General features: G+C 42.4%; 2 protein-coding genes across 4 annotated transcripts; one reads left to right on the forward strand and one right to left on the reverse strand.

The window, feature by feature from the left end:
* The first annotated feature begins 10,933 nt into the window (after positions 1–10,933).
* On the forward strand, positions 10,934–84,094 carry PDE7A (phosphodiesterase 7A). Of its 2 annotated transcripts, XM_066623769.1 has the most exons (13): positions 10,934–11,511; positions 30,063–30,123; positions 44,628–44,711; positions 62,057–62,208; positions 64,050–64,113; positions 65,850–65,945; positions 69,536–69,636; positions 70,155–70,286; positions 70,470–70,561; positions 71,631–71,775; positions 75,840–75,936; positions 79,747–79,827; positions 82,226–84,094. In XM_066623769.1, exons 1-13 carry the CDS (start codon positions 11,374–11,376, stop codon positions 82,435–82,437), a joined length of 1,455 nt encoding a protein of 484 aa, XP_066479866.1. In that variant the 5' UTR covers positions 10,934–11,373; the 3' UTR covers positions 82,438–84,094. The 2 variants fall into 2 exon arrangements, with proteins under 2 accessions (XP_066479866.1, XP_066479867.1); XM_066623770.1 differs by lacking the exon at positions 44,628–44,711.
* A 3,871-nt stretch (positions 84,095–87,965) lies between these two features.
* On the reverse strand, positions 87,966–116,411 carry MTFR1 (mitochondrial fission regulator 1). 2 transcript variants are annotated; one of them, XM_066623918.1, is made up of 8 exons: positions 116,327–116,411; positions 110,064–110,207; positions 108,572–108,670; positions 99,615–99,721; positions 96,221–96,459; positions 94,722–94,956; positions 94,120–94,270; positions 87,966–92,575 (listed from the first exon to the last, which is right to left on the reverse strand). In XM_066623918.1, the coding sequence occupies exons 2-8, from the start codon at positions 110,076–110,078 to the stop codon at positions 92,516–92,518; spliced, it is 906 nt and encodes a 301-aa protein (XP_066480015.1). In that variant the 5' UTR covers positions 110,079–110,207; positions 116,327–116,411; the 3' UTR covers positions 87,966–92,515. The 2 variants fall into 2 exon arrangements, with proteins under 2 accessions (XP_066480015.1, XP_066480014.1); XM_066623917.1 differs by having other exon boundaries at positions 99,615–99,733.
* Positions 116,412–119,724: the final 3,313 nt, after the last annotated feature.

Genomic DNA, 119,724 nt, shown 5'->3' on the forward strand with positions numbered 1-119,724 from the left:
AGACCTGTCTCATGCCTCTGGACTCGCATGGGGTGCGGTGCTTGCCCAGTTGTACATAGCATCTTCTCAGTCTTCCCCACCACCAGTCTGTGTGCAGTTTGCCGAGTGACTTGTCACCTTAGGCATCCATCTTCTGATTCTGTCAAACGTCTGCCTGGAAAGTTGTGGCTTTGCATTGGATAACTTGAGCTATACGCAGATGGTTGAATCTGCAGACACTGGACCCGCAGATACAGAGGACCCACTGTATTTAGAAAAATGTATTGAGGAAACGGTGCTTATGCAGTCTCATCAAAACTTGGACTATCTTTTAATGCAAGATTAAATGCAACATTACAACTCTATTAAACAGTAAAAATAATCTAAGTATTGGCTGATTTCCAAACCAAATCACTTTTCCTTGATAGATAAGTAAATGTAGTTTATGGAATCATAAAGATATAGATGGCTAATATTTAGTCTATGGTTTGGCACATTATATGTTCTTGAACTTTGTGTATAATTACTAGAAACCAAGACTGCAGACAACATTTCAGTTGCAGTTACTAAAGAGAAGCAATGAAAAGGTGGAATGTTCATGTTCATGAGTAGGGCCTAGGAGAGGGGGGTAAAGGGGGTAATTTGTACCCGGGCCCGGGGTCTGAAAGGGGGCCTGGGAGCTAGAGGAGGAGGCCCAGAGCGATACAGTCTCCTGAGAGCTCAGCAGACTGCTGCACAGGAGACAGGATGCTGACGCTAGCTCTGACCAGCTGGACTCTAAGTCCCCGAAGGCAAAGCAGCAGGCTACCGCCTACTGGGCCTGCGCCCCTCCCTCAGAGCTTGCCTCATGCAGGAGCGCTGCTTCTTTGCCTCCTGGAACTCAGAGGCCAGTTCATCCCAGGCAATGCCAGCACTCAGCAGCAGGCTCTGTGAACTGGCCTCCAACTCCCACAAGGCAGAGGTAGCGCCACCTACTGGGCTTGGGCACTAGTGCAGGAGGCAGACCTGTGCTCTGAGCTGTAAGAGAGGGGCTGAGATCTGTTCTTGTGGCCTGCTGGCATCCTAAATATTCCCTCAACATTTTCAACGTCTGAAAAAAAATTTGTGGCTTCTCTTCAGTCTGGTCTGTCTCTAAAAATGTCTTATTCTCATAAATCAGGAGCCCAGAAAAGAAAAGACAAAAAAGAATGAGATGCAACTCATGGAAGGGGTCAACAAACAGTATTTCGGTTTGGGTGAGGTGCAGCTTCACGTGCACAGACTTCTCCATTGAGCTCACCTGTAGAATTGGAACAGGAAGAAGACATTGACAGCCTTATCCCCAAATTGATTTAGGTGCTTCTGCACAGAGTTTTGATAAAGAGGCAGATGCAAAAAATGAAAATGAAAAACAGAAAGAAGTAGACATATAGATGCATGTGAAAGTGAATTTGGAAGGAGAGAGGAGTGATCATAACATAGGCCTTGACACTGGATATATCACAACTGAGTTTCCACCTCAAAAGGAAATAGAAAAGTATGTTATGAATGGAACATTTACCATCAGTGCATAAAGCAAATTTTGGAACTGCACAATTAAAACCATTAGATCTGTTGAACTTGTGAACAGAGTACAGACTAGGTGATCTGTTTCCAAATGTTTGTATTAGTTTAAGAATATTGTTAACAATTCCAGGAACAGTAGCTTCTGCAGAGCAGTCATTTAGCAAACTAAAGCTAATTAAGAATTATTTAAGATCTACAATGTCTCAAGGACCTCTTGTGAATTTGGCCAGACTAAGTATCAAATCAAGTGCTGCCAGAACAATTAATTTCCATGTTGTGATTCAAAACTTTTCACAGAAAAAGGCCAGGAAAGCTCTTTTTGCAAAGTAAATACTAAAGCTACACACGTTCCTGGGAGTAAGCCTTATTGAACACAATGAGGCTTACTTACGAGTAGACATGAATAGGATTGCACTGTAAGTTTCTTAATAATAGTTATGTCTTCTGATGATCATATCTGCATATTAATATAAAATGATGTTTTAATGTGAATTCTGTCTCCTTATCTGTATTGTTCTTTCTCATCTGCATTATAGCATAAACAAATATGTTCAAATCAAATGTGCTTTGTTATCATATTTTATTTATTTATACTTATTATACTCATCGACCCCCATTGTTGCCATCCCCCCCCCCGTGTTGACCCCTCCCCCTTTGGGAAGGGGCCCAAAAGAAACTTTGTACCCACTGCCAAAATTCCTCTCAGAGGCCCTGTTCATGAGTGGTGCTTGACCGTGCTTCACTAGACTGGAAGAGGCAGAAGCTTTGCCTGCAGCTTTGCCCCAAATATACCATCTTCTATACCAGGGCTCTTCAAACCCAGGCCTGTAAAACTTTTTATTTTTAAGGACAGTTATAACTGGTTTTTTGTTGGTGACTGATTTGTTGGGTGACCCGTACTGTTATATATTTAAATAAATATAGGCCCAAATCCTAACTAATTTTCCAGCGCTGGCATAGCTGTGCCAATGGGATGTCTGGCGCATCCTTCACTTGGGTGGTACTCACGGAAGTCTCTCAAAGTAAGGGAATGTTTGTACCTTGGAGCTGCATTGCCCTTAGGTCGGTACTGGAAAGTGGGTTAGGATTGTGCCTTTAGTTAATGAAGGTTACACCAACCCTAGTGTGCCACTGCAATTTATTCTGTATGGTCTGGTATGGGAGGAGGTCTGCCATGGGCGTAATGCAATGAGCTCCTGTACTGGGTGACACAAACCGCAGTGACGCCTGAGTATGAGGTAGCTTCCTCTTTCTGAAGCACTTGAATATTTTGACTCACCTGATGCTTGAGTAACTGCAGGCTTTGAATATAACTGTAAGGCTATACAGTCTGAATTGTTGTACATGTATTGTCCAAGTTTTTTTCCTCTTTATTTGAAACAAATGTCACTGTAAACAAAGTTTCTAGTTTCAAATTGCCATGTGCTTGGAGCCACTGTTTTAAAGACAGATTAATTGTGAGTTATGTAGCGTTGTAGGTCATGAAAAGTTGTTTCCCAAAGCCTTTAGCTCTTAGTGCTATATATCAAATTTTCAAAGCTGTCTCTTTGCTTGAAACCTAATTATCATTTCCTACATGAGTAGTTTCCACAATTATTCATTTTTTCTAGACATTTTCACTCTAATAAACTAGTCCAAGTTCTTGGATTTCATGAATAACATGAAACTTGAATCAGATAATTTACAAGCTGGAAAAGGATAGGTTTAATTTGGGAACAGTATGTTTCTAATTAGTATCTTGCATTTGTATAGCACCAACGGAGTGCAAGGCATTGAAAATGAGGTAAAAAGGATAATTCAGATTTATTGTAAAATGTAAGTCTTTAGGCAATCTGTTGGAAGCAAAGAATATTTGGGCATCATAAACAGTGTTCCTATCCATGGCTTTGGATAAGTTCTTAATGAATGCATTTTTCATGCCTTTTAAACAATTATGTACACATATATATTCTAAAAGTGCTTTAGTGATGGTAATCTGAAAGTGAATTCACATCAGTGCTAATTACTGTCCTATATAATATTGTCTCTGCAAGTGAAGTCTGTCTATACCAGGGGTGGTGAACATTTTTGAGAGTGTGTGTCCAAACTGGCAATAATCTTCTAAAAAATTATCTTGCATGCACATGTGAATTTTGACTGCAGATCATTTATTATCATTATATTTGCATTGTTTTTTAATGGAGAAAGAAAACAAGTATTGAAAGTATTCTTAAAGAAGCATGCTTAGGCAACCAATTTACTGCTTCATTTGGCAGTAATGATAATCACTATTTATTCATGTATTATGGGTAGAGCTTAAAGAATCAGGGGACAGCATTACATGCTACATGCCAACAAAGATTCTTTTTCATGCCACCTTGGGCATATGTGTCATACGTTCACCTCTCCTGGTGTAGACTGTAAGACCAGAGGAGAGACATGGTTTAGGTGATTTTAGATCTCTGCAGGTGACTGATTTGGTTCCCAAAGATGAGGACAAAGTCACTTTCATCTGGATTTACAGATTACATCTGAGGTGTTATGCCTAAATTTACAGCCCAATCCTTTCAAGGACTAGGCAGTGGAGAGGGGCAAAACTGGGGAAGGAACAGAGGTTGGGTAAGTTAGGAGAGAGAGTGGATCCAGTGGCAATGGAGTGCAGTGGATTCTGTTCTCTCTTTTAGTAGCCTCCTTGCCCATTTCTTCTCCTTGGACTTGTGCCAGCAATTTTGTTGGTTCAAAGAATCCCATTGCAGAGTGGGAGGCTTATAGGTAAGGGGATTTACTTACCTCCCTGTAGGCCACCTGACCTCCAATGGGTCTCTTTGGACCTATGCCAGCCATTTAGGACTGAGGAGCCTCAGGGGGCATGCCTTACTGAGAAAAAGAGCATAGGAACTTGGTATGTGCTGCTGCTGCTGCTAAGATCCTTTCTCTCCTGCTCCTGGTTTGGCCTGCTTCCCACCCCAATCATCCCCCAACCTGCCCTTCCACTACCTTACCTGCTTAGGTGGGGCATCCGGTAGACACCAGTGCATGCACAGAGCTTCCAGCCATTTGCACTGGTGGCTCCGAATCACATGGAACAAGCCCTATGTGAGATCTATCAGTATAAGCCCATGATAGGATTGGGCTGTAAGACTCCTTGCTAGACCAGTTAGAAAGTTTAGCTTCATCATCCCTGGAACTTCCACTATGTTGTGTGTAGAAAGAGTCACTTATCAATATCACTTATTATGACATTCAGCTATAAGTCTCTGCCTCATACCTTTGACCCTCTTTCCAGCCTGTATCCCCCTCAATCTTCTGATATTTCCATGTGATATTACTCCCTCAAATTCAACATGTCCCAAACTTTCTGCCAAATCTTCCTTTCTCTGCTATACCACCATACCTGTTGACAACATCACTATTCATCCTGTTGATAGGGTGCATGCGGCCTTATTGTTATGTTTTTTATTCTTCCTCCCCTTGCTCTTCATAGTTAATCCCTCCCTCATCAAGTAAAGTGATTTCTTCCTGAGCAGCAGTAAGGAAATCCATCCTTCATCCTGTTGGTTAAATGTTGGTTTTTCCTTTTATCATCTCCGTGAGAACTTTTTTAAGGAATGAATGCAGAGTTACCCCCACGTGTGGCTCAGGGACTCTGAAGAGCACAATAGCATGGGGAATTCCTACCATGAATCACAATTATTGTCTGAAAGGCCACAGTACTGCTGCAATGAATTTGTCCACCCACTTTGCTCTACAGAGCTAGAGTTCTGTACGTCATAGCAGGTACAAGTGACAGGCATAGGCAAGTTGAGAAAGGAAAATAAAGGAGGGTGAAGAAGAGGGCTGCGTCAGTTGAGGCAGTCTTTTCTCTCACCTTCGTGCTCTCAAATTACAAGGAAAAATCTTCCAGAGCTCTATTCTTAAAACACACACACACACACACACACACACACACACACACACAGGTACACAACTGAAGGTCAAGGGCACATCTAGTTCAGTTTCCTATATCTCAGTGGCCCACCAGATGTCTCTGGGAGCACCCAAGACAACCTGTATCCTGTTGCTACTCCCTTTCAATTAGAGATAGGCCACCTCTAATGATGGCATACAGCCATCAAGACTTTTTCACTTATAAAGGACTTCTCCTCCATAAATCTGTTTAATCTCCTCCTTCTAGGCCAGATGCCATCACATCATCCTGTGGCAAGCGGTTCCACAGATTAATTACATACTGGGTGAAGAAATTTTTCCTTCTATCTGTTTTAACTCTCCCACTAGTAAATTTTAGTGGATGTCCCCTGGTTCTGGTATTTTGCAAGCAGAAAGAGAACTTATCTTTGACTGTTCTACCCATCCCATGCATCATTTTATATATCCTAATTAGAACCATGGGTTAGCACTTTTGGTCCTGTTCCATAGTAATTGTTAAAACAAAAGGATTGCCAATCTTAGCTTTCCTCACCAACTGCATGACTAAATTCAATCAAGGAGCCATGCTAGTGGAGCAACTGACCTCTATGGTTAGTTATTGCAGTCAGCCAGGTGCAGAAACAAAACAAATACCACTTTAAGTCTGGGGAAAAACCATCAAAGACCATCAGCTAGTAAAGAATGACTCCCTTGTTGAGCTCACCCCACAAAAGATCCCGTAGAAAACTGAATTAAAAACTGTATTTAAAAAGTTGGGTCTCAGAAATCCTTATGTCTTCATCCCATGCTTCCATCTTGCCTTGCTGTCAGTCATTGATCTGCTGGTGCTGTGTGAAGCGACCCCTATTCTAGCCACAATCTAGACCACCATGCCAAGCTAGCACCCAAGTTTAGTAACCCCCCACTTCCCTCTCCTTTCCAGCCTTCCCCCCCCCCATTTCCCTCCCCAAGCCACTGTGCCAGTATGGGCTTGACAGTCATACTTATGGACCACCTTGCAGTAAGCATCTTCTTCCTGGGAAAACAGCTCTGGCTTTCTTATCCTGCTGCTCTCCCTCAGACCAATTTAGGCTACCATCTAGATTTGGGGGCTTGCTTCAAAGCTCTCCTTCTACCTGTGCAACCTGCCTTTAATGGGGAGATTTGCAATCTTGTAGTGCAGCTCCTGAAACTCCAGCAGACATGGAGAGATAAACTTGGACTTTGATGCAGCCTTACCATAGAGCAGGGGTGTCCAAAGTTTTTGGCAGGAGGGCCACATTGTCTCTCTGACACTGTGTCGGGGGCTGGGGAAAAAAATTAATTTACATTTAAAATTTGAATAAATTTACATAAGTTTACATAATATATAATACATAATATATTAAAGATGAACTTATATGAATGAATGAAGGTCTTGCAATAGCTCAAGGCCTATAAAAGGCCTTGCACAAAGCAAGGCTGGCCTTTCCTTTGTTGCCGCTACTGCATCACAGACATGAAACAGCAAGCAGTGGAGGGAGCCCTCATCCCACAGCTCACGTGAGAGGTCAAACAGTTGCCCTCATGCTGAGAGCAGTTGCGTCGGGCCAGTGTGGGTTCCAACAAATCTCTGGAGGGCCAGAGGCTCATTGGAGACTGGGGACTCCCCGAGGGCCGCATTGAGAGGTCTTGAGGGCTGCAAGTGGTCCCAGGGCCAGGGTTTGGGCACCCTTGCCATAGAACTACAAATTCCCCGCTATCTTTCATTGTGTGTCTTGTGCACAAACTGACAACATGCTTAGTAGTATTTGTGATTTTCTTCCTTTGTGTGAATGCTGTGCTGAATCTATTCGTGAAACTTTCTGCTTTTCCTTCCAGTCCCCCAGTGTTTCCTCTCTCTTCTTGCTTCCCTACACCTTAAGGGTGCAATCCTATCTTGCGCTGGGACAGGCAAGCGAAGAGGCTTGTGCTGTGTCCAGCGTAGGATTGTGAACATAAGTGGCTCAACCAGAGGTAAGGGGAAACATCTGGGTAAGGGCCGCTGGCACCTATGGGTCTCCTTCAACTTGCGCCACCTCAAGTCTGAGGAGAGGGGAACGGCTTCAAGCTGCTTTGTTCTCCCCAGGAACGGGGGTTGGGATCCGGCATAACAGCAGGATCCCAGCCCCACCTCCCGCTCACTGCCTGTTCCTGGGTCTGCCCACTGCCAGCCCTCCCCCTGCCCAGGAACACTTCCCCTAGCCCCCCCGCCTAACTTTGCTGCTTGCGTCGGCCCAGCTGGGCTGATGCAAGACTCAGCAAGGAAGCCACCACAGAGGCTGGATTCAGCCTCCATGTGCTGGCGCATCTCCGTGCGCTGACGTGGCTTCCTCCTGAAGAGGCACAAATGTGCCTCATGGCCACCACAAAGTCTGGGTCAGGACTGCACCCTAAATCTCTTTTTTCCTAATCCCATGCCTTCTTATGTCCCTTCTCCCACCCCCAACTTCGCTATTACATGTTCCTTTTCAGGGTCTCTGAGAGGGTGTGAAAGGGGTACATTGTACCTGGTCCCAGGGTCAAAAAGTGGGCCCGGAACCAAAGAAGATGAGTGAATTGGGCCCAGGAGGAATGACTAATGGAGAAGGGAATGAGTCCAAAAGAAACTTTGTACCTGCTGATTATATTCATTTCAGTGCCCCTGTTCATTTTTTCCTTTCACCTAGCTGTGAGTGAATGGGTAAGAAACATGGATTCCCCTTTCCTATTTTGTTGTACCTTTCATCCTCATCTTCCTCTTCATGCACTATTGAGCCTTTCAGCTTTGCCATTGCTAAGTAGCCATACACAAGTAGCAATAGCCAATAGTTTTCCCCCTTTTGTGCATGTTCACATGTTTCACATGCACCCACTTGCATTTCACATGTTATTTTGAAGTTCTGCTTACACTAACCCCATAAGGTATTATTATCCCCATATTGAGGATGGGGCAGTGGTTTGCCAAAGGCCAACGAGGTTAGATTTAAATTGGGGAAGTTCAGATTCACAGCTCAGTTGCTTAGTCACTATGATACAGAAGCTTCAGTCATTTTAAGATATGCCATATTTGCATCTCTTTCCATTTTCAGAAACAAAGAGGGAAGCTTTGCATGTAAAAGAGAAAGTGAATATTTGGCAGCACTTTTTGTATTAGTTTCCATGCGACTGTGTGTCATAGTCTTGAATCACCTGCTGGGAACACCCTGTAAGCTTGTTGTGCAGATACTGTCAATAATTCCATTGCACCTGGGAGAAGAATGCTTTTGAAAAATACTCCCATAACAAGTGGGGTAGGACGTGGTGTCTTGGGACATGGTATCTTGGGCTTCTATGCCTAACCTGATTGACAGATTTACAGTGCAATTCTATATGTTTACTCAAAATTAATCCCATGGAGTACGCTCCATTGACTCTAATAGGACTTACTTCTGAGTAGACAGGCATAGGATTGGGCTCAAAGTCTGAACCAAGAAAATTCTGACCCACAGCTCCGTCTCTTAGCCACTCTGCTAGCTACAACAGTTGTACTACAATGCTGTACAGAGAACTATTTGGCATTTCATTAGTCTTAGGGTTGTCCTGTCCAACTTTCCAGTGCTAATGCAGCTGTGCCAATGAGGAATGTGCTGCATTCTGTGGTGGTTGTGGGGGACAATCACTGAGGCATCCTCAAAGTCAGGGAATGTTTGTTCCCTTACCTCACTGCATCACAGCTGCATGGGCGCTGGAAAATTGGATACAACTGTGCCCTAAGAGACCCATCTATTGGCTTTCTGCACCATAATTAGCAGCTTGGGTCTCTGAGTCGATTTTGCAAATATCCCTAGAAACTCTGGTAGTTTCAAGGAACTGTTTGAGAAAATGCATGCAGGATTGTAATATTTTTCCACCATATTGACAGTATGCTCTATTATAGAATGAAGGCAAAGAAATGGTGAGGAGTTGTACTTTTATTCTGCATCAGTCTGGGTGAGCTAAAAGCAGCAGCCAAGGAAGCCAAGCTTTGCTTTTCATAGATCTTGACAAGTGTATGTGACTATCAGATTTTTTTGTATAAATCTCTACACAGAGGTGCAACTTGCAATATAGCCACTCCCTCAGAGAAGGCTTACATTTCACAATACAAGACTGAAGACTATGTAAAAAGCTGAAGGTAGTATGATAAGAAGCATTATTTCCTATACTCTACATCACATTTCTTTTCTCCTCCTAATCCTCTTTGGCCAAGCAGGTTTTGCAGGCTTCTGAAGCGCTATAAAAACCCATGAACAAAGACAACAGTGGGATGAATGATTGCAAACATGACAAGTAACAATGCCATGTCACACCACCATATGCTTTCAGAAAAGAACTCTCTCCTGAGGTCAGCTTAAGACTCAGATTGTAGTGCAGGCCAGATGAGACACATGAAGTCTAGGATGGGTTAGGGAACAGAAAGGAGATAAGCAGCTACAGATAAGATGGCTCTGGGCAGGCTCTGAGGTGGAATTTGAGAAGAATGGATTGTTTACAGCTGCAAAGAAGCAAATCCTAAAAACCCCAAATAAAATAGCAAATGCTGTTTTCTCACTTCAAAGCCACTTCATTTATCATTTGTCAGGACAATAGCATCTGTAGACAAGAGCCTGCTTTAAAGCATATCTTCAGAGGCTGCCAAAATACCAGGACAGCCCCAGCTAATTGTTAAGGGTCCAATCCTATCCAATTTTCCAGTGCTGATGCAGCTGTGCCAATGGGGCATATGCTGCATCCTGTGGTGGGAAGCCAGTCACAGAGACCTCCTCAAGGTGAGGGAACATTTGTTCCCTTTGGGGGTGCATTGTGGCTGCACAGGTGCTGGAGAGTTGGATAGGACTGGGCCCTAAGGTGGCTTCTTACACTTGGCAGGGGGGAGCCCAAATGTCCTCATTTGTCCCTGCACGTCATTTTCCAGCATGCTTTTTTAGTGTTTCTTGTGTCTTTTTCTGGACAGTGAGATCTCTAGGACAAGCAGCCATTTTCTTTTCCCATTCATTTTCCTATAACTGCACTCCTATCCACACTTTCCTGAGTAAACTCCACTGACTGTAACAGGACTTACTTCTGAGTAGTCATGCCTAGGATTGGGCTCTGAAGCTGCAATCCCATTTGCTTTCCTGGGAGTAAGCCTCACTGACTCCAATGGGTCTTACTCCTGAGTAGACATGCCTAGGACTGGGCTCTGAGGCTGCAATCCCATCCACACTTTCCTGGGAGTAAGCCCCATTTACTTCAATGGGGCTTACACCTGAGTAGACCTGCCTAGGCTTGGGTTGTATGTAAACCACCACGAAGCTTGTTCTGTGGCCGGGAGAGGCAGAAGAGCTACAGAGAGGGAAGCTGAGATGGTTCCCCCCTCCTTTGTCACAAGCCCCAGCACGACAGCCCAGCCCACTGGGGCCTGAGGTGCGCGACGTCACGACGCACGGCCTGCCGCCGCGCGCGCCGCGCATGGGCACGCCCGCAGTGCGTTTGGGCTGGTGTGTGCCCCCTGCGAGGAGAGCGTGTGCCCGCCTGAGGGGGGAGGGGCCGAGGCGGCCGTTGGCACGCACCGCGGTCGCTCCCCTCCCCCCGCCTTCGGCCCCTTTCCCCACAGCCGCAGCCAGCAACGGCCGCCACCGCCACCACCTGGCCCCTCCCCCTTGCGCGCGGGGCCGCGCCTCGTGCCGGACAATAGCGGCGCTGCGGCAGCCGCCGCCGAGTGGTGTCTCACCCAAGTCAGCCCGTCGCCGCCGCAGTCGGCAGCCACCCGGGCCCCTCGCCCAGACCCATGAGCGGCGGCGGTGGCGGCGGCGCGCGGCCGTCCCGGCTGTAGGCTGAGCGGGTGCTCGGCGCTCTCGCCCAGGCTTCCCCGGGACCGCTGCCTGTCCACCCGGCGTGGGTGGGGGCCCTCCTCGCTCCCGGAGCCGGCCTTCGTGGGCGCCCCGAAGGCGCTGCCCCGTCCTCATGGAAGTATGCTGCCAGCTGCCCGTGCTGCCGCTGGACAGGCCGGTCCCGCAGCACGTCCTCAGCCGCAGGGGGGCCATCAGCTTCAGCTCCAGCTCGGCGCTCTTCGGCTGCCCCAACCCCAGGCAGCTCTCGCAGGTGAGGAGCCCGGAGCCCCTCGCTCCTCCGACGGGGGAGGGCTGGTGGAAGTGGCCCCGCCGGGCCGGAACAGGCACCCAGGGAACAGCCTGTCTCTCGGCCTCATTGCGGCTGCAGTACCTGTCCTTGGGCGCCTGAAAGGGACGCCTCTAAGCTGCTGCTGCTCTCTCTCTCTCTCTCTCTCTCTCTGTGCTGATGCACATTTAGATCACGCTGAGGAAAGCTGGGGGTGTGACGGCTTTCGAAATCTCTCTCTCTCTCTCTCTGCATTTACATTTATGTCACGCTGAGGAAGGTTCAGAGCTGGTGATGCGCCGGATCTATCTATCTATCTATCTATCTATCTATCTATCTATCTATCTATCTATCTATGTGCATTTACATTTATATCACACTGAGTCAGCTTAAGATGTGACAGCTGTCAACATTTTATCTATCTGCCTTTACATTGATATCATGCTGAGGAAAAGTAGGGCAGCTTGTGGTGTGGCAGCTGTCAAAATTTTATCTACCTACCTACCTACCTACAAGATTTTCTATCTAGCTTTCTCTCCCTGCTGGGCACCCAAAGTGGCTTCCAAAAAATAGACATATATACAGAAAAACAGATATTAAAATATGCATATATAATATATATATAAAAATAGACATATATAACTGTAAAAATAGAAGAATAAAAGACACATAAAAGCCTGGCAAAAAAATTAAAAAAAACAGCAGCAAAATGTTGATAAAAAAGCAGCTCTTTAAATCAGGGGTCTCTAAACTTCTAGGCCACAGGGTCACATAAAATATCTGGCATGGTGTTGAGGGTTGGAAAAATAAATAAATTTTAAATATAAAATTTAAATAAATGCATTAGAAAGCATCAGCAAACCTTCAGATGCACCATAAATGTCACTTCTGGTTTTTCAGGAAGACCAGGAAGTGATGTTTTTAGGCCTTTAGAAGGCATTCTGAGGAGAGGCACATGGCCTCCCTGGCCCTCAGAACACCCTCCAGACACAACTGGAGCACCGGTCTGGTCACATTTGATGGAGCGAGACAGAGGCTTGCAGGGGTCCAGAGGCTTTTCGCAGGTTGGATAGAAGCTTGTCATGGGCCACATCTGGCCCCCGGGCCGGGGTTTGGAGACCCCTGCTCTAAAACCCCATATTAAAAACCCTAAACCTGGAAGGCGAACGTAAAACGAAATGTCTTCAAGCTCTGTTGGAAAGCCTCTAAGGAAGGAGCAGTTTTGTAAGGGGAGAGAATTCCATAAAGCCCAGTGCCACTACGGAGAAGGCCCTAGTCCTTGCTGCTTCCCCCTCAAAGTATTCCTTTGTCATAGATTTCTACTGATTATGGTGTGAAGATTATCATGTTTTGTTGCTTATTGACAAATATACTTGCATTTTTGTTTTTCTGGGTAGTACACCCAAAACATCTTTTGAGTCTTTAAGGGATCTTTTTTAATGTTACTAGTGAGAACTGCAGGATGTGATGATGGGCTGTAAGTTAATCCATTTTAAGTCCCATTGCTTTTAGCAGAGAGTTAAAACAGGTGTGTAACTGACTAGATAGTACTCATTCCTTTAAATGTTTTGTGAGAATGCTTTTCTTTTCTAGAACAAAATAAATTCATATTATTACACTGTTCTCAACTATTGAAACTTTAATAGTGTCAGAGCTGCAGTAGTCTTTTTTTAAATGTTCATGTTATTTTAAATTATTACATTGTGAAATAATGGCAACAAATTTAACCATAATGAATGTGGGTAGGCAGTACAATGTGGGGAAAATAGATTATGTTGTCGTTTTTGGCTCTCTTCACATGTTTTGAGGATTGGGTTGCCCATCTGTTATTGCCCTGATGCAGTCTGTTGAGATTTCCCTGCAAATGGTAACACATCTCTTAATTTTAAGGCATCTTTCCAGAATAAAAGTATAACAGAGGATGTATTTGTTTCATTTTCTCATTCTTGATGATTTCCCGAATTGGATCAACTACAATTTTATATAGGTTTCCTGTGGTACTGAGAATTTTCTCTGGCATCGTGGATGTTGGTGGTCCCCTTTTGTAAGCAAAGAGGAAATCAACCAAGGTTGTGTGGCTTCCTCTAGTGCAGTGGTTCTCACACATTTAGCACCAGAACCCACTTTTTAGAATGAGAATCTGTCAGGACCCACCGGAAGTGATGTCATGACCAGAAGTTATGTCATCAAGTAGGAAGGTTTTTTAACAATCCTAGGCTGCAATCCTACCCACACTTACCCAGGAAGAAGTCCCATTTACTATCATTGTTAAAAGAATACACATAGCAGCTTGTTAAAAGTACAGATCTGTAACATTTCTCCAAATGTAGTCACATACCATGGTAATCAAGTCTAATATATTAAAAATAAAATATTGAAATGAGTGGGGACCCACCTGAAATTGGCTTGTAACCCACAGTTTGAGAAACACTGCTCTAGTGTTTAATAATGGCATATCCAAATTTGCTGCAAAATATGCAAATTAGAGAATATTCATTGGGAAGAATAATGGAAAGTAAAGCTGTTAGAATTGTTGACGCAATATTTTAAATCAAAATTTGTCATGTGATTTAGCCGCTTTCATGTAACATGCAGGTAAGCATGCACTTTAACCCTGTACTTGAAAAAGCTGTGGTGTTGGAGAAGAAAAATGGTACATGGGAAAAGTGATAAGCACCCTTCCACTTTCTCTCTGGAAGAATTTTCCCCAAAATTGTTTGTATAAAGTGGATGTGGATATAGAGTTGGGGTTAGTTTCACAAATATGCTCAATGTGTACAGTAGTTAAACCATTAAGTGCTTCCACCAGAACCACCCTGATCTAACTCTATAACACTTGGAAAAAATATTTACGTGTAATTAATTGCTTCAAGTGGTCAATGAGATGTCTATTCTATAAAAGCAATGCAGTGTAGGTCAGCAGCATTTACTCTTGGGTACACTTTCTGCTATGACATTGAATGTGTGCAATTAAGCCCTAAACTAGCACAGGCGCTGGGTTTTGCAAACTGTGCTGGCAGGGAGGCCTGTGCCACCCTGTCAGTGCTGTAGTTGGAGTCCTGGCTGCTTTGGAGACCATGTGAGCAGTGTGGGGAAGGTGGTGGGAGGGTGTGGGAAGGGCAGAACAGGCCTGGGAGGGACAGGCCTGGGAGCGGAGTGGGACCAGCTTAGGCCTCCTCTACCAAATCCTGTTCTTCCCCCACCCCCCTCTCAGAAACCTTATATGGGACTTCTCAAGTTTGTGCTAGCTAAATAGCTGCTGCAGCTCCAAGAAGCCCCATTGAGCAGGCTGTGCATTACTTGGGGTGAGGGGTTAAATGCCCCCTTATTCAGATGAGACCTCCAGCCTGCTTAAATCTGGTACAGGATGCAGCACGATAGCCATTTGGCACCGTTGCTTCTGTGCTGGATAGGATCAGGGCTTTTCAATTGGTTTCAGACTGGTGGTAAGTGTAAAGTCATGCACATTGGGGCAAATTGGTTTCAGACTGGTGGTAAGTGTAAAGTCATGCACATTGGGGCAAAAAATCAAAACTTTAGATATAGGCTGATGGATTCTGAGCTGTCTGTGTCAGATCAGGAGAGAGATCTTGGGGTGGTGGTGGACAGGTCGATGAAAGTGTCGATCCAATGTGCGACAGCAGTAAAGAAGGCCAATTCTATGCTTGGGATCATTAGGAAAGGTATTGAGAACAAAACGGCTAATATTATAATGCCGTTGTACAAATCTATGGTAAGGCCACATCTGGATTATTGTGTCCAGTTCTGGTCGCCGCATCTCAAAAAAGACATAGTGGAAATGGAAAAGGTGCAAAAGAGAGTGACTAAGATGATTACGGGGCTGGGGCACCTTCCTTATGAGGAAAGGCTACGGCGTTTGGGCCTCTTCAGCCTAGAAAAGAGACGCCTCAGGGGGGACATGATTGAGACATACCAAATTATGCAGGGGATGGACAGAGTGGATAGGGAGATGCTCTTTACACTCTCACATAACACCAGAACCAGGGGACATCCACTAAAATTGAGTTAGAACAGACAAAAGAAAATATTTCTTTACTCAGCGTGTGGTTGGTCTGTGGAACTCCTTGCCACAGGATGTGGTGATGGCGACTGGCCTGGATGCCTTTAAAAGGGGATTGGACAAGTTTCTGGAGGAAAAATCCATTACGGGGTACAAGCCATGATGTGTATGCGCAACCTCCTGATTTTAGAAATGGGCTATGTCAGAATGCCAGATGCAAGGGAGGGCACCAGGATGAGGTCTCTTGTTATCTGGTGTGCTCCCTGGGGCATTTGGTGGGCCGCTGTGAGATACAGGAAGCTGGACTAGATGGGCCCATGGCCTGATCCAGTGGGGCTGTTCTTATGTTGTTATGATACAGGTGTGGAACTCCTTAGCTAGGTTTTAGTATTTTTACACTCTTTTAAACAGATTTTCATAACCTTCTTGGTGGAACTTGCTTTATAGTAAGCGGCTTGAGACCACAATGTTGCTTGGGCATAACCCTGCTGATTTTAATGGAAAGTACTGTCCACTTCCTAGGCCCAATCCTATCCAATTTTCCAGTGCCGCTGCAGCTGTGCCAATGGGTCATGCACTGCATCTTGTGGGGGGCAGCAGTCACAGAGGCCCCCTTAAGGTATGGGAACATTTGTTCCCTTACCTTGGGGCTGCATTACGTGCTGGAAAATTGGGTAGGATTGGGCCCAAAGTTGACTAAGATTAAAAAAAAATCTTTCACATTCACATTTTTGTCAGTAGTTGCTAATTAGTTGCTCAGTTTGGGACATACAGAAAGGCATAGTATAGAAAAGGATTAAAAGGTCCAGCTTTTAATACTGTTTGAGTTATTATTGTTTTGACATTGTATTAGGACATCTTCTTAAATAAAAGGGTTTCTAGAAGATATTTAATAAAGACTTAAAATCTTCAGTTCCATACAATGACAAATAAATTACAATATAATTAGATTCAATTTTTAATAGTGCCACATCTCTTCCTAACGTAGCTTTAACATTTTTTCAATGTATTTCAGAGGCTGATGAACTTAAGGAATTGAATTTCACAAGCCCATTTGATTTTCAGTTTAGAGACAATGGGACTTGTCGCCCTTCCCATTATCAGAAGCAGTCTTTATAAGCATATGTTCTCATAATCTAGAGGTGAAGGTGGACTATTTCATCCAAACTAAGTATACAGTATGCTGCACAGAACAGTAAAGTATATTATCTGGCATTCATGTTTTTGGCATCTCATTTTATACATCAACTTTAGCAACCAGTTCTGCAATATAGAATTGAACGTTTAAGAAAAAAACGCAGAGTGACCCAAAGGTTTTTTAAACATAATTGTCCCAGATAAGTAGTCCAGTCCCTAAGAGTAACTTTCAGACAGCTTGTGTGTTAAGTGTATTAAGTCTTTTTCAAGAATATCAACCCCTTACAACTATGCCAAAGCAGAAGTGGGATGATACCGGCACAAAAGAGCAGTTTCTCCCAGCCACTCTGTTTCCAAGATTGGATCCCCTTTTTAGGCATTGTCCAAGTATATAAGGGGAAATTTTTGTTTTTAACCCAAGCAGGTGATAAGATTGGATGGGTAAAAGTTGTTTTGATAGTACAGTGATGCTTGACTGGACTTCTATCTCCTGTTGTCATCCTATCTGAAGACCATATTTATTTTTGTGGGGATTATGGTGTTTTCAGGTTGCTTTCCTTCTGTGTCTTAGACATTATCTGTTTCTTCATGTGATTCTTTGTTTTAGATAAAGACATTGGCATACTGTTAAATGTTAAAGGTTTCAGGTTTCCTCTGTATACAGGTTTTTGGTTCCCTACATCTTTTTCGTTGACTGTTTTCTGGTCATTTGGAAGTCTGGACTTAAGGAGTGACTTTGAGCATTACAGTACATCAGTTCAAGCTGACTCCTCATTCAGAAATGGGGGGGGCGAAACCATCACCCAGCTATTTGTTTAGGATGTAACTAGTTACCCTGATAATTTTTTGTGGTGTTTATAAATGAAACTAATAAAAATGAAATTGGATCTGACAGTGGAAATTCATATATATAGCAATATATGCTATATACCACATCTCTTGTAAACAGAAACATATATAAAACATGTGTGTAATTGTGCTGTGCACATTCACCGTTCAGTTGTGTTCATATGTATTCGGAAATAATTCCACTGAAATTTATACGCCTTTACTCTCAGGTGAATATGTGTAGAATTCAGTTAGATCTAAGTTTGATAAAGTCTAAAATCAGAGCTACTCTAGCACTTTATAGCGATCAGTTTGAGGCAACCATTCACATTTGTGTTTGAGAGGATGACAGGAGTCCCTTTGAATACTTTTGTGGCATAAAGAAGTGATGGAGCTCAGGTGGAGAACCTAACTGGAATGAAGAAATCAAAGTTCACAGGGGTAAACTGATGGAACTTAGCTAGGGTACAAAGTTACCCCGTGGTTCAATTCATTTCTGGCCAAAATAAACTAACTAGAGATAATTTGTAGTTGTGGGTTTAGTAGATAAATGTCCTTACCAAATCCTTGGTAGGAATGGGGTTGTAGAGTATTGCAGTTTTGCAATGAGCAGCAGTATCTGAATCCAGTAATGAGGAGCTATGTTTCAGTCAAACCAATAATTTGGGAGGTTTTGTTTTTCTTCAAAGATAAACTGTAGAAGACCTTTTGGTAGTGGTTTGTTGCCAACAAAAAAGGAAACCAAAGGTTAATTCCAGGTTAGTGTTGGTATGGTAATGTAATGTTATTCATTCATCATTGCAGAATATACATAATGGCTATATACAAAAATAACTTCAGGGACAAATAGTAGCCATTAGAACTATAACCTATAGCCATTTTTTTGATCATACAATGTTATGGCTTTGAATTGGAAGGAATTTAGAAGTCATCTAGTCAAACCCCCTGCCCAGTGAAGGCAATTATTACAGCATCCTTGACAGTTGACCATCTATTCTTTTTTAAAACTCAAGTGAAGGAGAATCCACTGTGGCATGGGACAGACTCATCTGTTTAGCTTTACAGTTTAGAAAGCAGCAGCAAAAAGCCAGTGCTTATGGGAGGTGTAGGCTTTGTGAGGAGTACAGTGCTGCACTTTCATAGCTATAGCCTTCATACAGACTTCAATTTCCATAAGCACCTTCACTTCTCTTCCTTATTTGGAGAGGAAGCTAAAATGGCTGCTTTTTTTGTTTGCTTTCATTGCTGCCTCAGAACAGTTCCTGGTAAGTAAAATTGCTCCTTCCCCCCCCTTCCCTTCGTCCTGCTTCTCAGTCCAGTCCCACCCCACCTCACCAAGCAGCTGCTCATAGAAGGTTTCTTTATTATATTGCCTCGTGTATAAATCGACCCATGTTTTCAGGATCAGTTTTGGGGTATAAAGTTTTTGACTTATACACAAATATTTATGGTTGCTCTATTCATAGGTAGGGGTTTTTTTGGGGGGGGGTAATATTTTTTCTAAAATTTCTTGATTAAAATAGTAAATGGTTGTACAAACAGCTCAATACAGCACAATAAGCATTTCAACTGAACTGTGTATTATTTTAAACTGTTACCAAACATATATATGTACATATACATTGGTTTTTCCAAGCTTCTCAAAAGTGCAGCACCACACAGACAAGCAGAATTTTTTAAATCACAGTCTCCCCCTTTGCATACCAGTATGGCGTAAAATGTGCAAAAAAACCCACAGAATGTGATCGTGTCAAGGTTCAGTACAATACAGTATAAAATCAGAGAGAGGCTTCACTGAACGTTGCTTTGTTTTCCATGGTTTTCCAGAGTGCTGTACCACACAGACAAGCCCCAGAAAAGACATACATAGTGTGGTTTGAGGCAGAGGGGAGTTCCAAGCACATTCACCTGATCACAGATCACAGTTTAGAACTCACTCACCTCACCTCCAGATTACAGTACAGTGCTCATATCTTACCTAGGCATTCCACCCATTCCCCCTCTCCCAGCTGCTGTACGTGCACACTCCCTTGACCAGATACTTCTACTCAGTCGCTCCAACATTGGAAACGGTTCATGGTCTCACTGCTATAGTGAAACTACTTGTGGATTCCTCTAAGCAAAAGTGGTGTTATTTTGTGAAATGAGTGGGTTTTTGTTTTGATCTTAATATTGTTTTATATCACAATTTGAACTGAAATTCTCATTATTTCATGTTCTGTGTTGGTCATAGAAAAAATATCTCTATTCATATATCTATTGTGCCCTTCTCTCAGTCTACTTCAGCTTCCCAGTGTTATTCTTAAAATGTGGTGCCCAGAACTGGATGCAGTATTCCAAGTAAAGGCTAAGTAGGGCAAAATAGAATGGAGCTATTGCTTCTTGTGATCTGGACTCTATGCCTTTGTTAGTGCAGCCTGGCATTGCATTATTTGGGTTTTTGTTCATTTTTTTAGCGACATCAAATGGCTGGCTCATGTTCGGCTTGTGGTCCTCTAGGATGCTAAGAGATTTTTTTTTAACATGTGCTACTGTCAAGTCAGATTTCTTCTATCCTGTACTTGTGCCTTTTATATTTTTGTATTACTTTATAGGGCTGTATATTTCTCTCAATTGAACATCTTGTTGATATGGATCCAATGACTAAGCCTATTGATAATTTTGAATCCTGCTTTTGTCTTCTAATGTTAACTATTCCCTTGCAGCTTCATGTCATCTACAGATTTGATAAGCATCTCTATCCCCTCACTGAGGTCATTTATAAAAAAAAATGTTGAATAGCAGAAGGCCCAAGACAGAGCCCTGAGATGCCCCACTTGATATCTCCCTCTTTAAAAGGATAGGAACAATATTTCCTTATTTCTGGTCCTCCAGCACCTCACTCTTTTTTCAGAACTTCTCAAATTCTAGAGTCATTCTGAGATAATATCCTCAAGCTTCTGCAGTTCACCTGGGATTTAGTTCACCTGGTTCTGGTCACTTACTTTGCTTAAAATAACTACGGCTTCCTGCACCATCTATCTTGAGCTGTGATGCTCCTCTCTCTTCCTTATTAGTGCATCTGTCATCTGGTTTGGGCCCCTTTCCCTTGTGGAAATCAGATTCAAAATCTGAATTGAGCAACTTTGCCTTTTCTCTATCATCTGTTACCACTTCACTTTCTGTTCCAAGCAACATATTTACTGCTTCCTTGACCTTTCTCTTGTTTTGGATATAGTCAAAAAAATCCTTTCTTGCTGATTTGGCATCTTTGCAAGCTCATTTTTTGCTTTAGCTTTTCTGATAGTACCATTACAGGTGCAGGCTATGTTTGTGTACTGTTCCTTTGTTAAAAATCCTTCCTTCCTCTTTTTTGACATCTTCTTGCTTCAACTTTCCAGAAAGTTTTTGTGCAACCACAGTATGTCATTTCCTTAGATGTCTCCCAACTTTTCTTTCAAGGGAACAGTTTGCGATTGTACCTTCAGTGTCTCACTTTTCAAAATATCCCAACCAACTTGGCCTTTTTTCTCCTTTAGAAGTTCTAGCCATGGAATGCTATGTATTTTTACTCACAGCCTGTTCAAATCAGCTTTCCTGAAAATTCAGGGTATGCATCCACCTACCCTTGACTTTTTCCAGGAGTATTATGTCCAGTTCTGGTCACCACATCTCAAAAAGGACATAGTGGAAATGGAAAAGGTACAAAAGAGAGCAACTAAGATGATTACTGGGCTCATTTGGGCCTCTTCAGCCTAGAAAAGAGACACCTGAGGGGGGACATGATTCAGACATATAAAATTATGCACAGGAAGCATAGAGAGGAAGAGATGCTCTTAAGACTCTCACATAACACCAGAACCAGGGGACATCCACTAAAATTGAGTTTTGGGAGAATTAGGACAGACAAAAGAAAATATTTCTTTACTCAGCATGTGGTTGGTCTGTGGAACTCCTTGCCACAGGATGTGGTGATGGCATTCGGCCTAGATGCCTTTAAAAGGGGATTGGACCAATTTCTGGAGGAAAAATCCATTACGTGTTACATGCCATGATGTATATGATTTTAGAAATGGGCTATGTCAGAATGCCAGATGCAAGAGAGGGCACCGGGATGCAGGTCTCTTGTTACCTGTTGTGCTCCCTGGGGCATTTGGTGGGCTGCTGTGAGATACAGGAAGCTGGGCTAGATGGGCCTATGGCCTGATCAAGTGGGGGCTGTTCTTAAGTTCTTATGATTTCAAGATGAGGTGGTCACTTTCACCCAAAGTCTGAGTTAGAAACATTAGTCTAAGTCAGTGGTTCCCAAACTTACCTGGGCCACAGTGCTCTACAATCTCTTCTTCCTGGCTTAGTAAGGTGCCATCATCTTGGATTTTTCAAAATCCAAGATGGCAGCCCCCAGAATAGGAATGGCCAGTGGGGACATCCTGCAGCACCTTTCGAGTGTGCTGCGATGCACGCCTTGGGAGCCCTTGGTCTAAAAATTTGTTTTAAAAAATGTAAATTTCCAAATTGCATGGTCTTAATCAGGTGTGGATATTTAAAGAAAACCATTCTTTATGTGAAATCTGGTAGCTACTTGGTTGGGTGTGCTGTTCTTGACTTAGAACAAAGTTAGTGAGAACAGGCTATATCCAACAACATAAACTTGATTTTCTGTTCTTTCACAATGCTTAAGAGATCAGGAGCGCCCTACAGACTGACCCCTTGTCCCCTCTACTTCTCTGTGGAAATTCTCTCTTCCCCTTCAGCTTTAACTACAGTGTAGCATTAAGTCTGTGCTCATTAGCTTTCAACCACAGCTAATTATGGTGAGCATTAGCATTTGTGTAGGTGTAACACTAGAGCATGATTAAGGGGAAAATAGAATTTGTGGCGGGAGGAGAGGGACAAGAGACTGGAGGATGAAGGATCATCTGGGATGCTCCTGATTTCATAACTGTGGTAGAAGACCAGAAGCTTTTACATCTGAATTGAGCTGTAAATTACAGCTGTGTAATTACTAGATTACATTGAGAAATGGCTGAATTTCCTGGCTGATGGTCTCAGCTGTAGCTCTTCCACATGTCTTTGTAAGCATGCAAACCCCTTATTCCTGAATGCCCTTGAACAACTGCTTCTTGCAAGTAATGAGTTATTTCAGAAGTTGCCAATGAGAGATCATTAAGTTGTTTTAAAGGTTTAGATACCTTTGTGCATGATAAAATTGAACTATAATACTGAGTTACTTGTGAATTAAAATAGAGTTGAATTAGATTGTCCAGTGTCCTTTCTGTTTTGCACAAACATTGTGCTATCCTACATCCTATACTTAATTTGTACATGTAGTCTTGTGATAAGGTTATTTCTGTTGATGAGTTTCCAAAATTATGAACACTGATGTCAATGCAGATGAGCTTGGCCTAATTTGGACAAGTCAGGAACATGCTATGCTTGTTTTCTGTACATAGCTACTGCTAGTACAGACAGGTGTCCTTTGGGCTGTAAGGACACTGAGAGAGTGAACTTTAATATTTTTGCAGTATTAAAATATGTTTTTAAATTATTGCCAGAGCTTTTTGTTAAAAAAAAGGTAAACTTTAACACAAGTCGGTAGTTGGCTCAGTTTATATACTGGACACAGAATAGTTTTTATAAACCATGACTATAATAATATTTGAACTCATTCTCTGATAACTGCAGAAAGGTTAATTTACGTTTTTATACACTTTATACTGTTTGTTTACTCTAGGAAACTCTGTACTCTAGGAAAATATTTCATTCACCAGCTAGCATAAACATTTAGCTGCTTGAGTGACTAGGAACCTGAGAATTTTCCAGATGTGAGATGATTCTGTTGTTGCCCAAACTGGATTCTATATTATACAGGTGTCTTCTTTAACAGTATTAAAATAAATGTTTTGATCTACTGTATTCTTAGTGAAAGACTATTGGGTTAGCAAGACTCTAAGAAACAATGCTTCAGATTTTCAGGGTTAGTGGTATAGCAGTGAGGAGGCAAATAAGGATTGGGAAAGTTATTTCTACAGTTGTCTGTCTTCTATAAGAAAAAGAAAAATCTTTATTTCCAGTCGAGATGTATTCTAATTCGGTTCTTTTAATTCCTCCACAGTAGGAGTGGGTTGCAGTAAGTTCTAGGAAGATAACACAAACATTCTAGGTAACCATGTTTGTCCCAGCTATACATCACAAAGTTGTGAGCAAGCTTTCTAATTCTTCATAAATCTTCACACTGGCAAAACAGCAAAAGGAGGAAAATAAAGTGGGCAAGATCTTAAGCATTTTAGAAACAGCAGACTTTTGGGGACTTTTCCTTGATGTTCACCTCTTTTCCTTCTCCCTTGTTGTTTGTCTCTCAACCTGAAGATGATTACTGAAGAACTGGAAAGCTTGCTAACTATTTTAATATTTAGCTGGTCTTAAGGTAGCATAGCACTTTGGCTCCTAGGAAGATAGTTTCCCACTTTTTTGATGGATCCCAATCGTTCACCTGCCAAATTGATTTTAGGTCCCCTTTTTTTCTGGTGACCTTACAAGCTGGTGACATGAAGCGTCCTCTGAGACACTTAATGACAACATGCTTCCCTTTGTCGTTAACTCTGTGTCAAGTAACTCTGAGTTGCTAAAATGTTTTCCCCCTTTAATTCTCCCTCCCCCAAATGCACAGTGTCAATGTCACAGTCTGTTGGTTCTTTAACTCATGTGGCTGGATTGCTTATTCATAAAACATGGACAAGAGATTCAGATGCGGACCCCAGAATACAATTGTGCTTGTAGATGTTGCCTGTCAAAGCCATTTTCATTGTAAAATGGTGTGTGTTTTTCCTATGTCCTGCTTTTATTGGAACGCTAGACTTTTGGGAAATACAACAATTAAAGTGCATTATTTGTCTCATTAGAGATTTGTTTCTTAATGAACTGACTTCTTAATGAGATTGGAGATTGTCTTTGGCAAGAATTTGCTCCTTCCTTCCCGAATAATTTAAACCATGAATTTTTAAAGCAGAGTTTGCATTCAGGAGGCTACTCTTACATTTGTACATAAAGCAACTTGGCAGATAATTCCTGTTAATGCATAAAACAGCATGATGCTTATAAAATTACATGGTATTAGAATAGCATTAAAATACAATATCATTACGTATAATACTGATATTTTTATATTGCCCAGTAAAGGTTTGAATCCAAAGGTCCTGCTATGCAAGTGGAAGATACTTTTGTTTTCATGGTGTGTGCGTGTGCGCGCACGCTGCCAGTTTCTTCATCTTCTACAGCCTTTGTTCTTTGGGAAAAAAAATTCTCTAGGGGATTCATTAACCCCAAGGGTTAATTCATTTCAGAGGACTGTATAAAAGGAAAATTGGTGACATCCCTTTTCATGTGAGCAAAAGTACCTTCATGATGGGATTTTTGGATCCAAGCCGCTGGTGATTAAGAGAATTCCTAAAATTGTAGAATCTGTAGTGGATACTTTGGTTCTCTAGGATAGGAACTTATTTTTGTTTCAAACTTGTTATAGAAATGAGTAGCAGCTTCTAGTGATTCTGTAAATCAGTTCATGGTTCTCTTCAAAACAGTGTGATACTGTGTTGAAATGAGTAGTAAAACAGTGGGAGATGGAATATTTGTGCTTTTGCTTTGTTGTTGTTGGCACCCTTCAGTCTCGGAAGACTATGGTGTCACGCTCTGAATGGTGGTTCTGGAACAGAGTGTCCTCTCCAGTGCGCGAAGCCTGGGTAAAGTAGGTATGGAGGATAGGCTGTTACCCATGCAGTAAATCCCCCCTCTCCACGTTGCTGAAATGGTCCAATGGAAAGGCAGAGACCAATACGGTTGGTTCCAGCGGCGTCGCAGGAGTTGCCAGAACGTGACTGTGTTCAGCCATGAACTGCCTCAGGGACTCCGGCTCCGTATTTTGCCTCGAGGTTGACTCCTGAAGCCTTTTCCATAACTGGATGTAGCCACAAGGTAGTGGAGGTTTGGGATGAGAGTTTTCCTTCTCTCAGATGAGCTGCTTTCCCAGGCTGACAAGTTCCATCTACCCGGTGGCTGTTTAGTCGCCTCTTAGGACAAGTACAGCCAAACTGAGGGCCTATTCTTATCCCCAGCCCCCAGGGGATGCATTTGCTTTGCAGTACTGCAAACAGCATTCCATTTGAAGTAGCCCAGAGTAAACTGATTAAAGACTTGTAATCATATTATAGTCTTAAAAACTTGTCTAGTATTGCAAGCATTAATGTCTGTGTTCTCTAAGTGTTATTACTGTCAACCTTATTCTTTAACATAAGACTTGTAGCATTTTTGAAAATTATGTGTTTGTACATTCCAATGGGCTTACTACAAAAGTAGTGTAATAATTGGACATTCCTGTTTGTAAGAGCCAAGGCAGTCTTTTGAAGTCTAACTTATCCCCTAAAAGTGTAGATCGGGGTGCCCAAACCCCGGCCTGGGGGCCACTTGCGGCCCTCGAGGCCTCTCAATGTGGCCCTCAGGGAGCCCCCAGTCTTCAATGAGCCTATGGCCCTCCGGAGATTTGTTGAAGCCCGCACTGGCCCAACGCAACTTCTCTCAGTGTGAGGGCGACTGTTTGACCTCTCTTGTGAGCTGTGGGATGAGAGCCCTCTCCACTACTTGCTCTTTCACATCTGTGATGCAGCAGTGGCAGCAAAGGAAAGGCCAGCCTTGCTTTGTGCAAGGCCTTTTTTAGGCATTAAGCTATTGCAAGACCCTCATTCATTCATATAAGTTCATCTTTAACATATTCATTTATGTAAACTTATGCAAATTTATTCAAATTTTAAATGTAAATTAATTCTTTTTTTCCCCCCCGGCCCCCGACACAGTGTCAGAGAGCTGATGTGGCCCTCCTGCCAAAAACTTTCTACACCCCTGGTGTAGATCATTGTGATCTACATTGTGTAGATCTACAATGATGTTTGGATCATTGTTACCCTGCAAACAGGGACAGTCCCTAAGATAAAAGCAGGCAAAATACTTGAGGCACAAGTTGAGCACTTTGGATTGTGATGGGAGAGAGGAGATGGAGGACTATTACATGTATACAGGGTGTCTCAAGGAAATGTGTACGCACTTTATGGTATCAGATTTATTATCCTATAATTCACACACTTACTGCTCATGGTGTACAGAAAAACAGTTGCTTGACCCCTGTTTCATTTAATTAAATAATGAATTGGACTAAATGCTTGAAGTGTTCTACATTGATGTCTGTATAGCAATGTGTGTGCTGGGATGGTTTCACACATCTCTTAATTTGTTCCTGTCACGTGTTTGAGTATTGCAAGTTTTTTTACAATGAAGTATGTATGACTTGGAAACAACTAAGAAAACCCTAGTTCAAATCCTCACTTGCCCCGGAGCTTACAGGTGACTATGGGCAAATTTCTTTCTCAACTTATCTCTTAGGGTAATTGTGAGGAAAAAGGAGGAGGCTGAGTTCTTTGGAGATAAGATGGTACAGGGTGACCCATGTTACCTGTGGGGGTTCTGTTCCAGGACCCCCTTGCAGATAATGAAATCTGTGGATGATGAAATCCATGGGGCTTGGGACCCTCAAACCCTCTGGAAGCCTCCCTGGGCCTTAGAAGGCCTTATAAGGGCCTAAAAGTCACTTCTGGTTTTCCCCTGAAAGCGGGAAGTGACCTTCTAAGGCCTCTGAATACCCTCTGGAGGTGATGGGAGCACTTCTCCCATCTCCTCCAGAGGGTCCATGTTGGGCCAACCCTGTGGGTTTGGGATGGCATCCACGGGTCCTGACACTGTAGGTAATGCGGGCCCTGTCTGTCATCTGTCTATCTGTCATCTTGCTATCTATAAATAAAACATGTGAATAAATAGGGAAATTAAAGATGTGCTGTATCTTTATCAAAAGGTCTGAGCTTTAATAGTCATGGGTTTACACTGTTTGTCAGCAGAGTCTTTTGAAATCTTAGACTAGCAAATTTGTTTACCCTGTGCTTTTGTGGACTGCAGTTCACTTTGTCAGATGGGAATGCCAGCTCCTTGCCAGTGAAGAGGATTTCTCTGTCCAGACAATTTTTACAACCAGGATCCTTCTAATTACTTTGCTGTTTGGCAAGTGAATGGAAGACAAGCAATTGCCTTTTGTGCCTTTTTAACTTCTTGCTGCACTGCCCTCAACAGCTAATACAGGTGGCCCCCGTATCCACGGTTTCACATATCCACAGATGCAGGTCCCCCTGACCTCCTCTGTGCCCTCTGCAAATGAGGGGATTAATTCTAGGAAGTAGTAAGTCTATTACATTTTCCATCACTTGTACATATTTCATAGGCATAGTTTGGTACCAAACTGTCTTGAATAGCAACACATGTAATAAACCTTGCATAAAATCAGTATGATGGATACTAGACTGAATATCTTTCAGAGTTTATGAATATTCTACCTCTTTAGAATTTTAGTTTGGTGTTGTAGTAGCAGCCACATGTTCTAGGCAGAATATTCTCATCAGAATATGTTTGTATGACAGTCATATGAGTGGTAGTTGTACATCTGCTTGTTTCAAGTTGCTGTCTTGCTGCGCTGTTCGCCATACTTGCCTGTTCATCAGGATCTTAAATGCCAAAGCAGTTTTCAGCATTGGTTGTATGTAAGAAAGATTGTGCAGTCCCTCTTGTGTGATCTTATTTGATCTGGTGTGTAGTCCTGATCCTCCTTGGGTGGATTGATTCCAAGGTAGGACTTTTTAAAAGTTATCTCTTCTTGAGTGGAATGGATTATATATTGTTTTTAAGAAAAGATTTTTGTTGACATTCTGTAGTTTAGTATATGGAGTGTAAAATAAATCCCTTGCTGTCTGATGGTAATGTGTATGTTTACTCATTTTACTCTAGCAGTTGAATGGTCTTGGTTTCTGTTGTTGAAAATTTATTGAGCTGTCATTATTAAACCCATGGCTTTTGGTGGTAGTTGTGGGCATCTTACCAACATAGCTTAAGAGGATGGCTGCATCTGAATAGGAAAAAAGGGGTCAAATAGGAAAAAAGGTTGAGGAAAAGTGCAGCTGTGGTAGCAGGCAGAGGCCCTTAAGACTTCAAGCAGGAGTCAAGGGAAAGAGAGGTGCAAAACCAGCTGGGAAGGTAGGGCTTCCTCCTATTCAATTGCAGCCCATAATTACAGTCACATACATGTATTCAGGCAGATATTTCTGCTATTTAGTGGACATTTCACTTGTACGGTATTTCAGTATAAACTCAAAGCATGGCATGTGTCCTTCAAAATCTTGGTTAGTGCAGAAACTTTCAATGTGTGCAGCAACAAGACTTAGAGACACTGGATTACTAATACACATGGAGCCTATTAATCTGCGGATTTTATATCTGCAGATCTGGCTCAATGCAGGTCCCCTGGACCCGTGTTGAGCCAGATTTGACTCCACCTGAACCCTCCAAAGGGAACTGGAGCTCTGCTCCAATAGCCTCTGGAGGGTGTTCTGAAGCCCACAGAGGGCTTCAGAATGGCCGAAAAGGCATATGCGCAAAAAAAAAACCCTGTTTCTGGTTTCCAGAGGAAACGTCTGAAAACTGGAAGTAGTGTTTTTTTCCTCAAGGAGGCATTCTGAAGCATGCAGAGGTGGACACGTGGAGGGTTTAAGGGACCGAAAACTGAATTTGCTTATCCATGGCCTTCTGTATCCATGAGGGAGTTAGAGAATGAATCCCTTGCGGATACTGAATCACCACCTGTATATTTTTAAAATGCTTGTTTGTGATCATTTGTAGCATTGTCTTCATGCAAAATGGTCTCAAGCTGTTTGTGTGTGTTTGTCTTTTATCAGCATTTTGTTCCTTTTTATGTAGTGTCCAACCATCCAGTAATGATTGCTAATTGCCTACAGTACTGTATTGTACTGTTTTATTTTTCCTATTTGATAAGTCAAGATGGTTCTTTAAACTATCATTATGGTATGTTACTAGTGATGGGATAGGTCTCTACTTGTGGGATGGGTCAGTAGCTCTTTGCTAATTAAGAGTCTCTTCAGAAAATATCTTGTGGTGTTTGACCTGTGTCACAAGACCACCCGAAGTATACAGGATAGACTTTATTAGCTTTAAGGCAAGAGAATGTGATTTCTCTCTACCCTCTCCTACAAGGTCACTTGTAGCCCTTAATCATGTTTAAGGGCTGAATCAACTGTGATATTAACCATAATTAAAGCTGACCAGAGTTTTAGCTGGTGATAAATTTGTCAGTACAGATGTAGCCCTTAACAATGATAAAGACTGGGTGTGGGAATTGAGTGACCCATTCCCTTAACCATAGTTATGTTCATACCTTCCATAAGTTTGTTATTTTTCTTGAATGGTTTGAGAAACAACACAGTCTACAATATTGAGCAAAATTACTGACTTTCTTTCTTTTAAACTCATCCCTATTGTGAAGATAGAGTTTAAATGGCTGAAATATTTTAGGTAAAGTGTATCTTGCTAGAACAAAGGACTTAACAATGCAGGCAATCATCCTTTAGCTCAAATAAGAGACGACTTATTTCAAAAACATGAATAAAATGTTCTTTGTATCTTTTTCCAGAGACGTGGGGCAATTTCCTATGACAGTTCTGATCAAACTGCATTGTACATTCGCATGCTAGGTAAGTGTGGTCACTTGTTGGAACGCCCAAATCTGTGTGTGTACTTGTCTGCTGTCAAGTAGATGGGGTCCACTTAACATATTTTAGCACCCTTCCACTTTTTATTCTTCCACTGCTTACAGTAACTTGTTTTGCTGATTGTTGTTGGGTTGACTATAATTATTTCAGTTTTGTTAGCACAGGTTCTGTACAAAATAAAGCACTGAAGAATATATATTTAATGTATTAAAAAAAAATTATACCCTGCCTTAATGTCTTAAAAATGTCTAGGATAATATGTAAGATGATAGTTATTGCAGATTTAAGATTTAACCAGGAAGATTTTGAAGGGCATGGTACAAATGTTTAAGGCTCCACAAGTTTTGGGTGGTCTTGATTGTCAGACCCTGCCCATCCTCATTTATCAGAACAATTATATGCTTGGTGACCTGAAATTAAGGCCCATTGTATTTGATGGGGCTTTTTGTCAGCAAAGACTGCAATCCTATTTAAAATGTTTTTCCACAGTTCAAAGTAGTTTACAACACCTATCTACAACATCATAAAAATGACACAGACTATGCACTGCTGGTCGATCTGAGGCATATTATTATTGGTAGAGATGTTGTCAAACATTTTTCTTTTTTTGTAGATTTCGTTTTTTGACAAAAATGAGAAGTGCAAGAAATGGTGTTATGTGTCTTTATTCCAAGTGTGCATTTTTAATAAATAATAATAGCTTTATAAGTGTGTCAGCAGATGGAGCTACAGTTATTACCCATGTACCCCCCCTCACATCTAGCGCAGCCTGTCTACAGTGGCCAATATGTGAAGTGTTAAACTGTTTTGTGTTTTTGTTTTTTTTACAAAAATGAGAAGTGCAGAAAGCAGTGTTTATTTTGTTATCACTGATAAATCACACCTCTTGGCATAGGGCTGACCCACAATCTCGCATATCATTCCACAGCCTCACATGGATCTTAAAATTAACACCATGAGGAGTTTTTAAAATGCCATCTGCTTTAATTATTTGTAAGGAAATTATTTATTAGTGGTAACAGCAAAAAACACCTTTCTGGTTAGTAAAGGAGTTCATAGTGGAGACTTTACTAACCACCTTATATCTTCTCTTTGGCAATTTGGTAAGGCATAGCTATGGGAATGGTTGCACAATGTGATATTAAATTGAACCAACAAAACAAACAGGTTGCTACATTTGCTTAGATGTTTTATTCCTTGTAATGTTGTTCAAAAGAAGATCAGACCTTGTTTAAAAATTCAATTCCCTAAGTAATTTAGATAGTAAATTACCCTCCTATCTTCATCACAGTCCTAGTCACATTCTCAAGTGGGAGGGCTTCCTTGGAAAACTGACTGGCTCCAGGCAGATTCTGGATAGTTTAAAACCCCTTCCTGGAGTCTTCCTTTGGACCCTTGCACCAGAGTCTTCAGGACACTCGGACTCCTGACAAATCATCACCCAGAGATAGTTGGCTATACCTGTAGAAGCAGCTTCTGGGAAGGCTTTCTTAAGCTGTCTCCCTTAACTTGTTCAGTGATCATTGGTCAGAAGCTCCTCTCCTGGTCTTTGTGTGTTCTTCTTCCTCCTTGCAACATTGCCTCACAAATCCAATACCAGTCAACCAACAGCAGCTTCTCTCACTGTTTCTGCTGGTCCTTTAATTTTGTTCCTCTCAGTCTTTGTGACCTGTCATAAGATGCATTCACTTAAGCAACTAGTCCAAGCAACTTAACCATTAGTCTATAATAGTTCGAAGTTTATGAGAACTCTTGGAGGGAATTTTGAATAACTGATTGGAAGTTGACACTTAACCACGTGGAACTGCCGGTATGTAATACCTTCAGAGTAATCTAAATAGTTCTACCGCACTCCAGGGATGTGCTCCAGTCCTTAAGCTTGAGTTGTAAGTCAGAGACCCCACAACTCAACTTGCGAGTCATAACATGTGGCCGTCATGACTCTACTCATTAACTTTTGCATCCTGAGTCCAAGTCACTTTGAGAAACTAGTTGTGTGTCAAGGACGTCCCTGAGCAAAACTTCACAGAAAAAAGAGAGGTGGTGATGTGTGTCTGCTTCCCCTTAAACCCCCCCCCCCACAACCCTTGCCTTTGGGAACCAATTTACCCTCCTTCCACATCTGCCGCCGCCTTTGGTCTGAAGGCCAGCTTCTGGATAACCCACAAGGTGCAATGTGTGTTCAGTGCAATGTGGAAGCAGTGAAGAAAGAAAGAACACATACACACCAGGATCTCAAGATAGGGAGTCATTTCGAGTCTAGACTCGTTTTTAGAGTCACTGACCCAGAGTTGTGAGTTGAGTCTGAGTTCGTGACGTGCACAACTTGAGTAGTCAAAAGTGGTGTTTTTGTGTGAGTCAAGTCAACCCAAGTTGAGTGCCCATCCCTGCCACACTCAAATCTCTATAGTTCTGTCGTCTAAGAATAGTTGATGTATAGTATTGTGATCGATAAAATTCTTTATTCTCTCAGCATACCCTGTCAGTAGTAAGGCCTGTGTGATGTATCTATTTTCTCAAAGACTTCACCAGCTCAGTTTTAACTTGAGGTTCTGTTTGCACATTACCTCTGAATTCCATTTCTTCACAGTTCCTCACTGGGGAAAGACCCTTGCTCCCCTCAGGTGGGCTCATCTCTGCAACTGCACGAATTACACTGGACTGTAGAGGATTGTGGAAACCAAGTGTGGCTGTTGGAATGTCCAAATCTAGCTTCAGATTTGAAGTTGAAGGGAGAGACTGATATTATTTAGCCATTGGCAGCAGAGGTGCTTGGACCTGCTGCAGCTCAGTTCTAAAACTGCCAGCTTCAACCTTTGTTTTCAGAGCTGGAGGGGAAGAGTAGGCTTGCTTTTGACACTTGGGGGGCCATGTGCTCTATAGAGACTCCCACCCCCATTTTGATACTTTCTTGCCTGTTGAAATCCTTCACACTTTGTTTGGCAAAACTGTCATGAGATCAGGAAGGCTCTTGCTGAACCTCCTTGTTCTGGTAGCTGCCCTCACCTTCGTAGTAGCTACCTTTCTAGCTCAAAGGAACACATCTTTGCTGCATTTTTCTCCCCTTTGGAACCTAGAAATCAGCTCTTGCTGCTTAGATGGTCTCTGTGCATAAAACCTACCCAGCAGAATAGGATTTGTAATCTCCCCCTTCCTCTGGTCTTCATAACTGCTTCTCTTTCTCCCTCCCCTCCCTTCTAAAACTTCTGTCTCCATGTGTACATATTTCAAAGCTTCCTGCTAAATTACCTTCTTCTGTAATCCATGTGGGAGGGAACCTAGATCAGCCCAGCTCATTTAGTCAGGATCTCTTGCCTCTTTCCAATTAACTCTTGCTTGTCCAAACACAGTATTTGTCCAGATATTTTTCACTAGTAGCCATTATCTGTGTGTAACAGATCTCGTAAGCAAAGCAACAAAGTATATGTGCCATTTTCTTATTTGCCTATATTCTTTAATAAACTGTCTTCTTTTGATAAAGCTTAATGATTACTGGTAGCCTAATTGTGAGGAACTTTGAGGTTGTTTGTGCTGTTCACACAAATCAGTGATCCCAACATTGTCAGACAGTGCTGAATTTGACCTCCCATTCTAGAAGTATTGCTAATTTCTCCAATTTGGTTCAATTTGTTTGTGCTTGTGTGTGTGTGCTTGTTGCTTGCTTGATGTGTAAGGAATGCATATGTGCATGTCAGTGAGCTTTGTGGACCACAGTGGGCAAGGTGTCAGGAGAACCTGGGGTATCCAGTGCCAATATGGCCAATTCCTACCTTCCTTCCCAGGTTGGGAAACTTTCTTGCAGTTTCACTTTGTTTTCTGAAGCTCAGCACAAATAAAAGGACAATCTCTGCTTCCACCAAAACCTGAAGAAGGATGTGTGTCCTCTCATTAGCTTTGCCACAGGGTGATGGAACTCTTTCCCTGGCACAGGTGGTGTGTGGAACTGTGCATGTGTACAGAGAAACAGTATGTTTTACTGACAAAGTTTCATGTAAATTGCAAAGTACTGAAGAAGGCTTGAGTTGTTACCAAGCTTTACTTGCTTTAAGGTTAGCTGTTTCAGCTGTGTGTTTCTTCTTTCATGTACACAGTGGTTGCAGAAAGTCTGTACGTGTGGGATTAAGAATTTGTTTTGTTAATGGGATTAAGAATTTGTTTTGTTAAAACTCAATTTGAGTGAATCAGATGGGCAAATATTTGTATAGGAAAGTTTTTACTTAAACTGTAAACTAAATACTGTTGTGCTAGCAGTCGCATGACTACAACAGATAGCAAAAGATGAGTAGGAGAAATTATTATTAATCGAAATAAATTATTTGAAATAAGTTTTCATAAACATTAAATGTTCTGAAGAAAAAGAAGAATCTGGTACTATTTGTAATCTTTGTGCTGTGTCTTTGCAAAAGCAAACAAAAACCAGCTACAGCCTTCGTTCAGGTTACTGTCTCCTACATATTTGACAGGGAGCAATTGGCAGACTTTTTCCTCTGGAATTCTTGGACCCTGAAGGAAAATCTTCAATTGCTAGTTTTGAACTGTTGACTGTTTGATCATCGTCTACTACACTAACAGTGTGGGTCAGGGGTGCTCACACTTTTTTGGCTCGAGAGCTACTTTGAAACCCAGCAAGGCCCGGAGATCTACCAGGGGGGAAGGAAGCGTCTGACAGACACCCCCTTTAATGTATGGAGCCCCTGCTGGAGTCTAGTCAGTTTCGTCAGTTTTGTTGCTGCATGCCTGAAGAGCAGCTAAAGTGTCAGTTTCAGTGTCAGTTTAGTGTCAGCTAAATATGTCAGTTTCGTCTAGTCACTAGACGAAACTGACATATTAACAGTTTGGAGAGACAGGGCTCCACGATCTACTCATTTTGCCTCACGATCTACCGGTAGATCGCGATCCACCTATTGAGCACCCCTGGTGTAGATGTTGATCAATCAATTTAACTCACATTTGCTGCCTGTACATCCTCCTTCATTCCTTCAGCATCTCCAGTTCAAAGAAGAATTGCAGCTTTAGTATATTAATGGTTTTCTCAAGGGAAATGAGCAGACCTATTCATATGGCAAATGGGAACTAGTTGATGCTTTAAAAATTTTGAACAATGAGGGTGCTGTTCTTAGTCATGCATCTGTTGCTGTCCTTCCTCTTCATTTTATATACGGTTATCCTTGTACTTATGTCTGTCTGTGTTAATGTGTTTATCCTGCTTACTTACTCACACAGGTTTACATCTGATTTTACTCCCCCAGTCTTGGAAAGTTAAGCTACTGTCCCCTAGAATCCAAATAGGCACGTTATAGCAGTCCCAGCTGGTCTAATACTCCTGCAGCCATTCACCTTTCTGCTAATTTTCTTTAGAAGTGTCAGGCTTCTTATACATACATTAATGAATTATGGAATGCAACTAACTTCAAGATAGCCCAGTTCTGGGCACTAGTTCTCAATTGTGTTTATTATAGCCTCTTAAAATCCTTGAAATTGAAACTTAACTTTTGGTTATTAGGGTATTAGTAATTTTATCATCTGATACTTTGAAATAAAAATATAACAACACTCAGAATTTCTATGAATTGCCATGCACTTGGACTTTGGGCTTTTTTCTTGGCAATAAATTTTATGAATTTTGTTTTTGATTAAAATACTTAACCTTCTGATTAACAAAATGAAAATGGGGTGGGAGGGTGGAAATTTCAGATTAATGTTTAGTAAGATTCTTTTGAGATACCAAGATAAAATTCAGTAGCAACATATGCTGTTAAATCTATGAATGGTATGCCAATGGGGGACAGATACTGGGGAACTTTAATATTTATGTAGCTTTAATAGACATTTTAACTCTATTTTCTTGAGTTAAACATGGTAGATATGTAGTTTGGTGTTTGAATAAAAAGGAGACAAATAACATTGTATCAACATGGGAATGTGGAATGGCTGGAAGGGAGGAATGAAAGTGTGCCCTACCATTTTGATATTTGGACAGTGGAAAATACTGTCTAGATCTGTTTAAGCAGAGAATAGCATCCAACCTAATGTTTCATTGACCTACTAAATGTCGGGTCAGCAAGTGATCTTTTATAAGTCCGTATTTTGTCAAGCAATAGTTTGAAAGCAAAGGATGGCTGTGCCCACTGATTCACCCTATGTGGATTGAAAGTTTGGCAAAGGGCTTTTTAACCGCCCCCTCCAGTGTGAACAGGAATAATTCCTTTTGGTTTTCTTCAAAGGCATTGTAGTTGCAGACTCTTATTAAAAGGATAGTTGGCGCACCTAACAAGAGGGGCTTTGGTAGAGCCTCCCTTTGTTCACACTGGCAGAAGAGGGTGTTGGAGCCCTCGACTAAAGTGTTACTTCGCAGAGAAGGTGGTGGCAGGTATAATAAAATAATCATTGGGATTTAAGCCTGTCTTTATCAGATCATTCCTTGGAAGTGAACCCCTGGCTTAATGTGTACTGTACTGAAATTCATACAGTCAAGCTGTGTTGTGATGAAATTGGTATTTGAGGGTTTGGAAAAGTCAAAACATTAAACTTCTCTCTTTCATTCAAGTTGTACACCCCCATGTAAATGAATAAAAGCAGTTAGTAAAGTTGTGAGAGTAGTGAAGAGAGTATTAAAATTCCTTAGCATGAAACAACTTTTCTTGTCCCACTTTATCTCTCTTGGTGATCTCTATGATACAGTTGTACTGTAACTTATATAAGTTGGGAGATGAACTGAAAGCCTAGGTTTACATTGGAATGGGCAAACTTTCCACTTTAGGGATCCTGGACCTTTAACAATTGTATAGAAGAGGAAATATCAGCAGATACAGCTTGTCATCTCACAGATGACAAGCTGTACCTGCTGAAATTCTCTCTCCCACACAATTGTTAAAGGTCCAGGATCCAAAAATTTGAAAGTTTCTCCACTCCTGGTTTACATATTGTAACTTAACTAAGGTTTTGTTCAGTCGATAGCTCTCCTTAGAACGTGTACTTGCAGTGAAATCAGAAATGGGTCTTGGATTCACTTATACTCACTATAGTTTTTGCACTGTATCCCAACCACATATAGACTATAACAGGTTAACTAGGAAATGCTATGTTTTTGAATATGGAACTTTTAATTTTAGGGAACAAAGAGCTGCATACTGATGCTTGAAGGAAAATGTATTTCAAATACATTGCCTAGCATGTTTCAGTGTCTTCCTTGAGGTGACTGTTAATATCAGTTAAAGGAAAAAAGTCCAAAGAACATGCTATGAAAGACTTGGAGGAGATCTTTTGAAAGACACTTGGAAGGGAATAAATAAGATTTTAAGATGGGTAGAATAAAGATCTAACATTATGAAACAATTGTATGAATATCATTATGGTATATAGAACCCTTTAAAAAAAACAGTAAACATGAAAAACATCAGATTTCTGTTTGCAGGTGCATATAAGATTGACATTTTATAAATTGGTGTTTTCGTGTTTAGTTTTTAATTCTTTTATGTCAATGTTAACGACATTATGCACTACATAGTGTTATTCTATTCATCTTGAACTGTTACGGTTTTGGGGGCATTATCTGATCTTTCATAGATTGACACTGTTGCTGTATTGATTTTATTCTGTGTTTCTTAATTTTTACAGACTTAAAGGAGACTTTAAATATTATTTATAAAAACGTGTTCGGCAAGGTGTTTTGAGTTTATAAACTCTTCTTCAGGCCCATTTGAGTTTTATGTTCTTTTTTTTTCTTCAATGATTCTGCCTCTCTGTTTCTGTTTTTGGATTGCTGTTCGTTATGATGAACCGGAGACTTTCTGGTTTTGTCATGAGTGCAAGTTGAGGGTATGTATTGTCTGAATAGTGATTGTATGAGCCCTGATTTCTAAATTGTACTTGGGTAAAACAGCTCAATTCAATATTTACTATGTTCCAAATTTTAATAGAAATGAATTTTGTTTTTATATGTAAGCAAATAACCATATAAATATTTTATATTTATGAATATATATAAATATATTTATAATATAAATATATTTATATATTTATTTTTAAATATGAAGTGTTTAGGAAAACCTTTGCTAAAAAGTTCAGTTTGGTTGACAGACTTTTCAGTTTATTCTCCTAGCATTCCAAAAGGAGAAAATGCTTAATGCAGGGGACATTGTAAGATATTGTTTTAAAAAATTATATATATAAGGAGGCAGGTTTTTTTGTTCCTAGGGAAAAGGTTTCTTGTCTTCTCTGTTGGCTTTAGACATCAGCTTGCTTAGGTCTACAGTAGTCTACAGTAATCTACAGTAAATGCTCAGTGCTTGACCCATTTCTGTCTCTATGTGTTAATTCTTTTCTTGTTAGATACTAATTTTCTACAAGTATCTTGCCCATTAAGGGCTAATGTTGCTCAAGACTTAGTATCTAGAAAGCCATTTGATTTTTATTGTCTCATTCTGCAGTCCTACTCCTGTGGGATCTTTCTCTCCCCTCCAAAAGGTAGTGGTAGTGCATAGCTTATAGGGCTTTGTTCTTTTTCTCTTTCTCTATCATTTTGATTCCTCTGTGGTTCCCTTCCCTACCACACTTTCTTTACAATATATTGCATAAATACACACATTTAATAGAACTTTAGATAAAGTTAGGAGCAATCTGAATTTAAACTGCACTCTTTATTGTTGGGAACATGAATGTGGAAAATTCTATCACAGGGCTTGACAACTTTGCTTTTAATCTAGGAGTCATTCCAAAAATTTAAGAGCCAGATAAATTTTTCATTTTCTAGGTTTTCTGTGTTAATGTGACAAAAAAGGCCCCTCATGCTATCAGTGAACAGTATAAATTAGATTTTTCATATCAACAAAGCTTAGGTAAGACCTTCATGCACATATCCTACAAAAACATACTCTGATGTAGAACAGTCAACGTGCTACATGCTAACTTCCGCTATTGCTTTGTGTTTTCTTGTCTCCCAGCTGTTGGAACACTACTCTTTTTTATTATACTCTCCATTAGAAATCAATACGCCAACCCACAGACTAACATCCACTGTTGCATATCTTTCCTGGTGTTTATACACAGCCATATACACAGCCATATACTGTGATACACAAGATCACAAATGCAGCTAAACAAAGATTTTGGCACTCATGTCACTGTAGGAGATGAGCACTTGTTCTTTCATATACAGCAAGAAAAGCCCTGCTGGATGACACAAAATGCCCATTTAGTCTGGCATCATGTTTTCCACAGTGGCCGAATGGTTGCCTCTGGGAAGACCACAAGTAAGAGAGAGAGCCATTCTCCCACCACAGTTCCTTTGCACACTGGGAGACACACCGTCACTGAACCTGGAGGTCACGTATAGCCAATAGAACTGCTAACTCTTGATAGAGTTGGTCTTCAGTAGTGAAGATGGCTGGGTGCAGATCTGTTTGGAAGCAAAAGGGGCCATCTCAAAATAAGGTAGTGGTTTCTATGTAATCAAGACTCCTTAGATATACAGAAGTGTGTAGCTTTGTAAATTTGAAAAATTTAGCTCCTGCCGCTCCCAAAGGCTTGGTGAATTACCAGGATGTTAAAAAATGTCAGGGGAAAAGAGATGATAAAATACTACAGTAGAGCACCTCCTTTTCTAGAGAGAGTGAACACTTGTCTTTTTGTATACCTATTGTGTGTGAAGGGTATGCTGCTGCTACTCCTACTCATAGCTACACTAAAACTGGATTGTTGCATTGTTTTCTATCAGCAGCTGCCCTGGGGGGCAGGTGGAAGGATATAAAGCAGTGATTGCCAACCTATAGGAGGCCATGGACCACTGAGGCAAAAATTGAAATAGACATGGACCACATGCAACACCCTCCCACCCCTACACATAAAAAAATACAATTAAATTTGTAATAATTAAAGAAATATTTATAGAGAAAATTTGCGGGTTGCTGATTTTGTTGCTGCTGTCTGTTCTCCCTCTCTGGTGATCTATGGGGAAACATCTTCTGCGTGAGTGCTCCTTCCATGAACTGTGGAAGAGGCTGAAGAATGGACCTCCCATAGCCGCAGCCGACACTTCAGTGCCGGCTGTGGGTGGTCCATTCTCTGCCCTCTCTGGTGGTCTGTGAGGGAGCGTCTCCCAAGCAAGTGCTCTTCCATACGCTACCAGAGCCACAGCTGCCACTTCAGCCAATTATCATAGCCAGTGCTCCAGTGCCAGCTGCAGTTGCAGGCAGTCCATTCTCTCTGGTGGCCTGTGGGGGAGCGCTCACTCAGTATGACACTGGAAGTGAGTGGAGGGGATTTTTTCCCCTGAGACCTCACAGACCACTTCTCAGGGTTTTGCGGACCATAGGTTGTGAACCAGTGGAACTAGAACCATAAAGGAACTAGAAGTTGGGTGCCTGTGCATGTCTGTTAATAGCAGTCTGAGTTTGAATAGTTGAGACATGGGATAATAGCACACAGAAAAGAGGGTAGAGGGAAAGTCCGTTTGTAAATAGCTTGGAGGTAGAGATTAGGATTTGAGGGGCAGGATGTGTGTCATCAAGTTATTAAAACAAACACGAAGCCTTCCCACACTATAGAGCAGGGGTGTTCAAAGTTTTTGGCAGGAGGGCCACATCATCTCTCTGATACTGTGTCGGGGGCCGGGGAAAAAAATTAATTTACATTCAAAATTTGAATAAATTTGTATAAGTTTACATAAATGAATATATTAAAGATGAACTTATATGAATGAATGAAGGTCTTGCAGTAACTCAAGGCCTATAAAAGGCCTTACACAAAGCAAGGCTGGCCTTTCCTTTGCTGCCGCTACTGCATCACAGACGTGAAACAAGAAGCAGTGGAGGGAGCCCTCATCCCACAGCTCACGTGAGAGGTCAAACAATCACACTCACGCTGAGAGCAGGTGCGTCGGGTCAGTGTGGGCTCCAACAAATCTCCAGAGGGCCAGAGGTTCATTGGAGACTGTGGGCTCCCTGAGGCCGGCATTGAGAGGCATTGAGGGCTGCAAGTGGCCCCAGGGCCGGGGTTTGGGCACCCCTGCTATAGAGGGATGCTTCAGGAGGAATAAAAAGGGAAGTTTTTTTTTCCCCTTTCATGCTTTCCAACCTCTTTCCCCCTCCTAGGAACATTATTATTATGAATATTTATATACTACTAAGAACAAAAGAACAGCCCCACTGGATCAGGACATAGGCCCATCTAGTCCAGCTTCCTGTATCTCACAGTGGCCCACCAATGCCTGAGGCAGCACACCAGATAACAAGAGACCTGCATCCTGGTGCCCTCCCATGCATCTGGCATTCTGACATAGCCCATTTCTAAAATCAGGAAGTTGCACATGTACATAATGGCTTGTAACACGTAATGGATTTTTCCTCCAGAAACTTGTCCAATTCCCTTTTAAAGGTGTCCAGGCCAGACGCCATCACCACATCCTGTGGCAAGGAGTTCCACAGACCAACCACATGCTGACTAAAGAAATATTTCCTTTTGTCTGTTCTAACTCTCCCAACACTCAATTTAAGTGGATGTCCCCTGGTTCTGGTGTTATGTGAGAGTGTAAAGAGCATCTCTCTATCCACTCTGTCCATCCCCTGCATAATTTTGTATGTCTCAATCATGTCCCCCCTGAGACGCCTCTTTTCTAGGCTGAAGAGGCCCAAACGCCGTAGCCTTTCCTCATAAGGAAGGTGCCCCAGCACCGTAATCATCTTAGTCGCTCTCTTTTGCACCTTTTCCATTTCCACTGTCTTTTTTGAGATGCGGCGACCAGAACTGGACACAATACTCCTGGTGTGGCCTTACCATAGATTTGTACAATGGCATTATAATATTAGCCATTTTGTTCTCAATACCTTTTCTAATGATCCCAAGCATAGAATTGGCCTTCTTTACTGCCGCCACTCATTGAGTCGACACTTTCATCGATCTGTCCACCACCACCCCAAGATCTCTCTCCTTTTCCATAAAAACGTAGTTCACAAGATGTTTTCATATCTAAACAAATGGTTCCCTGCCCCAAATATTGTATCCTCTACATCTTGTATGTGTAGTATTCGTTTCTTGTTTTAACTATTTGGGGTCAGTTCAGAGGAAACTGCAGTTTACACTTTCGGATGATGGTGTGAATGGTCAATGGTATCAAATGATTTCCCTGATTCCTCTCTTGATTGAGGATTTCTTGCTTGAGATCTTGGAAACATGGTATCAAGTTTTGATGCTGCTGTTGAAGTCCTGCATATCTGTTACCTTGGAGTAGTTGTGCTGTGACAACATTCTTCCAGGGACATATTTATATAATTATGACTTACAAAGATTAGGCATAAATCAGTGGTGTAACGTTGTGTAACGTGCTACATGTGAGCTTGCCTTTTGTCTGTGACTTTGTCCTATGTGTAAAGGGAAAAAAATATTTAAAAAGAAACATACAGGTTGAGACTAATTATTTGCGTGGGTTCCGTTCCAAGCACTCACATGGATTAAAAAAAACGCACTATAGCAAATCAATTTAAAAAACAAAGTTTCTTTGCTCCAGTGATTGAAAAACTGGCCTTGCTGACCTTTTGACTCTAAGATAAGAGTCATTAAGAAGACAATCCATCAGCACTTCCCTCAGCCTCTCCCTTCACCAATGCAAAATGATCACATTTCTTTCACATGCTTGGGGAAGGGAGGGGTCGGAAGGAGAGAGAAGGTTTGATGGATTGTTAGCCTGCTACCCTCTAAGGAGGCTGTTGTTAAAAGACTGTTCAGTTTTTAAAACTGATTTTAAAGAGATGCATTTTTCCCCTTCTCCAGGGATCAGCACATTGTTTCTCATTTGCAGGGGCCATTCATGTTGAGTCAAATCCGTGTATAAAAAATCCATGTATAAATAGGCTGGACTTGTATTTATATGTTCTCATGGCTGTTATAAGGTAGTATTGGCCAAGATGCAGCTTGTGTTACCTTCCAGTTGTAGCCCCTTGCACCATGTTGAATGATGCTCCAGCAGATTTCAACCTTCAACCTTGGTTTTGATACAGATAGGACAAATGGCTTGCAGTAAGAACATGATATTGAAAAACTGGAAGTGCCTGTGTGGCACTTTGAATTTGGTCCACTGCACACAAAAATAATAAAACTGAATCTGTTCAGTCTTTTTTGCGATTTGTACTAATGGCTTATTACTGATGATCAAGATATTTGAACTGCTGTCAGCACTGGTTATAGCTTGTTTGTATTACAAGTCTTATTTTTATTCTCTCTCTACCAGAAGAGGTTCATGAAACTCAAACTTAGGCACACTTAACCGCAATTTGATTGTTCATTGGGAATTTTATGCCGGTTCAGCTTTATGGTATGCTCAGCATGTTTGAAGTAATTGTAACAAATCTCTCAAGGACATTAAGGGATATTAAACATGTTCTGCAAAATCATACTGTAGTATAGTAAAATACATCAAACAAAAAATGTGTATGCTTGACATCTGGTATCTTTAGTAACATCAATTTTTTTCGAAAAAACAAAACAGTTTTTCACCAGTATAGGTTCATTTAAAAAAATTGGGCAAAGGGAACACAAATGTTGCTGGAATAAAGTGCAACAAATGATTAGTCACTTTAAAACAGGGGTCTCCAAACCCCAACCTGGGGGCCAGATGTGGCCCGCGGAGAGCCCCTATCTGGCCCGTGACCAGCCTCTTGTCCCCTGAAAACCTCTGGCTCACTTGGCCAAACACGACTAGAACTATGCTCTGGTTGTGTCTGGAGGATGTTCAAGGGCCAGAGAGGTTGAATGAATGATCCCATTCATTCATTTATTCACTCATCTAAGTTCCATCTCTTATTTAAATAAATTTTATATTTAAAATTTTTTTCTGGCCCTCAACACCATGCCCGATACTTGATGCGGCCCTCTGGCCCTTGAACACTCTTCAGATGCAACCAGAGCATAGTTCCAGTCATGTTTGACCAAGTGGGCCAGAGGCTTTCAGGGGACAAGAGGCTGGCCGCGGGCTGGATAGAGGCTTGCCGCGGGCTGCATCTGGCCCGGGGTTTGGAGACCCCTACTCTAGAGTAATACAGAATTTTGGAAAGGTATTGTAAAATGTTCAGACATTTAGGTGCAAGTAAGGAAACGTCTATGGGAACTTTTGTTTTTCTTAAAAAGATCATTTTGGACAAGAAATATTATAATCAACGGAGGATGAAATAGTTACCTTTTTGTCCTTGTTTGAGGTATGTTTTCAGCATAGTTGTGTAGCTTAGTGTTTGCAAGTGTTTCATTCAAGTACATTTACATACATTTGGCTATGCCTAGACAGAAAAGTATTTTATGACAGTTATGCAATTGCATGTTTGAAAGAGCCTCAAACTTTGTTTTGCAATATCATCACTAAAACAAAATACATTGCATAGGTTCATTGTATGACTGTTACACTACATACATAAAACGTCTACACCTTGCAGCTGTACTCAGTTGCAATTTTCTCTATAGCTCTTCGACACGGTGTATTTCACTCTTGACCCTATTTCTAGGAGATGTACGAGTAAGAAGTCGGGCAGGATTTGAAACAGAGAGAAGAGGTTCTCATCCATACATTGATTTCCGTATTTTTCACTGTAAGTATTTAATAGCAGAATGATAATGAAGGATTCCATTTGTGTTTGGCTGCTGGACTTCAAGTAATTGATGGCTGATTTAAATGGAAATTTTCTGCCAAATATGTCATTTCTGCTTGAATAAATTATGAAACATACATAATATGCAGGATAGTATAGTGTTTTTCTAAATGCATCTGATGATTTGCTAAAAATGTTCCTTTTAAGATGAGACTAAAATGTCCAAATACTTCAGTCTGCCCAGTATAGTCAATTTGATAGGAGGCTGCTCTGCTTAATCATTTCATAATCTTATTCACAAGCATTTAATCATTTCAGCAACATTATCCATGAACTAATAACATCCGTGCAATATGTTGGTGGAAGAAAGAGTAATTCATCACATAGTCCCTGTTATATAGTGTTGATTTCTCTATGGCAGTGATACCAGGAGTGGTACCTTTATACAAAGGTTGGGGAACCAGTAAGTCTTTGTCAAGTTGGTGACATGGCAGTGACGGTGGCAACGGCACTTCTGGGATTGCGCTGCTGAGAATAAAGGGGGTTTCCAACTTACCTAGGAGTTGCGCCAGCCCTCTGGAGGGTGCGGGGGGTGCAGCTCCCTCTGTGGGCCACCTTGTGTGTCAGAATGGCTCCCTGGCACGATTGCGACCCACCTCCAGTTTTCATCACAAAAGCAAAAGTGGATTGTAATTGTGTCAGGGAGCCATTCTGAGGCACTGGGAGGCCTGCAGAGGGGGCCGTGCTCCCCTCACCCTCCAGAGGGCTAGCGTGACCTCCAGGTAAGTGAGCAACTGCCCTTTTATTGGTGGTGGCGCAATCCCAGAAGTGCCATGGCCACTGTCCTGCCATAAATGCTGGTCACCACTCTCCTGAAGGGGAAATCGCTAGTTGTCCTGAAAGGGTCATAAATCCAGAAATTGGAAAACACTGCTCTACAGCATACTGAATAACATGTCTTCATGCTGGTGTAATTCATTTTAAGGAGTTCTATTATATAACTGAATATTGCAATAGTGTGAAATCCCAGTGACGATACAGTGTGCAGTACAATACGCTGCTGAAGAACTGGGTTTTTTTTAAATTAAATACTGTTGCTCCCAGTAACAGCTACTGTTGAGAAACTTTCCTGAATTTAAGTGAACTGTTTGTTCCTATAAATGAAACCTTGTGTTAAAGAACTTCAAAAACCAGAGCTGAACTTGAGACAAGTTGCAGACTTTACTGCAATATTTACAGTCCAGTACAGGCATGCGCTGCTTAACAACCTTCTGCTTAACAATGGACCACATATACTATGGTGGTGGTCTATGGTGGTGGTCTTCATATACTAAGAAGATGGTGGTCAAAGCATAACAAAGAGGCTCTTAATGAGACAGTCAGGACTCCCATAGCCTGCAGCAGAGTGTCCGTTTACCCAACAAAGAGGCTCTTAATGCAAAGAAGAGGCAATCTATCTCCAGTAGCCTGTGCAGCCAGTTAGTTTTTGGCAGAGAGTGTCTGTTTACACAACAGGCACTCTGAAGGCACTAGCTTCGGCTGAGTGTTCCAATCTAATCGCATAACAACGGGGATTGGAAAAGGTATCTCTGTGTTTATTGGCCTATTGGAGATCCACATTGTCATGTCAGTTACCTGTTCTAATGGCAAGAAGATGTTTGTGAGTTCTACTCCCCTCCCACAGTTATGAAGTATAATATTTGATGGCAGGGAATCAATGACCTTGGCCTGTTTAAGAAACCACTATATCTAGGGGAAGATATTTCCTCTGGGCATGGCATGGAGGCAGCACAGAATTAACAAGGTTCTTTCGAAAGCATGACTACTGAGTCATTAGTAGTAGCATGAGAATGAGTAGTCGCAAAGAATGAGGTTTGAGCATACCTGAAAGAAATTCTTAGATATATCTTTGGATTTCTTAGATTTTAGTTTTGAGGACATTTTATTCATGTTCCACAAATATTTAAAAATGATCAAACAGGACTGAAAGCTGCTTTCTTACATAGACTGACAATGTTTCTGATAAGGCTTAGCTTCACTTAGACTTTTGTCTAAGGAAGTTGCATTATGCATGGGACTATTTCAGGGGGTATTCTTGCTGTTAAAAGGGGGGTAAACAAAATTGTAAAAATAACCACATGATCTTTCATTCATATTTTCTGAAGAACTTTATTTGCTGATGCTAGTGATGAACTGGAATAGTTAACTGGAAAAATATTGGATATTTTGTCAATTAAATCAATTCTGCTGTCATATTCCTATTCTCTAAAGTTTAGAGAAAACATGTATAAAGCCTGCAACACATTCTTGATCTCCAAGCCATGATCAAGAATATGTTGCAGGCTTTACACATGGTTCTCTCCTCTTGTGCATGGTTCTCTCCTCTTGGTACTCCTTCTGTGATCTGTTGAAAATATAGTTTTTGATGTTTGCATTAGCGTAACTGTGTTTAGAAATACAGATTGCAAACCTCCTTCAAGTCATGGTTTTTAAACAAACTTTAATTATGACCAATCTTGGTTAGGATAACAAAGCTATCCATGACGCAGAAGTAACACAGTCCTGTGATTACATAAATCCATGGATGAAAAGGGGAGAACTTATGCAGTAGAGGAGAGGGGAAAGATAGTTAACCACAGATTTGTATGCTCCTTTATCTCTAAACCAGGGGTCTCCAAACATTTTGGCCAGAGGGCCACATCAAATATCTGGCACGGTGTTGAGGGCCGGAAAAAAAATTTAGATATAAAATGTATATAAATAAATAAGAGATGGAACTTAGATGAGTGAATAAATGAATGGGCTCATTCATTCAAACTCTCTGGCCCTTAGAACACCCTCCAGATTCAACCAGAGCACAGTTCCATTCATGTTCGGCCAAGTGGACCAGAGGCTTTCAGGGGACAAGAGGCTGGCCACAGGCCAGATTGAGGCTGGCTGTGGTCCGCATCTGGCTCCTGGACCGGGGTTTGGAGACCCATTCTATAAGCCATGGTTTGGAATGTGATGACTTTGTTGAGTTTTCTCCACTTTTACTATTCATGTCTTTGCGCAGTCTGTGATGGGTTGGATTGCCCTCCCTCTTACTTCCTCTGTCTCTTGTGCCCTTGTGTGTGCAGAGTTGGAGGGAGTCTTGCCTGAGAGTTGGGGAAGGTTGGAGCAAGGATGTCTTTGAAAGCATGCTTCTGGAGAGCCCACTGCAGGGATATATTTGCCTTCCAGTAATGTGAAGTTTGTAACTGTTATTAAAATGTGTCTCAGGAATACTAGATGTTAAGATAGTGATTTAAAAGGAAGGAAACTTGTTTGCTCCACTCCTGTAAATAATTTCATTTGGAGTCTTGTAAAGTGGAGAACCAGACACTTTCCAGAAATTGGTGGTTTGTTACATGTAATGTTTTATTCATTTCATAAAACATGCCTGATCTTGTCTAATCTCGGAAGCTAAGCAGGGTTAGGCCTGGTTAGTATTTGGATGGGAGACCGCCTGGGAATACCAGGTGCTCTAGACTTATACCACGGGTGTCCAAACCTTTTGGCAGGAGGGCCACATCATCTCTCTGTTGCTGTGTTGTAGGCCAGGAAAAAAAGAATTAATTTACATTTCAAATTTGATTAAATTTGCGTTAATGAATATGTTAAAGATGGAACTTATATGAACGAATGACGGTCTTGCAATAGCTTAAGGCCTATAAAAGGCCTTGCACAAAGCAACCGAGCCTTTCCTTTGCTGCAGCTGCTGCATCACAGCAAACAGCAAATAGTGGAGGGAGCTGTCGTCCCACAGCTCATGTGAGAGGTTGAACAGTTGGCTGAGAGTAGTTGCATCAGGCCAGTACAGACTCCAGCAAGTCTCTGGAGGGCTAGAGGCTCATTGGAGACTGGGGGCTCCCTGAGGGCTGGATTGGAAGTCCTTGAGGGCCACAAGTGGCTCCAGGGCCGGGGTTTGGGCACCCCTGGCTTATACCATAGTCTTTTGAGACTGAAGGTTGGCAACCAAAACTTTGGTTGCGTCTTTCATAGAAAATACACTGGCTTGTAATCATTTAGGGCAACAACAAATCAATAAGTAACAAGATTCACAGCCCAGTCCTGAGCTCCCGTGGCATACAGCTTCGACGGCACAAAAAACTGCTGCCGCATCTTGCGTACCAGCGGGAGCTGCAGGTGGCACTTCAGGAGAAAGGGACTTTTGGCCCCTTTTCCTGGGTAAGGGAAGTAGCCCCACAATGGGGCTACATGATTCACTGCCAACCAAAGGTCGGCGGTGAGGGAAGAGCGTTCGTGTTGGGTGCCGAGCCCCACACAAACGCGCAGGATCTGGTGGAGCATAGCTCCACTGGACCTGCCTAGCTCCCTCCCTGCTTCCTTCGCAGCACACCTTCCGACCGCCCTCCCCGCATCTCCTGCCTCTCCACTACGCCTCCTCCCTGTCCTCTCCTCACCCTCCACCTGCCTCCTCCCTCCCCAGAACACTTCCTCCCCGCCTCCCCCTCACCCCTGCTTACATTGCCGCGCCTCAGCGGTCTGTGTGATCGCCGAATGGCCAGGCTCCCGCCCGGTGCTAACCCAGTGCCGGCCAGCGCTGGGCTAATATGGGCGCTGGCCCAGCGTTAGGCCTCGCATACTTGTCTTACAGCAAGTTTGCGACAGTGCGTGCCTGTGGTAAGGATTGGGCTCTCAGCCGGTAGAGGTGGTGAAAACAAAGGGGCAAACTGAAATCACATTAATCTGAAGTTAGAAAGGGCCCGGGAAAATGTTTTATTTAGCTGATAACAGGAAAAAAGATAGAGAAGTAGGCTTCAGGTGAGCCTTTCTAGGGAGAGTGTTCTAGAAAGATTTCTCTCTGTGGATAAAGTGATTTATAGTCCTATATTATATTTTTGTTAACATTTTTCTCCAAACTTTCCCAGAAAAGTTATGTAGAATATCAGGACAATCACAGAAATGAGCTAAACAAAGCTTGAGGTTTATCATGTAACGAATATACAGTTAAAGCAGAGGCACCTTTTAAAGTAGTGTCCTCTTATATTTAGCTAGGGGAGAGCAACCATCTTCACTCCAGTATGGCACCTTTTTCAGTGGCTGTTGCTAGTGCTAATTTTTTTTAGATCATGAGCCTATTAATTTATTTTTACTGTATAAACCATTTTGTGAGCTACTCCTGTTGAAAAGCAATATGCAAGTAGTCTTATTCTTTTTCTTAATTATAATAATAATCTTATTATTTTTATTAATAAAATTAAAAATAATAAGATTATTATTATTTGCTTAGATGTTTGTAACAAGGGTATTACTCTAATGTTCCAGTTGGTCACTAATTTTTAAAGGCAAGTCATATTTTGAACTTGGCAAAGTTCAAAATTAACAAAATTTTGCAAAATTAACTCTGTGGGCTGAGACACAGGCAGTGGAATATCTACCTTCTTTCTCAATGTGAATAGCGGCAGAGGTCTTCCTCAGGGTTCTCCCCTTAAAACATTCTGTTGTTTCCATGTGGAAGGCAAGACATAGAACTGAACTTAAGCAGCTTAGCTGCATAAAGGAAGAACTTTAGCAGAGGCAGTGTTCATGTTCAGATCATATGTGGTGTGGGGGTGGGAGCTAAAAAACCCACTGAGCATGAGGCAGCTCCAGTAAAAATGGGGATAACTCTGAACAATAAGCTAGAAAAACCATTTTAAGCAAAAGCTCCTAGAGAAACCTCAGTTGAAATTCCTAATGGGTATGGGTTTGGGGCAGTGAGAAGCCCTGAGGACTGGATTGCATCTGGTTGGTAGTTTCTTATCCCTGCTCTATCACGATGTTGGTTTTGCTAGCTAATTAGATCTTTGAAATAGCAAGCACAAGTTAAGCCATAATTTCAATGTATGGTTGTTAGTTTCTGGTTCATATTCCAGATGGAAAGCATCTGTCTTTATTACTGAATAATAGCTTCTTATATTAAATGTTTTGTTCTGTTCTCTGTAGTACTCCTGCAAGACATTACATTGTAATAAGCACAGTCATAATGAGTATTTTTACCTCTGACTAATTGTGTGGTAGGCAAGGATTTATGTATAACCCTGCATTCTGTTATGAGTGATCACTTGTCTAAATCTGGCTCTCATTGTGGTTATAGCACAACAGTGGCTCCTGGCAACAGTTTTGTAAATGAAAATTGTAAACATGGATGATATTAAAACTACTAGTTAGTGACAGAAAGATAGGACAGATAATAACATCAGGAATACAAGTTTTCAGTCCAGAAAGTAACTTTACTTTTACTGATGGTGTACTTTTAGTGTATCTTGATGGATCAGTCTGATGTCAACAACTGAGGCCCAGAAGTGTTGTGACGTGTACAATTAATGTTGGGCATTGGACACTCTATAAATAACAAAGTGGTGTATGTCATTCTTGAGCTGTTTGAATTATTTCAAAGATGAATATTGTCAGAAAATGGTTGCCAATTTGCTGTATAACTGATCAAAACACATTTTGGTTCTTCCTTTTTACTTGGGCCTATTCTTGAAGTCAAGTTCATTACATACGTACCCAAATACATGTGACTGTTTTGCTAATACATGGCTGCTTGGAATATAGGAATCTCAACAGCATAGCAGAATTTAATGTGCTTTAAACTCAGATGAAATTTGCCTGAGCAACTATTGACAAAGTAATGGAACTCGGAATGTGCAGCTACTTATTTATGTACTACATTAAAGTCTTAAAATTGGACAAAGAGACTAGAGCTTGAAATTTCCAACTGATTTTAAGATTTGACTGATTTAAGCTGCTATCCCCTCGCCTCTGGGTGCTTTTCTAAGCCTTGCAGAGGCTCAGAATGACCAAAACAGGCAAAAAGATGCAACTTCTGGTTTCCTGAGGAAATCAAAAGTGACCTTTTTGGCCTTTATAAGGCATTCGGAGGCCTGGGAAAGCCCCTGGATGGCTTCCCTGGGCCTCCGAATGCCTTAGAAGGCGAGTCGCTTCATGTGTCCATCGGGAAACTGGAAGTTGCGTCTTTTTGCCCATTTCAGCCATTCTGAGCCTCTTCAAGGCTCAGAAAAGCCCCCAGTGGGGAGGGGATAGCAGTACCCCTCAGTTTCTGAGGCTTTGCTTAATGTCAAAACTTTGCTTGACAATAGGGATGTGGGAACGCATCCCTGTCTTTAAGCAACTCACGAGTATACTTTCTCATAGTTGTTGACTTGATCAGGGATCAGTAGGCAGTGTGGAAGTTAATTGACATACTTACCCTGAATTCTTCAGGCACTATTCTAGTGTTTAGAATATTTCTGATGATACAGATGGATTATAAATTGATGACTCGGTTGCCAATTTAAAGAAAACTGGTACTTCTGCTTAAATTCAATTGGTATAATAATAATTGTCTAAACGTGATGCATCTTGGTGCATCTAAATGTGGTGCATCTTTGACTGAAGTTAAGTCAAAATTGGCTTTGAAAAAGTGCAAGAAAAACCTATCATAAGTGAATGGGGGAAATAAAATTATAAAATATTAACTGGTGTAGCTTCAGATGTCTGTGTGTGGCTTCAGATTCTCTGGAAGGTGTATCTGGAACTCATTATCTTCAGTTAAAGTAAGAATAATTCTATTTTGGTTTATTTTGAAAAAAATTAAATGTACTGGTCCTTTTTTTGTCCCATTCACCAGATCATAAGTGGAAATGTTGACTTGTATTTAATCTGCTGAAGCAGAAAATACCGTAGATACTTGTCTATAAGGCGATCTCACAGATAAGTTGAAGGCAGATTTTGAGCTGAGAGAACGATGCTTGTGCGGAGGAGCAGCAGCTTACCCTGGAGCCTGTTGAAAGGGGGGAAATAATCTGAGCCATGCCAGTGTCTTGAAGACATTAACAAGCTGCTTTATGTAGTACCGTATTCCATTCCCCCTTAAAGCAACAGAATTGAACATTGTATTGAGTTGCAAAAGACCCAGAAAAAACAAAACCAAAAAAATCTGCAGGAAAGCATTTGCATTTTTAGAAACCTTCCAAAACAAATACAGAACAAATATAAAGCAACATTTACAGTTCACCTCAGCACAATATCCTGCTTCTATTGCTGCCGGACAACTTTTTGTACTGTTCACTGTCCTTTTAAGAGGCACTTCTGGATAATGAGCATGCTCAGAAGACTCTACAACAAAGCTCTGATAAACATAAACAAAGCTGTGTGTTTGTAAGCTGTCTGCAATCACTCAAAGTGTTCCTCAGATGCTTCACAAATCCTCTGCAGGCACTTTTAAAGCTCCTCTGGGCGTCTCCTGGCTATAAGAGGAGGAGACAATCTACACTTGATTTATTGGTAGAAATTTCTCACCTTGTAGGCGAGTATCTACACTATGTATAGCAGTGGTTCCTAAACTTAGCATGGTTACAACACCCTTCTTTCGTGGCAGCCTCTTCTTCTCAGCTCTCCCAGGTGCCGCCATATTGGATTATGCAAGATTCTTGTATGATCCAAGTCACAGTACCTGGAACAGCAAAAGAAGAGACCATCAGGGACATTCCATGGCACCCCTGTGAGTTCAGCACAGTACCCTAAGGTGCCATGGCACACAATCTGGGAACCACTGATGTATAGGTGTTTAATCCTGGGGATTTTTTAAAAGTTTATGTATCACATTATTAGAGTTGTAGTTAGAACATTTGACTTTATACAATAATGGTAATAACTCTGTTTTCTTTAGCATTGGATGGCTCTCTCTGATTTGGAAAGAAGCATGTGACCTGGGGGGGAGTGAAAGTTATCAGATATGATGTGGGTCCTGTTGCTCCTTTCTCTGGGAAGGAAGGCTGGCATTCCTACTACTGGAATGCCTCTCCTCCTGGAAGGTAAGATTGTAACCTCTGTAAACGAATACTCCTCCCATGTTAGGGGCGTCCCATGGTATTCCCCAGTTCCGGTTCTATCTTCTAGGAACGAAGATGGACCTCTGTCGTGCTCTGGCACGACATCAGTATTTTTTCCTTTTTCCTTTTATTTTTTAAATTTTTTCTTCTGCCTTCTTCCTTGGCGCAGGGGGGTTGAACTCCCCCCCACCTCCCAGGCTCTCAACAGCAGCCAGAGCCTGTCTGCTGGTGGGACTCAGCGCTTCACTTTGAGCGGGCAGGAACAGCGGGTTAAGGCAGCGTGGGAGGCTTCTGACCCCCTCCCTGGAGTGGAGTCGGCGGCAGACCCACACCAGCAGCTGCAGCAAGGAGCACCAGAGCCATGTGGTGAGCGCCATCTTGGGCCCTCCCCCCCTTCCCCACGGGAGGGACTCAGGCTGGTGGCAGCCCAGTGGTGGTGCGCACCGCAGAGGCTCGCCGAGGTGGTGAATCTCCCACCGGTTGCCGCCCCCCCAAGTGGGGGCGGCGGCGGTGGCAAGGAGGCGGCAGGCGGCAGGGTCCCTCCCTCAACCGGCATGGCCCCCTGCAGACTTCCAGTAATGGCAGCGGCGGCGGACCCAATAAGCCCCCAGACATCACAACCACCCCTTCTCTGCAGCGGTGGGTGAGCGCGTGGGGGGGAGCAGGAACACCAACAGGTAGCGTGCCAGGCGGGCAGCAATGCAGCACCCCTCACAGCGCGATTACCTTAGGGCAGGCACCCCTCCCAGGTGGGTCGCATCGAAGGCCCCCCCCCTCCAGGCAGCACCTCCCATGCGGGCTACCTGCCCTACCCCACAGGACAGGCCTGCTAGGCAAGGGGGGGAAGTACGGTGGGAGGAATGGTGAGCGCCCAGGCAGGCTGAGCTGACCCCCCCACCTTTTCCAGTTTTACAGCTTCGCAGACCCCCCCCCCATGGAGGACGGGAACCTCAGTGCCTGGGGCCACAGTCCTAAGGTGGACAGGAGGAGTTCCAGGACCCACCTGGCACCGCAGTTAACTCAGGGGACATGGGCCTACCATAAGCCAGTATGGGCCAGTCCAAGGGGGAGATGTCTGTGCTGCCCCGGTCCAAATTGAGGCCATGGTGCGACAGATCCTGGGGCAAGCCAGCAGCCCCGGGCCCACGGGGGGGCAAGAGGAAGCATAAACGCCCCCCATCATCATCCAGCTCCGATTCCAGCAGCCCCGAGAGGGAGCCCCTCCTCACGCAAGCGGTGTAAGGCCAAGGGTGCAAAGGGGGAGTCAGATAAGCCCAACTGCCGAAAGCGGACCAAGGAACCTCAGATCCCTGGGAGTCAGTCACCCCCGACCTGTCTGAGGGCTCCAGGGAGGAGGGGGAGCTCACTGGTGATGACGAAGGCCTCCAGAGGAAAGTGGGGGCAAGCCTTTCCCTTTGGACTTGTACCCACGTCTACTGGCCAAGGCAGCAGGCATCCTGGACTTAGGTAACGAAGGGGAAACCGAGGCAAGTGAAGCTTCAGAGCCTCGCAGACCCAGCTCCAAGTTCCTCCATCCCCAGAAGGCCACCACCAAGGCTGTGTTTCCCTTCCCAGACCCCTTCAGGCAAGCCCTAGAGGCTGAATGGGGGGCACCCACCAGGTCCAGGCATACCCCACGCTCTGCGAGAAACTCTGTTGTCTGCCAGCTGACGTTATGGAGCAGCTGAAGGTCCTGGGCGTGGACTCCCCAGTTTCAGCACGATCTTCCTCAGCTGTGCTGCCCTCGGAGGGGGAGGGGGGCCCCAGGGACCCTGGCGACCGAGGGGTGGAGAGTGCCCTCAAGAGGGACTTTGAGGACTCTGCATTAGCCATTAGGGCATCAGCCGCCACCTCCATTATGACAAGGGCTCTTATGGTCTGGGTGGAGGACGTGATGGCCTCAGACAAGTCCCTGTCTAGGCCCACACGTAACACCCTCAAGAAGTTGTCACTAGCAGCAACCTTCTCAGCAGATGCATCCCTGGAGGCCATGCAGTTCAGCGCTAGAGCGGTGGCTGCAAATGTAGTGGGTAGGAGGAACATCTGGCTTCGACACTGGAACACAGACCAGACCTCCCAGGCACATCTGGTAGCTTTCCCCTTCACGGGGTCCAAACTGTTTGGTCAGGCCCTTGACCCCTTGCTGGTAGAAAGCAGGGACAAGCGTGAGCTGCTGACCTCGGCACACAAGGAGGCAGGCAAGTCAACAAGGCCAGGCCGGCCCTTTTGTTCACAGCGCCCCACATTCAGACCTAGAGGCTCATTCAGGGACTCTGCCCCCCGCAAATCCCAATGGGCCAAGTCTAAATTCTTCCCTAAGTCTCCCCCCCCCCACGGGAGGAGATTCTTCTTCCTCTTCCCACAGGGCTGCCAAGCCCACCCACTCTGCACGACTCCGGACTGCAGACGGAGGGCCCCTAGATCGGAGGACGCCTCCTGCACTTCACGGCGTATTGAAGCAAGGTCACCACAGGCGCCTGGGTGCTGAAGATAGTGACCAGGGGCTACTCTTTGGAGTCCAAGACCAAGCCTGGGAACCGCTTCTGGAGGGTACCGCAGTACAAGGTGCAGGAGAAGCACCGGCGCATGCGAGTGACGATTCGCCACCTGCTGGACATTGGAGCAGTCAAGCCAGTCCCGCCAGCACAGAGGGGCAGGGGAGTCTACTCCACTTTCTTCCTGGTCCCAAAGAAGAACGGCAGCATGAGATTGATCCTTGACTTCAAGTGGCTGAACCAGTTCCTCTGGAAGCACCGTTTCAAGAGGGCACGTGGGCCTGCTCCTGGACACTACAGGGTCTCAGAGAGTACAGGGTCTCTCTGTCCCCGGAGAGGTGCAAGAAGATGTGGCAACTTCTGGAGACACTGCTCGTGACACAGCAACAGGATGTGTTGATGCTAGCCAGGCTGTTGGGCATGATGGTGTCTTGCCAGGACATTATACCATGCCTGGCACGCTTCCATGCCAGGGTGCTTCAGAGATTCCTCCTGTGCTTTCAGCAAGAGATAGAGAACAATGTCCACTACAAGACCTCCATCCCTCCCAAGGTGAGGAAGGAGCTGGCGTGGTGGAAAAGCCCCTCCAAACTGACAGAGGGTTCCCCACTCTGCAACCCGGAGTGGACAGTGATCACCACGGACCCCAGCCTTCTGGGGTGGGGAACCCACACAAGGGTGACGGTCGCCCAGGGAGCCTGGTCCAGGGAGGAGTCCCGCATGCACATCAACCTGCTGGAACTAAGAACCAACCATCTGGCGCTGGGCAAATTCGCCCACCTGATCCAAGGCCAGCTAGTGAGGGCGGACAACATAACCGCCAAGGCTTACATGAACAAACAAGGAGACCTACGATCCACGGCCCTCCACAAAGAGGTGGCAGCCATCATCACTTGGGCCGAAGCCCATCTCGTAGCCCATCTTGGGCGGAGCACATGGCCAGAGTGGACAATGCTGCAGTGGATTGGCTAAGCAGGTGGCGGATCTTGGAGACAGAGTGGCAGCTAAACGTGTGGGTCTTCAGCCTGGTGAGAGAGAAGTTCGGGTCCCCACTTATGGACCTCTTTGCCACGAGAGAGAACGCGCAAATCCAAAGATTCTTTGCAAGGGTCCCACAAGAGGGGGTGGAGGCCACAGATGCTCTAAGCAACCCCTGGTCTCAGGGTCTTCTGTATGCCTTTCCACCAGTTCTGCTACTCCAGCGTCTCCTCAACAGAATCAAGCAACTCCTGGCCAAAGTCATTCTAATTGCTCCCAAGTGGCCCAGACGTCCGTGGTTCCCAGAGCTCCTACACCTGTCAACACAGAACCATTGGACATTCCCACTACAGCAGGACCTCCTGCTCCAGGGCCCGATGGCACATCCTCAGCCACACCTCTTCAATCTGACAGCATGGAGGTTGAGTGGAGCATGCTAGTCAGGCTGGGGTGTTCTGACAGGGTCACAGCCACCTTGCTGGCCTCACTTAAGTCCTCCACTAGGAAGGTGCCAGTCCACCTGGCGCACCTTTATTAGGTGGGCGGAGGCTAGGGGGGTCAGGGCAGTCATGGCTAGGGTAAAGCACGTCTTGGCCTTCCTGCAGGAGGGCCTGGACAAGGGTCTGTCCACCAATACACTTAAGAGGCAGGTGGCGGCCCTCGGCAGCATGCTGGGAGCAGGCTCAGGGGAACCCCTGTCATCCCATCCTCACATCTGTAGGTTCCTGAGAGGGGTGGCACTGCTGAGCTGGGGCCTGAACAAGGTTCTGGAGGCCCTCACTCAGGCACCCTTCGAGCCTCTGGCCTCACGTTCAAGGTTCTTTTCCTGGTGGTGATTACCTCAGCCAGGAGGATCTCGGAGCTTGGGGCCTTGACCGTCATAAGGACCAGGTGGTACTCCGCCTGGATTTGACCTTTGTTCCAAAGGTCAACTCCCTATTTCACAGGGCCCAGGAACTGATTCTCCCATCCTTCTGCCCCAAGCCGGTGCACCCCAGGGAGGAGGCATGGCACACTCTGGACGTGCATAGGGCTTTACGTTATTACACCAGACACACTAGAGAGTTTAGGAAGTCGGAGTCCCTGTTTGTAACCTACAGGGGCTCCAACCAAGGCCACAAGGCCTCAACCAGCTCACTAGTAAGCTGGTTAAAGGCGCGCGTACGGCTGGAGGCCAGAGGGGAAGTTCCCCCAGAAGGGATCATGGCCCATTCCCTCAGGGGCACTGCCACCTCGGCGGCATTTGACGGGTATGCATCCCTCATTGAAATCTATAGGGTGGCGACGTGGTTTTCAGTTCACACCTTCGCCAAGCACTACCGGATAACCACAACCGCTTCATCGGACGCTACTAGGGTACGGCTACTATGGGGTAAGGTGTTGCAACAGGTGGTGAGGCTGTGAGTGACCCCTCGCTGGCACACCCTTCTGGTTGGCTCTGGTATATCCCAGCAGTAGGAATGCCAGCCTTCCTTCCCAGAGAAAGTAGGAATTTGTTACCTGAGAATTCCAGTTCTGGGAAAGGAAGGATGGCATTCTGTCCACCGCTTCTCCAGCTCGGGGGGTGAACTACTACTTCAGGCCTCCCCATGGGGGGCAGGAAACCCTAGCGGGTATTCTTTGTGCGGTTGTTGGGGTTGGTTGGTTGTTGTGGTTTGTTTGTAGTTACTCCTACAGTTGGCTAGGTATTGCCGTAGTCAACCCTTGCGGTGGACACGCCACACATCAAGGGCTAGGCCACTGCAGAGGAGCAGGGGGGCATCAGGTCTTTTCCTGCTTGTCGAGTCCGGACTGGGGAATACCATGGGACACCCCCAACGTGGGAGGAGTATTTGTTCATAGAGGTTCCGATCCTACCTTCCAGGAGGAGGGCCATCCCAGCAGTAGGAATACCATCCTTCCTTTCCCAGAACTGGAATTCTCAGGTAAGAAATTCCTACTTTTTCTCCTACAGAAAACTGGGTTTATAATGGTGTAAAAACTAGCTACAGTTAGTAAGCAGAACTACATGTGAATAAAATAAAGTTGTTCAATATCTGCTTTTGACTTCTGGAATACTAGACAAGTTGGAGCACAGAAATAAGAACTTTATTTTTAAAGCACTTCTTCAGTTGGCATCCTTCAGTCTCGAAAGACTATGGTATCGCGCTCTGAATGGTGGTTCTGGAACAGCATCTAGTGTGGCTGAAAAGGCCGATTCAGGAGTGACAGTCCCTTCCACACCGGGAGCAAGTGCAGTCTGTCCCTGGTCTGTCTCCCTGGCTATGGGCCTTCCTTCTTTGCCTCTTAGCCTCAGACTGTTGGCCAAGTGTCTCTTCAAACTGGGAAAGGCCATGCTGCACAGCCTGCCTCCAAGCGGGCCGCTCAGAGGCCAGGGTTTCCCACCTGTTGAGGTCCACTCCTAAAGGCCTTCAGATCCCTCTTGCAGATGTCCTTGTATCGCAGCTGTGGTCTACCTGTAGGGCGCTTTCCTTGCAAGAGTTCTCCATAGAGGAGATCCTTTGGGATCCGGCCATCATCCATTCTCACGACATGACTGAGCCAATGCAGGCGTCTCTGTTTCAGCAGTGCATACATGCTAGGGATTCCAGCACGTTCCAGGACTGTGTTGTTTGGAACGTTGTCCTGCCAGATGATGCCGAGAATGCGTCAGAGGCAGCGCATGTAGAAAGCGTTCAGTTTCCTCTCCTGTTGTGAGCGAAGAGTCCATGACTCGCTGCAGTACAGAAGTGTACTGTGTTTGAGATATTGTGTATATAAGTACATCTCTTTCCTCATAATTGATGACTATTTCATTCCAAGAATTTCCTTTTCCCTTTTGCAATGTTTAAAATTTTTTTTAATCTGATTTTTTGAAAAATATGGAAAACCCTTTCCCCATGCATCAGTCCATTAATTTGAAAACACTGTGAAAAATGGGTCATGAAATTGTGAGTCAGTCAAGCTTTCCCCCCCTCCATGAACACATGATTGTTCAGTTTTGCAGTTCTTTTGAAACATGTTCTAGAATGAAGACAAGAGAATTTCTCAAACCTCATGTTCTGGAAAAACAAACTGTCAATCTGCTTTTTCTTTCTAGTCATCATGGCATCTTTAAGCACAGGTGAAAGATTTAATCCTCTGGAAGTGCCAAGACTGTCTTTTAAAAGGAGAATTTGGGGGATAGGCTGAGAGGTTATGACCTTGTTAAGTCACATGTCTTGATGGCAATGAATAACTTCATTGGAATTGACTGTTATTACTAGAAAGCATGCTTGTTTTTTAAAATCCCTGTAACTTTGATTTGGTTAAAAGTAAATTATTCCCATAAATACACTTGGTTGTGTTAGATTGAGAACTTTTTATTACTGAATTCTTTCTGGGAAGGATGAAGACGTCACCCGTAAACTTTTCAGATACTTGCTCCTCAAAGTGTGAAAATCAGAGACAACTAACTAATGAAGCAGACTATGACTCTTCAAGCAGAAGGTTGTTGGACTGGTGAAGAAACGTGGGAAAGACTAGTGCATTGAACAAGAGAACATGTTTGTTTCTGGATTAATAAGGGAAATTGTGCAGTGAAAGAGCATAACAGAGGAAGCAAAATACCTTCTACCCCTTCTCATATTACCTTTTTGGTAATGGCTTCTTTTCATTGTGAGAAACCCTAGGTCCTGTAGAAAGGTCAGTTTCTAGAAGAAGTGATAGTGGCATTGGGAGGAGCCATAGTGTGAGGTCCTCTGATGGCATAGTTTCTCACATTAACTGAACCCATAAAGGAGTTGAACTGCAGTGACTTCAACCCTGCAAAACTAGCATAAGGGACTTCAGTAAAAGGTGAAAATAGAACACTTATCTTGAATAGTTGTGGTGTTGTTGTACACATACTAAAGAGTTTCGTAGTTACCAGTGACAGAGTGCTCATTGTATTACATTGCAGGTATAAATAGAAATATGAGAAGTACATTTTGGAATGAAATTTTATTGTAGTTGGTGTAGGCATAATGATACTATACTGAGGATCAAGGGTTGGAAGCAGATTGTGGGGCTGTTCTTATTCCCTTTCTCACTACATATCCTTTTATACATTATAAATTCTACCATTTCTGCCTGGGTTTGCTGCTCGTTTTGGTGATAACTGGTTAAGAGTACCCTGAGGATACTCCCTCGATTTAATTTTAGAACCCAGACTTAATCAGAGTTCTGAAATGCTATTTTGGCATATTCCCACTCCTAATCCTTTTAATCCCACATGGTGTTTTGTCTTCCCTGGATCTTTAGGTTTATTCATGAATTCTTTATATCCAGTGATTGGAACATATTGGCTACACCAGAGTAGTGACTCGCTACTTAGGTTTTGAATGTATAATTTATAAAAGTGGATTATAATTTGTAAATCTGTATTAATAAAATGACAGTTGTGTGGTAAAAACAGTTCAGAAATTAAAATCCTAAAGCTTTTTCAATTGCGTGAAGGCTTTTAAAAATGTAACACATTTTTAATTATTTTATTGGCTTTTGTAAATAGCCAGGTTAATTTATGGGCTCACTAGTGCAGAAAAGAGAACTCTCAATGATAATAAGATTAGTGGTTCCCAAAGTTTTTGGCACTGGGGCCCACTTATTAAACAACAATTTGAGACCCACCTGGGTTTAAGACTTAAAAAAATTTAGAAAGAATTTAGAAAGAAATTGTTTATTTATAGGTGATATTTACTTACAAAAAAATTTGATCAGGTTAATTTATGGATCTCGTTTATGCTCGATCTCGTCTCATCTTGGAAGCTAAGCAGGGTCAGGCCTGGTTAGTACTTAGATGGGAGACCGCCTGGGAATACCGGGTACTGTAGGCTTATACCATAGTCTTTCGAGACTGAAGGTTGCCAACCAGTACAGAAAAGAGAACTTTCATTGATAATTAGATCAGTGGTTCCCAAAGTTTTTTGGCACTTTGGGAAACACTGGATTAGATTATCATTTATTGTTTTAATTTTTATTGTTACGTTTTGTCTCTTTTTTTTTCCTCCAGCAAATTCTGAAATTGAAGTGTCTGTGTCTGCCAGAAATATCCGAAGGTTGCTGAGTTTCCAGCGGTACTTGAGATCTTCCCGTTTCTTCCGTGGTATCACTCTTCCAAATTCTTCAAACATTTTAGATGATGATTATAATGGACAAGCTAAGGTTTGTGTTTAAACTGTATAATCGCTCTTTCCTGAAAGAAATATAGATATTTCTTTATTATAGTGTATTAAAATCTGCAGGTAACTGACTTACAGTAAATATTGGTATTGCAACTACTAGAGCTTTCTGTACTTAAATTTATCCCCACATAGAAACAAATTCAAAGTGAAAAAGTTATGAAAATATTATGAATAGCAAGATGACTGCTGCTAGCAGTATAGAAAATAGTTTAAAAATCTGCTCAAACTTATTTCAGGAGAACAGAAATGTTTGTCTTGTTCTTACAATCAGCTGTAGTTATCCGTTACCAAAATGACTCTGAGGCTAAGCATAATTCTGAGTAACTCAAACCAATGCTCTTTGAAACTTAGTTACGTTTTTCCATTGTCAATTGTCATAAGACTGACTGCGTTGAAAGTACTATGTCTTGGTCTGTCTTGTTGTCTTTAGTCTCTAGAATTAACATTCTGTTTCAAGTTTCACATACAGATATTGGATAGCTCTGGAGATACTGAGGGCACAATCCTAACTTGCGCTGGAACAGGCAGGCCAAGTTGCTTGTGCTCCATCCAGTGCAAGATTGGTGCGGAATAGAGTGCAACTTGGAGTAAGGGAATTTTTGTCCTCTTTGCCCCATGTTGTGCACCAGCTCGCCCTATGGGGCTATTCGGATCTGTGCCTGCAATTTTGTGGGTGCAAATCCAAGCGGCCCATTAACGTTGGTTGGGATGGGGATTATCCCGACCATCCCAAATGCTAATCAAGATGAGGCCGTGGCCAGTCCCACCCCCTCCTGGGCGTGACTCGCCTTTCGGTCTGCCCTCCCTCGCCCCAAAATGCCCCTGCCTGCCTCCATTCCGTCATCCTGCCACCCTCTGCACCAGTTTGGCCAGGCTGGCACAAATGTACCCATCTGGGCACAGATCTGGCGCTTCTGGGCCAGCGCACGTCCTTGTACTGGCCTTGCCTGCTCCTGGGTAGCCATGAACATATTTTCTGGCATGTTTGTGGCACTTGGGAGCCAGCGCAAGGGACTTGAACAGAGTTATTCTAAAAGGTGGGGCCCTGTGCTAAAAAGTTTGAGAATTATTGTTCTAACACAATACAACTATCTGTACATGGTCACCATTTCTGTAGGTGAATGAGACTTTGGAAGATTGAGGCAATAGTAAAGGATGCTATGGCATTACTGCAACTCTAGGGCACTTTTCCTTTTTTTCTTCCGTTTAACAGACTTCAGAAACAACTGATGTTTTCTGCTCCAGTCTTATACATTTTACATATGTGCATTTCCATTAACTTAAGTGCATTCATATTTAATGGACTTTTGGCATTAATGGACACCCTTTCTCCCCCATTAGTCTCTCTCTCTCTCTCTCTCTCTCTCTCTCTCTCTCTCTCTCTCTCTCTCTCTCTCTCTCTCTCTCTCTCTCTCTCTCTCTCTCTGTTTGTGTGTGTGTGTGTGTGTGTACCTGTATGACCCGTTAAGGGTGCAATCCTGAGGTAAGGGTACAAACATTGCCTTACTTTGAGAAGGCCTCCGTGACTGCCCCCCAGCTTCAGAATGCAGCACATACCCCACTGGCACAGCTATGTCAGTGCTGGAAAGTTGGTTAGGATTGCGCCCTAAGTAGTTCAAAACATGACAGCTTCAGGAGGAGGCTGTAAAACAGAAATGATGTGATCACAGACATGCTACTGGTGGCTTTTATGTCCCTGCCAGCAACTTTTTCAGTATCTTGCCTAGACTGAAGGAGACCATCCAGAGAAACCCGTATGATCCAAATCTATGGTATATGGAAATGTTCTTGACTCATAGTAAAATGTTGTCTTCCTTTCAGTGTATGTTGGAGAAAGTTGGAAACTGGAATTTTGATGTCTTCCTTTTTGATAGGTTAACAAATGGTAAGTTTGCAGTTTATTTTTATATAATCTTTAAATTAGTTGTTGTACACAAGACAATTCTTTTTTCCCTTCTTTGTTTTTAAGAAGCAGCTTTTCTCAAGTTGTGAACGAATGTTCATCTCTTAAATGCTTATACAGGATGTAGTCCATTTGAACTTGCTGTTCATGTGATTTTTCAGCTATTTTTCACCTTACCCAACACCCTTAGGCACAATTCCACACAGTTTCCAAGGCTTCCCTAACACAGAGATATGCTGACTCCTTCCCCAACTTAATACCCTCTCACAAAACAAACCAGATAATTGGTTGTCTTTCCTTTGCCTGTGCAAAAATAGCAGATACTCTCATTTCTGGCTATATTTACTGTTTTCCTTAGAATCACAACCAACTGAATCGAACATTGGCAATTCTGCATCTTTTAGATCTAAATCTTCCATTGTACTGTTGGACCTTCAACTCCAGTATTTTTAGAACCATTTTGGCTGTGGTGTTTAATGGGAAATATTATGTGTTTCAAATTCTCAAATGTGGTGAGAGATAACTTACAATTTAATAAATAAAATGTAATTATTAGAAGGAAATGTGATTATATTCGACAATTTTGAGAAAAAGTTCTTGTTCTTGAAAACCTGAGAGAACCACCTTTGAGGTTTTGCAATATGCATGTTAAATGTAATGTAATGGGTTAATGAAGAGAACCGTGGACATGCTAGCATCCTGTTTCGGCTTAGAAATATCACTGATAGCATTTCAGAACATGACTGGTGTTTTGTTTTTTTTTAAGTTTCTGGAAGTAATAATGAGTTGATAAAAGTACATTGAAAACTGATGGGTTTGCATTTCAATATTTGGAGAGCTTTCTGATATAAGTTCACAGTTGTAGAGCTATGTTCCGTTTAAACATTGAAATGAAAATACAGTGGGCCTGCTGTATCCGTAGATTCATTATCTGCATGTTGGACCCACATGAAGTGTGCTCTCCTTGCCTCTGGAGGATGTTCTGAGGGTTGGAGAGCTACACACAGCCTCCCCAACCCTCAAAATGCTTTCTAAGGTGTTAGGAGGCCTTAGAAGGTCACTTTTGGTTTTATATTTAAAAAAAACAAAAACTTTCAGCTCTCCAAAGATGTTTTAAGGCCTTAAAATGTCACTTCTGGTTTTTACGAAAAATTGGAAATGATCTTCTAAGGCATTTCAGAGGCCTTTGAAGCTACTCTTAGGGCTGTGTGTGGTTTGAGGCTAAGTGCGGCCTCCCTGACCCTCGGAACATCCTCCAGAGGTGACAGGAGCACAGCTCCTTGCCTCTGGAGGATTGCAGGGCCCCCAGAACCTGCAGATTTCATTATCTGTGAGTTTCTTTATTTGAGGGGTTACATTCTAGGACCCCCCCCCCCCACAGATAATGCAGGAATCCCTGTATTCTGTCTTAGTTTTCAGTAATGGTTTAGGTAAGAAAACAACCAGAAGGAAAGATTTAAAAAAAACTTTTAATTATATTTAGTGAATGCAAGTGTGTCTTGTGGCTTCAGAGAAAGTTAAGTGACAGCTTGTGCTAGAAATGGGGCTAATAAAATATTCACCTGCCATTCACTTGCCAAAGTTAGATTCCTTTTCTTTCCACTGGGTGGTTGAAGCATACTGTATGAACTGAAGTTCAAACCTTTATAGATTTCCTCAAACTTTCTGTCACTGTACCTTTTAAAAACAGCCCATTAAAGGTTTCTTTATTTTCTTAGGAAACAGCTTAGTCACTTTAACCTTCCACCTGTTTAATCTTCATGGACTTGTAGAACACTTCCAATTGGATACAATGAAGCTCCGCAGATTTTTAGGTAAGACTTGCATGTTTATCATTCTTAAAATGGCTTAAACACCTTGGGTAAATCAATTTTGTAAATGCAAACCTTCTTTAAGGGTGTACCTAGTTGACAGACGTTCTTAGCACTGATCAGGAGTCCTCACAAAGAATGAGAGGGATAGTTGTATTTCAGGGGAAGTATTGTATTTGCCACTCTAAATTTGAGTTAATCTTCAACATGGAGAAAGGTTCAACATGGAGAAAGGGAGAGCACAGCATTCCAAAAGAGTAAGGGCTGAGAAGGAAAGAATGAAGTTCATAGAGTGGTGCATGTTGCTGTGCAAGAGCTAGTAGCCTTCCTGATGACCGCCAGTTTATTTTCCTGTTTTTGAAGGCCACTTGAGTAGTCCTGATACCAGGGATAAAGGAAGAAGAGAGCACATCTTTGACTATAATAGATAGTACAATATATATTAAAAACAAAACACCCAGGATTACGAGAATTAAAATATAAATCATTAAAAAAACGTCAGCCTCCAGTATCGGTTAAAAGCCTTCATGAATAAGAAGGTCTTGAGGCCCCACTGAAAGGTCTCCAGAGAGAGAGAGCGAGAGAGCGAGCTGTTCTTAATTCCAGGGGAATTCCATAAGGCAAACCCTCAACCTGATCCCGAACCGTATAGAGCAGGGGTGTCAAACTCGTATCATACCGAGGGCCGAATGGCGTTCATGATGCCTGCTGAGGGCCAGAAGTGATGTAGTTAGGCAGGAAGTGATGTCATTAAACAACTCATAACCAAAAATAAGCACTTTTTCTCACTTAGGAATTCATTAACTACAAATGACAGAAGATAAAACACGCAAATCTTTATCATATTTCAAGATATGGAAGAGCCCAATTTTCGTAGGGGCTGCCCTTTTAGCAGTAACACCTCAGCACTGCTCAGCAGCTAAGAGCCCGAGGACCGAATAAAAAGCTTCAGTGGGCTGCATCCGGCCCCCGGGCCTTAAGTTTGACACCCCTGGTATAGAGCTTTAAAAGTCAAAACTAGCACTTTGAATTCAGCCTGGAAATGAACCGGCAGCCAGCGTAGCCAATTCCTTCCTCACATTTGATCAAAGTCTGTGCCACTGCAAATTAAGGATCCACTTCGCCAGAATAGCTTTGCCTCCTAACTGTTGCTACATCAGACTCCCTCATTAATACACAGGTGCCTCCTTGCCAGCTATTGTACTGGTGCTGAGGGTAAGGAATGTGGTTTGTGGCTGGCTGCAGGGCCGGCTTGAAGCCTATTGGACCAGTTGCTTCCAATTGGGCCCCATGCCTAAGGAACCTAGTACTAGGGTAATATACTCTACTCTTGCATACAATCTCATATTAAAACGTACTTGGGTCCATTTGGTCCATTAACTCACATGCATTCTTTAAGCGCACATTTTGCACTTTTTTTCTCTCTGTGATAGAATAGAAAGCAGAGTCTTTATATCTCTAAGATTCTACATAATTTGACTGTGAACCTGGGTCCATGCAAAAAATGTTTCCATTTGGACCTTGCAGTTCCTAAGGCTGGCCCTGGCCTGCTGCCCTGTTCAGCAAGTTTGCCAGGTCTAACTTTGTGCCTGTATTTTAAGCAATGATTCCAGATCTAACGAGTGCCTGTCGCTCTTCTAATCCCTGAAGTGAGCCTATCCCTAGCTATGGTGAGAGGAGTGCTATCGCCTGGTGTTGTAGTGTTGTCCCCTCTGCCTTATAAGCCTAGAGAATGGGAAGTGTTGTGGAGGGAGGCACCAGATAGTTTTGCCCAGGGTCCCTGGATCCAGTCCTGCATGGAGATCCTCTCCTGCAACCACATTCCACGTAGGAGAATGCATAGGTAGTATTGTTAAAGTTCAGAACAAAACTATCCACCCACTAAATGTTTTTTTCACTTGCTTCTGGGAACGTACAGGGAGGGGATTTTTCTTTCTCTTTAAGCTTTTGCTCTGCAGACAATGGCAGCAGTGATAACTTTTTTCTTTTTAAAACTGTTTTGCTGCCCTTCTGCCCCTTCTGTGGGTGGTGGCGGTTTCAGGTATACTTCAGGCACTAATAGGATTTTCTGCAGATCGCTCGTGTTGGTTGCCAGCTTTATTTGTCTAGAATGTGCGAGAATCTGGCTGTATGTCATGACAGAGGGCTGTTTGCTGATACATTCTAGTGTTGGGGAAAGATATAGTGACTGACGGGAGCTGACTGCTAGTCAGCTATTAGTGACTGTAGTGTTGCTGAAACTATCACTAAAAATGTTTTTAAAAATATTGTTGCCACCACTCACCTTTTGGAAATTCAAAGTGTCAGTGGCAACCTGGGCAAGTGATTAACGTTAAGGCTGCAATAGATATACCACCTAGATAGATATACCATCTGAGAAAGTCTGCACTGGGCTCCCTGTGCCTCCTGCAGCCTCCAGCAGCCCTCACTGAGTCCAAGTAAGTGAAAGTGCCCCCTCTTAGGGATGTGATCCTGGGGATTCCTTCCTTGCACTTGCCCCTCCCCCGCAAACACTTACTGAGGGAGTAAAGTTCCCTCAAAGTTTGAGAATCACTGGTTTAGAGGAAAAAACAAAAGCTTGTCAATAGATTTAGAATAGTTTATCTTATCTAGAAGCCTCATTTTTAATGCATTAATTCAGTGTGCATCTGCTAAATGTTTTGTTTCTATGTGTAACGTTGAACATATGTGACTGTGTGATTGGGGTTATAAGTGAATGAAAATGGTGTCAAAGATGTAGACACTGTAATTACATACTTGTGCAATTGCCTCCCTCTGCCACTGACCATCCTATATCTTAAGTAAAGCCATCTTCAACTACTCAGATTATATGTCCCATTTTATACATTAAACTGGAATGTACTGCAGTAGGGCAGTGTTCTTCAACTTTGGGGTGGGGACCCCGTTGGGGTCCCAAAGCCTCAGTTGTGGGGTAATGGCGATTTACAGCAGTGAAAAAGACTAGTGGACTAGAGCACTAGAGCACCAGGTAAAGGGGAAGCATCTGGTATACTCCTTCAGGTTCCAGGAGATTGTGTCCTAGTCCTGCCCAGGTTCTCAGCAGTTGTGCCAAAGTAGCTTTCACTAGTGCCAGGGCTTCATGGTAACTTTTTCTGCTCTGTCTCTCTAATAAAACTATCTGGCTGCAGTGAACAGTGCTGGGAGGGGGAGATTGGGCAGTAGCAGCAGCAGCAGGGGTGGGCAGATAGGGTCCTGAAGCATGAAAAAGGTTGAAGACCACTGCAGTAGAGTGATGGCTGAATAGTGCAAGATCATCCTCATACACAGATTTCAGTGTAAACTTGCTGCATGAGCACACAATCATGCAAAGACCTGGTTTGCATTGTATCTTTCCATTACTTAGGGAAAGGAATTCCATGAACTGGTTCTTTGTTCTGTCAGATGCTAATTCATTGCTCTCACAATGAACCAAGTTTTGTCTGGATGGTGAGGTGGAGAGGTTGGGCTTGTACTGCTGCAGCACTGTTCCTTGCTGAATATATAGCTGAGATTGCATTTTTTCAATAGTAATGTGTAAAAGAATGTGCTAATATCAATGCTAGATTAACACACGGTTTCCTTCTGTTCTGCAGTAATGGTTCAAGAAGACTACCACAGTCAAAACCCATATCACAATTCAGTTCATGCTGCTGATGTGACTCAGGCCATGCACTGTTACCTAAAAGAACCTAAGGTAAAAATGTGTCATTAACTTTTGACTATTGCAAAATATATTCTAAAAATAAATTGGTAGTGTGCAATGGCATTGTTCTGGTAGTACTACACTGTCCATTTCATTCTGGATTTGTTTTAAACGACATCTCAAATCCTAGATGTTTCTTACTGATTGGGAAAATGACCTTGGATTCCAATGGATCAAGGCCCTTTGGAACTTTGGTTTTCTTTCGAATAGACTGCCTTGTCACAGTAAAATGCCTTTGAAGGTTTGTATTGGAGTTTCAAAAGCAGATTACATGTGTCTTGGAGGCCTACTTCTTAAATTACCAGTTTCATGTAAGAATAAATAGTATTTTTCCTATAGAGAGTTCTTCAAATCTATAGATTAGCACAGGCTAAAAATAAATGAAAGAAGAATTTGATTCATTTGGAGATTAAATTTAATTTTTATTTATAGGTACACTAGATGCTTCTAAGAAATTTGGTTCATGTCAGTAATGATGTTCATGTGGATATGCTTTTTATGTTTTGCAGCTTTCCGAATCTCTAACTCCATGGGATGTTCTGCTCAGTTTAATTGCAGCTGCCACTCATGATTTGGATCACCCAGGTGTTAATCAACCTTTTCTGATTAAAACAAACCATTATTTAGCAACATTATACAAGGTAAGTAGAGGGAAAATAAACTTCTGGTTGGAAAAATGTAAGCAAGTGTTAAAATGGTTATTTAATTAGTTATGAATCCGTAAGAAGAGAGTGTTGCTGTGATTTAGCATGCTGGATTTGTTCAAGAAAATAGTATGGAGCAATTCCAGATTCAAGGATTATTTGATTTTTTTTTCTTTTCAGAATACCTCAGTATTAGAAAATCACCACTGGAGATCAGCAGTGGGGTTGTTGAGAGAATCAGGATTATTTGCACATATGTCACTAGAAAGCAGGTAAATGTCAGATTTGCCATACAACATGCTTTATACTGTATAGTAAAAGTACATTACAGAATTAGTATTTTAAATTGGTGTTAGATTGAAACGGCTGCTGAAAACACCTGTTGAAGGGCAAGGTATAAGTTTATAAAATAAAATGTATTACATGTTCAAAGCAATGAGTAGCATTCAGAGTTGCTTTCATACAACTACTAGTACAAGCTGTTTTCTTCTCCCCGCCTCCCTTCTGTAGCTTGCTGATCTCCTCTGAAAAGTCATCCTTGAAAGTTGGAAGAACCTTAAAACAGCTTGGGAATTCAGCACTGGGGGAATGGGGACCAGGAAATCATGAGTGGAGCAGCATCTATGCTGATGGTTTCTGGATATTGCTTTCATCTCTCTAGGCCACATCTCACATAATTGCTGCAGCTTTCCTAACCCTCAGCAGTAACTTTTTCCAGGGGATTAGGAAGTTTCAGTATGGAGAAGGGAACAGCAAAGATACCTTGCTTTGACACTCACTGTGCAAGTGCTACTCACTACATTTATTCACTGTATGATGAAGGCAGTAGTATGCAAACAAAAGATGTAGAGTTGATTGGCAAAGTATTTTTCACATGAAGCTCAGGGTGATGTACATAGTTCCTTTCCTTCTTTTGTCCCCACAACAACCCTGTGAGGTAGGTGAGACTGAGAAAGGGTGACTGGTCCAAGGTCATCCAGGAAGCTTCATGACTGAGTGGGGATTTGATTCTGGATCTTCCCGGTCTAAGCTCAACTCCTGAACCACCACATCATCCTGGCTATCAGTACAGTGCTTAATACCCAACTTGCCATGCTTGTAAAATATGTTTCACTTGCATTTACAAAAGGTTTCAATGGTGTGAACGATTTTTAAAGTTGAAATACTGAATTGGGGCTTCCGGTGTTCAACAGTGGTTAACTGTATGCATTTCACAGAAATACAAGTGGAGAACCAGTTGGTCTGAACTTTGTCTGGATTGATTAACAGATTCATACTTGGCTTTAGAAGTAGGTGGCTATGGTGCATATCATGCTGCTGCTTGTGTATTCCCAATTTCAGGCAGTTGATGGAAAGCCAGATAGGGGCATTGATTCTTGCCACAGATATTAGTCGGCAAAATGAATATCTGTCCTTATTTCGCACTCATTTGGACAAGGGAGATCTGTGTTTAGAAGAAGAGAGTCATCGTCATCTCATCCTTCAGGTAACTTTTGTTTTTTTTAAACCCAAAAGGTTTTGGATCTCTTTCCCATTTATTGTTTTTGGCTGCCATACATCAGTTTAAAGGATTGTTTATGATGTAGTTTTTATCCAAACATAGTTTGCCCATACTAAAAAACTAAGATCTTCTGTTTGTCCACAGAACTGGTGCAACGCAATGGTAAATGGTTCCCTTATTCTAATCCACCAATATTTCTTGCCTTTTTTTCTGGTGGGACCATCTTGAGAGGCAAGAGGGTATGTTGTCTTTAGGCCTCTTTAACTCTTTGCTCTGTGGAACTACATAGAGAGGCACCACCAGGAGTATTTGCTTTTTCAGTCCAAAAACCTTTGGTCTGTGAAACAGAATGTAACTGGCAACTGTCTTTGTAAATGAAACGATTGGTGTTCACTCAGTTATTTTTGCTGAGTTATTTCCCTAATATTGCTTGTGTAACCACTATTTAATTTTTAGCATATGATAGTGCAAGTGGTCAAGTGTTGGGTGGAATCTGTCAGAGGCCTGATTCTTGATTAAGGCCATGTTGCTACAGGATCAGATGTGATTTTGAAATTCATAGTCTCTTTATGAGGCTAGATAACAAGCAAAACAATGCCACTTTTATTTGGTTAAGGCAGCATTCTGTCCCCATGCCATTCTTTCCAATGATCAGAAGCTTGTTATGGTATGGAAGACAATGATTTAACAGTTGGCCTTTAAGAGAAGATAGTTTAACAATGTAGTAGGTGAGATCCTGGAAGAATTACTCAAATTCTATCCTTGACTGAATTGATCAAAAGTAACACAGTGATGGGAGTCCTTCTGTTTGTTTTTAAAAAGCAAAACATCAAACCCTAACTTTCAGGTAAGTGTTCATATGTAATCATGGTAAACTGAACTGTGGAGATGCGTGTATACTATGCTCTATGATGAACGACAGGCCACACAGTGATCCCAACTATTAGACTAGTTAAATACTATTAAGGCAGTGTTTCTCAAACTGTGGGTCATGACCCACCTGGTGGGTTATAAGCCGATTTCAGGTGGGTTCCCATTCATTTCAATATTTTATTTTTAATATATTAGATTTGATGCTACCATGGTATGTGACTGGGGAAATGGTATGGGTCTGTAACATTTTGCTGTACTTTTAATAAGCTACTACGTATATTCTTTTAACAATGATAGTAAATGGGACTTGCTGCTGGGTAAGTGTGGGTAGGATTGCAGCATAGGATTGTTAAAAATTTTCTTGCTTGATGGTGTCACTTCTGGTCATGACATCACTTCCTGTGGGTAATGTCACTTCCTGACAGATTCTCATTCTAAAAAGTGGGTCCTGGTGCTAAATGTGTGAGAACCACTGTATTAAGGAAATACTCATATTTTCTTAGTTTTCTTTCTTTAAAAAATTTTTAAAACTTTTTTCCAAAAACAAAAATAACACACATAACATAACACATAATACAATACATAAACACCGTATTAGGGGGTGCAAGATACTGTACATCACTATAACTAATAAATCATTACATATTTCCTAATCCAGTTCCTCTTCTGCGTTAGCCTTTTAATTTCATTTATCTATCATTATCATGTATAATATATCATATATATAATACATTCATCTAAATACCCTGTCTTTTACTTCTACAACTTTATTTTCAACCAAGTATAAAATTTTCATTACTCAATCTATATCGGTTTCGCTGTTGATCCTAGCTCTCAGAAAATCTGTCTATTTCCGCCATGTTCATTATTTTCTCTATTAATTCATCTTGCATTGGGTTCTTCGTGTCTTTCCAGTTTCTAGCATATAAATCCTCACAACAATTAATATCATAATCCAATATCTAACATACTAAATTCTAAGAACTTTTAATATCCTAATAATTACATATATCATTTCTCTATAACATCCAAAATTAATATATCCTCATGACTAAATACATAAACATATATGTAAACATCCAAAATAATATCACCTAAAATTAATTCTAATTCATTAAAATTATCCTCTAAAATTCTAACATCTATTAATATCAAGCTAACTAAAATTTTTATACATATTACATATCACCTATAAAGCTTATATAAATTCTCATTGACATCTAATAAGCTAACATACAAAATTAACACATTACTGTCTTTCTTTTAACCTAAACATCCACAGGTCTGCCAAATCTCTTCTCTTCTCTAGGCTTTAACTTTCCATCTTTTTTTCTAATAGTTTTCACATGAATTCCTCTTAACAGATCACAGTTTAATGTACTCGCTCTTCTTGCTAAATCAACATCTTGATGAGTCATCTCCTTCACTTGATCATTCCAATCTATGTCAGTTGGTTAAAGTATTTCTTCTTCCTTCACTTGATCAGTCCAGTCTGCATCAGTTAGTCAAAGTAGTTCTTCTCCTTTCTGATATGGTGACTTTTGAGTCTTTATCTCCCAAGCTATCTCCATTAACATAGTCTCTTCCAATTGTTTGTTTTGTCCTGTTTCCAGTGTTTTGGATTTATCTTCCATTTCTTTGCTCTTTTGTTGATCCTCTCCTGTTTGTTGCGTATTAGACTCATTTGTCTGTTGAATTAAGATTTCCAGGCTAATTTGGATTTGTAAATTTCAATTTGCTTGTTGCTTTCCCATTTCCAGTACTTTTTCCATAATCCTTTGTTTTTTCTCATGTAATTCGAATATAACTTCTTTGAGTTGCACACTAAGATCATTTAGTTGTGTAATTAACACTAGCTTGAACCTGCAGATATTGATTTGTTTGTTGCTGTCCCATCGCCACTAATTTCTCTATACTGTCTTGTATTGTCTGCTTCCATTCTTTCCCTTTCGGTTCCTCTTGTGTTAGTTTTCCCAAGCTGGACTCTGAGGCAGGAGAGCTCCTAACTTTCGCTCCTTTTCCTGTTATCCTTTTTCTTCCTTCTTATATCTTCTTTCTTCTTACTTCACTTGTCAAGTCCTGTTCTTGTCCTTGTAGTGTCTTTTTTAGTCCACTAGATGTCCCTGATGTTCTTATTTCTGTTGTTTATATATTATTTCTGTTGTTTATATCTGTTCCTATGTCAACCACATTCCTTTCCAGGAGATAATCAAAGGAATGTAAACAATCAACCACTTTTGCAAAACAAAAAAATGCAGGTCTCCAGCTGCTCTCCACAGGCACTCCACAAGGTCTCCACAGGAAAACGAAACTGAACACTCCACAACAATAATTGTATTCCAAGATAGTTAATTTGTAATCCAACAAATTTTAGATTTATAAAGTTAGAGTTATGCACTCATATTTCCATAACAAGCTCGGCAGATCTCCTCCAAAGCTTCTTCTCAGATCAACAAACATATAAGCAGAAAAAGCCTCCCCCTCCTTCCTCATCTCCCAGAAGGGGGAAAGTCTTCCCCTCCTTCTCCTTTTCTTGGGCAAAAGCTTAATCAGGCAGTCAAGTAGTCAATTAATGCCAGACACACACAACAGAACAACACTCACTTGCTTCTTTCAACTTCCTTCCCTGCTTGACTTAATTTCAACATTGAATCCTCACCATCACCGACATCGATGGCTGGGTTCCCTTGGAGAAAAAACAGTCCCTGGCTGGACCCTTCTTCTCCGAAACCATGCACCATCTGTAGGATCAAGTCCTCTCCTGACCACTGATCCTTGGATCTCATCAGACCCGCGATTTTGGGAAGAAATAGCGTGCTTTCCAAGAGCTTTCCAGGAGCTCAGAAAAACACGACTACTCAGCCACCTCAGGCCCCGCCCCCATTTTCTTAGTTTTCTAAGGTTGTATTGGTGTTTCTGGAAGAGATTGGCTTGCATCTGACGGACAATTCTGAGGATGTCACCTTTCCATAACATGATGGTACTCAAATTCTTTTGAATTCAATGCACAGAATTCTGGCCCCCCTTGTTACTCCATGATCTGTTGGTTGTTTTTAGGAATTATAAAAAGCATTGCTTAGTATACTTGTTGTAAATAGCAAAACTTAAGTGTGTTGTACTAAGCAATTCATGGTATCTTGTGTAGGGAGTAATGACACTGTATATGCATTTGCTAGATGGCCTTGAAATGCGCTGATATTTGCAATCCTTGCCGGACTTGGGAACTGAGCAAGCAGTGGAGTGAAAAAGTAACTGAAGAATTCTTTCATCAAGGCAAGTAGTGAAAAGTGATGTGATCAAGAATTGTAGCACTTCTGAGAGGAGCAGCAATGCTGATCTGTTATAGGAAAAGCAACAACGCCTTGTTGCACTTTAACACGCAAACAGATGTATTGAAAGCTATTGATAAAAGCCTATTTCATCAGATTCTTGAAGCGGGATTGAGAGAGAGAGAGAGAGAGAGAGAGAGAGAGAGAGAGAGAGAGTGTGTGTGTGTGAGAAAGAGATGTATGTGTACAAAATATTTTGAATGGTGTAGCCAAATGGCTGTATGTAGTTATGTTTGAACTGATATAATTAAAACAGGACATTTGATCCTAATTTAGCAGTTTTACTCTAAATCTCTGTGTGCAGGTTCTTTTGTTACAGAATACTGGTTCCATGGTCAGTAGCAGAATGTCCTGTGAACCTGAAATGTTGTCTCACTTTTTTTTAATGTTATACTCTAAGAAACATTTGTGTTCCTTTATTCTCTTGGGTAGAAATTGACCTGTTAGTCCTATATAGACTTCCAAAGAGCGTTGTTGGTGGTTGATCAGGTGTATTGCATGAGTGACAAGTGAATGAGCTGGTGGTATAGCTGATGTTTGGTTCTATAATGTTGCCTGAGTGAATATGTGAAGACATTTTTATTTAGCAGAGCCTATGAGCCCTATAATTGCTGCTCTTAGAAATTTGTTTAGTATTTTGTTTGATGTCTCTTACTGCTGCCTGCTTGTTTTATATTATCTGTTTTTATTGCTTATTTTATATATTGCTTTTAACTGTAGTTTATTGTTTTTTATATGCTGTATATTATGAATTATTGTTAGCTCTTTGGGGGAAAGGCTGATTACAAATCCAATTAATAATAATAATAATAATAATAATAATAATAATAATAATAATAATAATAATAATAATGTGGACATAGTCGGCATCTGGGTTTGTGTGTCCTCCCCATACTTCAGCAGGTCTCCTGGACGCAACTAAAGGCACTTACAGCTTTCCAGTGCCCCAGTGCTAGCCCCATCCTGTGGATTTCATTGTTCGCTGATTTGGCATTCACAGGGGCCCTGGAATGGATCCCCTGTGGATACTGAGGCCCCACTGACCTTTTGCCTCTCTTTTGGGTCTGTCCTTTACTGTCTTAGGTTATTCCTGGACCCCAGTCATCCAGGAATACCTGCTGTTGTGGGAGAGAGGGGCAGATGGGCGAGATGAAGCATTGCTCCCTAGACAAGCTAGCTTAGAGCCCAATCTTGGGCTCAGTGTGCTGGCTGAATGCCAGCACACCCTGTCACAAATGTGCCATAAGACATGTCTGCATGCCCTAATGCCGGGTGAGTGTCAGTGGTAGCCCAACGCTGGCTGGCGCTGGGCTACCACTGGGCGGGCACCCGACCTCCTCTACCTGGCTGTCACGTGGACTGCTGAGCAGTGGAGAGGTAAGTGGGGCATGGGGGGAGGCGGGGAGGAGGCTTTTCTATCGATTTGTTGTAATTATTGCTAAATGACTTCTGAGCCTTTTAACCTGAACAGTGGTGGGGTATAAATCTTTTAAATAAACAGAAATGGGTTCTAGTCCACAAAAGTTTGTTCTATAATAAATGTTAGTCTCTAGTGTGTCATAAGACTTTTTTGATTTTGTAATAAGTGCAGTTTTTGCATGAGATAGAAAAATTGTTTGACTCACTTGCAGGAACTCCTATTGTGTACTGTTGGAACGGTTTCCTCACATTTTCCTTAGATTAGTGGTTCCCAAACTTTTTGACACCAGAGCCCACTTTTTAAAATGACACTCAATCAGGACTCCACTAGGCTTAACATACTTTTAAAAAATTGGAAAGGAAAAATAATTTATTTACAAATAATAACCAGAAAAACATTTATTTCCCAATATTTATGCATGTTTGAGAACTGTAGGTACTCAGTTCCTTTCTGGGCAGTTAGCAGCTATCCTGCAAATTGCAGAAGCTTAGCTCTTTGAATTTTTGAATAGCTATTCAAAATAGCTATCAGGTCCCTGGGGCATTTGATGGGTCCGCTATGAGATACAGGAAGCTGGACTAGATGGGCATATGGCCTAATCCAGTGGGGCTGTTCTTATGGGACCAAAAACCTCTGTAGCCAGAACGCATGCAGGAAGGTGGAGCTCTCTCTCCTACACACACACACACACACACACACACACACACACACACACACACACACACACACACACACACACGGGGTAGGTGCAGGTGCAATAGCAACAGAGGGGATTGCTTTGAAAGAGAAGTGGGGATTGCTTAAAAAACCCAGGGAGTGTTTTCCAAATTACCCCCCCCCCAATGGTGCAGGCAGTCACCGACACAAACAAGCCTTTCTAGCAAGCAAAGCCTGAGATTTAGCCTACAATTCTCTCCACACTTTCCTGGGAGTAAGCCCCATTGACTACAATTGGCTTACTTCTGAGTAGAAACGTATAGGGCTGGACTCTTAAAAGATCAGCATCCCAACTGTGAAAGAGGCATGACAGCTGGCAACGGGGAGGGCTGAATACGGAGGGGGAGGAGAGGGGATTGCTTTAAAAAACCCAGGGAGTGTTTGCCAAATTCCCCTCCCCCCCCCAGATGATGCAGGCTGTCCTGCTCCAGCAAGCCTTCCCAAGCAAGCCTTGGGAATCCTTGGAGAGACAGGTGAGGGTGAGCAGAGAACCGGACTACAAGTCCCAGAATGCTCTGGGGCAGAGGAGCCTCCATGTTGGCAGCGGCCAGGGAGGGCTGCATGAGTGGCAGCAGCGAAGAGGAGAAGGTGAACCTGCAACACTGTTGGGAGGCTGCCTAGGACACAGAGGATGAGGCTTCCCAAGCAAGCTCAGCATCTCACCTGTGAAAGGGGAAGGAGGCGGGGGAGGGGAGGAGATTGAGAACAGCTGCCTTAGTTTCCTTTCATCCGGAAGTGTCAGGCTTCAGTCTATTTGCGTAACTATGGAATTTAGCACAACGAGTTTTTTGTTAATCGTGCTGGGTCATGGAACGGAACTAACTCGGATAAATAGGCTCCACCTGTGTAGTAATAATATCTGCAGGATTACACCCTTGACTGAATGCTCAATTACTTAATATTTCTGTACTATAACTTGTGCAGATCCCCACTAGGACTATATTTTAACAATTTTGAAAGCCATCATGCCATTGGTAGCAATTAATGCTTATGCAGTACCTCAACTTTTAGGGATTCTTGCAAAATGATCATTAAAATGCACTAGTGTTAGTTGGGCTTTTTCTCTTACAATATATATATGTTCGGCAATAATGCCTTTAAACCTAATGGATTCTGAACCTTGTGCAGCTGACTTGGTACTCTGTTTTTGTTTTGTACCTGAAACTTCACCTTGATACTGTAAACTCTTCCAGTCTGGGAGATTATTGTAATAATATTACTGGTTGTTCTGAGGTTACTGTGAAGTAGTTTATAACACTGTGTTCCATATGTCTTCCTGATAATGCATTTCATTTGGGGAAATATACTACAAACTTGCCAGGGTATAATTGCTCAGTGAGGCTTTTATGAATTGCTAATGTTGCTGCTGAAGAGAAAATACAGTACTCTTAGCTCGGCTAGATGGTTTTTTCCAATAAATTATTTATCTTGGCAAACAACTACAGTAAAATTAATATACAGATGATACTGTTCCCTTATATATTCCAGATTTTTAAAGCTGATATTGCACTTTCTTGACCAGTCTTGAATTAGATATCTGTCTCAAATGTGAAGTTGATACTTTCATACATGTTGAATTGTAGGAAATGGCTTATTAAAGCAATACTTTGTTTGCAGGAGATGTTGAAAAAAAGTACCATTTGGGTGTGAGTCCATTATGTGATCGACAGACAGAAACCATTGCCAACATCCAGATTGGTAACTACAAATCTATATGAAAAATTCTTAAGGTTCTTATTAATATATGTTGAAGGGAGGTAAAAGAAAATGGTGTGATCAGCTTGAATATCTTTGATAGCAGTGGCAGACTTACCCCACCACACTCCCAGGGCAAAGGTCTGAGATGCTGCTTCCCCAGGAAATGCTGCACCCTGTGCGAAGCCTTTCCCTACCTTTCCAGCACGTGATGGAGTCTCATGCAACCCTTAGACTGACTGGGGAAGCATTCCAACACTTCCCAGCAGTTTTAAACTGCACTTCCGGAAAACCAAAAGTGCAGTTTTCAATCGCGTCAGAAGTCTCAGTGAAGCTTCCCGCATGGCCCTAGAGCCACGCAGACTTAGCACGGAGCACATTTGCTCTCTTCACCCAGCGCTAAGTCTGATGCTGTTTGATAGTGTTTAAGCAAACTTCCTTTGACATTTCTTGCTCTTCAGAGGTGCTTGAGCAAGGCTCCTGTAAATTGAAAATCTTTCTGTATCCATGAAATAGGGATTGCATAATCACTGATAGCATCAGATTTGTGTTTTCCCATCTGGCACTTATGTTGCTTTGCTTGATTTAACTTTATTAATTGCCAGAGAAGATGGTTCAGCATGTATATTGAGTTGCAATTTAACTTAATAAAGCAAATACATACACACAGTAAATTCTTTCTGGATGGAAACAGGGACATTGTAAACTGCTAGTCAAAGGTGAAAATTTTGCAACATTGATCAGTTTAAACACTGTAGTAAAATCTGTGGTTTGTTCTGTGGTGTGTAACCCCTGCTAATTGGGTAAGAGGCACTTTTTCAAGTGGGTGCTCCTTTTTTTAGCAGGGGAAGAGTAACTGGCCCACCTCACCCCAGCACTGTCTGTTTTAGTGGCTGTCTGCTGGTATTCTTTTTGCATCTTTTTAGATTGTGAGCCCTTTTGGGACAGGGAGCCATTTAGTTATTTGATTTTTCTCTGTAAACCGCTTTGTGAACATTTAGTTGAAAAGCGGTATATAAATACTGTTATTATTATTATTATTATTATTTCTTCAGGAGTGTGTTGAGGACTCCTTCTTCCCCTTTTGCATGTCAGTTTGCTCTTGCACTACCTAGCTCTCAGTAAGCATAGTTTGTTGTGATGTCCCTCTTGCATGATACCAGAGCCAGGGGACATCCACTAAAACTAAGTGTTGGGAAAACAGACAAAAGAAAGTATTTTTTTACCCAGTGTGTAGTTGATCTGTGGAACTCCTCACCACAGGATAGTGGTGATGGCACCTGGCCTTAGATATTTTTAAAAGAAGATTGGACAGATTTATGAAGAAAGTCCATCACAGGTTACAAGCCATGATGGGAACATGCAGTCTCCTTGGTTTTAGAAGTAGGTACCTCAGAATTCTAGGTGTGAGGGAGGGCACCAGGATGCAGCTCTCTTATTGTCTTGTGTGCCTCCTTGAGCCATTGTGATATACAGGAAACTGGACTAGATGTTCCTTTGACCTGATCCAGTGGGGCTTTTTTTAAGTCCATATAGGATGGATTATGGTTTCTTCTAACTATAGTTTGCCTCTGAACAAAAAACTGATATTTTGATGTCATGGGAAATTGTTTGCTAGGCACCTGGAAGTGCAATTGAGGAAGCACATGAGTCTGCAACTTGTTCCCAGGGACCGGCCATGGGTCATCTGTAACATTTAAGTGGTTCTTGGACATATGGAGCCAAGAGTTATATCTTAATTTCTTGATAATATTCAGGCATAGCCTTTCAGGACAAAGTCTCAAAGCACTCTTTCCAAATGAGGTGCATTTAGTTTTTGGCTTTCTAACTCCACCCTGCTGCATGTTGTGTTAGCTCTTTCAATCATATACAGTATTGCAGCTACTAGTCATTTCACCACAGTAATATCATAGGGGTTTTTTTAGCTCATGATGATTTTCAAGCAATAGTTAGATTGTAATTTAAAGGAAATTTCTAGTTGGTTTTTAAAAGTGTAAGACCATCACACCATTATATTTCAAAAGTTAGTGATTGCAGACCCAAACTGTCTGAAACCTTGTGTCTAGAAGAGGTTTGTACATTTCTGCCGCTGACTAGTTTTGTATGGTTCAGTAGCAACTTGAATAGATTTCCCAGAATAAAGATTTGGGGGTGGGGGCAGGAGTTGGAAGAATGACAAACTTTTCTTAAAGAGTACCTGTGTGTGTTGGGGGAGGTGCCTTAACTTGTATTTGTACTAAAATTTAATTTTTACCATATATATTTTGAACTTAATTGTAGGCATGCAGAAGATTAAACCACAGAAAACCCATTAAAATAAGTGTAGCGTTGAAATATGAAAGATAACACTCAGTCTCTTTTTCTTGTGTTTAACTTCAAAGTGTGTGTGTTTCCTCCATAGGTTTTATTACCTACTTGGTGGAGCCGTTGTTTGCTGAGTGGGCCCGATTTTCCAACACCAGGCTATCTCAAACAATGCTTGGCCATTTGGGACTGAATAAAGCGAGCTGGAAAGGCATGCAGAGAGAACAATCCAGCAGTGGTGATGACACTGATCCTGCATTTGAGGAAATGGACTCTGATGTAATACCTCAGGAACATCGACTATCCTGACCCCAGGATCTGCTTGACAACCTGCTTGTTGCCTGGTACCTGCAGAGCAGGACTGGAGGATACATTTTTGTCTGACTGCCAAGGTTTCAGTGTAAACAATGCCAGCATTATTTATTTCCAAGTTTTTCCTTTGATAAAGCATTTGAACCCAGTTTTCAGTTCCAAGACCTGAACATAGAGCAATATGCACCTGCCTCAGTTGACTTCTGCATGAATCCTTGAATATGCAAACCAGAGGAGTGATTGAACCTTGACAGGGAAAAGGCCAAGATGTGTTGTTATGTGCCACGTTGTCTGGTTTTTATTTGTTTTTAGAGGAATTTGAAACAAGGCCTTCAGAGAGGCCTTCACACGACATGGACGAGTCCATTTGCTTGGAATTTAGCAAGACTCAATTCAGTCCTTGTCCAAAATGTGGAAGTTCCCATATTTGGCTGCCTCTGGCAAGAACTGATGTTTACAAATGTACTTGGAAACCATAGGTTCTCAACTAACCTTTGTGCATGGCTGTGAAGGAACCACTAACATTTTTCTTTAGGAAAAGAAATAATCAACCTGAAACTGCAGCTCATTTTCTTCTTGATTGAGAGAAGGGTTTCCCACACATCGTCACCTTGGCTGCGCATTGGGAATTGAGCGTTTAATATAAAGCACAGCCAAGCTTTACTCCCGTGCAGAATGGGAATGCAATTATAGTAGGCAGAGAATACTTCTGAATTTTGTGAGGGGAAATGGGATGTGATGGAGAACAGTCCTAATTGTGTTAAGATTCTGCAGTGAAAACATTGCATGTTGTTTTCACTATTGTACACTTGAACTGCACATGCAAGGAAAAAAAGGTGGAATGACTATGAACACCAGAAACAGCTCAGGGTATTTGCCAATCTGAAATAAAGTGGGATGGGAAGCGTGTCCTTCAGAACAAGGGTACAAATGCCCCTTTCGCTGCTGTGCGTGCATGTGTGTGCGTGTGCGTGAGAGTGTGAGTGAGAATACTGGGGGGAAGGTGGGATGGATTTGAAAGGCAATGTTTTTTATTTATTTTTTAGAATGTGACATTTTCATGAGCAGCCACATGGGGGGAAACTAATAGGTTGCTACAGCTGCCTTAAACTATGCACAAAGCTAAGTGACCAAATTTTGTTGTTTGAAAAAGTGCATTGTTTACTTATTCCTCCCTCTACTGAAACGTTTACCCTTTATGGGTTTTTTGATGTGAAAAGGAGAAATGTTTTTAAGGACTAATTTTTAAACTTCAAGCATTCCTTTTTTTGTAATTTGTTTTTTACATTGTTTTAAGTACTGTAAGCACAACTGTATCTATTTTGAGAAACTGGTGCTTTTATTTTTGTTCATTTGTATTTCCCTTGTTCTTACTGTAAAGACTGTTTATTCCATTCTGTTTACAGTTTGCAACAGCCATTTTTGGGAGAGAGCTTCAGTGTAAAGCCATTTGTTAAAGGCTTTGCCATACTCATTTTAATGTGCCTGTTGCTGTTAACTTTGGATTAATAAAAAAATCTTTTCACATTATCTCCCGAGTCCAGCCTTAGAGCTAGCAAGGTAGCTGAAATCACTTCTTCTTTGAAGCCCTCCTTGTAGCTTTCCCAAGACTTACTGCATATATTTGCCTATTGGTCAAAAAATTTATGCCTAAAAATGGAGCCTGAGATTCTGGGTTGACTTATATCCGGGTCAATGCCGGGACAGGGTCCTCTGGGAAGCTTATGGAAGCTCAGCAGCTGTCTGGTGAAAGGGGGGGGGCGTGGAAATGGGCTGAGAAGCAGGAGAATTTTTACCAGTAATTACAGTATTCAGAGGCAGTCATTTTAGCCTCTTCACCAGACAGGAAGAGAAGTGAAGGCGCTTCTGGGAACTGTAGTCTGTATGGGATGTTGCTACGGAATGCAGCACATACTCCCACAAAGCCTCCCCTCAATTCCCAGAAGCCCCTTTGTCTCCCTTCCAGTTTGGAGAAGGGAAATGCCACCTCCTTCTGCTGCTGCTCAGAACATTCCTTGCAAGTCATTTGCAAAGAATTTCACCCCCCCCCCCAAGTTTAGGGGTCTGGTTTTTAAAACCCCAGGATGTGATCCTCATTCCCATCTGAAACAAGGTCCCAGGCTGCAATTCACCATTGCTTAAGAATAACATCCATGGAAAGCAGTGGGTCTGCTTCTGAGTAAAGAGGGTTGCAACTATGCGCAGCTGCGCTTGCTCATGCTCAGTCCTTGCTGCTTGTCTCCCTGCTGTGAACTGAACTGCACACTCCATGTTTTATGTTGCATGTTATATGTAGTGCCTGTGGCTTAACACACCAGGCACCTTAAGGAAGGATTTGACTAATGGTTCTACTGGTATGCTGTTTACAGGCACTTACTCTAACACTGTTTACACAAATGTTGTGAAGACCAGAATTTTAAAAGTTAATGTCAAAAATGCATCTTATGATCTTTTATTGTATTTTTAATAAATTAGAAATTGTAAAGTTTTTAGGTAACAATTACTGGAAGGTTATTTTTCAGGATCTGGCTTCAGGTAAAATCAGGCAAAATTATAGTCAGTCGCCCCTAAGTTTAACTCCCGACTTATCCGAGGGTCATAGAAAATTCCATTGTTTACAGCTCAAAGCCTGCCCTCAACTTATCTGTGAGATTGACTTATGGACGGGTGTCTGCGGTAATTGAAGACGCCTCTTGAACTTGGCAGAGTATTCAAATGGCAAAGCAAACATTTTAAGAACATTCCTGGTTTCTTCCTTGAGATTAGTTAAAAATTCAAATTACTAAGTCACTACAGTGTAGAATCAAATTGTTCATATTTAAAGCAAGATAAGATGGAAATGGATTTTTTAATGTGCCTTTTAAGTTCCAGTTATGTGAACATAACTCCTTTTTTCAATGTCATTGCAGAAGAATGAGGCAAAATATGTATGGGCTCTGAGCAGCATAAATTTGATTTTCATTATTTACATCACATCACTACACAGGAAAAACTCAAATCATGTGATTGTTCTACAAAAGTGCACTCTTGCTTGCTATAACATTAATATGTATTTTTTCACAACTTGGATATTGTTTTCATTTTTAGAAGGCCCATACTATACATTTTAAACTAGGGGTATCAAACACAAGGCCCACGAGTCAAATGTGGCCTCTGGAAGCAATTTATCCAGCCCTGTTATAATTGTGCTTGATAATTGGGCTCTTTCATATCTTGAAAACATGAACAAGATTTACACATTTTCTCTTCTGTCATTGACAGCTAATGAGTTTCTATGTGGAAACAAAGTGCTTATTTCTGGCCGTCATCTGCTTAATTATGTCACTTCCAGTCCTCCATAGACATCAGGAATGCAAACTTCGGCCCTCTGTATGAAGCAAGTTTGACATCCCAGTTTTAAACAGTGCTTTTTTTGAAAAAATCTTCAGATTAGTTTTGCAGTTAAAAAAAGATATTTAATTACCAAATCTCATTGAAACAAAACCTTCACCCTATCTTAACTCTAGGGCGACTGAGTCTTCTCTCCCTTGAGAGAAGCTGCCAGTCTGGGTAAGCTGGGAGAGCTCCTCTCCTTTAGAAGAACTTGGATCATCTGGCCTGTCGACAGGAAGAGCTTTCCACATGTGCAAGACTGAGCCACCATGGTACCACTGAAAAGGGGAATTCACATGTAAGTCCAAATTTCCCCATTTCCAAAGCTGGTTGAAACATATTTGAAAGCATTGGAAGATGAACAATCTCCAGGTCAACAGCTTAATCACTAATATTTGGAGGTTTCATATTCTGTTGGGTTCTGAGCTCTGTGGTGGATCAGGAAATCTTGGGGTACTGGAAGACAGCTTGATGGGTCAATTCATTGTGTGGCAGCTGTGAAGGAGGCTAATTCGATGTTTGGGATAATTAAAAAATGGGAATAAAGCATACAATATTGTTGTGCCATTGTCCAAAATCAATGGGAAAGTAATATCTGGAGTATTGTGTCCAGTTCTGGTCGTCATATCTTAGAAAGGATATAGTGGAAAAAGGGGCAGAAGAGAGACCTAAACAATTAGTGGATTGGGACACTTACCTTATTAGGAAAGTCTTATAGCATTTGGGCCTCTTCAATCTATAACAAAGGTGCCAGGGTGGAAGGAACACCAGTGAGCCATATAAAATGTTTGCATGGGATGGACAGTAGATAAAGGTAAGTCCTCTTACACAACACCATAACCAGGGGTCATCCACTAAAACTGATTGGCAGCAGAGTCAGAACACACAAAAAGATATATTTATTGATTCTGCACATATGTGGAACTCCTTGCCACAGATGATGGCACCTGGGCTAGATGCCTTCAAAAGAGGGATTGGATAGATTTAAGGAGAAAAAGGTTACATCATCGGTTACAAGTCATGATGATTGTTTGCAACCTCTGGGTTTTAGAGGTAGCCTATCTCTGAATGCCAGATGCAAGATACAGGTATCTTGTTATGCGTGCCCAGAGGCATCATGTGGGTCTCTGATACAGGAAACTGAACTAGATGGACCGCTGGTCTGATCCAGCAAGGCTCTTAAGATTCTAGATTTTCCTACCTTACTCTGTTACAGCAACCAAATCACTAGACAATTTATATTTATCTAAGACAGTGATTTCAAGCATGGGATCACTGTTAGGAGGGGAAAGCCTTTGCAGCAGTGCTTACTGTTTCACCCTGAAGCCTCTTCCCATCTGATCTCAAAGTTGGGCTGGGCAGCTGCTTCTGCTGCCTTTCACCAGAGCAGGCTCTGCATCCTGATTTCTGGGCAGGAACAGCTGCCCAGTGCAATTTTGTGAGGAGACTGGAAAGAGGCTGTGTTGTGGAACAGCAAGTGCTCGACCATGCAGGGGAGGAATTTTCTGTATGTCGAAACTGGTCTGTAGCAATAGGTTGGGGCCTGATGAACTAGAGTAGGGGTGTCCAAACATTTTCGCAGGAGGGCCACATCATCTCTCCAACACTGTTGGGGGCCAGTAAAAAAAGAATTTACATTTAAAATTTGAATAAATTTACATTAATGAATATATTAGAGATGGAACATATGAATGAATATCTTGCAGTAGCTCAAGGCCTCGCACAAAGCAAGGCTGGCCTTTCCTTTGCTGCCGCATCACACATGTGAAACAGCAAGTAACGGAGAGAGCCCTTATCCCATAGCTCATGCGAGAGGTTGAACAGTCCCCCTCATGCTGAGTGCGGTTGCATCAGACCAGCACAGGTTCCAGCAGGTTTCTGGAGGGCCAGAGGCTCATTGGAGACTGGGGGCTCCTTGAGGGCCGGATTGGGAGTCCCCAACGGCTGCAAGTGGCCCCTGGGCTGGGGTTTGGGCACCCCTGAACTAGAGTAACAATTTTTCTATATTTTCAGTTCTTGTTTCTTCAATAGCATACATATTTGTAACAAGCATATGGGATTTTTGAATTTTTCAAAATTTAGTTAAATATCTAAGTTATTCAGATTTTAAGATCAAGTATATTTTAACTAAAAAAGCAAATGCTAGATCAACATGAGATAATGGTACTTTATTTTTTGCTTATACAGGCAAATAATGTCTTCATCTTTTTTCTGTTTGATCATAACTTATAAAAGTAAAACAACCTTTCCTGTTTTCTCAGATCCCAAATTTCTCACTCAATTGTTTAATCTTATGAAACTAGTTCAAAGGAAACTAATACTTTCTACACTGGTAGAAGAAACTACTACTGTAACAAGCTGGATTATCACTTCAACAGATTCTGTATCGAAGTAGTCAGGCATGACTTAGCAATAGGGATGCAGACTGGCACCTGCACCCGCCAAGAGAGGCATGACATTATGCAAAGCCTCCAAAGGCGAGGGGAGCCATGCTCTGAAGTCTTTTCTGAGCCTTGCAGAAGCAGTGCACATCTGAGCACTGCCTCTGAGGCTCAGAGTGCCCATTTTAGGCAAGAACATGCAACTTCCAGTTTCTTGAGAATTATGTGTTTTCACCCAAAATGGCCAGGTCTTGAGCCTCACAGAGGCAGCTTGCAAAGGCTTAGAAAAGCCTTTGGAGGTGAGGGGAATGTGGCTCCCCTCGGCTTTGCAGGATGGGAGGATGAACAGGGACCAGCAGTGGCAGTCGTGTATGCGCACGGTTGCTGGTTGAAATGTCACTAGGTGATGCTCACCTGTGCTTGAGTGACTTTCAGTGGTGTAACTTTCACATTAACTGTTGAGTGAAGGTAGCATCTGCTTGTGTGGAAGTTCTCACAGAAACCTGTGTACCTTAATTAGCCAGCACTGAAGAATCCTGAATAGGAGTTCTGAATAATATAAATCTTTATATAGGTCATCTAGTACAACTTCTGAAGCTGAACTTCCACCAAGTGGCTTTTTTAATGTGTGGATTTCTGCAGTTGGCATCTCTTGAATCAAGTGGTCCTATAGTCACCTGAACTCATATAATGCTTCTTGTTTCCCACAACCTGTAAGAGTTGGTGGGGCATGAGAGATGGTAGAAGGAAACTGGTTAATATGAATGCAATTCAAGGACAGTTGTACAGGTCATCACTAAGAATATTGTACATCTTTGTGTTTCCCTACATAGGGTACAGAACAGAATCAGGCGTTCCCAACTACTTGCTCTCTCATTGTGTATGCTGTTCCATCCAATGTCTCTGTGTATACCTATCTTTGAATAGTCTCCTTGCTTGGGTGCACAGGTAGGCACTGTAAGTGTTAAACTACTTGAAGGAATAGCTTGCCCTAAAACCAATTCTGGAAACTACTGGCTATTTTGCAACAAAATCAGTTTTTCTTTTCATTTTTCATTAGACCTGTTTTCATTAGACAGAATGTAGAATACAGTGAAAGTTAGTAATCTCCAGTAATCTCCAGACTCTTTATGCCTAGTTCCCTTTTGCTTAGCTAGGTATAGGAATTAGAAGCTCTGTCTTTTCCTTAGAATGCTGAGTAGTTTTACAACTTTGCATTTCAAAAAGGCAACCATCACAGCTCATGCAACTGCAGGAAGAGAAAGCTAATACAACTCTCCTTCAGTCTGTTCTACAGTTCCTATGCTACCCCTACTCTCCCAAGCATCCTTTTGTATAACTCTTTACTAAGGAAGGTGTTGCATCATTTAACAGTGAGTGTATAGTAGTCTGTTTTCCAAATTACTTGAAAGTACCAACTGCACATTAGAGACCCATTACACTGATAGTTTATATCAATGTTGCTAGAACAGGGGTGTCAAACTCGTTTCATAGCGAGAGCTGAATGGCATTCATGATGCCTGTTGAGGGCTGGAAGTGATGTCATTTCATTAAACAACTCATAACCAAAAATTAGCACTTCTTCTCACTTAGGAATTCATTAACTTCAAATGACAAGAGAAAACACACAAATCTTTATCATATTTCAAGATATGGGACAGCCCAATTTTCGCACCGCTCAGCAGCTAAGAGCCTGAGGGCCGAATAAAAAGCTTCCGTGGGCCACATCTGGCCTTATGTTTGACACCCCTGTGCTAGAATCTTCATTTTGTCAGCTGACATGCTAATTTTTGAAGCTGGATTGTATGATTTTGTTTAAGAAACAGTGGAAGGAGTTGTTAGGAGAAAAAGTCAAAGTTTGAGTTCTTCAATGTGACCTTTAGTGGTGTGTTTTGGACATAAGGTTAGCCAGAGCTGTAAGCATTCACTATGCACCACTAGAAAGAACACTTCAGTTTTTCAAACTAATATCAAGAAACAAATACTTTATACAACAGTGCAAGATATTTCTCATTAGTCTCAATGTAGTGTTTGTCTTTGGGCTTAACTTTGCATGTTAAAGTAGAAGACTTGCCTCTTCCATGTCTTAGAGAAGTTTAAGCCATTTCTGCCCAACTTTGCATACATGCAAAAGGGACCAAATGTGTACACCTGTGATCTGGGCAAAAATGGGTTAAGTAGCTCTGGATACTTGAAAGTAAACTTCTGAGTAGACATGCATAGGATTGTGGTGTTAGGCTCATTCACATAGGCTTAAGGGAGCACATGCTCTCCCCTTGCTCCAAGAGTATTTCAATCACTTTACTGAGACTGTATTTGTCACTAAAGTGATTTATGCCACACATCCTGCATAAGAGCTTGGACAACTGCAGTTTAACTAGTCAGCCTGGTTTTACTATCACACTAGTCTTTAGGCTTAGATCAGTGGTTCTCAAACTTTTAGCATCAGGACACACTTTTTAGAATGAGAATCCATCAGAACCCTCCAGAAGTGATGTCATGACTAGAGGTAACATCAAGCAGGAGAATTTTTAACAATCCTAGGCTGCAATCCAACCCACTTACCCAGGAGTAAGTCCCACTATCATTGTTGAAAGCATATACATAGTAGCCTGTTAAAAGTACAATCTGTAACATTTGCCCAAATGTAGTCACATACCATAGTAGCATAAGTCTAAAATAGTAAAATAAATAGGAATGCACCTCATATTGGCTTACGGCCCACCTAGTGGGTCCCAACCAACAGTTTGAGAAACACTGGCTTAGATGAATATGCACTCAGGCCATTGGTCCAGCCTATTCTTCAAGATTGCAGACAGGTGTTGCCCAGGGCCTGAATCAGAATCTTGCATAGAAAGCCTGTGCCTCACCACTGAGCCGTCCTAAACTATTTAGCATATCCATGTAGTATGAAGTGAGGCAAGATCTGAACCAACAGCTAGCCTCTAGTCCCTGTGAACCACTAATCCTGCAGTTTAGCAGGGATACATAACTTACATGATCAATTTATTATAACTTTCTAACAGAGGCAATATATCATTAATTTCTTTTGAAGTCACACTTGCAGTGCTTATTCTTGCATAAAAATGGAGAAACAGTGACTACTATAATGCATTCAAAATACATGCTGCACTGCAGTTAATTTTGAAGCAAAACAAATGCTTCAATGAAATTGGATAAGGCATATCACCATAGATACTCACCTATAAGGTGAGAAATTTTTACTAAAAATCCAGCATAGATTATCACATCCTATTTGTGGTTCAATCAGGGGTCAGGACTGTTGCAGCAGCCAGAAGAAGCCCAGAGAAGCAGCAAGCATGAGCTCACTGTGGGCAATTTTATGCTTGGCTGGCCATGCTTTACCTCTCCCCATAGCTTCTTCCGGCAGGGAGAAGTTTCACAACTAGCCAGCCAGCATGTCACTCAGGCAGGCAGGAAGGCTGCCGCTGTTGGGTCTTACAATTTGCCATGTACAAACAAATTGCATGTCAGCAAAGTTTCACTGTGCACAATTTCACACTCTGGCTGGCCATGCTTTTCTCTTTATCTCTCCCAGCAGCTCCAAACTGCAGGGAGATGCTTCATAACCAGCCAACACATCAATCAGGCAGGCAGCTGCATGGTCTTAGAGCCTGCCATCTACAAACATAGTACTATACCAATTAACATAGAGACCTGAGGACCTGCATTTTTTTGGTGTCAGTGGAGAGTCCCAGAATTATAGTAACCCCCCTAACTTTTACTCCCTGACATATTAGGGTCATAGAAAATTTCAAGATTTTTGGCTCTAAACCTGCCCTTGATTTATCTGTCAGATCAACTTATACTCAAGTATCTACGGTAAGTTTTGAAGCATGTACTGCTTTGTAATAAATACGTTTTTGAAGATGGTCATAGTGCATGACAAGAAGCATTCTAGTTTCAGTGAATCTTTGTGCTTCAATTACAGGAACTGAAAACAGAAGACTGAATTCTAATATATGAACAGTTCAAAATATGTCCATAAAGTTAAAATGAAATAGCACGTACAATTCCTCTTTATACCAGACTGGAGCTGTAATAATTTAACTTAATTATTCTTTTTACACTAGTTTAATGGTACCAGTCAGTTATAAAATATTAAAACAAAAAAGTAGTGTTAACTTTATCACCATATAGACATTTCTGTACTCCAAAGCTATTTTAGCAGAGTACAAGTTTTGTTCTTTAATCACACTGGCAGTCAGAGGTGCATTTTGATACAGCCCCCCCCCCAAGTTAAACACTGAATTTCCCAAAAAATAGTTAAAAAGTCTTTTTGTAGTGAAAGTCTTTTCTGCTTAACAGTTTTCCACTAGAGTCTTCATTTTGCCTGTAGACTTCAGCATGTGTGGCCCAAACTGTGAAAAGAAAGGGAAGCATTTATGCATACTGAATGACACAAACTGGTAATTTAGAGCAACATGAACCCAAAAGGCTTACACATTTCTTCAACTCCCTGTCAAGTTTATTTAGAAAACAAAATTTACAATGGTGAACATGACCCAGATTAGCATCCTGTGTAAGATTGCAGCTGGTCTGGGTAATGGCAACACTCACCTCTCACTGAATTTTGTTTTTTTAACTAAAACTGACAGGCCTAGAGTTGAAGAAACATGTAAGAGAGCACCTTGCAATCTTACAAACTTACCTGGAATTTACCTCTGTGTAGACAAACAAGATTACAGTGTTTAGGTTTAAGGAAGCAGGAGAGGCTCAGCTGTTAGACTGCCTTATGACAAGGCATCTAGGGCACTTTAGCTGAGCAAAGAATCCTCTCTTGCTCCACAGTAGGAGAATGAAGTGCAAAGCTGGACCAGCAGGCTATGTTTTCCACAACAACCCCTTCTGGAGCAGGACTCTGCTGCACTGAGAAGTGGTATCTGGGGCTCCTCTAGTAAGCATTGTCAAAATTCATCCACTACCCTTCCGTGAAAAGGGTGGTGACCAATGTTGGGCGAGACTGCCCATGGCCTTTGGAAGAGCTGCAGCTTCTACATACATCCTATTTAGGCCATCTACGGCACAGACATGAGTGTCTGTTACATTTTCTAGTTCTTAAGAAGTGCTATCAACACAAGCAAAGGAAAGAAATTTCAACTGCCCCTCCTCCTCCAAGGAGAAAAGAGCTTATAGATTCTACTATCAGCTATTGTAGAACTTTGAAATTGTTGGCTTTCCGATTCATTACTTGCATTGCTAGACACATTAGTTTAGCTGCTATGATGTTATGATACTAGAGATGGGAAGAAGAATCTCTGTTGTGCACACCAAGGCATGGCCAAAGAGTGCATTTCGTGAAATGTCAATTATGCTCAGAAAAAACTTGCAACCCTCCTGTCTTTGTTGGCAAAAGAAAATAGCCAGAAGTAAGGATGCCACCAACCTTGGAGCAAGAGAAGTGTTCAGAATAATTGAAAGATAAGCTAAGCAGCAGAAAGGCCTTTCACACCCATGTTGGAAATAGAGTGGAACGTTTCTCCCCCCCTCCCCAAAGCATCCACATTAACCCATTTCTGCCAAACCCACATGTGTATACATTTGATCCCTGTTGCATATATGCAATGTTGGGCAGAAATGGCTTAAGCTTTCAAAAACATCCTACAATTTAAAAAAAGATGCAGAATATTAACAAGCCTGCTTATCTGGTGATAGTTTATAGAGCTTGCACATCAATGGGGCCCTTCCCCCTTAAAAAATGTGAGGGGGCAGAAAAAAATAGGGTTGTCCATGATCTGTTGCCTAGCCACGAGAACAACTTTCCACAATTCTTAAGGGACACGACTAACTATAGCACAGGTTTAAACAAACTAAAGGAGGGCAGGCTCCTCAAATTCAGCTGCCAATTTGAAACTATAAGACTTGATTTTAGGTTTCTATATAGTTAGGTAGACGTGGTACTTACCAGCCTTGTTTCAGGCACCGGGGTCTGTTTCTCAATTTCATTTGCACTATCGTTTCTGTATCGATAAGCAAACTTCTTTTTGAGAGCTTCAGCTATTAGAGCTGCTGGATCTGTTGGGTCTGCTGTTTTTCTTTTTGTACCTTCATCAGGTCTTAAAAGAGTAAACAAGAATGTAAATCAGCTTCAAACAGATGGATTTCCCCACTAAAGTAAATCCATTTCCTATTTTATTCCTCTCTGCAGTCCTGAAGGGCAAAAAGCAGCAGCTAAAAGTTCCAACAATACTCCTTCCAGGACCCTTCATCTGATAAAAAGTGTGGCATATGCACTGTACTACTTATTCCTGGACTGTCTTTCTACATGATAGTGCCACAGTACTCCCTCTGGTTTGAAAAGTTACTGTTGCAAGAGAGCTGTTGTGCTCCTCATAGCCCGAAAGGATACAGTATGGTTCACTGGGGCGACTGCTGTTCACTCCGATCAAATGAGTGAATAAGTATGTTCATCTTTGTGCTAACAAAGCAAAAACCTTTTTGAAAAAACTTCTTATATTGAGCTTCCCCATCCCCAACAGCCCAAAAAGAAAACTCTTGTGCATTCACCTCTTTACTGATCGCAGTTTGACATTGTTCATATCTTTGAGGATTTCCAGCATGTTTGGTATTTCAGGCTTCTTTGGATCATTCTCTATCAAAGATGGTCCTGAGTTTATTCGTTTCCCTTTGCGTTCCTTAATAAGTTCAATGGCAGATGTGGTCTGCTGACATGGTGGTGGGGGAGGAAGAGGAGGTGGTGGTGGCGGCGGCACAGGAGTCAATGCAGCAGAACTTATTCCAGCTGTAGCAACATTAAACGTTTTACATTATACACTCTCATTAAACAGTCACCACTTCCAACACAAACCCCAATATGGCAGTGTGGTGTTGGAACACATTACAGAAGTCTGAATCCATGCCTCCTGCTTCTGTTCTAATCTAACAAACCTTGGAAGACCTTCTAAAATACAAGCAACGGCCTTGGATGTCTATGCAGGCACCATTCAACCCTCCTATAGATGTTTAATACTCATGCTGGTCAGCAGTGTGATCTAACTAAACACCCATGAATCTGTGGAAGTAAAGCAAATCCCCCTGGAAGCTATAGTCTCAGATGTGACAGAACAATCAGCAGGCATGTGCACCTTCCTCCCAAACCTACAGAACTATGTCCTTAAGTTCAAATGCATTGGAAGACAAATAGTCTTGGAAGAGCATAGATATAATAGGCCTTGAGTCTCCATTCTTTAATTCTGGTTTATAAAACCATTGAAATAACTTTAATAAAGTCATATAGCCAAAAATGAGAGAGGAACACTTTAAGTATGATAAGTGCCTCTAGTCATTTTTATAAAGATATTTCATTAGACATATGGAAAGTGTTTGAGTCTACAACAGAAGAAATTTTGTTGGTTTTGGCAGGGGTCACAGAATGCTGCCAGAAGATTTATTGTCATTCACCAAGGCCTTGGTAACGGACAGCTCCAAGGTCTTCCTTTCTAGTTGCCTTTTCAAATACCTTCCACTGTCATGTGTGGATTTGGACCATTTTTTAAAAAAGGGGCATGCCAGACAAGAGCTGAAATAAAATCATTAATCTTATTTGCAATCTTCCTCCAGTCACTGTCAATTTACATTTCTGTCATGTTTCTAAATATTCAGGACTCATTAACTGGAGATGAATGAGTTGGGAATACAGGTAAGTAAATATGTTAGTTGTCAGACAAACAAAGCTTTCATGAAGTTGTTTTTTCAGACATCAGAATCATTATCAGACAAGTCATGGCTATACCTACAGACCCTTGAGATTCAGGATTTTGCATCAGTTTAAACTACAAATAACCCAATACATGTGCAAGAAGAAGGAAAAACAAGATGTATCCCATTTCACCTAGCTAGTTAAGAAACAAGCGATTAAAATTCATTTTCTCCAGAGCAGCATTTCAAACCTTAGAGATACACTTAGTTTTACAGTGTCACTTGGAAGGAGACTTGTATATTATCTTAAAATGACCTTCCTTGCTACACAACTAATTTTGTTAAGATAAAAAAGTAAAATTTAATACCGGCTGTCAGATTCTGCTGTTCTTGCACGCTTACAATTTTGGCTATTTGTGCTCTTAAACTGGCAAGTTCGTTTTCTAATGCACTGATTTTCTGCAAAGCTTCATCATTTGCAGCCACTGCAGATGCAGACACTGACTTTTCTTGCAATTGCTTTGGCAAAGGTTCTTGAATATGTGAGGTTCCTCCTGAGTAATGTCTAGCACTGGAGAAAGATTGAGATTTTGGCCAGATTTCCGATCTGTAATAAAAAAAAATATAGCACTGTAGACTTAAAAGAAACATTATCAATCAAGTGAAGGATTAAGGTTAAGTGAAATGTTAAAGTTCAGTTTGCCAAAGAATGAATGACCATCCCTTCTAAGAGAAGTCTCTGTGAACCATTCAGGTGGTTTAGTGCCCATCGCTTTGAAGGCAAACATGACCACCCAAAAAGGCAGCAGTGGTTTCTATGTATTTGAGAAACTCCCTAAGAATACAGAAGTATGCATGTGAAAAGCATTTTTAAGATTCAAAATGGTCTTGTACGCTTCAAAGACCTTCGGAATGTTGAGGGTTTGTGGGCCAGGCTGTCAAGTGGCAGGAAAACAAAATAAAAACACACATAAGGGAGAGAGCAGGGGAAGAGAAAGAACAGGTTGGGGCACCCCTTATCCAAAATGCTTGGGACCAGAAGCATTTTGGATATTGTTTTGGAATACCCGCATATAAATGAGAGATCTTGGGGATGGGGCCCCAAGAATAAACACAAATTTATGTTTCATATATCCTTTATACACATAGCCTGAAGGTAATTTTATACAACATTTCAATAAACGTGCGTATGAAACAAGGTTTGTGTATGAAACACAGTTTGTGATTTTGTTTCTTTAGGTAAAGAAGTTAAAAAAGTCATGTTGGCGCTCAAAAAAAGTTCTGTATTTCAGAATACTCCATATTTTATAATTCTGGAAAAGGGATGCACAACCTGGATTGGTTTACTCAAGCACATTAATAGTAAGTAACCTGGAAGGGGTGGAAATGTGTGTTAGATCTAAAAACAAAACAAAAAACCTCCTTATGCTATACAGGGGTGGTTTCAGAAAGAGACACCTTTTCACTTCTACACTTTCCAGACACACTATAGCTGTAAAATGTTCGGGTTTGGCAGCTAGCACCAAGTGCTGTGTATCAAAGGAGGAGAAGATCAAGATTTCTTTTTCCGTCAGCAAGGCCTGAATATCCATACAAAACTCCTGTTCCAGGCCAGCAGGAGCCATGATTAGGAATGCTTCTTTTAAGGGTTGGAGCAGCATTTCCCCTTCAGGGGTTCAGCAAGTACAGTGCAAAAAGCCCCGCCAACAGCTCTTACAATTGATTCGGTTGAGGGGTGGAGTGGGCAGGAGCAGGTCTTGCAAGCACCAGCTAACAGAGCCGCTTTCCTGTTCTTGCCTTCTCTTGGATGCATGCAAGGGGGAAGGAGCATTGTAGAAGAAGGCAGGCAGGAGCTGCCGCCAGTTACATGAGTGACAGGAAAAGAAAGCAATCTTCCCAGCAAGGAGAGTGGTGTGGCTCTTGCTTATCAGAGCAGGAACCAATAAAACACCTACCTCTCTCAAAGCACCCACAGAACCTGCCCCACATGTGCTAGAATTCCAGCTCCTTTCAACGCATTGGTTGGGTGGGAAGGATCCTTTGAGACTTCAAGCAATCTTCATGAACAGTTGAGTCTGCAGTCAAGTTGTTATTACGTGGAAGCAAGTATCTTATGTGTTAGCCCTGCAGTTTGTTATGCAAGCTCTGACCCAACAGGTTTTGATGCCTAAGCTGGGAGTTAAATTGCATGCATAGAAGAGCATTTCCACTGCCTCTCCAAGAGAGTGATTGTGCAGTGGATGAGACAGCCAGCTGCAGGTCCCAATACAGCAGCAGGCAATTTCCCCTGGGGCCCCTCCATCTTTCAAATTTTAAATTCAAATGGAGGTAGAACTCACAAATAAAAGCTCTTTGGGGCTCAGCAATAATTTTTAGAAGTGGCTCCACAGTCCAAAAAGTTTGAGAACCACTGGGCTGAAGGATGTACCGCAACATTTTGTTGCAGGTCCTACTTGTCATTACAACTGGGAAACAGCATTCTTGAAAGAGCAACTATCTCAAAATTCGATTCTGAAACTAATCAGATTAATTAATCAAGCCTGATTAACTAGTTGATTAATCAAGTTAATTAGTTAAACACTTGATTAATCAGGCTGAAGTGGGGTGTGTTTCACTTTTGTACCCACCCAAAGTCTTTCAGATAAGTAGGCTAACAGCCCAATCCTATCCACACTTTCCTGGGAGTAAGCCCCATTGACTTTAATGGGATTTACTTCTGAGTAGACATGGATAGGATTGGGCTGTCAATCTGTACCACTAACATTCTCTTAAAAGATTCCGAAACAGAATCTAAATACTACTTCATTTGAAGTGCTTTTGTGATCTGGAAGTTTGCAGAAAATAGAATACAGCCCTGACAAAGCAGCATATAGGAAAGAGGAATGCATTTCAGTTACTCCTCGTCAAACAGATTTTATACAGTTAGAAAGATTCATTCAAGTCAAATGGCATTTATGTAGAAGCTTTTATTTCCAATTTCAGAAGCTGATCCTCTTGCGAACTTGTTCTGATTCATTTACATGGAACTGCTCCTTTGTATGGGACCTGGTCTACACTGATTACTAACCGTTCATAAATAAAATCAATCTCTCAGAATTTAGCTTGTTTAGACCATTTCCACCTAGTGTGAAATTAGTCATTTCAATTTCTGCATCAAAACCATCAGTGTCTTCTCTTTACATCACATAAACAATAGCAGAAAAATGACTTCCAAGCATCACTGTTGTGAACACATCAAAACACAGTCCTTCCTGGTCTACAGCCATTTGTACAGCAGCAAGCAGAGATGGGAGACATCAGTGACATCCTCTGAGGTCATCACTTGCCAGATGGAGAAAGTGGAAGGTAAGCTGTCATTCAACAGCATCAAACAAAACCAAAAATAGGAGATGAATGCAACAACATCTCCTTACCCACCAGTATGTCACAATCCTATACCACATAATATTGCCCAAATGAGTTCAGTTCACCCCAGAGGCAATCCTTTGGGTCTTATTTAAACTTATACACCTAATAGTATAAATTTTGCAAGTATCTGCCTTTACTTTGTTAATTCCCTTGCCTTCACATGCCGTGGGTGCTGAAACTAGTAACTGCCTACTCAACTCAACAGAACTGTCATCTTTTTCTCCTCTTGGCAACAATACTTGCCAGTTAGCCAACTGAACAGGCAACTTCAGTTCAATTCATTGCTTTCTTCCCTGTCACAGCTTGACTTAAAAAAAAATATCTATCACAGAGGGGAAACCTTAAGAAACATACCTAAGCCGTGTAGATGCTTCACCTTCTTCTTCAGCAACCCATCCCACATCTGCGAGGGAGACTATACCATCTTCTCTCAGCTGACCAGAACGACTGCCTTCTGCAGACTGAGAAGTAAGCTAGATTGAGTGGGACAATGTTTGCATTAGAGTGATTGAACAAGTCCCTCTGAAATCTTTTATTAATTTAAATATAGTTATGCCTGCATGAAGACTTGCTTCAATGACAGTGGCAGAAAGATGAAACACATCCTCTTACGAATGAAAAGCAGATGAAGGTAGTGAGAATAAGCTCTCACCAGGATAAATCTGAAAGAGGCCACAATGGATAACCGCACATGAATTAAAGATGATGTTTTAGTACCAGCACAACTAATGTACGAAAACCAAGATATGACCCACATCGCAGTGAAGTCTTCATACCCAGATATTCCCCCTGCCTCCTATGTCTGGTATTGTAGACAAGCTTGCCTTTAACTATTTAACTAGAGTCTCTTACAGAAGTTACCTAGCCTAATGAAGTTATTTCCAACAATATGCAAACAAATTAATGTTCTTACCAAGTAACCAGCACTGATATTCAATGTGCCAAAACGTTTTCAAGTAACAGAAGCTCAGATTAAAGATCCAGGTCAGAGGAAAACCAAAAACATTATCTCTTTCAAATGGTAGTGCTTATGTCTACAAACCACAGCTATATAAGAAACTTCTGACTTTTTCTTAAGAACATAAGAACAGCCCCACTGGATCAGGCCATAGGCCCATCTAGTCCAGCTTCCTGTATCTCACAGCGGCCCACCAAATGCCCCAGGGAGCACACCAGATAACAGGAGACCTCATCCTGGTGCCCTCCCTTGCATCTGGCATTCTGACATAACCCATTTCTTAAATCAGGAGGTTGCACATACACATCATGGCTTGTACCCCATAATGGATTTTTCCTCCAGAAACTTGTCCAATCCCCTTTTAAAGGCATCCAAGCCAGATGCCATCACCACATCCTGTGGCAAGGAGTTCCACAAACCAACCACACGCTGAGTAAAGAAATGTTTTCTTTTCTCTGTTCTAACTCTCCCTACACTCAATTTTAGTGGATGTCCCGTGGTTCTGGTGTTATGTGAGAGTGTAAAGAGCATCTCCCTATCCACTCTGTCCATCCCCTGCATAATTTTGTATGTCTCAATCATGTCCCCCCTCAGGCGTCTCTTTTCTAGGCTTAAGAGGCCCAAACGCCATAGCCTTTCCTCATAAGGAAGGTGCCCCAGCCCAGTAATCATCTTAGTCGCTCTCTTTTGCACCTTTTCCATTTCCACTATGTCCTTTTTGAGATGCGGCAACCAGAACTGGACACAATACTCCAGGGGTGGCCTTACCATCGATTTGTACAACGGCATTATAATATTAGCCGTTTTGTTCTCAATACCTTTTTTAATGATCCCAAGCATAGAATTGGCCTTCACTGCCGCGAAGTTGCAGATCTCTTGACTAAGGTATGCAACTTGTCCCTCAAAACGGCCACAGTGCCAGAAGATTGGAGGATAGCAAATGTCACGCCTATTTTTAAAAAGGGAAAGAGGGGGGACCCTGGAAACTATAGGCCGGTCAGCCTAACATCCATACCGGGTAAGATGGTGGAATGCCTCATCAAAGATAGGATCTCAAAACACATAGACGAACAGGCCTTGCTGAGGGAGAGTCAGCATGGCTTCTGTAAGGGTAAGTCTTGCCTCACAAACCTTATAGAATTCTTTGAAAAGGTCAACAGGCATGTGGATGCGGGAGAACCCGTGGACATTATATATCTGGACTTTCAGAAGGCGTCCGACACGGTCCCTCACCAAAGGCTACTGAAAAAACTCCACAGTCAGAGAATTAGAGGACAGGTCCTCTCATGGATTGAGAACTGGTTGGAGGCCAGGAAGCAGAGAGTGGGTGTCAATGGGCAATTTTCACAATGGAGAGAGGTGAAAAGCGGTGTGCCCCAAGGATCTGTACTGGGACCGGTGCTTTTCAACCTCTTCATAAATGACCTGGAGACAGGGGTGAGCAGTGAAGTGGCTAAGTTTGCAGACGACACCAAACTTTTCCGAGTGGTGAAGACCAGAAGTGATTGTGAGGAGCTCCAGAAGGATCTCTCCAGACTGGCAGAATGGGCAGCAAAATGGCAGATGCGCTTCAATGTCAGTAAGTGTAAAGTCATGCACATTGGGGCAAAAAATCAAAACTTTAGATATAGGCTGATGGGTTCTGAGCTGTCTGTGACAGATCAGGAGAGAGATCTTGGGGTGGTGGTGGACAGGTCGATGAAAGTGTCGACCCAATGTGCGGTGGCAGTGAAGAAGGCCAATTCTATGCTTGGGATCATTAGGAAGGGTATTGAGAACAAAACGGTTAGTATTATAATGCCGTTGTACAAATCGATGGTAAGGCCACACCTGGAGTATTGTGTCCAGTTCTGGTCGCCGCATCTCAAAAAAGATATAGTGGAAATGGAAAAGGTGCAAAAGAGAGCGACTAAGATGATTCCGGGGCTGGGGCACCTTCCTTATGAGGAAAGGCTATGGTGTTTGGGCCTCTTCAGCCTAGAAAAGAGACGCTTGAGGGGGGACATGATTGAGACATACAAAATTATGCAGGGGATGGACAGAGTGGATAGGGAGATGCTCTTTACACTCTCACATAATACCAGAACCAGGGGACATCCACTAAAATTGAGTGTTGGGCGGGTTAGGACAGACAAAAGAAAATATTTCTTTACTCAGCGCGTGGTCGGTCTGTGGAACTCCTTGCCACAGGATGTGGTGCTGGCGTCTAGCTTAGACGCCTTTAAAAGGGGATTGGACAAGTTTCTGGAGGAAAAATCCATTATGGGGTACAAGCCATGATGTGTACGCGCAACCTCCTGATTTTAGGAATGGGTTAAGTCAGAATGCCAGATGTAGGGGAGAGCACCAGGATGAGGTCTCTTGTTATCTGGTGTGCTCCCTGGGGCATTTGGTGGGCCGCTGTGAGATACAGGAAGCTGGACTAGATGGGCCTATGGCCTGATCCAGTGGGGCTGTTCTTATGCACATTGAGTTGACACTTTCATCGATCTGTCCACCACCACCCCAAGATTTCTCTCCTGATCTGTCACAGACAGCTCAGAACCCATCAGCCTATATGTGAAGTTTTGATTTTTTGCCCCAATGTGCATGACTTTACGCTTACTGACATTGAAGCGCATCTGCCATTTTGCTGCCCATTCTGCCAGTCTGGAGAGATCCTTCTAGAGCTCCTCACAATCACTTCTGGTCTTCACCACTCGGAAAAGTTTGGTGTTGTCTGCAAACTTAGCCACCTCACTGCTCAACCCTGTCTCCAGGTCATTTATGAAGAGGTTAAAAAGCACCGGTCCCAGTACAGATCCTTGGGGCACACCGCTTTTCACCTCTCTCCATTGTGAAAATTGCCCATTGACACCCACTCTCTGCTTCCTGGCCTCCAACCAGTTCTCAATCCATGAGAGGACCTGTCCTCTAATTCCCTGACTGTGGAGTTTTTTCAGTAGCCTTTGGTGAGGGACCGTGTCAAACGCCTTCTGAAAGTCCAGATATATAATGTCTACAGGTTCTCCCGCATCCACATGCCTGCTGACCTTTTCAAAGAATTCTAAAAGGTTTGTGAGGCAAGACTTACCCTTACAGAAGCCATGCTGATTCTCCCTCAGCAAGGCCTGTTCCTCTATGTGTTTTGAGATCCTATCTTTGACCCATCTTACCATCTTGCTGAAGGCCATTCAACACATTCTGGTCACCAATGTCTTACTAATGCTAATACTTTGCAAAAAAGCAATAAGGGAGTGTGCCCATAGGGGTTTCCTCCTCCTCACACCAGGAGGGGAAGCTCAGTCTCCCACCAAAGGGTTATGGTGGGACATGGCTCCAGTTTGGGAGAGTAAATGAGCTGGATTCAGGGGACATGTGATGCTGTGAAACTGTCATTATTGGCAAGCAAATTATAAACAATTGGGCTTGATTCCATCAACAGAAAACAAGTTAGTCTTCAGACTCTGATGTGTTTCTTGACTGTAGCCCTTAAATGGCTCTCAATGCAAACTTTCCCTGGGAAAAGGGGAACCTTCTCCGCATCTCTCAAGAGTTGGGACAATAAGCGTACCTCAGGGCCCAGCTGAGCTCTTGCTGCAGGAGTAGGGCCAGGTCATTCAGCAAAGGGTTCTCTCAATCAGTGGGAAGAGAGCTCCCAGATGCCCTGCCCTTGAGGCAGCTGGTGGTGCTCTGCTTTGACCCCTACAGGAGGCTGTAGCTGGGAGAAGGGTCCCTTTCAGACTCCCTCCTTGTTGCCCGAGGGGGGGGAGGGCTATGTTTGATCCTGCTTGCCTGTGGGGCAGCTTGCAGCTTGTCTCTCTCCCTCTTGTTTTTTCCTTTGTGTCCCTCTCTCTCTATTTGCCTCCACCAGGTTCTCCTTTCCTATCTTCGTTTCCATCTCCTAGAGCAGGGGTGTCAAACATAAGGTCGGAGGGCTGGATGTGGCCCCCAGAAGCTTTTTATCCAGCCCTCGGGCTCTCAGCTGCCAAGTACTGCTGAGGTGTTACTGCTGAAAAGCAGTCTACATGAAAATTGGGCACCCCCATATCTTGAAATATGATCAAGATTTGCATATTTTGTCTTCTGTCATTTGCAGTTAATGAGTTTTTTTTGTGAGAACGAAGTGCTGATTTCTGGTCATCAGCTGCTTAATGATGTCACTTTCTGCTTAATGAGATCCCTCCCTGCCCTCAGCAGGTGCCCTGAATGCTAACTTCAGCCCTCTGTATAAAACAAATTTGACACCTCTGTCCTAGAGCTACCTTACCCTACTTATCTGCCCCTTCCCCTGGGCCTCTTTATGTCATGCACCAAGTGCCGAGTTGTTAGCAAAAAAGCTGACAGCTGTTGCTCTGTCCCCACCGTTCTCCCATTGCAGTTCAGCAGTGACATCATTGCTGTGTGCCACAGTAGTTGGCTTGGGGCAACATCGTGTTGCTCCAGCATAGGCTGAGTACAACAGCCATGGCCCACAGGGAGTCAGACTAATCTCAAGAGACAAAAAAATGCAAAACCTACACCAGAAAGCTGCTCATGCAGCTAACAATGCACGAAGACAAAACAGGTTATGGTAAATGTTATTGTTTAGCAATTGTTGACATGTTTCTAACCTTGCACTGGGCCAGTTTCAAAGCATACACAATTTTTTATTATTTATTTTTTAAGCCCATAGACCTGGATCTAAATCCAAACAAGTCCTGCTAATGATTAAGGCCAGATTTGCCATCACATATTCTGCATGGCTTTTGTCATCATGTGAATGCTACCAATATGCCCAATCTTGGCTGTTCCTGGATTATTCTGGTGTCTGAGCCAGGAAAGATAGTAAATTGCAGGATAGATTTAAATGTTATGTTTAAGGCTCAGATCAGACAAACCACTATTTGCACTAGCCATGATTAAGAACCCAAGCCATGGCTCAAAGCTTCCAAATATAAGGCAGCTCGAATCATGGGTTACCTGGCTACTTGGCACTCTAACTGGCCACCAGAGGTGGAGCAACAAATCTATGATTTGTCATTTCAGACATTATACCATACCACACTTAAGCTAACTGATGTAAGCTCTGAATTGAACCCAAGCATGAAGCCCTGCTTATGAAGCAATTCTGCATAAAAGTGGAATTAAATGATGTGCATTTCAAAGTTACCAAAATAAACTGATAAAAAAATCAGTGCATTTTAATATCAATTCTTGCATGACCCAAACATATTAGGTTACAGCACAAATTCAGTATACCTGAATACATGTATTGGAACCTGGCTAGACTCTTCACCCATATGGACAAGCATGATACATCAATTTATTCAAACACTGTGTCAAGACTAGGATCCATACTTGGGTCTTTCCCTGAAAGCATCACAATCACTCTCCACACCTTAACTTGCCCAGTTTTTAACAACCACAAACCAAATTAAGGTGTTTCAGTGTTTAAGAAACACAAACCAAATTAAGGCTCCAAACCCATGCATGCTAGTCTGGAAGCATCCCACTGAAGAAAATGGGCCCACCTTACAAGAAAGTGTCCACAGGTTTGAGTAGTCAGCCTTACTTTCCAAAACAGTGTAAGAAAGTAGCAAGTGGAGTTCTTTCCCCACACATTCAGCTCACTATATAAGCTCAAGAATAAGAGGATGGTCTTGAAGTTAGTCTGATTTACGATTCTTAGTAGATACTGTTAATTTAAATACAATCGTTAAGAGCTAAACAAATTTAAAGCAAAGAAGACAAAACTGACTTACAGCAAATTCAGTGCACGATCCTGTGATATAATAGCTACAGATAGCAACAAAGAAAAAAGGGAGAGAGAATGCTATAGAAAGGTTTCAGTGTAGCAACAATCTATTAGCAAGCACAAGAACAGAACAGGCAAAAGAACAGTCAAGGCACACTTGAAGTTCTGATAAAAATAGCAGTTGTTTCTATGACTGTGGCATATCCAACTGTTTCATTACATACCAAGTGCTGTTGTGTAGCAAACGGCTGAGGTGGAGAACCTTTTGGTCTGGGAACCAGAGCATCCATTTAAATTGGCAAGTTAGCAACAAACAGTCATGCACACTCTCTCCACTTAACCTCCCCTTCTAGATACCCTCAGTTATGAAGTTGAGGGGAAGTCTCACAGTATACTGAGTTTTGGAGCAGCAGGATTTTATAAAATGTTCACACTGAGCCTACAGTGCAATCCTATGCATGCTTACCTAGAAGTCCCATTCTGTTCAATGAGGCTTACTACCAGGAAAGTATGTACAGATTGCAGCCTCAGATAGTTCAACTGACAGATTGGCATCTTACTGGAAGTCTAGACTTGCTACAAGGCTAGACATTCTTGCCCTTGATGGATGGAGTTGTAGAGCCCATCCAATGAAAAAGCTGGGAACAATGAAAACAAAGAAGGGAACACTATTCCTGGTTTCCTATATTTCTCTTTCTTCAAACAGCCCCCCCAACTCTCCCTTGCTCAAATTAATCAGAAATATTGTATTCACACCTCCCTGACAGCTGATTGCTGCCAACCTTATTTCATACTAAATTAAGTGTGTGGCAAGAATATAAGAAGACACTTGATTTCCACCTTAGAAAAACTGTAAAACCCACACTCACTTCTTAAAAATCCAAGCAGCATGTTTCAAAGCTGTTCAATTAGTTAAGTACAAGTTAAATTACAGCCCACAACATTTCAGTAAAGTTAACTGCTACTGTCACATAAAGACAATAGAAAGCCAGAATTCATGACTAATGTAACCTTCCCAGAAAGATTTCTTCCTTCCCACTTTTAAATTTGAATAATAAATTTTATTGTAAGTCACATTAATTAAAACACAATCACTTCAGAGCTGCCCGCTTAGCATCAGAAAGAAGCAGTTCTATTTAAAATCTGTGGGCCTGCCATTGGAAAAATTATGCTTCAGAACAAACATATGCAAAACCAGACCTTTGGTAGTAAATGGCACCCTAAGCTGGCAACTGTTGGCTCAGACTTCAAGACAAATGATTTTTGTTACTGAAGAATTGAGACCCCAAGGAGCTTCAAATTTTATATTGAAGAAACAGATGCTACTTTAAAAGCAAATACTGTACTGTTTTTGTAGGAACAGATCATTCAAATGCACTTGCTTGGCCTAATGTTTATATGCTTTTCCTTTCTACAATATATGGGGCTCTGGCCACTCTCCCCAAAAAACCAAGGGTTTTTACTAGGACACTTGCTCCCACTACTATTCTGCTTTAGTTGGTTTTCAAAATTCAGAAATACACCTACACACTTTTATAACATCTGGAAGGAGTGAACATGAATCTCTGTGTATTTACCCTTCAGTTATTTTTAACCTGTGTCTGACTTGCCCAACATCGAGCTAGATCTCACGGCAGCCTTTAAGTTAAGTAAGTTGAGAGTAAATGCAGTTCAAGTTCTTGCCTGCAACACTTGAGCCACATATCCAGATCCTGATTTTTCAATCACATTATCAAACTACTGAACTCATTTTTCAGAGCTTTGTAGAGAAATATGGAAAGTTGAACATGCAATGAAAGACCTAAGTGACAAAACAATCTCTATGCCATTTGTTCAGGCTCCATGTCAAAACCTAAAAACAGTCACAGAAGTCATTCTTGGGCTGTAGATAAAGTGGCCACTTTCAATATTAATTTCTGGAGTTTGAAGTCAACTTTAACTGAGATAATATTTACAGTAACACTTGCAGCAAGAGATCCTGCTGTGTTACTGAAATTACCCTGCAGCAAGTTAACACAACAACATGCAAAGCTATCCTCCAGTACTAAGAACATCAAGAAAAAAGGCCCTTTTGAAAGTTAACACTGCATACTTATACCTTGTTTTGGAAGGAAACCTTTTTAAAGTATAGGTTTATTGTAGAAGTACAACTGAAAACCTAGCAATATAGTTAGCTTATCTTTTCAAAATATATGTTGTGTCAGAAGCCTTCATAATCAATTTGATGAGCTCACGTACACTATGGGACAGAAATTTAATGACCACCACCCACTTTTACCCCAGAGGTCAGTTTTTTAAACTGATAATACCTTGCTGGATAAATATTTTTTAAAATATGTTTAATAGTTTTCCAGAGTTGGCAACAACTTTAAACATGAACCATGAAATCAGAAGCAGTTTATAAGGTAGCTAAAGAAAAACCTGCCCACTGGGGGTAGCAGGCTGCTCAGAAGGCAGAACATTTAGGCTGTTAAACTACTATAATACCGACAAAAGGTCAGTTTGAACAGCAGTGATGCTCGTCACTTGAAATATCTGACACAGCCTGCAAATTCATATGCTCAAAAATAAAGCCCAAACGTAGATTCTCAGTAGCTTGCTCCAATTGAAACAAAGATTACAATGAACAAGTCTTACCTGAAACCGAACTCTTGGGCATTGTATCAGAGAGAGGTTGGTGCCAATTTTTCTTACAATACTTCTATTGGGACCATAAGGTTTACTTGTCCAAAGCAACTGGAAGGAAAAAAAAGAGTACTTTTATAATAGCATTGAACAAAACGCCTACTATAACAAAAAACTGGTTGAAAGTGTTGCTATACAGACTCAATCTACATAGAAAGAAAAAGACATTATGACTCAACAAGGATAATATGGGAGACATTCACAATATCTTTAACACTAAGGATAGGTCAGAGATTTCACATGCTATGTGACAGAATAACATCACAAGGAAGTCAGGTTCACAGGCAAGATGCTACTTTACTAACCTTGTTCAAAAACCCATCAAAACACTATATTAATTATTATTATTATTATTATTATTATTATTAACAGTATTTATATACCGCTTTTCAGTTTACAGAGAAAAATTAAATAACTAAATGGCTCCCTGTCCCAAAAGGGCTCACAATCTAAAAAGATGCAAATGAATACCAGTAGACAGCCACTAGAACAGACAGTGCTGGGGTGAGGTGGGCCAGTTACTCTCCCCCTGCTAAAAAAAAAAAAGGAGCACCCACTTGAAAAAGTGCCTCTTACCCAATTAGCAGGGGTTTATGTACCCAATTATGTACTATAGCGTACATAATTCCCTTTGTTAAATCTTATTGGCAAACCTACATAGCAGAGGAGCCAAATCCCCTAGCCCAGGGGTGTCCAAACTTTTGGACAGGGGAGCCACATCCTCTCTCTGACACTGTGTCTGGGGCTGGGAAAAAAAGAATTTACATTTCAAATTTGAATAAATTTACATAAATGAACACATTAGAGATGGAACTTATATGAATGAATGAAGGTCTTGCAGTAGTTCAAGGTCTATAAAAGGTCTTGCACAAAGGCTGGCCTTTCCTTTTCTGCTGCTGCATCACAGATGTGAAACAGCAAACAGTGGAGGGAACCCTTGACACACAGCTCATGTGAGAGGTTGAACAGCTGGCCATCACACTGAGAGCAGTTGCATCAGGCCAGTGCGGGCTCCAGTAAGTCTCCAGAGGGCCAGAGGCTCATTGGAGACTGGGGGCTCCCTGAAGGTCGGATTGGGAGTCCTCAAGGCTGCAAGTGGCCCCAGGGCTGGGGTTTGGGCATACCTGCCCTAGCCTATAAATAATTAAGTGCTGAACTGAGGACTTAAACCAGCTTTTCCATAAACAGTAGGAACTTCCACACATGTGAGGGAAGGGAATGAGCTTTGCAAATTTCTGCAGGACCATTCCTTAGAATCCTGATCTTTTGGGGGAGGGCACAGATGAGGTGGAGAAGTTCACTTTTCTGAACATCCCTGAGGATACAGCTCAGGATGTTTAATTCTACTTATTTCACTGGGCTTTAAACATGCTTGATATTCACCAACAATGCCCATCCTTATATATTGTTAATAATTCCAGCTTCTACAAAAAGTATAATGTACCGATTCCATAGTCATCCCAACTTGTTCAAATATCACTCTGATAAGATGCGTAGTCCTGCAGATTATCTGAAACGATGAAACGTCTTCACAAACTTGTAACTCAACGACCTCCGTTTGGTGGGATATAAGTATTTCATAGTCACTCTAAGGGAAACAAATGTAAGCAATGAGTATCTATATGCAAACCTCCACGGCAATAAAGCCCCCCCCCTTTTAAATGTCCATGAGACATTTAAAAATATATAGCAATTGAGTGGGGGAGAAATGGTAAGAGCACAATGGGATGTAGGTAAGGCAGCTAAAGGCTCCTGTACCCACCTGCCCCCTAAGACAGCCCACTTCACCTCACTTCATGGCTAGGCCTGTCCTGGAGTGCTATCATTCAGGATCACCTATTCCATTAAGCAACTAGGTAATATGTTGGTAAATCTTATATTTCACTACTGTAGCTAATATATTTTAGGCTATTCTGATTCAAGAAGCAGAAAGTTTTGCAAGTTATTATGTTTGATGTAGAAACTTCTTCTGAGTTAGACGTATTACCAAAAACATACTGGTTCTCAGTTTAGTCCCACATGATCAACAGGAATTTGATCATGTGGACATAGTTTTGATTTTTTGGAAGCTAGTCAAATTATTTAGTCAACTGCATAATGGAAAAATTGAAGGATATCAGGGGGAAAAAGTGGCATGTCAGAGGACTGGAAAACACTTGGGAGAGTTTTAGCAAGAATTATTGTAGTTAATGCTGCATCAGTGCTTCTATTACAAGCTCATTTTCTTTAACAGTTTATCACTCCTAGATTATAATAATACCTTCATGTGGAAACTTGGAATAGGCAATTTCAGTCACACTGCCTTTGAAGTTTACCCTTTAGAACACGTTTTAAACACTGGTGAGACTGTTCAGACAAATAGTTCACGGCAAGCTTTTTAGGCTGCTATTTTTTCTATAATCCTTTTCTGATACAGATACTTTCTAGAACCAAGTCTAATTTTCCTAAGAATGTTCAAATGTTTGTCATGTGTAAGCTGCTCACTGAACAGGTAAAGAAAGCATACACCACACCACTCACAAACCTGTCTCAGGCACTGCCAACAGTATTCCATATCCCCATTCAGGAAATAGGAAGAAAAACACATGTATCAGAAAGAGACTTATTTCTTGCAAGCTTTTAAGTACTTTTGACTCCTTTCCAAAGCAAGTATGCTGGGTGCCTACGTGGCCTCATTGTTATTTCTGAGCAGTTCTCCTGACCCTGATCACCTATTCTACAGTCCTTTAAAACTCAGATCAGCTTTGACCAGGCTGTATTGCTGAGAAAAATATTATGGCAGTTATCATGAACCTCTTTTCAAGCCTTTGAAAACCTTTGGCTAGGAAGGAGAAAACACAGTATAGCAACCCATGAATAATGATGACAGAAAAGAGGTAAGCAGGCTTGGTTATGGGGAACAAGAATAGGGGCTAGAAGCTCAGATTTCTAACCACACAGGTTCAAGACCTGTGTTGTTTGCAGACTCTGTCTATACTTTTCCTAACCATTGCAGTAAGAAAATGACATGTTAAGCTGGATAAGAAATTAGGCAGAGTGGGGGGGGGGGCAACCTGAAATTTGCCTGGATCCCTGGGGCAACCTGAAATTAAATGTTGAACCTAGCATGTTTTTTAGCCCGTACAGGACTAGGCAGGCTCCTTAGAAATCTGAAATACTTTAACAGTCCTGTGTGTTAGATCATGGGCTTCCTGGATTTAGTTCAAAACCTGATTTAGCTGGGTTACCTTAGGCAAGCTTCTGATCAGTACAATGGATTTTATAGCAACTGCAAAACTGGAAGTGCATTCCAATCACTATTTTTATTCACTCTGATGTTTGAGGAGCCCTGTGGAAGCACCTTAGGGGCTCCCCGCACCCCATCTCCAGAGACCAGCGCTGACTTAGGTAAGTTTAAAAAAACCCTTCTGTCCCCAGCAGCTGCACAATCCTGGGGATTGCATCACTGCTATCCCCCTGCCCCCACAAAGACTTATGTGGTTCTCAACTTCCGAGAAGAAGTTTGGAAACCACTGCCCAAGAGGCATCTGTGATGTCTCTGAGACTAACACCTACTGAGCCACGCTTCTACAGTAGCTCTTGTTCTTCTGGAATTCAACACCATTACCAAAGAGCTACATTACAGGATAGCTGCATTAGAATATGGATTCCCTGTTTTCATGCCTGGAATTCTCCAGAAACATAAGATTTTGGCCTTGCTACAATTGGTACTACCTATGATTGGGCAGTCAAGTCCACCTGATTAGTTAAAAGGGAATGGAACTCTCAAGTGATCCTAACTCAGATGACCTAATGCCACCAGCAACCCCAGGTTTTTAAGTTCACATACAGGGATGCTCTTTTAGGAATAGAAGAATTTGAATCTTCTTTCCTAGAAAAGTGCAAATAGTGAGGAATAGAGATATCCAACAATTCCTGTTTTAGGGACATTATTTTTCACTTGTCTATTAAGCTCTATGTCCTTGTTTTGTAAGTCACTTGCCTGAATCAGTTCTTTTTTAAAAATTCTGATTCATCCGTTTTTTGATCCTCTGCATTCCCCCTATTTCTTTTTGTTTATTCAAAATTTCAATTGTTCTCAATTACAATTAAAGAGGTCTCAGTTCCTTAAACAGCAGGTGGCCATGCTTTCTCAGGTCATTCAGTTCCCATCTCCATTTGGTTAGTGGGTTTTCCTTCAGATTTGGTTCCCTTTCCTAAGGTGGTCTTTCCTAGTCCTTGGCATCACAGCAAAAGCGATTGCTTTTCCCCCAGTAGCCCTCAGTCCAACCAGTAGGAACAGCAGGTAAAAAAGGTTAATGTTAAGCACTAGAAGTTGTGGCCATTTGATGCACTTCTTGCTTCTTTTTCCACTTACACCAGTTTTGCATCTCCACTCAGACAACTGCAACAGTACTTTATAGGCATAACAATACAAACAGAACTTTCCTTCAGGGCTCAGCAAATCGTTGTCATCACAACCACAATACAGTAGTATACAAAGATTCCATTGTGTCCTCATGTTGGAAAACTGACCAAGTATGCTATTATACAATCTTGTTTAAACAAAACTACTGTACATCTCATCTCTTTTCATATGACATCTTGGAGACACTTTTTCAATTTGCCATAAGGCAGTTTCCCAAGCAACCCAACTTATGGAAGACATCCAGATCAAGTTTCCAAAATACTCATTGTCTTGGTTAACTATATCATCCTCCACATAACTTGCTTTTACACCCAGCAACATAAAAAAGATCAATGAGATCCAAATTCCGGAAAAAGTAAAACTATTATTTCATAAGCCTGTACTTACAACTCACACCCTGAGTGCCAGTGACCTTTCAAGTTCAAGTTTCAAAACAACTAGTTAGGGCTAGATACAGTCAACTGCTGTAGTCAAATATAGTAACATCAAGTCCAGATATCAGTACAAATGAAGAAGTCAGGCCAGAGTAAAAAACCTTGCTTCCCCACCCCCTCTTTATGTTTATAACCTCTACCACAAGAGCTGGTTCTGGCAAGTTCCAAAGTGCTAGAAAAGAAAGCATGAGAGGGGTCATGTTTTGTGTACTAGAAGGGGCAGATGGGCCAAAGGACAGGAGGAGGAGCAGTTAAGAACTAAAACTCTCCATGTTATCTATTATATTAAAAAAAGAGAAAACCAATGCATGTACACTAAAGTTGACAATAATGCATTTAGAAAAGCCCCCCCCCCCCGGCAAATAAAAAAGTGTGCAACCAAACAGAATAAAAATGTTAGGATCCAGGAATTTGGAATAAGAAAAGAACTGGGCTGTGGAAAGAAAGCGCATTATCCTTTGAGAAACACACAGTGAACAAGACCAGTGGACAATTATTGTCAGTTACTCTGGAGCGAGATAAACAGCCTGTGGTTCTCACCTTTGAAAATGCCCATCAGAGTTGTGGGTGAAACATTAGGAAAGAAAAATCTTCAGACCATGGCCAAAGAGCTGGAATATTTCTTACTATAACATGAATAGTACCAGCCACAAAAGCCTTAGATCAGTGTTTCTCAAAATGTGGGTTGGGACCCATTAGATGGGTCACGAGCCAAATTCATGTGGGTCCCGTTTCAATATTTTATTTTTAATATGTAGGTGGAGTCTGTTTATTCATGGATCTGGCTCAATGCAGGTTCCCCAGATCTGCATTGAGCCAGACTTGGCTCCACCCGAAACCGCCAAAGGTGGGAGAAAGAAGCGGAAATTTGTGGATTTGATTATCCACGATTTTTGGTATCAGCAAAGAGTTCAAGAATGGATCCCTTGTAGATACCAAGGCCCCACCTGTATTAGACCTGATGCTACCATGATATGTGATTGCATTTGGGGAAAGTGGCAAATCTGTACTTTTAACAGGCTATGTATATGCTTTTCACAATGATTGTAAATGGGACTTAATCCTGTAAGAATGAGTAGACTGCAGCCTAGGATTATTAGAACAAAAAATATTTCACTTCTGGTGATTCCCAACAGATTCTCATTCTAAAAAGTGGGCGCCGATGCTAAAACGTTTGTGAACCACTGCCTTAGATTATATGCCAGAATAAAAACAGCACCTAATAAAATGAACACAAAATACAGCTATCAGACCCAGGAAGAAACACCACTGATTAGACCACTGGTTCTCAAGCTTTTTACACTGGGACGCACTTTTTTAGAATGTAATCTGTGGGGACTCACCAGAAGTGATGTCATTAACCTGGAAGCGCCATCATGGCCAGAAGTTACATCATCAACAGGAAAATTTTTAAAACCCCCCTCTGACAAAATCAGAACAATCAAGGGTCCAATCCTATTCAATTTTCCAATGCTGGTGCAGTTGTGCCAGTGGGGTGTGCGCTGCATCCTGGGTGGAGGGACAGTCACTAGGGCCTTCTTAAGGTATGGGAACAGGAGTTCCCTTTCCATAGGGCTGCACTGTGGCTTCATAGTGATTGAAAGGACTGAAAGAAACTTACAATAAGTTTAAATGTTTATTTAAAATAAAGACCTTTCCTAACCCTCCCAAGCAGTTGCTCATCTGTTTAGAAAAAAAACCCCAAACATTATCAAAGACTGGAATCCTATCCACACTTAGTCAGTGGGGTTTACTCCCAGGTAAGTGTGGATAGGATTGCTGTCTGAGACCAATCCTATGCATCCCAAGGGCTGAAATCCTATTTACACTTACCCAGGAGTGAGCCCCATTGACTACCATTGTTCAAAGCTAATATAGAGTAGCCCAGTGTTTTTCAAACTGTGGGTCAGGACCCACTAGGTGGGTCGTTAGCCAATTTCAGGTGGGTCCCCATCATTTCAATATTTTATTTTTAATATATTAGACTTGATGCTACCATAGTATGTGACTCCACTTGGAGAAATGTTACAGATCTGTACTTTTAACAGGCTACTATGAATAACCTTTAACAATGATAGTAAATGGAACTGGGTAGGACTGAGGGTAGGATTTCAGCCTAGGATTATTAAAATTTTCCTGCTTGATGATGTCACATCTAGTCATGACATCACTTCCAGTGGGTCCTGACAGATTCTCATTCTAAAAAGTGGGTTGCAGTGCTAAATGTGTGAGAACCACTGGAGTAGCCTATTGAGAGTACAGATGTATCACATGTCCCCACAAGCAATCACATGCCATGGAGCATCAACTCTAGTACATGAAGCATAAAATACACATTGAAATGAATGGGGATCCACCTAAAGGGCCCGCGACACACCCAGTGGGTCCCGACCCACAGTTTCAGGAGCACTAGGCCAAACAGCAACAAAGGCCCTCCTGAAAAGAAGTGACACAAGCTCGGGCCAAGAGGCGCAGGGGCTGGGTGGAGGCTTCCCTGGTAGGCCAGCCTGCCTGCCTGGAGGTGCCCTTGCCCTGGGCGAGGGAAGGCGACGGCTGCTCAGGCAGGCAGGGCGGGCACTGGGGCAGAGGCGCCGCTACACGCGCTCAGAGGCGCCCCCTCTGGGGCTCTGCTCAGGCCCCCAGGAAGAGCGGCGGGGGAGCAGCCGCCTGCGCGGAAGTCGCTGTCAAGCCTCGCCTGGCCTCACTCCCCTCCCACCACCGAGGCGAAGCGGGACCGGCCGGTCGAGGCTCCCCTCAGGCGTCCTCGAGGCCAAGGCGCCAAACGGCTCCCCCTCCCGCCCAAATGCACTCGGCCTGGGCCGCTCGGCGGGAACAAAAACCGTTGACAGGGACAGCCTCACTCACCCCCGGCACGGCCGGCCAGCAAACCGCCTTCCTCGGCAGCCCACGGGTCCCACCGGCTCAACCTGCTCACTCACCGCCGTCTTCCCGTCTGTCTCCCCGACTAGCCAATCGCTGAGCGGCGCCGGCGCCGGCTCTGGCCAATCGGCGACGACTGTTGGGAGAGGGAGTGTGGCCACATCAGCCTCCCGCCTCATCCGGGTGACGGAGCATCGGCTCGTGACAAGGCCGAGGAGCGGGCCCCAGCGCTGGCGGAGCTCGCAAGAGCGCCCTCAGCTCGAGAGCTTTGCATGGCTGTGCCAGGCTAGGGGTGTTCAGTCGGGAGCGAGTCCTGTCGCACTCCATGAGGCTTCCTCCCAGCAAAGTGTGCACTGCAGAGCCCAAGCCTAGTCCTGTCTCCTCAGGTGTAAGCCTCACTGTTGCCAAAGGGGCTTCCTACCAGGGAAGGGTGGATAGATGGCCCTCTGAGAGCCCAAGCCTGTTCATGCCTACTCAGAAGAACATAAGAACAGCCCCGCTGGATCAGGCCATAGGCCCATCTAGTCCAGCTTCCTGTATCTCACAGCGGTCCACCAAATGCCCCAGGGAGCACACCAGATAACAAGAGACCTCATCCTGGTGCCCTCCCTTGCATCTGGCATTCTGACATAGCCCATTTCTAAAATCAGGAGGTTGCGCATACACATCATGGCTTGTACCCCATAATGGATTTTTCCTCCAGAAACTTGTCCAATCCCCTTTTAAAGGCGTCTAGGCTAGACGCCATCACCACATCCTGTGGCAAGGAGTTCCACAGACCAACCACATGCTGAGTAAAGAAATATTTTCTTTTGTCTGTCCTAACCCGCCCAACACTCAATTTTAGTGGATGTCCCCTGGTTCTGGTGTTATGTGAGAGTGTAAAGAGCATCTCCCTATCCACTCTGACCATCCCCTGCATAATTTTGTATGACTCAATCACGTCCCCCTTCAGGCGTCTCTTTTCTAGGCTGAAGAGGCCCAAACGCTGTAGCCTTTCCTCATAAGGAAGGTACCCCAGCCCAGTAATCATCTTAGTCGCTCTCTTTTGCACCTTTTCCATTTCCACTATGTCTTTTTGGAGATGAGGCGACCAAAACTGGACACAATACTCCAGGTGTGGCCTTACCATCGATTTGTACAAAGGCATTATCAGTGCTTTTTTTGTAAAAGAAAAGGTGCAGGAACTCACAACTTGTTAATCATTTATTTATTTATTTATTTTTAAACCATTTTTTATTGGAGAAATAAAATATTTTTTATGTGCTTGCCCCCTAAAGATGAACTTACTTCTGAGTAGACATGCATAGGATTGGGCTGCCAGTCTCCACATCCCCTTCCCCCTAGCTACTTTTTCTACACATGGGGAAAAATACTGTACAGGTGCACTTGTAGCATGTAGTGTGGCACTACTCTGAGGAGAGGAAGCAGTGAATGGATTCCGAAAAATGGCTTATATGAGTTCCATGTAGTAAAATTACTCTAAGCAACTGTGGGAGTAAAAACAAAAAAGGAATTCTTACATGAGAGGGGTCCTTAGGTGCACACAGAAACAGCTACGTTTGCAAATAAGCGATTAAATATGGTTTAATTCAGGTATCAGAATACTCTGTGTCTTTGGGAAGGTGCTTGGCATGCAGTAGTATGTTCTCTGCTGCCCTGAGCAGCTGCTGTGCATTGCTGGAGAGGAGCTGCAAACGCTGGCTGTCGGAGGGCATGCTTGTGGGGGAAGGATGAGGAGGACCTCTGGCAAGGCTGGACAGCACGCTGTACACATGTAGAATCCCTTTTCACCTGCCCTTAGCATGTGAAAACGGGTGCAGATATATATCTGCCAGGATTAAGAGCCCAATCCTACATATGTCTACTCTGAAGTCTTGTTCTAGTCAATGGAACTTACTCCCAGGAAAGTGCCTAGGATTGCAGCCTAAGAGCCCAATCCTATGCATGTCTACTCAGAAGTCCACTTTAGTGAATGGGGCTTACTGTGGATAGGATGGCAGCCTTAGAGTCCAATCCTGTGCATGTCTACTCAGAAGTAAGTTCCATTATAGTGAATGGGGCTTACTGTGGATAGGATGGCAGCCTCAGGGCCCAATCCTGTGCCTGTCTACTCAGAAGTCAGTCCCATTAGAGGCAGTGGGGCTTCCTCCCAGGAAAGTGTGGAGAGGACTGCAGCCTCAGAGCCCCTCCTCTGCCTGTCTCCTCAGAAGTCAGTCCCACTAGAGGCAGTGGGGCTTCCTCCCAGGAAGGTGTGGAGAGGACTGCAGCCTCAGAGCCCCTCCTCTGCCTGTCAGGCTGCAAGGCTATGCACTCTTTCCCAGGAGCAAGCCCCATGGAGCACAATGAGACTTACTTTGGGCAGGAGGTCTGGTCTAGAGGGTAGAGCCTCCGTCTGCCTGAAGATAACATCCACAAGGTCACCAGTTCGAGGCCACCGGCACCGTGCGACCTTGAAGCAGCTGACAAGCTGAAGCCGAGCCATTCCATCTGCTCTGAGCGTGGGAGGATGGAGGCCAGAATGTGAAGCCAGATCAGAACAAAACACCTTGAATGTAGTGGTTCTTGAAAGAAAGAACCTTCTTTCAAATTGTAAAAATCCCTATTTAATAAGGGATTTAAATAAAAGCCTGCCTATGTAAACCGCCTTGAATAAGTCTTGAATAAAGACCAAGAAAGGCGGTATATAAATACCTGTTATTATTATTATTATTACTTCTGAGTAGACATGTCTAGACTCATGCTGCAGATTGGCACGGGGGCTGCACCAGCCAGCTTCCTTCCCCTCCTCCTCCGCCAAGCCAGTACCTGGGCGTTCCGTGGGTGCCGCAGCCCGTCTCCCTGGCTGGCTGGCTGGCTGTCCGTCCTCCTCCTCGGTGTCAGCGCATGTCCCCTGTGCCCTCCACCGGCTTGGAAGCTGCGCGGGGAAGCAGAGCGCGGGGGGGAAGGGAGAAGGGCTGGGCTCAGGCGAGAGCTTGGAGATGGAGGCAGGAGGGGGTCGTTGTGCGGTCAGGCAGGGGAAAGGCACCTGCCCACCCTGCACCCCCCAGCACCCACCCAGCAAATGCCTCTGTTTTGCTCCCCCTCCTCCTGGAATGCCTCCGAAGGGGAGGGGCCACTGCAAAAAGGTGCCGGAACTCCGTCCCCCCGCGTTCCATTAGAAAAAAAAGCCCTGGGCATTATAATATTAGCTGTTTTGTTCTCAATACCCTTCCTAATGATCCCAAGCATAGAATTGGCCTTCTTCACTGCCGCTGCACATTGGGTCGACACTTTCATCGACCTGTCCACCACCACCCCAAGATCTCTCTCCTGATCTGTCACAGACAGCTCAGAACCCATCAGCCTATATCTAAAGTTTTGATTTTTTGCCCCAATGTGCA

Source organism: Tiliqua scincoides, chromosome 4 (assembly GCF_035046505.1).
Source record: "Tiliqua scincoides isolate rTilSci1 chromosome 4, rTilSci1.hap2, whole genome shotgun sequence".
NCBI classification, from domain to species: domain Eukaryota; kingdom Metazoa; phylum Chordata; class Lepidosauria; order Squamata; family Scincidae; genus Tiliqua; species Tiliqua scincoides.

Coding starts and splice junctions, on each gene's coding strand:
- PDE7A (XM_066623769.1), top strand. CDS start 11,374: ATGGAAGTATGCTGCCAGCTGCCCGTGCTGCCGCTGGACAGGCCGGTC. Junction 69,637..70,154: donor GTTACCTAAAAGAACCTAAG/GTAAAAATGTGT, acceptor TATGTTTTGCAG/CTTTCCGAATCTCTAACTCC. Junction 71,776..75,839: donor ATCGTCATCTCATCCTTCAG/GTAACTTTTGTT, acceptor TGCATTTGCTAG/ATGGCCTTGAAATGCGCTGA.
- MTFR1 (XM_066623917.1), bottom strand. Junction 94,957..96,220: donor ACAGCAGAATCTGACAGCCG/GTATTAAATTTT, acceptor ATGTTGCTACAG/CTGGAATAAGTTCTGCTGCA. Junction 94,271..94,721: donor AAACTGCGATCAGTAAAGAG/GTGAATGCACAA, acceptor TACTCTTTTAAG/ACCTGATGAAGGTACAAAAA.